The sequence below is a fragment of the Barbus barbus genome, assembly GCF_936440315.1.
Source record: "Barbus barbus genome assembly, chromosome: 20".
Taxonomy (NCBI): Eukaryota; Metazoa; Chordata; class Actinopteri; order Cypriniformes; family Cyprinidae; genus Barbus; species Barbus barbus.
The window spans coordinates 75,762-219,940 of NC_136748.1; the positions used below are offsets into that span (position 1 = coordinate 75,762).

At 42.2% G+C, this 144,179-nt stretch overlaps 3 protein-coding genes across 5 annotated transcripts in view; all 3 read left to right on the forward strand.

Moving 5' to 3' along the window:
- Nucleotides 1-3,729, forward strand: part of LOC306886341 (putative E3 ubiquitin-protein ligase UBR7) — a 15,357-nt gene extending 11,628 nt beyond the window's left edge. Inside the window, exons 10-11 of the mRNA XM_079443382.1 lie at nt 3,505-3,563; nt 3,648-3,729. Of these exons, the coding sequence (XP_079299508.1) occupies nt 3,505-3,563; nt 3,648-3,719 (131 nt within the window). The 3' untranslated portion in view covers nt 3,720-3,729. The remainder of the gene's footprint in view (nt 1-3,504; nt 3,564-3,647) is intronic.
- A 3,051-nt stretch (nt 3,730-6,780) lies between these two features.
- LOC306886342 (protein unc-79 homolog) lies at nt 6,781-87,530 on the forward strand (the record flags this gene model as incomplete). The annotated part of the gene is given in 51 exon segments (XM_079443383.1): nt 6,781-6,802; nt 10,015-10,135; nt 11,765-12,078; nt 12,919-13,089; nt 13,234-13,329; nt 13,448-13,503; nt 13,584-13,713; nt 17,177-17,241; nt 17,885-17,973; nt 18,558-18,598; nt 19,011-19,039; nt 19,308-19,537; nt 20,000-20,171; nt 24,017-24,247; nt 24,635-24,825; nt 25,082-25,205; nt 26,681-26,821; nt 27,606-27,821; nt 27,899-28,126; nt 30,989-31,124; nt 31,265-31,344; nt 31,422-31,570; nt 36,609-36,766; nt 44,112-44,293; nt 44,376-44,577; nt 46,364-46,547; nt 47,740-48,022; nt 48,612-48,794; nt 55,439-55,604; nt 55,680-55,829; nt 69,281-70,351; nt 71,970-72,071; nt 72,217-72,372; nt 72,375-72,401; nt 80,403-80,505; nt 80,576-80,716; nt 80,804-80,842; nt 80,924-81,036; nt 81,114-81,199; nt 82,325-82,498; nt 82,589-82,657; nt 82,793-82,903; nt 83,600-83,704; nt 84,231-84,308; nt 84,390-84,479; nt 85,964-86,139; nt 86,223-86,406; nt 86,491-86,694; nt 86,992-87,069; nt 87,179-87,220; nt 87,342-87,530. Coding segments are annotated over 51 exon segments (7,878 nt in total).
- A 51,864-nt stretch (nt 87,531-139,394) lies between these two features.
- LOC306886139 (piRNA biogenesis protein EXD1-like) overlaps nt 139,395-144,179 on the forward strand; it is a 7,150-nt gene continuing 2,365 nt past the window's right edge. Inside the window, exons 1-9 of one of the 3 annotated variants that reach the window (XM_079443037.1) lie at nt 139,395-139,650; nt 139,721-139,789; nt 139,926-139,959; nt 140,059-140,111; nt 140,186-140,277; nt 140,360-140,446; nt 140,964-141,068; nt 141,143-141,223; nt 142,202-142,345. In XM_079443037.1, coding sequence (XP_079299163.1) covers nt 139,500-139,650; nt 139,721-139,789; nt 139,926-139,959; nt 140,059-140,111; nt 140,186-140,277; nt 140,360-140,446; nt 140,964-141,068; nt 141,143-141,223; nt 142,202-142,345 — 816 coding nt within the window. In that variant the 5' untranslated portion in view covers nt 139,395-139,499. The remainder of the gene's footprint in view (nt 139,651-139,720; nt 139,790-139,925; nt 139,960-140,058; nt 140,112-140,185; nt 140,278-140,359; nt 140,447-140,963; nt 141,069-141,142; nt 141,224-142,201; nt 142,346-144,179) is intronic. The other 2 variants (XM_079443039.1, XM_079443038.1) reach the window with 2 other exon arrangements.

Here is a 144,179-nt window from a genome sequence, read left to right on the forward strand (position 1 = left end):
GACAACAGCCTGATTTAGCGAGATGTTGAAGATGTCTGTGAAGACATCAGTGAGTTCCAATGCACAGTCTCTCAGTACACGCCCAGGAATGTTGTCAGGACCCGGAGCTTTGCGTGCATTAATCCTGCTGAGGGATCTCCTCACACTGTCCGGGGACAGCGTCATCACCTGGTCGCCGGGAGGAGGTGGAGTCTTCTGTGGAGTGGTGCTGTTTTGTGCCTCAAAGCGAGCAAAGAAGGCATTCAGCTCGTTCAGCAGGGGGATGGTGCTGTCACAGGTCTGTGGTGGGGGCTTGTAGTCCGTAATGGTCTGTATCCCCTGCCACAGGATCTGAGTGTCTCTGCTGTCGCTGAAACGATGGGCTATCCTCCTGGAGTACTGTCTCTTGGCCTCTTTGATGCCGCGGGATAGGTTGGCCCTAGCTGTCTTCAGGCCCTCCTCATCTCCAGCTCTAAAGGCAGTGTTCCGAGCCTTCAGAAGTCTGTAGACCTCCCCTGTCAGCCACGGCTTCTGGTTGGCCCTGACAGTGATAGACTTTGTGACCGTTACATCATCAATGCACTTGGTGATGTAGGCAGTGACAGTCTCTGAGTACTCTTGGAGGTCTGTAGTGTTGTTGTGTGTGGCAGCCTGTTTAAACATATTCCAGTCAGTGGTCTCAAAACAGTCTTGAAGTGCCTCTGACTTGTATCCGTTTGTGTATTGGTTTGATGACTTTAACGAGCGGTCTGTATGCAGGCATTAGCATGACAGTGATGTGGTCTGAGGCTCCGAGGGGTGGGGGGAGGGCCTTGTAAGCTCCTCTCTGGGTGGTGTAAACAAAGTCCAGAGTATTTTTTCCCCTTATTGGAAAGTCTGTGTGTTGGTGAATTTTTGGAAACAAGTGTGGTTGAAATCCCCAGCCAAGATGAGAAAAGCATCTGGGTGGGCTGTCTGCTGCTCACTGGTGTGCTGGTACAGATCATTTAGTGCCTCACTCCTGTTGTTGTTGGAGCTGCGAGGGATGTATACAGCAACGAGCAATATGGCTGTATATTCTCTCGGTAGATAGAACGGGTCAGCAGTGTTTGCAGACCACAACAGCGTCGCGGCACCATGCATCATTGATGTAAACACAGAGACCGCCGCCGCGGATCTTACCTCCCTCGACGAGAGCTCTGTCAGCTCGATAGCATGTTAGCTGGTCGAGCTGTATGGCGCAGTCCGGTACGCTGTTGTTAAGCCATGTTTCCAAAAACACAACAGTCTCTTACAGTCCTCTGAGTAGAGCGGAGTAGTCGGATGTAGTCTAGTTTATTGTCCAAAGAATGTATGTTCGCCAGTATGATGGCGGGGATAGCTGGTTTGTGTGGGTTGGCAGCTAGCCTAGCTCGGATACCTCTGCGCTAACCCCTCTTCTGCTTCCTCTCACGCCGCTTGTAGCGCCTCCGCTGTGGGCGAGATGCAGTAGTGGGGGTCGGTGATGGAGTAGGCTTTCGGAGCAGGCCGAGGTCCCGCAGCTCTTCGGCGTGCGCTGAGTTTAACTCTAAAAATGTGATTTTGCCGACATCGAGCAGAAACTCACGACTGTATGCGCGCTTAAAGACAGGTAGACGAGACGAAGATGTACAAAAACATTACTACTTACAGTTCTGTCGGGAGAGAGAAGCCGCTGCATCTGTGCGCGCCGCCATTTTCCGGATAATCAATTCTGTTTGCTTAATTGAAATATTACGTTTATTTATATATTATACTACTGCAATATTAATATTATTATGTAATATCTTTGAAACAATGTATAAAGCGCTATTGATTGATTGAAAACTTTATTAATCCCGATAGGGAAACTGGTTTGCCACCAACCATACAGCCAACAAACACAGTACACAACTGCTATTGTGATAAAGGTGACATAATTTGACTTGATCAGAAAAGTGCCGTAGAGATTAAAGTACAATTTATGTCCTACTAATGATATTGTTTTTAGATGCAAAGCGATAGTTTGTAGTTTACATGTATATGTATATACGTACATATACAAGTGTAACATTTATAATTATTATTCCCCGCCTCCAGTTCACTCGCATTTGAAGATGAAAGGTCACATGGAGCGCGTTGCATTCTGGGAAACAGTATCCCACGCAGTGTCTTCAGATGCATACGTCAAATTTCAGCAAATGTAGCAGGTAATCTGGGCATCCATGAAAATTCACATGCTATTCACAGTATTCACACAGCATACTGCAGTACAGTAGGAGTTGTATGATAGTATGCCATTCGGAACACTGATCTGTACTGATTTCAGTGTACTTGAGTTATATTTAGCAGATTCTGGCAAATATAGTAGGTCATCCGGGTATTTCATGCATACAGAAAATTTGCATACTATGTGCAGCATACATACTGTAAACTGCAGAAATAGTAATAGTATGATAATAGTATGGCATTTCGAACACAGCGTGTGTGTGTGTGTGTGTTGCCCTGTTATTAAAACAGGTCAACTCACACACACATACACTGGTGGCCAACATTTTGGAATAATTATACTTTTTTTTTCTTTTTTTTTTTTTTTTTTAAAGAAGTCTCAGCAAGACTTGAACAATACAGTAAAAACAGTAATATTGTGAAATATTATTAGAATGTAAAACAGCTGATTTCTGTGTGAATGTGTTAAACTGTAATGTATTTCTGTGATGCGCAGCTGTATTCATCATCATTCCTCCAGTCTTCAGTGTCACATGATCTTCAGAAATCATTATAATATACTGATTTACTGCTCAACAAACACTTCTGATTATTATCAGGTCTGGCACCTCAACATTTGTCAGAGCGTTTAACTCTATACTCCAGAGCATGATCTTCGCTCATCTGAATCTGGTCTTATAACTGTTCAATCAACCCAGTTAAGATTGATTTTCTTCACTAGCTCCAAAACTATGGATCTCGTTACCTATAGAGATAAGACAAGCCAAATCTATTAGTATTTTTAAATCTTGCCTGAAAACTCGTTTCTTTAGGCTAGCTTTTACTTAATTTATTTTATATTCTATATTATTTTATTTTTAAGTGTTTTGAATGGATTTCTCCTGTTTTTGCTTATTGTATATAATAAATATATCATATATCTTTTTATATGGTGTATTTTGCTGTTTTATGTAAAGTGCTTTGAGATGTAACATGTAAAGGTGCTATAGAAAATTATTAAAAGATTATTATATATATGTTGAAAACGGTTGTGCTGCCCAATATTTTTGTGGTAACTGTCATCAATTTTAGGATCATTTGATGAATGGGAAGAACAGCATTAATATGAAATAGAAAATTAATATCATGCATCTTTGCTGAAATTTTTTTTTTTTAAATCTCGATCTCTGAAGGATCATGTGGCACTGAAGAAAAAGAGATTTTGACAAATCTTAATTATTCCAAACTTTTTGCCGTGTGTGTGTCTTTATTTTAAAGAGGATTTGTTATAGAAGCTCCTTTGTTTTTCAAATGAAATGTGGATTATTTGCTTGTGTCTAGAGTACAATGACCTGAAACACGAGCTGCGTGAGTTTCTTCAATCTGCAAACCAGAGAAAGGTGAAGATGAGAACAGCTTCTATGTCAGTCACTGAGAAATATAAGAAGTGAACCTCAATCCTAATGGATGTAGTTTGTTTATAGGATGTCACTCCTGAGGCTTTCCGTGAGTTCTTGGAGGAACTGCAAACAAGAAAGAAGAGGCGGTTGAACTGAAGCCATCTACATCACATAGATTATTATGGGACTGTACATCCTTTGGCTGGATCCACTTTAATAAAGTCTCAGAGCAAAAACGCTGATGCTAGTGCGCAGACCTTTTAATTATTTCATTATTGTTGCTTTGCTTTGCCTCAGAATCTCTAGTTTTCCTCCGTTATTTCTCAGTAGGGCTGATGAAGCACTTCTCCATGTTTAGCATCATCGTTTGCTGCAGTCCTTGATGTGGTCAGGTTAGGACCTGTCAGTGTTTTTGTTCCATACTGTGTGTAAGTGCTGGGGATTTGAGTTACTCTTTCTGCAGTTACATCGACACGCCAGAAGGTGGAGACAGTCGACTGTATGAGTCAATGAAACAGATTCATTCTAAAACACTTGTGATCATTCAAAATCTACATGTTATAACTATAAGCATTGTTGGGAAGTAACTAGTTACATGTAGGTAAATTACATAATTTAATTACAAAATAAAGTCACAGTTACTGAGAGGAAAATGTGTAATTAAATTAGTTATGAAAATGTTATCGATTACAAGGGGGTTATCTGAATATTTTCACACACAGATTTAATTGATTCATAAATTTCTCTAAAATACGAGACACCAATGTTCCAGGAGTTTAGGACACAGATTTGGAAACATGCTTATTCAATAACGGTTTTATTTCCTACTTGGGTTTATTTATACACATTATTTTTTAAGATTAACTGTTTTTTTCCAGGGCATTGTTAGATGCCAGTGTTTCTGGTCATAATGCAAAGATTTGATTTCAAAAACAGTATCATAGCTACTAAAATCTTTCTTATGATTTTAAACGTGTATAACCTCAGAATGATCTCCAAGTATGTCTGATTCTGTGGTGGCTGTGCTTCAAAATTAGATGATGAAGGATTGTGAAAGCCTGACAGTAATCAGTGGAGTTCTGTAAGGTTAATCTGGTCTGCTTTACATGAAAACGATTAACATTAGAAATTTAGAAAAGTAATCAGTTACGTTAATACTTGTTACAGTGTAACTTGTAATCAGTAACCTATTACATGTCCAAAGAAACCTTCCCAGCACTGGTTATTGGTTTAATGCATGTGTGTGGATTGAGTGCAATATAGACATGCTCCAGCTGTCATGTTTGCATTTTGACCTTCAGCATCAGTCACATCTCTTCCCAGACATGTATGGCTCTTTCTGTGTCCCAGCAGGATAGTAAAGTGTCTGCTGGAGGTGCTCTTGTGAATCTGGTTGGAAATAGTAGATCATGGGGGTGTTTTAGTCTTATTAATACTGCACCTTTGGACATATTACTAATTTCACACACTGTACAGCAGGGAGATGGATGAATTCAAACACGTCTGTCTCTAAGTGAGTCACTGAATCCTAACCCACTCAAGCAGATCGATCAAACATATGGATTGATTCAGGAGTCAACAGCACATCTCCTGGTTTATTGAACAGGTTTGTGTGTCGTGTTTCTACAGCACTGATCCCAGAGCAGCTCCACAGTCTGGTGTGCCTCTGACAAAGAGTCCTGAAGAAAGACTGATGAGAGAACGATCTGGTGTGTTTTCTACTGATCTGTTCACAAAACAAGTCCATATTTGTATAGTGTTTTCCACAATACACTTGGTTTCAAAGCAGCTTTACAGAGTTTAATGACAGTTGAGATTTGTTTGTAGTATACAAAACTTTACGTGAAAGTATATGTATGCAGATAACGTTGGACATACTTATAGTTTTAAGTTGTTATGCAGAGATATGGGATTATATGATTTATAATATATATTCATACTCCTATAGTGTGCCAATGACAACTGCAGTAAGGAACAAAAAACTCAGTTTGATGTTGGATAATAGGCCTAATAGAGAAAACAAAACATGTAGGAAATTAATTTCTTCTCGCCTGGCTATACAGTCAAAATATATGACTAATTACTGAATGGGTGCCATTTCTGTCCCCAGGACATACAAACATGCATAAAAATTAACTATAAAATACATTTTATTATTAAGCAATGTGTCCAGCACATTAAATTACCTGCAAATTTAAAATATATAATTTAAAAAAAAGTTTAAAACTACCTAAAACACTGAAAATATAGCATTTGTCCATGTCCCCAGTGTCTAACGCTACATTTGAACATGAAATATAATGTTTCAAATCCATCATTTTGTATTTTTGTGTACCTCCATATCTGTGCTTTAAATACATTTATTTCAAAATCGATTTATAATATTTGGGATAAAATACACATTGTAGTCGTGTCCTCAGGTTTTCACTCAGTCCTGTTACTCTAACACATTTCCTCTAAAAAACTGGGAAAAACCCACAAGACACATTTTCAACATAATATTGCAACATCTGGATCTTCTGAAGGCAATGAAATGATCGAAAGCATGTGCTCTTATTTTCTTTTCTGTATATTTGATGATATTGTAACGCTGGCTGGGTGCGTCGTTAAAAATATACTGTCCTGTTACTGTAAGTTTATTATTTTTAATATAATTTGCTGAGTATTCTCATAATATTAGCATGTACTCCATGTGGCTAGATTATATGTATTTGCTGATTTTATTTGCAAATGGCACCCATTCGGCGGAATAATATTCTTCTAAAGAATCTATCAGCAGAATTCAGTGCTCATGAAAAAGAAGAAAATAAGACGATTGTGTGCTGAACTGTGTAATAATGTGTCAAAAATAATGATCATAATATATTCAGGCCAGTATAAAGATCTTCATCTGCTTATTTTGAAACCAACTGTTGAAGAAAATGAAAGCACAGAAACGGTTTTTTTAAAGGTCGATCTGATCTGGTGTTCTAGTCGATATTTAATCAATATTTATTTCATCTGCTTCGGAGAGGAAGACCAGCTCGACGCGGAATAGTCCATTCTGTGTTCATCTGAAATCTGAAATCATATGCTACTAGCAGCTCAGTCGGAGATGCTGTCGTGAAGCTGGGCATTCAGAAGGGCTTTGTGTGATGTTCTTCAGTGGTTTCAGCTTCTGCTGCTCGAAACGCTCACATTTTCACATCTGCTTTATGAATCGTGGAGATTTTCTAACATGTCTACGAAGGCAGAGCAATGTAAGTATGACGACGCTTGCTATTGTCTGATTTATGGAATATAATAGAATATGTGAATGTGCTCGAGGGGAAAGAGACACGTGTGTGTATAGAGAGAGAAATGTTAGAGCTTCACGGTGAGATTTTAGATGTAGATATGTGTTGCAGAAGACAGAAGATGCGGTGTCTTTTTTTCAAGGTCGAATAGTCAAGTCATCCCTGCAGTAAAACATCTTCATCTGATCATACTGGAGCGCAGTACTCTATTATTTTGATCAATTGGGTAATAGTTGATGATGTCTGTGATGCTGTAAATGACCAGTGCTGTCTGAGCGCCATTTGCTTTCTACCGTCTGTTTTATTGACCGTCCACCTCAAAAATACGCATTCATGTACACTATAAGATATAATAAAACATCTCGATCCTTCTCACCGCTGCTCAAACACAGGCTTGTACTGGATAGTGAATCTGCTGCATGCACAGCTCAAGAGCTTGTAACAGCTGATTCTAACGGGACACAATGCCCAGCAAACACAGAACCATACCCTAACGCTAGCTTTTGCTTATTTTTTTTAACACTATAAAACTATATAACACTATAAAAAAATCTTTCCAATGAAAACGTTGCAGATTTTTTTGTGTAATGACCTATACAGAGCCCTGAAATTCGTTTAATGCAGCATTTATTCAAATACAGAAATTAGATCAATCAAAACACGTTTTAAATTATAATATTGTCAGGGTTAAGCAGAGTGATAACAGAAATCGTAGCTTCGTGAGTTTGTTTCATCTTCATTTACTGCTCGACTCTGATCTGCACGCGTTTTCAAGTCAAGTCACCTTTATTTATACAGCGCTTTTAATAATACAGATTGTGTCAAAGCAGCTTTACAGTATCAAATAGGAAAATAGTGTGTCAATAATGCAGAAGGACAATAGTAAACACTCAATATTCAGTTAAAGGCATTTCATTATTGAGTTCAGTGATGTCATCGTCCAGCTCAGTTCAGTTTAAATAGTATCTGTGCAATCAGGTCGATGATATCGCTGGAAATTAAGTGTCCCAACAAAGCAAGCCAGAGGTGACAGCGGCAAGGAACCAAAACTCTATCGGTGACAGAATGGAGAAAAAATCCTTGGGAGAAACCAGACTCAGTCGGGGGCCAGTTCTCCTCTGACCAGACGAAACAGTAGTTCAATTCCAAACTGCAGCGCAGTCAGATTGTGCAGAGGACTCATCTAGATCCTGTGGTCTTGTCCCGATGGCTGTCTAGGTGACAAGGATTTCACTGAGGATCTGTCTCTGGGGCTCATCTAGGTGTTCTGGTCTCCACGGACGTTCAGGGCTGTAGAGGTCATCTCTAGGTGCTGATCCACCATCTGATCTAGTTACGGCCTGGATCTGGGTGGCTACGGTGACCTCAGAATAAGAAAGAAACAGACTAATATTAGCGTAGATGCCATTCTTCTAATGATGCAACAAGTACATCGGGTGTTATGGCTAATTAAAGGGTTACTCCACCTCAAAATGAAAATTCTGTCATTAATCACTTACCCCCGTGTCATTCCAAACCCATAAAAGCTTTGTTCGTCTTCGGAACACAATTTAAGATATTTTGGATGAAAACCGGGAGGTTTGTGACTGTCCCATTGACTGCCAAACAATTAACACTGTCAAGGTCCAGAAAAGTATGAAAGGCATCATCAAAATAGTCCATCTGCCATCAATGGTTCAATCTGAACGTTATGAAGCGACAAGAACACCTTTTGTATGCAAAGAAAATAAAAATAAAGACTTTATTCAACAGTTCGTCTCATCTGTGTCAGCGTAGCTCCATTTTGGAGAATTTCTGACGTACAGCGGGGTGATCATACTGGAGTAAAGAGGGAAACATTATAATAACGTTAGGGGAATGTTAGAATAACATTCTAAAAAACCAAAAACTAACTTTCTTGGAACCAAAATCTAACGTTCTGGGAACATAATAACTTTCTAAAAAAACAAAAACTAATGTTCTGTTTCCGTTAAGAAATCTCTCCTGGCTAACCAAAAACAAACCATAAAAAATAACGTTCTGGCAACCAAAAATTGTTAGCTAGGTGTGCTGCATGTTGAACACCACAATATCTGTGGTCAATAACACTGATCTAATGTAGGCCTAGATTGTATATCATTGTATATCTTAGCAGTCACTGGGGGTTTATACAGGTTTATGTAGGTCTGGCCCTGCAGGAGACTATGAAAACAGCCTGCCATAAGATTACAAGATCCTGCAGCAACGCACAGTGTAAAATCTGTGTAGTTCATTATTTAAGGAAAGCTATTTTCCCTTTTGCTGAATTCTGACCTTTTTTAAATCACTAATAATCAAAAATATTCTGTTGCCTTTAACTCATACTCTAGTTGATCCAAACTTGTCTTCATCATAGTAAACTTAACTTACATTGGGGCCTGTACTTCACATGAATTCAGAATATATTGTCAATATGGACTACGGTTATGACATTAAACTGTCATGTCATAACCGTAGTCCAGGTTATGACACTTTTATGCCCGTTTAATGTGATTTTGGAGCTTGACAGACCCAGTCTCTGTTTACTCTCGTTATATATGAAACAGATTTTTAACAGAATGATTCTTTTGAACTATTTGTTTCAATGAATTGGCTCATTTATTCAACTGTTGCCACAATCATGAAACAAACATTTTGTTGTTGTTTTTTCATTTATTCATATGCTACTCCAGATCCATAATTTTCCTTTATGAAGTGGTGAAGTCTGCAGCTGACAGCTCTGAGTTAGATCACTTCTCTCTTCCTCAAAAATGTCTGATATTATTTTATTTTCTCATTGTAAGACAGAAAACATGATGAGTGTTAAAAATTGAGGCAAAATATCATTAACCAGCATGAGAAATAAGAGAAGCGTGTTCTAGGAGTGATTCGGCCGTCCAAACACAGACGCTGTTCTGTGACACATCTGAGCTCCAGCGGTTCGTTCATTTGTCCTTCTGACAATCCAAACTGTCTGATGTGGAAAACTTACTTGAAATGAGAGCAAGTTAGAAACGGTGTCTCGTTTCAGCTGTAATGCTGTGAAAATACAGATGTCAGTTTCAGAGAGATGTTCATTTACTGATTTCTTCATCAAACAACACAAAGCAGCAGCAGCAGTGGATTGTTGAATATTATGAAATGTTAATTATGTGTCACTTTGCTCTTTATTTGTTTAGTTGGCTCTAAGATTCGATACTTGCAAGAGTATCACAACCGTGTGCTTCACAATATTTACCCAGTGCCATCGGGAACAGACATTGCAAATACTCTGAAATACTTTTCCCAGACCCTGCTCAGGTAAGTGCACTACACTGGAAATAGGTGAAACACTGCAACTGTTACATTCTAATGATAGGCAGGCCTAGTTTCATTATTACAAAGCAGATAAATATATCTATCTAAATCTGAGAATTTCTACAGCCACTGAGCTCTGTCTTATAATCAGATATATGCAGGAACATCATGCATGCCAAAAGTACACATTTTGGATAAATTCAGGGAAGTCCTGATTTGAGTATTGTTTTTGTTTGTCTTTATTGTTTGTCTTTTAAATGTCAGTAGCTTTATGAAATACAGTTTAGACTCATGAGTTCATGTTATGTGTAAGAGCTCTTCTTCATGTTCACGTGTCAACAGAAACAGTTTAATAAAGGTGCATGCACTCAAAACATGCTTGAAGAAGAAAGTTTAGCATCTGAGAGCAGTATGTAGTTGTTTGCATTTGTTATTCCTGTCCTGTTTATGTTTATCAGTGTTTGTGTGTTAAAGGTCCTTTTGTCATTAAGAGTACTGATAATGATAATGTACTGTCAGTGATATGAAATACTGGATTTCCCTAGTGTTCAGTGGGTTTGAAATGTTAGAAATGTAGAGTTTTTCTTGTCGAGAACGCTGTTCATGTAGCATTCTGCAGCTGAACCACCTCTCATTCCCAGCCAAACAGGGCTGACATGTGTAGCTTTGATAATAGACAGTGTGAGAAATACTACACCATCCTGTTTGTATGTAACGCACATCCAATACGTTCTCCTCTCCCTCCAAGACCATCACAGACCAAATTACTGCTGAGGTAGAAGTTGACAGGGGACAGCAGACACAAACACCCTCCACATCCCTCCACGAACATGACACATTGCTTTCGAAACCAGCGTATTTCTTTTCCATTACAGTTTTCCCCAGCCGTAGACTAGTGACATTTCTGTTAGAACTGAAATCCATATGCCTGTCGAACCATTATTTCTCTTCCCCGAAATGATACTGAGGCAGTATCATAATGTATTTACATACAGACATTCTTTTTGACGGTGCAATAAACATGTGTTGTGACCAGGGATCTTTTAGTCTAACCTCACATACATGTTTATTACTGGCTGAAGCATGTTTCTGAAGTGTCATCTCTGTATCGTCCTCAAAACTAATTATTTTGAGATTGCTCTCATCTCTGACAGCCCCTCCATTGCTCAATATTTCCCATACGGCTCTTTGGCCTCCTGACGGGCCCGTGCCGCCCGTCCTCCGGGGATTGGCTGCTCGGAGGGCGCGGCGCGTGCGTATTGAAGCTCGTTCCTCTGGCGAAGTACGGGGCTGCCACTGAAAACATGCCATTTTTTATATTTTTGCTCCTAGTCACCAGATACGCATGAGATGCAGTGATCGTCGCGTGCTTCGCAAGCGCAAGCCTGCTTGAGTTTCGATCCAAACCAAAAGCCAGCTTTTCAAATGCATAGATGATGATGGCACATCCAAAGCAAATTCCAAAGTCTGTGGAGACACTGCATCCTATGTGGGGAATATCTGGGTTTGGTTCTTTTCTACTTACGCTGTCTCTGTAGAGCCATTTCAATGTAATGTGCTGTTTCTTTGTGTCTTTGTTGTCTCTTTTTTTCCCCTGTTCCCCTCCCTCCCCCCACCCCTCCCTCGGAGCAGCATCCTGTCCCGTACAGGCAGAAAGGAGAGCCAGGAAGCTTCCAATTTGGCCGTGCCCATGACCATGTGTCTTTTTCCTGTGCCATTCCCACTCACCCCATCTCTAAGACCACAAGTCAGTTCCATCAACCCTACAGTTACTCGATCCCTCCTTTACAGCGTTCTGCGGGACGCCCCGGCCGACCGGGGTGGTGCCACCCAGCAGAGTCGGGAGGTTCAGATCTCAGATTACCCCTCACTGGACTATCAGGGGCTCTATGCCACCCTCGTCACCTTGCTTGACCTGGTGCCCCTGCTGCAGCACGGTCAGCACGGTGAGTCCTGAGCTCCGCCTCCCTCCTGGAGACACACTTCTGAGTGTATCAGAGGAGAGAGAAAATTACACTGATTGTAAAATACTTCACACAAAATAAGGATTGCTGCTTGATGGACGTTGATTTCCAGCCAAACAAATACGCTCAGTCTTCTACAAATCAGTTCCACTACGGTGCACTTGCCATTGGTGCCTGACGTTCACCCAAAAATCATTCTGTCATCGTTTACTCACCTTCATGTTGTTTTTCAGATGTAGAACATGAAAGAAGATATTCTGAGAAAAGTCAGTTGAAGTCAACTGGTTGCTAATAATCTCCACCTATCTTCTTTTATCTTCTGCAGAAGAAGGAAAGTCCTTCAGGTTTGGAAGCACATAAGGGGAATAAATGCTGACAGAATGACCTTTGGTGAACTCTGATCTCTTTGAGATCCTCTGTGTGTTTGGCACAAAACAAAAATAATCTAAAAAAGAGAATATTGCTGCAGTTTAGCCAATATTTGACCGTTTTGGGATTATCAGCAGGAATCGCTCATTCTGTCTAGTGGCAGTTTTCAATAAAACATGCTAATTTCCTGACAGCTGTCAGCCAGCTTTATTTCTCCTATCTGCTGGCCGCTAAATAAACTTTGCTTTCATGTCACTCACCATAAAGAGCTTTGACTGGATAACAACGTTATCAATGTACAGTAGCATATATTATGCTAGTATTTTGTTATGGATGCATTCGGAAGAAAACGCAAAGCTTTAAATGCCATTGTACTGTTCAGAGATAAGTTGCTAAAGCTGCATGAATCTATAGAGGACATGGTGCTCATCTGTTCATCTGCTTGTCTTTCAGATCTGGGACAGGCCTTATTTTACACCACAACATGCCTTCTGCCTTTCCTTAGTGATGATATTCTCAGCACTTTACCCTACACCATGATCTCCACTTTAGCCACCTTTCCTCCTTTCCTGCACAAGGACATCATAGAGTACCTGAGCACATCCTTCCTGCCCATGGCCATTTGTGAGTATACTAACTGTATTTCAGCAACCACTTCGTGCTTCAAGTAGAGCACGCAGCTGGTTTGATTATCAGCAAGCAGTAATAAATGCAACACTACGTGACAATTGTGCACTATGAAGTAAGAAAATGATTTATGTGTTGCAGTGGGTTCGACTCGAAGAGAGGGTGGCGTTCCAGCATATGTCAATCTGTCTGCCTCCTCCATGCTGATGATCGCCATGCAGTACACTTCAAATCCAGGTACATACACATTTATCAGGCTGCAAGATCACTGATTGTTATTTGCAGAAGTCTCTATAGTAGCTTTTTCAGTATAGTGTGGATTATGGGCTTTAAATGTTTCTCTGGTTGTCTTCAGTGTACCACTGTCAGCTTTTGGAGTGTCTCATGAAATACAAGCAGGAAGTATGGAAGGTATGCTTCAGTTCTTCATGTCTTTTTGGAGATTTTTCCAAAAGCACTTCTCTCTGACACTGATCACTGTGTTTTTAAAGGATCTTCTGTACGTCATATCCTATGGCCCGTCCCAAGTCAAACCTCCAGCTGTTCAAATGCTCTTCCATTACTGGCCCAACCTGAAGCCTCCTGGTGCCATCAGTGAGTACAGAGGCTTGCAGTACACAGGTGAGATTAATTTCTCCAAACCACTGCTTTCAAATGGTTCGTTTCAATTAACAAAGTCAAAGCAATAACATAAGCACGTATTTCTTACATCTCAGCATTGTGGTTTACATGCTCAAACACATTTGGATAAAGTCATATGTAGGCACGTACCTGTACCTTGAATTGCGTTTTTTTATTGTCATCAGTGTTTCATTCAGTGAGTGCGACAGGCTAGTATTGATTTGGTCTTAATCAAGTGTTACTATTTTACAAATAGATTAGGTACATCTCAGGTTACTTGAGTGTAATCTTGTTTCCTAAAAAAGGGGAAGCACCTTCAGGGACAACTAGACATGCCCACAGTGCGGCAATGAGCTACAGCATTTTGTTTCCACTTTTTCAGGGAACAGGGTTACAAGTAACCTGAGATGTTCCTTATCAAGAGTTACACTCGATGCTATATTTTATAACACTAATGGGAATGGGAATACCAACGCCGGCACACTGGAAAATATCTGAACCCTCAAGGTTGTGTAGAGTGTGCACACAAAACATTGGAGAGGTCATCACAGACATGACCTTGGGATGTTGTCTCAAGTACATGAGAGCCTGGAGTAACATGAACTTCGAACCTTCAAACATAGACCCTGATGAACATGTGCGGGGAGGACCAGACTGCTGCATCACATACTTGCTGCAAGGGGGCACCTCTTGCCAGAGTCTTGGAGTATTCAACTCCCCTTAGTAGAGCGGGCCCTTACTCCTGGAGGTGAAGCTTGACCATGCCCCTCATAGGCTAGGGCAATAGCATCTCTAACCCAGTATGACATTGTTTGCCTAGTGGCAGCCACCCCCCAGTTGCCGCTCCCATAGCATATAAAAAGGTGCTCCGACTTAAGCCACTGGCTGGTGCAGTGGACATAAATCAGAAGGGCATGGACTGGACATTGTAAAGTCTCTTTCACACAAAGATTCCAGAAAATACACAGGAAATGTTTGATTTTGGTTCATTCACACTGCCAGTGATTCTCCGAAATCTGTGCATGCGTTCACACACAACCCGTAAAGATCGCGTAAAGACACGTGACATTTCATGTGACGTGTATAATGCGCTGTGCACCATTTCACTAAACTGGCGAATGATTTTAGCTTCAGTACGGATAGTGAGGAGCTCCCTGATCGCTGCTTCATTCCGGTTTACACATTTTTCGTCGTGTGAACTTTGATCTGCCTTCAAAACACCCTGGGGATTGGCCCTGGATGAAATCCCCTGGCTCTGAGCCACAACTGAAATGTCTCATATGCACATGGCCTAAATTTATCACCGTGGATGCAGCTGCCATGACACCTAGAAAAGTAACCTTTCCTGACCTAGCCTTATGTATTTCAGTGTGTTTACAATGGATTCAACACGTGCAGGAGACAGCTATATCCACATTGTAATCGAATTACATATGACCCTTAAATACATTGTCCTCTGGGCAGGAGAAAGAATGTTTTACGTGGCATTGAGCCTCAACCCCAGAGACTTGAGATCAGCGAGGACGACATCCCAGTGTGTCGAAGTGCGAGCTCTTGAGACTGAACTTCTGACAATCTGACTGTGCTGCAGTTTGGAATTGAACTACTGGTTCGTCTGGTCAGAGAAGAACTGGCCCCTGACTGAGCCTGGTTTCTCCCAAGGATTTTTTCTCCATTCTGTCACCGATAGAGTTTTGGTTCCTTGGCGCTGTCGCCTCTGGCTTGCTTTGTTGGGGACACTTCATTTCCAGCGATATCGTCGACCTGATTGCAAAGATACTATTTAAACTGAACTGAGCTGGACGATGACATCACTGAACTCAATAATGAAATGCCTTTAACTGAAAATCTGTTTTTCAGTCTTTTTATTTTACATTATTGACACACTATTTTCCTTTTTTGATACTGTGCAGTTGCTTTGATATAATTTACATTGTTAAAAGCGTTATATAAATAAAGGTGACTTGACTTGGCTTGAACCAATACCATCTATTCGTCTATGAAATTTAAAATGTGGATGCCTTGGAGTCACAAAGGAGCCAGTGCTGCCTCCATATATTTCACTTATGTGAGGTGACAAGCCTAGGCCAAACGGAAGAGCTTTTGAGCCCAAATGCGAACCTCAGCAACTTCCTGTTTTCTGGCAAAATTTCTATATCAAAGTATGCATCCTTGAGATTGAGTGTCACGAGCCAATCTCTGGATTGGATTTGAGATACAATCATTTTGATTGTTAGCATTTTGAACTTGTATGTACTGAAAAAGAGGTTCAAACGGCAATCTAAAATTGGATGCAACCCCCCATCTTTCTTGGTAACCAAAAAGTACAGACTGTAATAGCCCGATTCTCTGACTGGGACGGGAACATGTTCTATGGCCCCTTAGTCCAGCAGAGTTTGCAACAAATGCATCTGCTCTGGTGTCACGGTAGTGGAGACCATGCTGCTGCAACGCGGTGCATGATATGCAAAGTGGATCCCTAATCCTATTTCTACAGTCCTTACGACCCAAGGACAGATATTTGGCAGTAGTTTCCATGCTGCGAACCTCTCTGAAAGGGACACTAGTTTTAACAGTTTGTTTTGCTGGGGGGGATGTTAAATGTTTGGTGTTCTGAAACATTTGCAGAAACCATGTAAAGTTTTGCTGGAGATCATACACTGGTGGTGGTCGGAGATTGGACATCGATCGCTTTCTATCGATCGATGTCTAGAGCCACACGGTCGACAGTCAGAGGAGAGTGCAGTGTTCCCAGACGAAGAACCACATATGGCCAACAAGCGTTCTCTTATAAAGCAGTGAGCCTTTGGAATACTCTTCCAAACGAAATTATTTCATGTACAAACTATAGTACTTTTACACGCCTGACCAAACAGTGGTTATTATTAAAGCAAACCTGTACACACTGAATGTCTGTGATATGAATGGTGTAAATTGTGAGTAAGTGAGTGATAGATTCCTGAAGTGGAGAGTATTTTTATGACGTGAGTGAAGTAATGCTTCCATGTATTATTTTGTATATATTTTATGAATTTGTGTAAGTATAATATCAACCTGTCCAGGGACTGCGGGTGGAAATTAGCATTTTTTGCTATAACCTGGCACATGACATCTCTTCTTTTTTAGACTAATGTTTTTTGTGCATTGTCCCTGATCAAATAAATAAATTAAATCCCCTGAGGGTGCCAGGAAGGAGCTCTTTTCTACAAATGATTGTAGAACCAGACAAATTGTTGGACTCATTTGAGAGATTGGTTCACTGATTGACTGACGGTTTTGACTGGATATGTAACTGTCCTATCTGATTCAGTCTGATTTGGTGAACTGGTTGAAAGATTCAAAGAAACGAACTGTTCAAAATAACGATAGGTTTACAGACTGGAAATCACTGCTCCGGTGGCTTGAGACAGACATTTTCCTGAAATGTACACATTATTTGTCTGTTTTGTTCTTTATATCCCAGCCTGGAACCCCATTCACTGCCAACACCTCGAGTGTCAGAACTCTATTAATAAGCCAGCGGTGAAGGTACTGTAACCTCTGAGATTCTTTAATGTAGGTTTTGTTGTATTCTAGTCAAAAATGTTGTGGATTTTGTGGGATTTTTTAGGGAGCAAACATTTCAGTGCACTGCAAGGATTTTGCGATTGAGACAAGAACTTCAAAATAAAAACAGGCAAATGCCCAGAATCATTTCAAAAATATACCCCAGGTTCTGATTCATTTTTTTTTTATATCCCTGCACATATTTGCTCTGTGTAGTCAAACATAGAAGCAGAGCAGGAAGAGACATGCTGTAACTCAATTACCAGGAGCTCATGAGGAACTGATGACCCTGTTACCGCTCTAGTCAAACACTGAAATAATGAGATCAGTGCATGCACAATATGGTGCTTATTTTAGAAGATGTTAAAACCAACAATTTGAAGTAAGATCTGGTAAGCTGTCAGAGAGGTAAAATAATTATTATGATTTTTATGAAACCCGAAATGATGGTTTGCCCTGAGATGCCTATAATAATACAGTGAAACTTGTGGTCTAAAATACCCTAAAAAACAGCTCGTGTTTGTAGTTGAGTACATTGTCCATTATTAGCAATAAGACACATTTTGAAAGTGTTTGAGGGTCCAGATGCTGTGTGATTGTGACTGTGGCTCCGTCCTGCTTTCAGATGTGTATTGATCCAACGCTCTCGGTCGCATTGGGTGACAAACCTCCACCCTTATACATCTGTGAGGAGTGCAGCCAGAGGATCGCTGGGTAAGCTGCATTATTTCAGCATTGTGTGTCTGCAGTGAATATCCAGAACCATCTACTCAGCCTTCAACTGCCAATCTCATTTTAAAGGGGTCATGATCTTGTATCTTATAATCTTGTAATTGCGTTTAGTGAGGAAAGCCCACAATTTTGTGTTTCTGGTTTATTTGACCCATTTTGCTGTTTGTATCTCACTTAGATAAACTTTCCTATATAAAAAAAAAGACAAAGAAAAAAATTGATAGTTCAGAGAGACAGGAACAGGACTGGGAAAGGACGTCGAGTCGGGACTATTGTGCTGTATGTCATGATACTGTTTCTGTTGATGTTTAATGCTTCAATTATAATGCTGAATGATATCAGTTGACTGGACAGGGTTACCTTAATGCTTAAAACTTTATAATGGTCCTTATGCAGCTGCTCTTGAGAGAACAAGAGGATTGGCAGCTGGTTTCATCTGATTCTGCATGTTATCAGGATGGAAAAGAGGAGCAGTCTGTTTTTCTCCTGTCTGTCAGCTTATATTAGATGATTCAGCTCAAGATGTGAGAATGTTTGTGTTCCTGAACTTCTGTGATCTTTCACAGCGATCATGCTGAGTGGCTTGTTGATGTGCTTTTACCACAAGGTCAGTGAAACTTCCTCATTTTAAAATTACAACTGCAGACACTCATGTATTTACTTAAAGGAATAGTTTACCAACTATGATCATTCTGTCTTCCTTTACAATAAGCTTTAATTTGATATGATTGAGTGCATTAGGTATCATGAAATATGAGTCAACGCCTTTTTACAGCATTTATTAATCTAGATTAATGTTATAATATCAATAAATTGTTATTTCATGTTTCTTCATAATAATGTAAATGTATACATGAAATGCTAGAATGATTTAGTATATGTAGAAAATACCGTTACCCCAGTTGAGTAAATGCTGTAAAAGGGCAGTTAACTGTTAGTTCCTAGTAAAGCTAGGATAACGTGTTATCTTATTCTTGTCTTGTGTTATAACAATACCCCTCATGATTTCATCCTAACAGCTGAGATTTCTGCTATATGTCAGAAGAAGGTAAGCCTGGTGTGAGGGAATATGCTTGTGTTGTCCTGTGTGTGTTTGGTCATGTGTTTCCATGTCATCATTTTTAGGACATCCATTATCAGCTCATCTGTGAACTAGAGCCGGTTTCTGTCGCCTGCTCCGCTTTTTCCTCTGCAGATTAAAATGTCCACTCTGCCATTGTTACTGAGTTTCTGAAGTGAGTGCTAAAAACATTACAGGGAGCAAACTCTCTGTCCCACTCACATTACGCGTGTTTGTGTCTCTCTCTCCATCACAGAACTGCAGCTCTCATGTTAGGCGCGCCGTCGTCACCTGCTTCTCAGCGGGATGCTGCGGTCGCCACGGCAACCGGCCTGTGCGCTACTGCAAGCGTTGTCATGTCAACCACCACAGCAGCGAGGTGGGGGCATCGGCAGAGACGCATCTGTACCAGACGTCTCCTCCGCCCATCAACACGCGCGAGTGTGGCGCTGAGGAGCTGGTGTGCACCGTAGAGGCTGTGATCAGGTGCAGACAAACACACCTTCAGAAAGAGAAAACCACCAGGTCTAAAAACTGCAGTCAAAATACTCCTGACAAACAGTTTTTAGTTTACTTGAATGAGAATAAGGCACATTAGATATAAAATACTAATACACTGGCAGCCAAAAGTATTTTATTCTAATAAATGCATTTATCTGAACAAAAAAACTGTAAAAAAAACTGTAATATTGCGAATAATTATTTAATTTTAAAATAGATGTTTTCTATGTGAATATATTATAATAATTTATCGATTCATTTATTTTCAAAGCTGTATTTTCAGCATCATTACTCCAGTCTTCAGTATCACAAGATACTTCAGAAATCATTCTAATATGTTGATTCACTCTTTTTCAGAGCATGTCTCAATTTGAAAAACATACAGTACATGTTAATATGAAACAAGCATTAATCAGTGTGATGTAATGTCACTGTCGTTCGGCGCAGTCTGCTGAAAGAGGCGGAAATCCATGCGGAGCTGCGGGAGTTTGAGCTGAACCGCCGCCGTCAGATGGGTCTGTCTTCATCCCATCATTCCCTGGACAACCTGGAGTTTGACAACAAAGAGGATGACCAGCACGACCAGAGACTGCTCAGCCAGTTCGGCATCTGGTTCCTGGTGAGAAGCGTATGTGTGCACCACTGTGACCCTTATGGTCAAATCACGTGTTACATTAGCACCAATATTACAGTTAGAGGGGGGCAATAATAAGCAACAATATTCATCATTATTTTTATTGAAAAGTGATTAAAGTGCTGAAAAAACAATGGTCTTTACAGACCTGCCAACCTGTACGCATTTTAACCTCAAAGTACGCTGGTATGATTTGTCACTCTAAACTACGCAAAAACCTGGTGGCACCTCTGTCCACACGCAGTACTTTAAACAAGCAAGAGCAAAAGACACATTTTTGACCAATCACAGCATTTTTTCGGTTTTGCCTTTAAATAATTTCTGTGCATTATTTGTCCCTGAGTTTACGCGTTGAGATGAGGAAACTCCTCCCGTTTATAAGGAGCATTTGAAAAAGCAACACATGCCGAATATCTTTGTAACAAGAAGCATTTCTAAACCTATTGTTCAACAAAAGAAAACATTATAACATACTCCTCTGTCAGGGTTGAGGTTTAGGGATGAGGCGAGGATAAAATTGCAGAAAGAGTTGGGCTTTTTATTAATAATCAAAATAAAACAAACAAAAAATACCCCACAGGGGCAACTTGACTGGCTGCAGGACAAGAACAGTCTAGAAGCAGGCAAGAAAAAGATAGGAAACATTCAACAACAAACTGGCACAGGACTGGAAACACAAGGAGAATAAATAACAGGTTCACACGAGGGACAACAGGTGGGGCAAATGAACCAATGAACAGGTAACAAGGTGGGCAGGGGTATACAAGAGATATGAGAGCACATGGCAACATGGAAACAAACAAGAAAAAGCCATATGCTCACACAAAACTAAAACACAAGCACATGGCCAGCAAAACAATCACAAGCCATGTGCTTGAACAAAACAAGACAAGAACACGCAGCCAATGAGAACACAACTCACACAACACAACACAGGAGTGTCAGGACTCTTGTCACAAAATCAAGAATAAACTAGACCGAAGTGATAGAACCCATCAGGCGAATGTTAGAAATAACCTCCTTTTGTGATCTGATGTGCTTCTTATCACAGAGTGATGCAGCAATATATATATTTTATACTGTAATAAAGGCTGTGTCCGTTAGCAGTGGATTATACTTTTACTTAATTATGAAAATACCCGAGGTGGTTTTAAGAACACAGATAAACAATACATTGTTGTAATCAAGTGTTTATTGTCTTAATGTTTCATCTTTCAAAGCGTTTCTATCTTTTATTCAGTCACAGTGATAGCTGGATGCCTTTGCCCATATTAGGGATTTCCTGGAGCGTCATTAATTCTATTACTTCTGTGATGCAAATGTGGATTTTCTGCGTGAGGGCGCCCTCTGGCTTCCAGTATGAATGAAACACACATGACATGTGTTTATAGCACTAAATAATGGCCAATCCATAAAAATAATACTTCTCTCAAAATAGATTTTAAGTAGACATGTGATAGTCCATGTTTTTCTACAGTGTACAGAAGTGTACTGGAGTTTTAATTAAAGTGTACTGGATTTGTTTTTTTTAAATAGTATTTTAAATTGTAAATCACAAAAAATACTCTGATGTGCCAAGCCATCAGAACCGAACCAAACCGAAAACCGTGGTTAAAAAGCGAGGTATTTATTGAACCGTGGGCTAACTGTATTGTTGGATCCCTACTGTTTACTCTAAAATACTGTATAACAGGAATATCACAAAAGTGTGGGTGACTGAGGCCAGACCCTGAATACTAAACTTTGGAAAATATATAACATTAAATCTTGTATTTTGCACATTGTGTAATTACGATTTTGACATTAGCCATCAATGAGCTTCAGGTAATAATGTAGCTATCTAGGAATATATGAACCCCCCACCCCCATGTCCCATCCCATCCCATCACACTGATGGTATTCAAAAACAGTCCAAGGTTGGCAGTTCTGTTTTGTTTTGTTTTTTGGTCATTTAAGTATTAGTAGACACATATTGAATGTTAATTTCTGCTGTTTCATGTAAGTGATGAAGCCTCTCACTGATTGAAAATAACGATACCTTGCATTTCAGCTCATGAGTCAGATGTTGATTTAGCAGCTGATTCAGTGAGTTCATTCTGTGAAGGATTCAAGCTAGTAATTCATGTTCTCGTGTCTCGTGTTTTCTTACCATTTTTTTAATCTCATCACATTCTTTTCAGACTGAAAACACATTCACAATTCCGATAAAGAAATTTTTTTTTTAAATGTGTTAAAAAGATTTATATCTGTTAGCAAATTACTACCAGTATGTGTTTTAAATAAATAGTTTCTCCAAAAATAAAAAACTTGCTGAAAATGTCTTCACACGCCGTCCAAGATGTAGTGCAGATGCAGATGTAGATGTAATGTTTTTCTTGCTGGCGCAATAACTAATTAATGTTGGGGCTGTGTATGGGAGGGTTCCCGTAAACTCTGTTATTCCCCTACATGTGACAATTGCAAAGAGGTGCAGTGACATGGCAGAAGAAAAGAGGGACGCTTTAGTACAGAATCTTAAGACTTTGTTGAAGGATGGCACAGTCACAATGACCAAAGACATGTGGACAGAGGATTATCGGAAAATTAGTTATTTGAAAATCACATGCCTTTTCATAAGTGAGGATATGGAACTGGTGAATAAAACCCTGACAACTGCAATATTCCCTTTGGAAGAGTCAAAGACGGGAGAAAATATCAGACGGGAGATATTGAAACTACTGGTGACAAAGTTTGGCCTTGATGCTTCCTCTGGTGTGAGAAACTGAAACGCCACTATCAGCCCAATGCCCTGGTCTCCCCCCAGCAAGCTGTCATGCGTAAACGGCACAAAGACTGGCTCGCACGTAAAGTGATAATACAGGACCTCCACAAGATCGAACATTCCTCTGGCCAAAATTTAACCAGCTGAGAATGTTGTCACACTCAGACAGGAATGCCGTACATGCTCATGCCCGCACTCTTCTGCAAGCCATGGCTGCAGGTGCACTAGATGTGGAGATTCCAGACCCAGAGCTCTCCGGAGTCAAACCCACTCCTCCTCCGGCAAAAAGAAGATGTACAGGAAGCTGACTGGGAAGATGACGAGGTCACTCGCTACATTGAAACGACTGTCATGGAAAATGAAATGGATGTTCTTGGCTGGTGGAAGATCAACAAACCATCCTACCCAAAACTTGCAAAATTAGCCAGATCAGTACTATGCATCCCGGCCAGTAGCAGCAGCATTAAAATGGTGTTCAGTGCTGCTGGATGTACCATCAGTGTGTGCAGGACCACGCTGAAGCCATCTACAGTGGATTCAATAAATTTCCTCCACAAAAACATGTAGCCTAATCTTGAAGAGCAAAGGTTTTTCAAATTATAACTAAATATTAATGGAGTCTTAAATGCATCATGTAGACAGAGTATATAGGCTAATGTTGGCATTATTCTTTTATTAAATTTCAGCTGCTATTCACCATCACGTTGAGGCCGGATTGTGGAGAGAAGTGGCAAAGCAAACCTGCGGAGCTTTTATCTTAATTTCGTTATTGCCAAATACCCATCTTAATTTAGAATTTATCTTAATTTAATTTGTTAAGAAAGAATAATTTTTTAGCCTACGTTAGTCATGAATAAATTATGTTAAAACATGTATAAATGACTCATTCTTGACAAAAGGCAAAAGAGGTGTGTGCGTGCGCACATTTGAATAATGTCGGGCTGTATATGGATTCGGGTTTTTACAAAGCTCTAACTTTTAAGGCCCGATTACAGCTCTAGTAGCAGCTTTCCACAACTGTGACACTGTCTCTGCAAACGAGTAAACTAACGAGCACTCACTCGATCAGGTGAGTCTGTGCACGCCGAGCGAGAACACGCCGACTGAGAGTCTGGCGCGGCTGGTCAGCATGGTGTTCCAGTGGTTCCACTCCACCGCTTACATGATGGATGACGAGGTGGGCAGCCTGGTGGAGAAGCTCAAGCCTCAGTTCGTCACCAAGTGGCTGAAGACGGTGTGTGACGTGCGCTTCGATGTCATGGTCATGTGCCTTCTGCCCAAACCAGTGGAGTTCGCCAGGGTGAGTGTGCATATTTGTGTGGTTTATGAGGACACAAATTTGTATAATGACATGGGTATGACAGAGGTATTACAGTATGAAGGTGGTTTATGAGGACACTGCCTATGTCCCCGTAATTCAAAAGGCTTAAAAAACATACTAAATGGTGTTTTTTTGAAAATCTAAAAATGCACAAAGTCTCCTGTGAGGGCTAAGTTTAGGTGTAGGGTTGGTGTAGGGCAATAGCACACACAGTTTGTTCAGAATAAAACCATTACGCCTATGGAGAGTCCCCATAAACCACAAAAACCAACATGTGTGTGGGTGTGTGGGTGTGTGGGTGTGTGAGTGAGAGAGTGAGTGTGTGTGTGTGAGGAGAAACAAATGTGTGTGTGTGTGTTTGCGCAGGTGGGCGGTTACTGGGATAAGTCGTGCAGCACGGTGACGCAGCTGAAGGAAGGACTGAACCGGATTCTGTGTTTAATCCCCTATAACGTGATCAGTCAGCCACTGTGGGAGTGTTTCATGCCTGAGTGGCTGGAGGCGATTCGCACTGAAGTTCCTGACCAACAGCTCAAGGAGTTTCGTGAGGTCCTCAGGTACATGACACACCAGACACCTGTCCTCTGTGTCCAATAACACGTGTTGCCATAGTGACCCCTGTCAGTGTTTCCATAGTTCCCATCTGCTCAGTGAGGAACTTCATATCATTGTGTTTGCTCACCTGTCACACACACACACACAATGTTTCTTTTTCTTTTGTAAACAACTGATTCACTGATCTTCTCTAAGATGTTTTTGAGGAGGCACAGATTTATTATCTGACTGAAGTCGTTGTTTTGTTTCTCTCTGCAGTAAGATGTTTGACATTGAGTTGTGTCCGCTTCCCTTTTCCATGGAGGAGATGTTTGGATTCATCAGCTGTAGATTCAGTGGATATCCAGCATCAGTGCAGGAGCAAGCGTTGCTGTGGCTTCACGTGAGCAGGCACACACACACACACACACACACACACACACACACACACACACACACACACACACACACACACACACACACACACACTCAGACACACTCAGACACACTCACTCACTCACACAGACACACTCACTCACACACACACACATGTTGGTTTTTGTGGTTTATGGGGACTCTCCATAGGCGTAATGGTTTTTATACTGTACAATCTGTATGTGCTATTGCCCTACACCAACCCTACACCTAAACTTAGCCCTCACAGGAAACATGCTGCATTTTTAGATTTTCAAAAAACTTTATGCTGTATGATTTATAAGCTTGTTTCCTCATGGGGACCAAAAAATGTCCCCACAAGATTAAGATTTACTGGTATTACTATCCTTGTGGGGACATTTGGTCCCCAGGACGTGATGAATACCAGGTGCACACACACACACACACACACACACACACACACACACACACACACACACTCTGATGTTACTAGTCATCATTTCCTGATCCAAGCGCTCTATCAGATGCCAGAAGCAAACATCAAACGGTGCTATCATACACTCATGATGTGCTGAAATACTTCAGAAAATCGTGACCCGTGACCTTCATCTTCATACCCAAATCTCAGAGGGCCAGACAGTGACTCATGTTTTATGAATTGTTTAAATATTGGTGTCCAGTATGCCGTAATTCTTGACATCACAGTGAACACTGTAAGTTTAAAAATGTTGCCTTAATGTGTGATATGAATAAAGAGTGCTCATTAATTAAATATTATTTAGTATGTGTATTACAGTTTTTTTCAACTGCTTACATACAAAATCTTTACTTGTCACACAGTTTCTGAAAGCTGAATTCTCTGCCTTTGAACTCAATTTCATAAAACACTTTAAAACAAAACACAACACACAATTCTCTATGTAACACACAAATATCTAAGAGGAAGTGTCTTGATTTCCTTTTTCAAACACGACCAATCAAAAAGCCACACTAATTCATCACTAACTCCTCACATGTGCTTCACCGAACCCCAACCAATCATGCTTTAGAACAGGCCTATAAACGCAAATCTACACAACTACACATGACTGATGTATTTCTTTTCTTTAGTACTGTGTAATACTCTATTCACAACCACAAATGCCTACAGTAAAAAAGTTTGGTTTCAGTCTTGCTTTCATGTTTACCATGAACACGTTTGTGATATTTTGAATGCAGTGTTTCATTTTGCAAGAGATGTGAGGCATTTTGCATTTTGTGTGTGTAATTGTTGGATTTGTGTGTAAAGTTTAAATGTAAGCAGTTTAAAAAAATGTAATGTGTTATTCTTGTAAGGACTGTAGCTGATTTCAGGTTTTATTATCCTTGTGGGGACATTTGGACTCCACACAGCTACTGTATGACAGGTTTAACAACATTTTTGTCTGTGTTGGTGGCTCTTTTACTCTGTCTGCTGTGTGAACAGCTGCGTCTCTTCCGCAGGTTCTGTCAGAGCTGGACATTGTGGTTCCTCTGCAGCTGCTCATCAGCATGTTCTCTGATGGTGTGAACTCACTGAAGGAACTGGCCAATCAGAAAAGAGCTCGAGCTGCAGACCTGTCAGGAAATGCAGGAGCCCGCAGGGTAACACAGCGCTGACCCGCATCCACACCTCACCCGATGTTCCCGGGCAAAACTGACCCGCCTTTTCAATATCGCTCAAAGTCTCTCGTTATGCCATATTATCACCCAATCTTGCACTCTCCATCAGCATTTGTTTTTGTTATCAGTTTTTTGTACTTTTTGCAGTTTTTTTCCCCTTCCTTGCTACACTTGTGGCATTTCTGATCAAAAAATACCAGCATACAAAAATTGCTTATAAATCTGTTATCGAGCTATATTATTACCAAATATTGGATTCTTATCTTTTCTTACCTTGTTTTCTTTTAATTACCACCTATTTTGTATTTCTATTTGGAATTGAACGTTCTTTTTGGCCTCATTGAGCTGAGCTTATGCTCCTCAGAGTTTGAAAAAGCATTATTTGTGTATAATTCTGTCAGCGTTCACTTCAAAACTGAGGAGCATAAGCTCAGCTCAATGAGGCCAAAAAGAACGTTCAATTCCAAATAGAAATACAAAATAGGTGGTTATACCAGCTGTGAGCAAAGTCAGCACGTTTTAGTCTATTGCAATAACATTAACCAGCAATGTCCAAACGACTGAAACACAACATGAGGGTTAAGAACGTGGGATGCAGTTAAACATGGCTGTCACGACAGAAATGACATGTGACATACTGAAGTATTAAAGGGATGAGGAGAGATATTTGGCAGATGTCTAAAAAGGAAACAGTTTTTTCATATTTGGTTGTGATATGGTGTACTTTTGGAGCTGTATGCCGAGCGCAGATGTGTTTCCGCCGCAGGTGAGTGTGGTGTCTGACCCCGGCAGGAGAGGGCAGCACAATAACCTGAGTCCGTTTCCGAGTCCGTTCCGGAGCCCCTTCCGCAGCCCCCTGCGCTGCAGCCCCTTCAAGAACCTCGGTCACGCCGCCGGAAACTGTGCTCTGGACCTGGACTGTGACGACGACGACATGAACCTGGGCTGCTTCATCCTCATGTTTGACCTGGTGCTTAAACAGGTGAACCCATTCACACACACACACACAGAGATGCTGGCACAGTCTTCAGGAGATGTGTGACGTGTGTTCTGGTGCAGATGGAGCTGCAGGACGACGCGCTGACGCCGGGGCTGGAGAGCAGTCTGGGCCGGGATGTGGTGGGCATCATCAACAGCGTGCTGCAGGCTCCGTGGGGCGGATCGCACACCTGTCAGAAGGACGAGAAGGCTCTGGAGTGCAGTCTGTGCCAGTCCAGCATCCTCTGCTACCAGCTGGCCTGTGATCTGCTGAAGAGACTGACGCCGCGTGAGGAGATACGGCTGGTGGTGAGACAAGTCTGTCGTCTGTATACTGAGCTGATGGTTCTTTAAAGCTCTTCCACTGTCTCGTGTGGCCTGACCGTCATAATGTCAGGGTCAAAACCAGGAGCAGCTTGACTGACATGTAAAGGGATTTTACGCTTAATTTTCTTCATACTGTATGTGCTGCTCAGCGCTGGGGTTATCTGAGACAAATTATATCAGACTAATGTAGAAAAATGTATTTAAGTTATTAGTCTCAAACTGAATTCCTGGAGGGCCACAGCTCTGCACAGATTAGCTCCAACCCTAATCAAACACACCAGGGCCCGTATTCACAAAACATTTTATCTTATCACTAAGAGTTCTCCTAAATGGCAGTAAAAGTTTTTAGCTAAGTGTTTTCTCTTAAACCCTATCTACAAAGCTGCTGAGACAAACTTTTACTAAGGAATAGAGAGAAGTGTTAAGCTCAGAGTAAGGGGGCGGGGTTTACCTCGTTGCTATGGGTGATGTCAGCATGTTTATAAACTATGCACACAGTGATTGGCTGATAGATCAGAGATTTATTCATAGAAATATTGTAGAGTGATATTATGTTGCCATATTCAAATAAAGGTTAAAAAATTAAAACTAATGGTACATTCAAATAAAGATTTTAAAATGCAGGCTAAGTGAGTGTCACTAATGTGATGTTCAGCTAATTGTCAGCCTCTTGTGTGCTTCTCATAATTAGTGAATATGCATATAAAGATCATTTTAATGAACAGTAGAATAATCACGGCTGATAGTAAGACATGCAAACGTAACAGAAAACCAGACTGGACGCAAGAACATGTTACTTCTTGCCCAACTGGTTAATGAGAACAAGGATATAATCAAAGGAACATTTATAGTTGGGGTAACCTCCAAACCTTAAAGGTGATACCATTTTAAAGGCTCATTATCGCCAAATGTTTCTAAAATGATTATATTCTGAGGCAGATTGCCGACAACAGCCATTTTAGGATAGTTGTGAGTTGGTCTTAATGACCTCTTCACTACTCCTAACGTTTCACAGATTTAGGACCTAAATTTAAGTAAAAATTAGAAGTCCTAAATGTAGGACTGACACGCCCACTATTTTTAAGATTTTCTCCTAAATCGGCGAGTAAGGAGCTACTTTTAGCCTTAAGATGTTTTTTGAATACGGGCCCTGATCCAGATAATCAAGCTCTTCAGGATCACTAGAAACATCCAAGCAGGTGTGATTTGGAGCTAAACTCTGCAGACCTGTGGGTCTCCAGGAATTGAGTTTGAGACCACTGATTTAATGCTATGACAGACTCAAAATATTGAGTCACTAACTTTGACAAATACAGTATGTACTGTAGGGCTGGGTATCGTTCAAAAATTTTCGATATCGATACCGATACCGATACCTTGAGTTCGATACCGGTCCCTGAACGATACTTTCTTCGATACCAGTTTTATGAAATCAGTTTTAATAAGATTACATTATCTGAAAAAAATATTTTTTTTTAGCTTGTTGATATTTATACAGACTCAAAGCCTCATCTCCTGAGCCACTGCACAAAGGAACAAAATATATCCAACACAATAAATAAATAAATAATTTTAATAAAGTTCAAATAGTTTTCAGTTTACACATCTGTTAGGCTACGTTTACATTAGTGCGTGTTCATTTTAAAACACATAGCTCAGACAGAATCATCATTTCTAGGTTGTTAAAGACTTCAAGAAATTTTAAATCTTCATCCACTTTCATAAGTGGGTGTTTTATTTTCTTTCACCATATGTTTTATTGTTATTAAATTATGGTGTAGTCTAATTATTTGAATCCATAAAAACAACTTAGTTTATTTAAATTTATTCTTAAAATAGCCGTATGAAATGTTTTATTTTTCCTCAGAAATTCTGTGTTCTGTATCTGGTTTTCAAATGAAGACATAAAACATTAATTTAATTTATCTTTAAATGATTGAAAATCAAAGTTTATTTATTTTGGCAAACAAAGGGGGGTTACTATTAAAATTAAAACATGGAATAACTGTTGTGTGATCATTACTAAAAAAAAAAAAAGTTTTAATAATTTTAATAGTAGCAGTATGTACTGTCTGCTGAACAATATTAATATATTTCTGCAGCAATCTTCCAAGTTAAACCGAACTTTTATTTTGACGGGTTGCCTGGAATACCTTTACAGTTCTGTGTGTATATGATATGAGTTAGTTTTACTCGAATCAAACGGTAAAATGCTCATGAAGTGAGTCTCAGAGCAGGTCTGGAGATGTTGTTCATGTGTTTATGTCCTCATTTAGTGAGACGGCAGATGCTGAAATCACAGCGAGCGTCACGCGCGCTTCAGTATAGAGAGCAGACTGCTCCGTGCGCTTTCGAAACACTCTCGCGGAGGTCAAACACTGATCAATCTGCGCGTCGCCGTTTCTAGTCAAACACACCTAGTGCTGCAGGATTATTGGCTCACTGATGGTGATGAGATTAACCCCTTAGGTATCGAAATTTGGTACCGAACGACAAGATGTTTTTCGATACTCGGTGGTATCGAGGCAATTCGGTCGGTGCCTAAAAAGTATCGAACTCGATACCCAGCCCTAATGTACTGTATGTTTGCTCCCTTACAGTGACGAATGACTAAAACGCCTATATGCTCTTTCTCCTGGACGTTGTGTAAATCCAGCCAGTCAGATAACACCCTACAAGGCAGTGAAATTGATTCTAGTTGTGTGTGAAACAAGCATCAGATGGTTAGGAACAGACTGTGGGACTGAGCCTGCCAAACCTCACGCAAACTTTCTGCTTTTCTCATATTCAGATGTGAATGATAAAGGTGAAGAGGTTTTTCAGCGTGTCGTGTGTTTTTGACAGGAACCATCCGAGTGTCTGGAGGAGAGTTTGGTTTTCCCTCAAACTGAATTCAGTCTTAAATCAGAGAATGGAGCGGATGAAGCAGACGCTCCATCAGAAAACCCCGGCAGTCACAATCCCTCTCCTGAGATCCCGCGTATGTGCACCGCTTCAGCCCAGTTACAGTCCACACCAGCGCCGCTTCCAGCAGCAAGCAATGCTTGTGTATTGTTTATGTATCATGCATTAGTGCATTACGTTTTCTGTTTCTGATTACAAATGTGTTCTGTTCCCCAGCATTAAAGAATAGTGCAGACAGGAAGTTCTCGTACCTACAGCTTCCTGTTTCTCTGAAGCTTCTGTACACCATTCTGCAGGTACACGTCTCTCTCGTTTCAGTCAGGCTTGTGCGGCGTTCATGTTTCTCATGAGTCTGCTGCAATGTTTCTTGTAGGAGATGAGTAAGTTTGAGGAGCCAGACATCCTCTTCAACATGCTGAACTGTCTGAAGATCCTGTGTTTGCACGGGGAATGCCTGTATCACGCCAGGAAAGATCACCCTCAGTTCCTGACCTACATACAGGAGAAGATGCTCATCCCCAGGTACCATTATTACAGCAAGCCTACTGTAACTCTCCATGACTAGGGATATGAAGGCATCACATTTTCGTGTTGTGATTAATTGCTAATGCTTTTATCACGGTAAACGATATTGAAATATTGCAAAAAAAAAAGTGTTGTCATAATACAGTATAATGTTTTTCTTATAACAAAAATAACTGAACATTTAAATACAATAAAGCAATTCACAAAAATGTATAAAGTTAAAAATTTTAAAAACATAGATTAAAGTGCAAAAGAATTATAAAGACCAGAAGGTATCACTTTACAATAAGATCTCATTAGTTAACCTTAGTTAATGCATTTACATTTACATTTATTCATTTAGCTGACGCTTTTATCCAAAGCGACTTACAATTGCTATATATGTCAGAGGTCGCACGCCTCTGGAGCAACTAGGGGTTAAGTGTCTTACTCAGCTCCTAATGCATTAACATTATCAAGAAGCAATAGCTACATTTGCTACAGAAGTTATTCATCTTTGTAAAAAAGAAAAAAATACAACTCTTAGTTCATGTTAGCTCAGGTTCAGGCAGACTGTGAGTTCATGAGTGGGCACCACCACCTCTCGAGGTTCTGCAGCAGAAGCCGCCACCTCTGGAGGCACTGGAGTGAATACATGGACAGAAGAGGCCTCTGGAGCAGACTCGTGGACAGAAGAGGCCTCTGGAGCAGACTCGTGGACAGAAGAGGCCTCTGGAGCAGACTCGTGGACAGAAGAGGCCTCAGGAGTGCAGTGTGCAGCCTACACACTCAAAATGGCGACCGCCATTACGGGCAGTGCAGCAGAAAGTGGGATGCCTGCTGGGCTTGAGTGCAAAGAGACCACTGGGATGTCAGCTGCTCGCACCGACATCAGTGGTGGGTCCATCACACTAGCTAGTCTTTTAAGTCCTGGTGCAAGCTCCGCATCTGCAGGAGCTTGGGTACTATAGCCTCCCCCAAAAAAAATCCCTTGGGGAAATCTTGCCGACAGTCGTGACTTGGCAAGGCTCTGACGTGGCAGCCATCTTGGCCGGGAACTCAGGTGTGATGTGAGCAGGCCCCGTAGACTCTGGCTTGGCAGGCATGACGTGAGCGGACTCTGGAATGGTGGCCATGTTATGATGAGACTCTGGAAGATCAACTGAGATGTGATGAGACTCTAGAACGGCGGCCATTTTCCGAAGAGACTCGTGAGTGACGACCATCTTGCAATGAAGCTCTTGAATGGCGGCCATGTTATGAAGAATCTCTTGAGTAGCTAGCATGACGTGAGCAGTCCCTGGGGTAGCAGACATGACGTTAGCGGACTCTGGATTGGCAGACATGATGTGATCAGGCTGTGACTTGGTAGATATGACATGAGTAAACTTAAGCCCGATTCGGACGGTAATTGTTTCTCATATGGATGTCTGTAAAAATTCATTTACATATCACCTCAGTGATAAAACTCATGGATTCAGACGGCGATTTATTCACAGTGGAGGTGTTTACAAATTTATTCTTATTATAGTGTAAAATGTATTTTAAAATACTTATGTAAAATATATTCTTATTATTCCAAGCATATTTTATAATGTATAATCCTATTTATTATTTGATTATTTAAATCTCCTGTTTAAAAATAGGGAAATACGCGCTATAGTTGTATATAATTATACGCGATCCATTTATAATACACATTTTAAAATTGTATTGCATACCTGCCGCTATGGAGGACCAAACCTGCATAAATTAAATATGAATAAATTAATTAATGAATAAATAAATATATTAATGAATAAATAGATAAATGTGGTAATAGGAAAATAAATAAATGAATAAACGACTTGATAGAATAAATGATTAATTTGTAATAAAATATTTTTTTCCCCCCTTAATTTCTTTTCTGCTTTTAGACATTTATAATTTTTTTAATTTTAATTTTTTCACTAATTCTTTTTTAATGTATTTTTATTATTTATACATTTATTTTGAGATTTATTTATATATTTATGCATTCATTTTCTTTAGAATGATTTATTCCCACATGTATTTATTTTTCGATTTATTTATTTATTCATTTATTTTTACTTTTCCGTGTGTAACATGTAAATGAGGAAGGTGGTCCTTGTGTAGCTTCAGTGCATCATTGGGTGAGAGCTCACGCGGCGCATCGTCAGGCCAGCGAAGCGATAGAGATGAGAGTTTTCAAAGAAAATAGCGGCAAGTAGTAATTCGTTGTCCAGTTTGCTACGGGATGTGGCAGATCAGCTGGAGAGTTGTAAATAATTTTCACAGAACGTTATTCGCATTAGTGCCGAAATATTTAAAATATTTTCCAGAAATAAAAATAGGAAGCTGAAGCTGAAGTCTGGAACCATCGACATCAGACCCTAAGGTGATGACACCCAGAGTCAGATGGTTGGTTTCTAGTCTAATAACTGGGTGTCATCACCCAGGGTCTGAAGTTCCAGACTCGAGGTCGACGATGCTGTGGGAGATCACATAAGTAGCTTCAGATTCCTGTTTTTATTTCTGGAAAATATTTTAAATATTTCGGCACTAATGCGAATAACGTTCTGTGAAAATTATTTACAACTCTCCAGCTGATCTGCCACATCCCGTAGCAAACTGGACAACGAATTACTACTTGCCGCTATTTTCTTTGAAAACTCTCATCTCTATCGCTTCGCTGGCCTGACGATGCGCCGCGTGAGCTCTCACCCAATGATGCACTGAAGCTACACAAGGACCACCTTCCTCATTTACATGTTACACACGGAAAAGTAAAAATAAATGAATAAATAAATAGAAAAATAAATACATGTGGGAATAAATCATTCTAAAGAAAATGAATGCATAAATATATAAATAAATCTCAAAATAAATGTATAAATAATAAAAATACATTAAAAAAGAATTAGTGAAAAAATAAAAGTTACGGTTTTTTTTAATGTATAAATGTCTAAAAGCAGAAAATAAGTTAAGGGGGGAAAAAATAATTTTATTACAAATTAATCATTTATTTTGTCAAGTCGTTTATTCATTTATTTATTTTCCTATTATCACATTTATTTACCTATTTATTAATTAATATATTTATTAATTCATTAATTTATTCATATTTAATTTATGCAGGTTTGGTCCTCCATATGCCGCTGCCATAATAAAGACCCATTTCGAATGTTTACGTGCTTTTCTTTTCTTTCTGCTCTCACTAGCTGTGCTGGAGCAGTTATGAAGTATTGTTCTTTTAAATACTTCCAGCATTTCAGAAATGAATATGTATGCAAATTACACTGAATTACAACAGTTACTGTACGGTGTTCGGGAGTGCTCAAAAAGGGTTTAAACGCTGAATTTTGAATTGATTTCTTCTCCTAAACTCAGAGATGTGGATTCGTACGGCAATAAAATTACCACACGACCTTGGTGTTTGTCAAAAAACAGATTTTCACGGGGATGGTGAGAGAAAAACACAGACGTCCTGGATTCGGACGGCAATTAAATCACCAACTACCCCCTGTATATGGTGAAAATCACTTGTGTCCCCCTGAGAAACAATTACCGTCCGAATCGGGCTTTAGACTTAACTGGCATGTGAGCAGGTCCTGGAGTAGCAGTTATGACATGAGTAGGCCTTGGAGTAGCAGACATGACGTTAGCAGGCTCTGGCGTGGCAGACATGATGTGAGCGAGCTTGGGAGTAGCGGGTACAGAACAGTTGTGGGGCTCCTCATCCACAATTCCCACAGTAAGAGGTGAACCAGCCAGAAAAAGAGCATGGTCGATATATTCTTCTAGTGTGGCAGAGCATGTGTTGTCTGGCATCAGATCATATAAACAGTCTTTAAGTCCATTACGAAAAATTCCCTTTAAAGCCACATCATTAAAATCCACCTAATTGGCACAGTCCACAAAAGTCGGGAACATAGTCCTCTAAATGGCCCTGTCACCTTGAAGGCAGAGGAGGCTAACTGCTGGGTTCATGGTGCAGGTCGTGTATTCTGTTAATGAGTCCACTGAAGGCAAGCGTAGTGATGAACCCAAGTGCAGTTTACTGACAAACGTGAAATCCAAAATCCAAACAAAGACTTGACTTGAACAGGCTAGACATGAATAGACTTGACTTGAACAGACTAGACTCACCGACAGCAGGTTACAACATTAATACATGACAAGAAACAAAGGCAAGGACATGGCTACCTTAAGCAAACAAGACTGGACACATGACAATAATCAACCAATGAGAACATGACACAGTGAACAAGAGAACCAATCAGAACATGACACAAAGAACAAGGGATAAAGCAATAGCAAAGAGACATTAGGGCAAGAGAAGCATGACACAAACAGGAACCATAACTGAACTTCAAAATAAAAGACATGAAAACAAGAACAAGACACAGAACCCCAAAACCCCATGTTACACACAGCTGCAACTTTTGATTTTAACAACGTGTTGTTAAATATTGGAATTACCTAAGATTAATGAATGCTTTAGAAGAGTTTTCATTGGCAGTTTGCTAACTAATTAATTAACTAATGTTAACTAATGAAGCCTTAATGTAAAGTGTGACCGAATAATAACAAATCAAAACATGTTCAGACAATATCTAGGGCATGCTGTAGTCCAGATTAAAATTGTAAAAAGTTTGAAAATAAATGGTAAATAAAATGTGCAATTTGCTTGTGTATCATTGCTCTTTTGTTGGTTTTGATTGCTTCTATTGTCCTCATTTGTAAGTCGCTTTGGATAAAAGCGTCTGATAAATGACTAAATGTAAATGCACATTGTGACCAGTTGATGGGAAAATATTTTCTTAAAATGCATTCAGAGTTCTGAATAATTTGTAATAAATAATTATTCTCTGTATTTTGAAGTGCCCACTATACCAATATCGTGCATATTTATTTTCGTGATATATCGCATTACTGAATACAGGCACATGTCTATCCGTGACTTACAGTTCATCAGAAATCATCTGATATTAGAGTCAGTGTTTGTGTGAAGGGCACGTCTCATGTTCAGGGGCTGGTTGTTGTTTGTGTGCAGCCTGTGGTCCATGCTGAGGTCAGAGTTCTGTCAGCTGGCGTCTCTGGCCGTCCCGCAGCTCCTGCACGCACTCGCTCTGTCCCATGGAGCCGATATCTTCTGGAGGCTCGTCGACAGCAGCTTCAACAGTCAGGACTGGAAGATTCGCTTCGAAGCAGGTCTGACCACACTCTCGTCCGCACCTTGCTGCTCATTTGCTAAAAAGCTTTGCTGCCATGATAAACGCTGTGGGATTATCTGGAGCTCTTACGGTGATTAACAGCAAGAAGCTGTGACCTTGAACAAGAGTCAGACATCCTCTGTGTGCGTTCACACACATCACAAACACAAACACAAACACGACCTGCGCAGATAAAGAGGATTGAAAGGCTGTTGTGTGACAGGTTCAATATTTACTGCTCACAGTGTTAGTGCTGTTTGCTACATCAGTCGCTGCTGTAACTAATTTCAGCATATAAGAGATTTTCAGACACACCATCACTCTGAACTGATATCAGCATCAACTCATGAGTGGGTAAACATCACCAACAATCAAAACGTCTTAGGTTACGTATGTAACCCCAGTTCCTCGAAGGAACGAGACGCTGCGTCAGGAGACGCTTTGGGGAATGCCTACAGCGTAACCAGCTCTGAATACCAATGAAATCTGTCCAATGGATGGGAGGGACGTCACGGGCGAGGTGACGTAATGACCAGCTGGTATAAAAGTATGTGCGGTGAAACCGGCGTCAGCTTCTAGAATGAAGCAAGCGCTGGCAGGGATGCCGGAATTGCGGCCTCGCGACGCAGCGTCTCGTTCCTTCGAGGAACTGGGGTTACATACGTAACCTAAGACTTTCCTCTTCAGGAACTCGAGCTGCATCAGGAGACACTTTGGGGAACGAGATACCCACGGCACCAGACTTCCAAGTCACTGCCCTGTGTGTATCCAACGGAGCACAGCTAGGGCGAGAGAACGGAAAACCTGGAGTGGCTCGTATGTCTAGACCATAAAACATGACATGGTCAGGGGCGTAGACCATCCCGCAGCGTTGCAGATGTCCTGGATAGGGACACCTGCAAGAAAGGCCTTGGAGGCTGCCACACTCCTCATGGAATGAGCTCTGACTCCCACGGCGAGGGGAGGTCAGAAGACTCATAGGCCATCTGAGTGGCATCCACGAACCGACTGCCTCAGTGCAACACGGAGGAAATGTGTAACTAGGGGTTGTCTGCCCACTGTCAGTTCACCAAGAGGGGTGTGGTAAGCCGAGATTGCCGCCACATAGACCTTCAAGGTGAAATGGGCTAACCCTGCGGAGAGTCGAGCCTGCAGGAACTCCAGCACTGTACCAACCGGGCAGTTAACTGGGTCGAGCTGGCGATCTCCGCACCATGAAGTGAAGATTCTCCAATTCAGGGTGTACAGTCTCCTCGTAGAGGGAGCTCTGGAATGGAGAATGGTCTCAACAACCTCGGCTGAGAGACCGGAAGCTATGAGCTGTGCCCCCTCAGGGGCCACACCCACAGCTTCCACAACTCCGGGCGGGGGTGCACAAGGGTGCCTCCTGCCTGTGAGAGGAGAGCCCTCCTGACTGGAATCTGCCATGGAAAGCCGTCGAGGAGGGAAATCAGGTCCGAGAACCATACTCGGCCCGGCCAGAACGGGGCTACTAATAGCAGCCGGAGTCCGTCTCGGCGCATTCTTTCCAGAACTCCGGGGAGCAGAGCAATCGGGGGAAAGACATACAGACGAAGCCTTGGCCACGTCTGTACCATGGCATCCAGACCCTCGGAGCTGGATGACGTAGAGTACCAGAGGGGACATTGCACTGTCTGAGTGGCGAAGAGGTCCACCTGAGCCTGGCCAAACACTCTCCAGATCTGCTTCACCACCTCGGTGTGAAGCATCCATTCCCCGGATAACAGCCCCTGCCTCGACAGGGTGTCTGCTCCCACATGCTAACCCAGATGCTCAGAAGGGAGCGGCACCCTCTAAGTTGAGGGGAACAATGCCAGCTCGACCAACAGGAGAGCCGGGAGGAAGCAACATGCTCATAGACGACCCTCTAAAGTGAGGGGAGCAATGCTAGCTCTACCAAGGCAGAGCTCTGGAGAGCGGAGCACTTAACTCTCAGCATGAGAGGGAACTCAGACGCTCAGAAGGGAGCGGCATGCTCAAGGTGACCCTCAAAGTTGAGGGGAGCAATGCCAGCTCGACCAACCAGGAGAGCTCAGCCTCATAGCCCACGCAGGGATCTGGTGCACCAGCCTGTACAGGGGGCGCGAACTGCAGACCTCCTTGGTGGTTGCTATAAGAGACCACCAATGTGTTGTCGGTGCGAACTAACATATGGCAACCTCTTCGGTCTGGGAGAAAGTATTTCAGAGCTTGAAACATGGCCAGCATCTCGCTGACCAAGAGAGATGATGACCCCTCCACAGACCTTGGGCAGGGTGGCCACTCATGACCGCTCCCCGACCGGTGAAGGATGCGTCCGTCGCTAGCGTACGTGGCGACACGGAGCTCCCAACACCAGGCCCAGGGACAAGAACCAAAGTAGTCTCCACATGTCCAAGGCCGCGTGACTTTGATCATGCGAAGCGGGTTCCCCTCTCGGGGAGAACCCCTTGGTCTTGCGCCACCACTGTAGGGGTCTCATGTACAGCAGGCCAATAGGTAACACGTTGGACGCAGCCGCCATCAGACCCAGCAGTCTCTGAAACTGCTTGACAGTGAGTGACTGGCCCGAAGGGAAGTACCCGGTACTGGTAAGCTTCACCCCCGAAAGCAAACCTCAGGAACTTCCTGTGAGAGGGAAGTATGGAGACGTGGAAGTATGCGTCTTTTAGATCGATCGCGACAAACCAGTCCTCGGACCTGATTTGAGACGCGACCTGTGAGCGTGAGCATCTTGAACTTCAGTCTGCTGACTGAGCGGTTCAGAGATGCTGCAGATCTAAAATTGGACACAACCCTCCATCCTTCTTTGGAACTATGAAGTATCGGCTGTAGAACCCGGACTCTCTCGCGAGGAGGAACCACCTCGATGGCCTCCTTCCTTAAGAGAGTATGTACCTCCTGTTCCATTACCAGAGCCTGCTTGGGGCCCACTAACGTGGAATTCACCCCGTTGAATTGAGGCGGACGAGAATCGAACTGGATTCTGTAGCCTCTCTATACATTGCGCAGGACCCATCTAGACACATTTGGCAGTAGCTTCCACGCTGCAAAATAGTCTACTAAGGGAACCAGTCCCTCGAGACTGGCCTCTGGTGTAGTCAGAGCGTCTAGTTCGGTGCCCTGAAGCGGCGAACCGACAGGGAACGACCGAACCAGCTGCTCTAGAGACCCCCGAAGGAGTGGCGAGCATCTCAGCTCCTTCGGGGGTCTCTAGAGCAGCTGGTTCGGTCGTTCCCTGTCGGTTCGCCGCTTCAGGGCACCGAACTAGACGCTCTGATCACAGCTGCTCTAGAGACCCCCGAAGGAGTGGCGAGCATCTCAGCTCCGCTACGGTACCGGGCGAAATAGACTGAGACGTGCGCTCGCTGGAGACCACTGCACCCTGAAGCGTAGGTGGTAGGGTTGGCAGAACGATCTCCTGAGGGCTTTTAAGAGCCAAGGTTGTCTTCACATGTCACTGGCCTTCTTTCACCCTCCTGACTCTCGTGAGCATTGACTTGATCCGAGCAGGAGACATATGTGCCTGCACTGTGGTCGAATCCCCACCACCCCCAGATAAGTGGTTCTCTGTAATGGAGAAATCACACTTTTCTTGGAGTTCAGTCTTAACCCCAACACTTTTAAGCGAGCGAGAACAACATCTCAATGTTGAGCCGACCTCCGCTCTAATTGAGTGAGAATCAACCAATAGTCGATGTAATCGAGTATGCGGACGCCCCGTAACCTCAGCGGAGCTAACGCCGCGCCCACACACTCGTAAAAGTGCGGGGTGAGAGTGCAAACCTCAGGAACTTCCTGTGAGTGGGAAGGATGGAGACATGGAAGTATGCGTCCTTTAGATTTACATGTCAAACCAGTCCTCGGACTTGATCTGAGATACTTACCTGAGCACCTTGAACTTCAGTCTAGCAGACTGAGCGGTTCAAATGATGCAGATCTAAAAAGGGACGCACTCCTCCATCCTCCTTGGAACTATGAAGTACCGGCCTTAGAACCCGGACTCTCTTCGTAAGGAGGACCCACCTTGATGGCTTCCTTCCTTAAGAGAGTATCTACCTCTTTTTCCATTACCAGAGCCTGCTCGGGGCCCACTAACGTGGAATTCACCCAATTGAATTGAGGCGGATGAGAATCGAACTGGATTCTGTAGCCTCTCTCTACAGTGCGCAGGACCCATCGAGACACATTTGGCAGTAGTTTCCACGCTGCAAAATAGTCTACTAAGGGAACCAGTCTCTCAAGACTGGCCTCTGGTGTAACCAGAAGCGGCGCACCAGCAGGGAGCGACCGAACTAGCTGCTCTAGAGACCCCCGAAGGGGTGGCGAGCATCTCAGCTCCGCTACGGTACCGGGCGGAAGAGACTGAGATGTACGCTCGCTGGAGACCGCTGCGCCCTGAAGCACTCATCCAACTCCTTGAGCAGGTCAGCCTGGCATGCCCGCAACACCACCATGGCGTGCAGACATAAGCCGGCCCGACCAGCTGCCGCATACCCCTTGCCTTCAGAGACGACGCAGCGTCAGGGGACAGATAGCTCGCAAGCGTCTGTTCCACACGCAGCATCGCTCTGTGACCACGCTCACTCGTCCCCATCACATTACCGTAGTAATCAAAAGAGGGGACGAAGAGGCGGGCCGAATTGTTTTCCCTACGACCTCGACACCTCAGTGTGGATGTCAGAAAAAAAAAAAAAAAAAAAAAGGCAGACTCGGATGTGGAGGTGAGTCTGAAACTGCAGAAAACGCAGAAAACCCTCTCTGCGGTTCGACAAGCCACTCCACAAGCTCCTCATAATGGGGTGACAGAGTGGGTGCAACATGCACAACGCTTCCCATGTCAACCTCCTCGGAGGAAGACACGAGAAACGCTGACATCGCTGCCTGAGGGGAAGTAATTGCGAGGCGGGCTTCCGAACTCGAGGAGCGGTCATGGGATCTGACAGGTGAGGATGGAGATAGAGACTCGCTCGTTTCCGATCCCTCCATCAGATCCCGCCGCGAACCCCACGAGCGCCGCCTCCGCTCCGCCTCAGCAGAAGCGGGCAGCGCCGCGGGGAACGCCAACACACACAAGCTGTGTGTATCCCCCGCATACACAAAAAAACATCTGTAGGGAGGAACACACAGCTCATATTGCGCTTCTCCCATATTCCAAGCCTTAAACTGGCTCTTCTTAGCCATAGCTAAAGACAGACAACAGTAAATAAGACTGACAGAAACACAGAGCGCTTGCTGAATGACAGAAAGCTGATGCCGGTTTCACCGCACCTGCTTTTATACCAGCTGGTCATTACGTCACCTCGCCCGTGACGTCCCTCCCATCCATTGGACAGATTTCATTGGTATACAGAGCCGGTTACGCTGTAGGCGTTCCCCAAAGCGTCTCCTGATGCAGCTCGAGTTCCTGAAGAGGAACTCTGTCAGCAGTAACTACTGGATCTGACAGAAAATCTACAAATTACTCCCAGAGCTTATATTCAGGGACAGAGATTTGATGCAGCGTCCACAGACCTTAAGATCACAGAGACTCTTGAACATCTGCCAGGAAGAAAACAATAATAACCAGAAATTAATAGACTAAAACCACACTCATCCGTCCACAGCACACGGCCATGATGGCCAATTCATCACAACATTCAATGAAAAACAAGAAATTACAAGACACTTAAGTGGATAAAAATAAAAAGCTTTTAACAAGAGAGAGTGACTACAATCAATTCACACGCCAGTAGAGTGCCATAGAATATTTGTGTCCCTGGAGCACAAAAGCAGTCATGAGTAGCACAGGTATATTTGTAGCAATAGCCAACAATACATTGTATGGGTCAAAATTATCCATTTTTCTTTCATGCCAAAAATAATTAGAATATTAAGATCATGTTCCATGAAGATATTTTGTACATTTTCTACCATAAATATATCACAAGTTAATTTTTGATTAGTAATATGCATTGCTAAGAACTTCATTTGAACAACTTTAAAGGAGATTTTCTCAATATTTAGATTTTTTTGCTCCCTCAGATTCCAGATTTTCTAATAGTTGTATCTCAGCCAAATATTGTCCTATTCTAACAATCCATACATCAATGGAAAAGATTATTTATTCAGCTTCCAGATTATCTATTTATCTCAATTTCGAAAAATTAAAAATGACTTGTGACCCTGGCTTTGTTGTCCAGGGTCACATATGAGCATGATTAAAAAAAGAAAGAAAAGCACAAGTAGGACAATTATAGAAATGGTGTAGAATAGGGCTGGGCGATAAAACGATAACGATATGTATCGCGATAGACACGTGAACGATACTTGACAATACAATACGTCACGATCAATAAAAAATGTGTTCGATAAAACGTTCGATATTTTTTATTCTTCGTCGGAAGAAAACAAAGGCTGCGAAGCAAGTTTGGTTGCATTAACAAAGGCACTCGCTCTCTGGTAACCTAGCAACGTAGGGAGTGACACGCTAACAGCCAATCATGTAACAGTATCATGTTTGGTTGCGCCATAGCGTTGTCTCGTGTCTAAGTGCGCACGCGCGGCTGAGAGTGCATGTCTGCAGCCAGACCCTATTGGCTGGTCTGCTGGATTCCTCTTCAGAAGCAGAAAATGAGTGCCGCAGCGAGCGAGGAAATTGTAAATAAAAGAGAAAGTCAGCTCCCAGTATGGCAGTTTTTGGATATTATAAGTCTGACCGTAGTCAGACCAAATGTCGTCTGCAAATTATGCAAGACAGTCGTCCCCGCCAAGACTGGTAATACCACGAACTTGATGTACCACCTTAAAAAATATATCAATAATTATCGATATCGACCGATATGAAACACTGATATCGTGATACAGTTTTCAGCCATATCGCCCAGCCCTAGTGTAGAATCTATTTCTTCTCCAGGTAGCGTAGTTCCTGCTATGTCTGTCCAAAACCTTTCACATTTTAGAAGACCCTTTCTGTCTTTTCCCACTTTCTATCATACAAGCAATTGATCCGGTTCATCGTCTATACTTACAACCATGAATGTGCTCATTTTTATACATTACACACGAGTCTCTGTAGATAAGTGATTTGTACTCGGAGGAAAGCCACAACATATTGGCCAACATCATTTTGAATGATTTAGCCCTTATTTATCAAAGGCTTTTTATTTCCAACCACTTGAATGCCTTGCAGATCCTTGTTTTTCATTTATAAGTTACTTTAATGTAGCACACCATTTTTCTGTGTTTCGATGATAATAACAGTAGTTGATGTCATCAGACACCATCAGTGATTGTTGATGTTTGATGATGTTGTTTCTGTTAGCACTGGCAGAATGCTATGAAGTAATGTCTGTCGCTTTCAGTGGAGCGCGTGGCCGTCCTGTGCCGCTTTCTGGACATCGGCTCGGTCACTAAGAGTCACGTGCTGAAGTATTCTCTGGCTCACGCTTTCTGCTGCTTCTTGGCCAGCATCGAGGATGTGAACCCTGCTGTGGCCACCAGAGCGCGTCTGCTGCTGGACACCATCAAGCGGCCTGCGCTGCAGGTGATAGAGACGTGATCGCACCAGTGTCCCCTCACCTCACGAGCGCAGATGGACAAACGTGTCTTTATGTGTCCTCTACCAGGGCCTGTGTCTGTGCCTGGACTTCCAGTTTGACACAGTGGTCAGGGACCGGCCCGTCATCCTGAGCAAACTGCTGCTGCTGCACTCGCTCAGACAGGAGATCCCCGCTCTGAGCTGGGAGTTCTTCGTCAACCGCTTCGAGTCGCTCTCGCTCGAGGCCCAGCTGCACCTGGACTGCAACAAAGAGTTCCCTTTTCCTACAAGTGAGTGTGCTTCAGTCAACTGTTCATGTCAGCACATCTACAGCAGTGGCCAAAATGATTAGAACACTATAGTATTTCAGCAGCTATATAGGTTTTAAGTCAGTTATTTATATCTTCTGCTGTAGTGTGTCAGTAGGAAATATCAGTTTACATTGCCCAACATTCATTTAGCCATTAATTGTAATAATCCAGTGAGATTTTTGAGATGTGATCTGATCATCATCCAGTCTGTCTGCAATGACATGAAGACACAGAACAAACTGAGACTAAATCCAAAGGAACTGTGTCTCCAAGACGCTTCAAGAAACCTCCTACAAACCTGGTTCTGTTTCTTCATGTCATTCCAGACAGACTGGATGATGATCAGATCAGATCTCTGTGTGGATCACTAAAATCTCACTGCATTATTGCAAGTAATGGCTAAATGGATGTTTCAAAATGTAAACTGATACGTGACCCTAGACCACAAAACCAGTCATAAGGGTTAATTTTCTGAAAAATTCTGAAATAATTTTCTGTTAAAATTCTGAAAGCCGACTAAATAATCTTTTCATTGATGTATAGTTTGTTAGGATAGGACAATATTTGGCTGAGATACAACTATTTGAAAATCTGGAATCTGAGGGAGCAAAAAAATCTAAATATTGAGAAAATCTCCTTTAAAGTTGTTCAAATGAAGTTCTTAGCAATGCATATTACTAAGTTTTGATATATTCATGGTAAGAAATTTACAAAACATATTTATGGAGCATGATCTTTACTTAATATCCTAACAATTTTTGGCATACATTTTTTAAAATAATTTTGACCCATACAATGTATTGTTGGCTATTGCTACAAATATACCTGTGCTACTCATGACTGCTTTTGTGCTGCAGGGACACATATTTCCTACTGGCACACTACAGCAGAAGATAGAAATAACTAACTTAAAACCATTTTTAGCTGCTGAAAATACTAGTGTTCTGATCATTTTGGCCAGCACTGTACAGAGTGTGTATGGAGTATGAAGTGGGTTTCTGCAAGGATTAATTCACCCTTCCATATATTAAGGCCTTAAAAAGGTCTTAATTTAGTGCAGAAAATCATAAATGAATAAAGTCACCCAAGTGTAACTGAAAAAAAGTACAGTACAAATATCTAAATATCCTTAAATCAAGATACATTTGCTTGAGATGCAAAATTAACATATGAAGTTTTGCTTTCTGACAAACCGAACATAATTAAATTTAGGCTTGTAAAAAAAACAAATATCTGTCTATTATGTATTATGAAAACTTGAATTACCTTTGAATTAAGTTTATTTTTCTGAGCCCATTTGTTCTTTTTTTAATCATAAGTTCACTTCATTTTGATGTATTTCTTATAAAACAAGACTTCTTATGTAATCTTGCGTCTCAAGTAAATGTATCTTGATTTAAGAATCTTATTTGAATTAAAGAACATTTGCACTGGAAAACAAGACAGAAATACTGAGAAGAACATCACTTTTGTTCAGTGTGATCAGAAGATACAGTAACAGTTATTTCTATATTTTTGTGGTTTTGAGCAGAGCTATTAAAGTAAAGTCATGGAGCTCTGTTAGACGATGTATTTTCAGACTGTTAATGCTAATAAAACTCATTGTGTTCTCCTGGACATTTACATTTAAAGAACATATTGGCATATTGTTTTCCCTTCAATTTATTCTTTGCATTTCTTCACTTGGTCTTAAATGTACCTTCATAAAACCTGCAGAAACCCTGATTAAACACCAAGCTGATCATGTCTTGATTTGCTCTGTAAGCGATCACGGCGGTGAGGACTAACGTGGCCAACCTGAGCGATGCGGCCATGTGGAAGATCAGACGCGCTCGCTTCGCCCGCAATCGGCAGAAGAGCGTCCGCTCGTTACGGGACAGCGTGAAGGGTCCGTCCGGGTCTAAACGCACTTTCTCCCTTCCGGAGACTCTGTGCAACAAACTGCGTGAGTGGCCTGAGCTTCTGTTGCTGTGCTCTTCTTCTATCACATGTCTGACACCTCAGAGTCCAGCTGGATTCATGAGAACATCCCACCAGGATCTGTCAGACACTTGAGCTCAACAGTGAAATTATTGTTTTGCTCAAACTTTTGTCTCTGAATTCACCAAAGATGTCCTTCACTTTCTGTTTCAGCTCTAAGACTCATAAGACAAGAGCAGTCGGCACCCATACTGGGAAACATGCTAGAGAAAATCCTGTCAGGTGAAGCACACCGTCGACAGTCACTCACGACTTACTAACACAACGAAAATACTGTAAATGTATAGTGGTGTTAGGACACACTGTTCGCTTCATCCTTTCAACATGAGCTGGATATTAATCATCATTCGCAATATATAATTACATTCATCAGTACTTTAGTTGTGTTCAGAATCATCACTCCACCCCAGACCCACGTGTGGTCACCCAAACATCAGCTGAAAGGGGTCCTGTTATGCCCTTTCACAAAGTCTTGATGTTGGGGTGTGTTAGGAAAGGTTTTCATGCTTGATTGTTCCAAAAATGCATTCTTTTTTTTGCATATTTTACATGATTGCAGCACCTTTAGTTCCTGTTTTAGTGAAGCCCCTCCTTCTGAAATGTGACCCTGGAGCACAAAACCAGTCATGAGGGTCAATATTTCGAAATTGTAATTTATACATAATCTGAAATCTTACTATAAGCTTTCCATTGGTGTATGGTTTGTTATGATAGGACAATATTTGGCTGAGATACAACTATTTGAAAATCTGGAATCTGAGGGTGCAAAAAAATCTTGATATTTTCTCTAAATATTGAGAAAATCTCCTTTAAAGTTGTTCAAATGAAGTTCTTAGCAATGTATATTACTAATCAAAAATTAAGTTTTGATATATTTACGGTAGGAAATTTACAAAATATCTTCATGGAACATGATCTTTACTTAATATCCTAATGATTTTTGGTATAAAAGAAAAATGGATAATTTTGACCCATACAATGTATTTTTGGCTATTGCTGTAAAATATACCTGTGTTACTGATGACTGCTTTTGTGCTCCAGGGTCACAAATATGAAATGCATAAATATGAAAAACCATAATAGGACCCCTTTAACAAACAATTGTACAGCATCTGTAGAGGAGACTAAAAGCGACACACCTTGTAAACGTGCAGGTGAGAGCTCTCCTCCAGAGGATGACTCCATCATTAGAGATCTGCTGCCGGAGGATGCGGGCATAGACCACCAGACCGTCCACCAGCTCATCATGGTGCTCATGAAGTTCATGGCCAAAGACAAAAGCAGTGCAGAGATGGACATCGCCAGCGCCAAAGCCTTCAACACGGTCAAGCGGCATCTCTATGTCCTGCTGGGATACGATCAGCAGATGGGCTGCTTCATGATCACCCCTCAGAAAATGCGCTCCTCCACCTGCTTCAACGCCTTCATCGCAGGAATCTCTCGGGTGAGTCCAGCTCTGTGCGTTCACTATTCCCTGCATTAGGTCACTGATACAGCTCACTTGAAGGAGTGAATGAAAACGAGTGAGTGAATGCGGACACTGAGTGCACCGGCAGAACTGCCGCTTTTGCATAGTTTGCTTGCTGTTTAATAATCATTTGAAACGGGCAGCTCCAGTAGGAGGGTTTATCTTGAACTCTGTAATGGAAATTATGTATAAACCCTAATTATACAATTTAAAAATCAATTTACAACGAATTTATACCTGTATTGCGTTGTACGGCGTGCAAGAGCACTTTGTAAAATGAATAGATTCAGCTGAGGGCCCCATCTTCTGGTGAGAAGCGGGAATTCATTACAGTGCATTATGGGTATTCTCTAGCCGTTGAGTGCACATCAGTTGTACACTCATTATTGCTGTGCATTGTGGGATTGAATGAGTGCACTCTATAATGCCCACTAAGGTTTCGGACACCACTAAAAATGGCTGTCGCCTCAAAGAGTGCCCTATTTAAGGGTATAGGGGGCGATTTCGGACACAGCCTTTGTGAGGAGCGTGACTGTGTTCCTGACAGATTGCTTTGTGTCTTCAGGTGATGGACTATAACATAGGTCTGGGCAAACAGCTGCTGCCGCTGGTGGTGCAGGTGCTGAAGTACTGCACTTGTCCGCAGCTGAGGCCCAACTTCCAGGAGCCTCCGCGCTGCTCGCTCTGGGCCCTCAAACCTCACAACAGACAGATGTGGCTGAAGACCCTGCTCGTCATCCTCTACAAGGTATTCACCCTAACTGTGGCCAGGCTGCTGAGATATCTCTGTATATAGCTCTATATCTGTGGGATGTGTGTACATTCTAAACAGAGTTATATACATTATTATTATAGGCCTAAAACATACTAAGAAATCAAAATGACTCATTACAAACAATATATGAAACTTGTTCTGCACATTTTCTGTAGGAAATTGGAGTAGTGCTTGGACATGCAAAACTCTGCCCCACAAAGTTATGGGCTTAATATTTGGGTTAGTAGTAGTTTATTTATCCCAAATGTAGCTTTTTGTGAATAGATATATTTATTGGGAATGTGAAATGTGCAAGTGCAATAGAAGCATTAGAAAATTCCCTTTTTCTGTAATAACAATGAACAAAAACACAAAAAAGGAAAACAACAGAAACTCAAGTTATCAAAATCCCACACGCAGCTTTGTAAACCGAATGGGAATTTTCAGAATAAATAAACAGACTGACCACTTTTATTTTATAGCTGCAGTCTGTAACTTTTTTGTGTTCAAAATTCACTAAATTTATATTATAAGCAAACACACCATGAATCCATTTTCCAAACCTTGTTTTTGGCTTATTCTGAATCACTACGGTACACCGATATTAAGTGTTTATATTCAGACTATTTTAGACTGGTTCGGGTAGGTACCGCTGCGGAGTAGTACCTGCGTGATTCATCATAGACATAAACAGAGAGAAGTAGATCCGGCTACAATGTTCTTCCGCAAGACACAGGTAGTTCCTCTTCAGGAACTCGAGCTGCGTCGACGACACTTTGGGGAACGCCTACAGCGTAACCGGCTCTGAATACCAATCAAATCTATCCAGAAAATGGGAGGGACGTCACGGGCGAGGTGACATAATGACCAGCTGGTATAAAAGCATGTGCGGTGAAACCGGCATCAGCTTTCTGTCATTCAGCTAAGCGCTCTGTGTCTTGTGAGTCTTATTTACCGTTGTCTGTCTGTTTTGTACCATGTCAAAACGAAGTGGTGAGGCGCAATACAGGCTGTGTGTTCCTCCGTGCAAATGTTATTTGTGTGCGGAGGATACACACAGTCTGTGTGTGCTTTGCCTGGGAGTGAGGCATGCGGAGGCAGCCCTCGAGGGGGCTGACTGTCTGCACTGCGAGGGTTTTCCTCTGCATGTGCTTCGCTCCCGAAAGGCTCTCTTCTCTGGAGAGGGCTCTTTCATTAGCGTTCCCCGCGGCGCTGGACCCGCTTCCGCTGAGGCGGAGCGGGGACGGCGTTCGTGGGGTTCGCAAGGGGATCTGGCAGAGGGATCGGAGACGAGCGAGTCTCTTTCTCCATCCTCACCTGCCGGATCCCGCGACCGCTCCCCGAGTCCGGAAGCACGCGTGGCAGTTTCTTCCCCTCAGGCAGCGGCCGAGGCGCTTCTCTTGTCTTCCTCTAAGGAGGTTGACATGGGGAGCGCCGAACATGTCGCACCCCCTCTTTTACCCCAGTACGAGGAGCTTGTGGAGGTGATCACTCGTGCTGTGGCCAAGTTGAACATCGACTGGCCAGCCGAGTGTTCGGTCGAAACGCGGAGAGGCAAACTGGATGAGCGTTTCCTGCGGTTCCAGACCTCACCTCCACACCGGAGCCTGCCCTTTTTTCCCGACCTCCACACTGAGGTGTCGAGGTCATGGGGAAAACCCTTCTCGGCCCGCCTCTTCGCCCCTCACATGGTTATTGCGGCCGTGTGATGGGGGCGGGGGAGCATGGCTACGGGGCGATGCCGCACGTGTCTCCTGACGCGGCGTCATCCCTGAAGGCTCCGACCTTGCCCACCAAGCCGCTGCGTACATCATCGGCGCTGGTGAGCAAGGGGTACGCGGCAGCGGGTCTGGCTGGTTCATTCCTGCACACCATGGAGGTGTTGCAGGCATACCAGGCGGACCTGCTCAAAGATTTGGATGGGGGCGAGGGAATTTCTGCGGAGGACGTTCTTCCTTGGACGTTCTTCCTTGGACGTTCCAAGGAACCAATGGCACGGGCGGTCTATGGCAGCCCTGGTGGCGGCGGAGAGGCACCTGTGGTTGACCCTGTCGGACATCAAAGAACGCGTCAGGGTTTTCCTCATGAACTCCCTGCTGTCGCTTTCTGACCTGTTTGGTGACGCTGTTGACTTGATGGTTAGCAGGCACCAGGAGGATAGGAGGCAGGCGGCGGCGTTCCAGCGGTTTCTCCCTCGCCGCTCTCCAACTCGCGGGGCTGCTGGGCGAGAGCAGCCCCTGCCGCGTGCTGGCTCCTCATATAGGGAGGCGCAGAAGGAGAGCGTGGCCAAACGTGTGCCTCCTTCTAAGCGGGGTAGAAAGAAGGGTGTGCGGCCGAAGACCTCTCAGCCTAAGCAGGATCTGAGGGCCATGCTTCAGGCAAAGAGGTCTTCGGCCAAGAGGCCCTGATGGTGGTGGACCAGGGTTTATGAGGGTACCCCCCGCTGGGGTAGAGCGATATTCGCAGCAACATACAGGAGATTGTTCTGCCAACCCTGCCACCTACGGTGCTTCAGGGCGCAGCGGTCTCCAGCGAGCGCATATCTCAGTTGCTTCTGCCCGGGTTCGTAGCGGAGCTGGGATGCTCGCCACCCCTTCGGGGGTCTCTGGAGCAGCTAGTTCAGTCGTTCCCTGCCGGTGATTACACCAGAGGCCAGTCTCGAGAGACTGGTTCCCTTAGTAGACCATTTCGCAGCGTGGAAACTACTGCCAAATGTGTCTCGATTGGTCCTGCGCACTGTAGAAAGAGGCTACAGAATCCAGTTAGGTTCTCGTCCGCCTCAATTTCACAGGGTGATTCCCACGTTAGTGGGCCCCGAGCAGGCTCTGGTAATGGAACAGGAGGTACATACTCTCTTAAGAAAGGAGGCCATCGAGGTGGTTCCTCCTCTCTCTCTCGAGAGAGTCCGGGTTCTACAGCCGGTACTTCATAGTTCCGAAGAAGGATGGAGGGTTGCGTCTTATTTTAGATCTGAGGCATCTGAACCGCTCAGTCAGCAGACTGAAGTTCAAGATGCTCACGCTCAGGCAGGTCGCGTCTCAAATCAAGTCCGAGGACTGGTTTGTCGCGATCGATCTGAAAGACGCATACTTCCACATCTCCATTCTTCCCTCTCACAGGAGGTTCCTGAGGTTTGCTTTCAGGGGCGAAGCTTACCAGTATCGGGTACTTCCTTTCGGCCTAGCACTCTCACCCCGCACTTTCACGAAGTGTGTGGGCGCCGCGTTAGCTCCGTTGAGGCTGCGGGGCATCCGCATACTCAATTACATCGACGATTGGTTGATTCTCGCTCAGTCAGAGCGGAGGGTGGCTCAGCATCGAGATGCTGTTCTCGCCCACATGAAAGTGTTGGGGTTAAGACTAAAAGCCAAGAAAAGTGTTCTTTCTCCAGTACAGAGAACCACTTATCTTGGGGTGGTGTGGGATTCGACCACGATGCAGGCACGTATGTCTCCTGTATGTCGGGAGAGTGAGAGAAGGCCAGTCACTCACTGTAAAGCAGTTTCAGAGACTGCTGGGTCTGATGGTGGCTGCATCCAACGTTTTACCTATTGGCCTGCTGTACATGAGACCCCTACAGTGGTGGCTCAAGACCAAGGGGTTCTCCCTGAGGGGAAACCTGCTTTGCATGATCAAGGCCACGCGGCAGTGTCTACGTGCCTTGGACATGTGGAGACAACCTTGGTTCTTGTCCCAGGGCCTGGTGCTGGGAGCTCCTTGTCGCCACGTAACGCTAGCGATGGACGCATCCCTCACTGGGTGGGGAGCGGTCATGTGTGGCCACCCTGCCCACGGTCGGTGGAGAGGTCGTCATCTCGCCTGGCACATCAACAGGCTCGAGATGTTGGCCGTGTTTCAGGCTCTGAAACACTTTCTCCCAGACCTGAGAGGTCACCATGTGTTAGGTCACAACACATCAGTGGTCTCTTACATCAACCACCAAGGAGGTCTGCAGATCCTTGTGTGGGCCCAGGGCAAACTCCTCTCATTGAGAGCTGTTTACATCCCTGGGCATCGCAATGTGGGAGCAGACACCCTGTCGAGGCAGGGGCTGTTATCCGGGGAATGGATGCTTCACACCGAGGTGTTTGGCCAGGCTCAGGTGGGCCTCTTCGCTACTCAGGAGACAGCGCAATGTCCCCTCTGGTACTCTCTACGTCATCCAGCTCCCCTGGGGCTGGATGCCAAGGTACCGACGTGGCCAAGGCTGCGTCTGTACGCCTTTCCCCCGATCGCTCTGCTCCCCGGAGTTCTGGAGAGAGTGCGCCGGGACTGACACCAGCTGCTATTGGTAGCCCCGTTCTGGCCGGGCCGAGTATGGTTCCCGGACCTGATTTTTCTCCTCGACGGCTCCCCATGGGAGATTCCAGTCAGGAGGGATCTCCTCTCACAGGCAGGAGGCACCCTTGTGCACCCCTGCCCGGAGTTATGGAAGCTGTGGGTGTGGCCCCTGAGGGGGCACAGCTGATAGCTTCCGGTCTCCCAACCGAGGTTGTTGAAACCATTCTCCAATCCAGAGCTCCCTCTACAAGGAAACTGTACGCCCTGAAGTGGAGACTCTTCACTTCATGGTGCGGAGATCGCCAGCTCAACCCAGTTAACTGCCCAGTAGGTACAGTGCTGGAGTTCCTGCAGGCTCGACTCTCCGCAGGGTTAGCCCACTCCACCTTGAAGGTCTATGTGGCGGCAATTTCTGCTTACCACACCCCTCTTGGTGGATTGACAGTGGGTGCACAACCCCTAGTTACACGTTTCCTCCATGGTGCACTGAGGCTAAGGCCTCCGGTACGGTGCCGGGTCCCACCTTGGGACTTGGCTGTGGTGCTGAGCGCTCTCTGTAGGCCTCCCTACGAGCCTATCGAGGAGATCTCAGATCGCCATCTCACTCTGAAGACTGTGTTTCTTCTGGCGATGGCATCTCTGAAGAGAGTGGGGGACCTGCAGGCCCTTTCGGTGGCCCCTACCCATTTGGACTTTGCGCCTGGTATGGCCAAAGCCTTTCTATACCCTCGTGCAGGGTATGTCCCCAAGATTCCCTCTGTCACACCACAGCCTGTCGTACTGCAGGCTCTTAGTCCTCCTCCCTTTCGGGATCCTGACCAGCTGAAGCTAAACCGTATGTGTCCAGTGCAAGCACTGGACGTATACGTCCACAGAGCTGCTATGTGGAGAAGGACGGACCAGTTGCTAGTGTGCTACGGTCCTCCTAAGAGAGGTTTGCCTGCTTCCAAGCAGACCCTTGGTCGGTGGATTGTGGATGCCATTCACATGGCCTATGAGTCTTCTGACCTCCCCTTGCCGATGGGAGTCAAGGCTCATTCCACTAGGAGCGTGGCGGCCTCCAAGGCCTTTCTCGCAGGTGTCCCTATCCAGGACATATGCAACGCTGCGTGTTGGTCCACGCCTCTGACCTTCGTCAGGTTTTATGGCCTGGACATGCGAGCCACTCCAGGTTCTTCCGTTCTCTTGCCCTAGCTGTGCTCCTCTTTTGGACACACAGGGCAGGGGTGTGGAAGTCTGGTGCCGTGGGTATCTCGTTCCCCAAAGCATCGTCGACGCAGCTCGAGTTCGTGAAGAGGAATGTCTTAGGTTACTTATGTAACCCCAGTTCCTCGAGGGAACGAGACGCTGCCAGCGCTTGCTTCATTCTAGAAGCTGATGCCGGTTTCACCGCACATGCTTTTATACCAGCTGGTCATTACGTCACCTCGCCCGTGACATCCCTCCCATTTTCTGGACAGATTTGATTTGTATTCAGAGCCGGTTATGCTGTAGGCGTTCCCCAAAGCGTCGTCGACGCAGCGTCTCGTTACTTAGAGGAACTGGGGTTACATAAGTAACCTAAGACGTTCTGTGTATTAACTGCTAGAGTGCCAAAAGTTACAGACTGCAGCTTTAAGAAATTAATTTAGGGATTGTATTAGTGATAAGATGTCTTGAGACCACGGCCAGGTCAAAGCTATGAAAACAAAATCACAGTGTTAGATTTTCATGGCAGGAGTCCATAAAGTGTTCTTGCTCTGGGACCTGTACAATCCTAGTTATGCCACTCACTACACATTACGTGTGAATAAACAAAACATTAGAGTTCCATGTAATAGTTACTGGAAGAGAGATAAATCTATCATTGGAGCAGAATTTTTTTCAGTGGATTTATTAGTACTAAAATATTTTTCACTGTGATGAATTACAGGTACTTGAATAAAGCGATTATTTTTGCTCTCTGTTCAGAGCCGCACCTACAGACACACACGAGAACAACAGGACATCAAGTGAACTCAGTATAATGCATATTTGTTTTGGTCACAACCAGGATCGATTTCCTCAAGGTCTAGAAAGTTCCTGGAAACTATATACGGAATGCCATCAAACAACTGTCCGTTGGTTTCTCTTCTACTTGAAAGCAAACAGTGATCTCCCCTGTGAAAAAAAAAAACAAAAAGAAAAAAAAGCAGAAAGAACATCTAAAAGCATCTAAAAACACTGGTTCAGTGTTGCACTTCAGTAGAAAAGCTGTGGTTTCATTTTTGTTCCCCTCTGTTTTAATTCAGACAGTCTCATTGTAAGTAACTGTAGTCTTCTTAATCATAAATTCAGGGATTTTGGCATCTTCTTCACTGTGTGGTGCTGTGTTTCAGTATCCATACAGAGATATGGACATGAGTAAAGACGTGGTGCTCCATCTGATCCACATCACCATCAACACGCTGAATGCTCAGTACCACAGCTGCAGGTCGCACGTGTCTGCAGGCCCGCTGTACAGCGACAACTCCAACATCAGCCGCTACAGCGAGAAGGAGAAAGGTACAGATTGCACTCGGCATCACGGGAACGGTTAGTGACGTGCTGTAGCTTAACGGCCTGTGCTTCCCTGTGTAGAGGAGGACAGCGTATTTGACGAATCGGACATCCACGATACTCCGACTGGAGTGAGCAGTAAGGAGTCGCAGACCTTCTTCGCCCGTCTGAAGAGGATTGGCGGCAGCAAGTCTGTCAAGTATCAGCCTGTGGAGCTCAACGCTCAGAGAAGTGCATTGTCTTTGTATTGACAACAAATAATATCTCGAGATTTTCTGGGATTTTATCGATAACGATAATTAGACGATATTTTGCTGAGTGTTATTGTGCTGGTATCTTAAACTGACTTGTTAATTTTCTGATATTCTTCATATTCTGTGTGATGGTCAGTTCACACTGATAGAAATGAATCCTTTTCCATAAGGTTAAATAGATTTTTACCTTTAACCCTCTAAGCGCCAAAGTCGCAAAATTGCGACAAGACGTCATACTTCATGAAATGGGCTGTAGTTCCTAATCTGGTGTAATGGCTCATTTGTATTCCCTTCCACTAGATGGCAGACATGTAGTACTTCGATTCTAGACCAAAATTGTTTGCGGAAATAGCAGAGTAAGTGAGCTATCGTGTCATTGATGCGGAAGCAATTCAGTTCATAGCGTGCGAGTAAATTGTGAGATTTGTGAGAGAAAATCGCCAAACGGCTAATAAAAAGTTGTACTGTGAGGATGTGTTGCAAATGTCATTCGCCGATTCTGACTCTGAAGGGGAATATTTGCCTTTTGGAAATGACGATCGGCCGTCTAATGATCGCGCTTCTCCAATGGTGCCGCGCGCAAGGCGCGATCGTTCACAAAGCACAAACAAGTGATCATTTCAACACTTTGCCCAACGGGGATGGGGGTGGCAGGGGTGGACGTGGTCTTAGTGTCCATAGGAGAGCTGTTGATCTCTGATGATCGGCCAGATTGCGCTGTTTGTTCTGATCGCGCGCGCTCTAAGGGCTGCCGGCAGACAGTACAGGTGCGGTGTGTGGGGTCGGTCTGTGCGCTTTGCCATACAATGAGAGGTACCATACTCTCAAGAACTATAAACTGTCACCTAGATACCTGATTGGGCAGATAGCTGGTCAACTGATCAAAAAATAGGTACATGTATTTTACTATGGCACAGTAATATAGTAATAATTTACTACTTTCTCCTGTTTTACTGTTGATTTCCTCTTTTCCTGATCATTTGGAATGAGGATAAAAAGACAAAAAAACAACAACAACATGCAAATAAGTTCAAACATCCATTCAATATCTATTATTTCCTGAATATTACTGATGAACTGATCAAAAAGTAGGCTACTGTTCACATGCGTTTTACTACTATATAGTATAGTAATATAGTAATAATTTAGTACTTTCTCCTGTTTTATTGTTGGTTTCCTCTTTTCTGATTATTTGGAATGAGGAGAAAAAGACAAAAAAACAAACAAAAAAATCAAACATCAATTCAATATCTACTATTTCCTAAATATTATGAAATTCAAGAGGGCCGCCCCTGATGACGTCATAATATGTAAATTCATTTACATCATTAATAAATATATACCATTTAATGTTGAAATCAATGTTTTAATGTTTATATTAAATTTTAAAGTTTTATCTTTTGAACATGACTATTTTTCTAATAATAAAAATATTTTGTTCATTGTTAGTTCATTGTAAGTTCATACTATCAATGAAGAATTAACATGCTGTAAAAAATATATTTTTCATTGTTAGTTCATGTTAATTAATGCATTCCCTACTGTTAACAAATGAGACTTAATTATAAAGTGTTATGAAAACCTTTAATGCTTTATAAGCATTTTTTAAGGATTTCATTGAGAAGTTTAAACAGACCCTCTCTCTCTCTCTGTCTCCCTCTCTCTCTCTCCCCCCCCCTCCCTCCCCCTCCACACTCACTGAACTCACACAGTCAGTCACCCACACAGTCACCCACCGCACACATTAGAAGCACAGTGACAGGATATCTCTGATAAGTTTTAAAATTTTCTTCTCGCCATAGTGTACTGTAAATTCATGGAATTAATCACATATCCTCAGACTGTCTTGTTCTGTGTTTGGTGTGAATTTGTGGTTTCTGCTTGAAGGAGTATGAATTTGTTTACAGCCCGTTTTGAAAAAAAAAAAAACACATAAAAAAAAAAAAGCCGTCTTCCTGTTGGTCGTAGCTAATGACTGTAAATTAGAAAGTTGTCCGGCTTAATGTGAACAATTTATGTACCAAGTTTGGTGTCTGTAGCTATCATTATATATATAATCATTAATAATTGTATTCCATTTAATGTTGATCAATATTAATTCCAAAATTTGTTAATATATTATTAAATTTTAAAGTTTCTCTTTTGAACATGACTATTTTTCTAACATTAAAAATATTTTGTTCATTGTTAGTTCATTGTAAGTTCATACTATCAATGAAGAATTAACATGCTGTAAAAAATATATTTTTCATTGTTAGTTCATGTTAATTAATGCATTCCCTACTGTTAACAAATGAGACTTCATTATAAAGTGTTATCAAAACCTTTAATGCTTTATAAGCATTTTTTAAAGATTTAAAAAAAACAGACCCTCTCTCTCTTTCTCTCTCTCACCCAGCTCCTCAATCCACACAGTCACTCACACAGTCACTCACACCCACCCCACCCCACCCCACCCCCTCACTCAGCTGCAGGCTGACAGGGAGCTCTCACTCAGCATTGTAACAACTCTCTGATAGTTTTAAAATTTTCTCCTCTGCATAGTGTATTGTAAATTCATGAAATTAATCACATATCCTCAGACTGTATTGTTCTGTGTATGTAATTTTTTATGAAGTGTTTGGAAGCTGCTCTTAAAAGATAAAAAAAAAAAATAATTCTCTTTTTACTGTAACTTTAATAAATTGCCATTAAATCACCGTTCAAGATATCCTAAATCCGCAATTTAGCATCTTCAGTATTTTGGCATCATGAGAAAAAATGTTTGGTGTGATTTCCGTGTTTCTTTTTGGAGGAGTATGAATTTGTTTACAGCCCGTTTTAAAAAAAAACCCACATTAAAATAAATATAGCCAACGTCCTGTTGGTCGTAGCTAATGACTGTAAATTAGAAAGTTGTCCGGATTAATAAGAACAATTTATGTACCGAGTTTGGTGTCTGTAGCTAAAACTAACCCCCCCATTTTTGACAAAAGGTGGCGCTATAGAGTGTGTTATGTTATCTGCCTCAAAATCACCAGAAACGAATTTTCAACTTTGACACGTTGCCATGGCAACATAATTTTAGATATCAATATTCCCTTCACAGTTTTACATCGGCCGTGTTTTGACATTATTCTGGTGAAGTTTGAAGCAAATCGAGTAAAAATAAGATGCTGAATTCAAAGCATTTTGAAAACGACACACTTCCTGCAGCCAGTTGGTGGCGCTATAACTTTCAGTCATAATAGTCACATCTATCCGATCGGCATCATACAACGAACAAATCACTGAAGTTTGATCAACATCATACAATGTATGTGGACGTTATTAGGCATTTCCTGGGTCTCATTTTTCGCCATAACTTCATCGCCTCGCCACGGGCAAACCGTTCGACATATCAAAAATATCTTCGCAATTTAGCGTCCCCAATGTCTTGAGATCATGTTCACCGAGTTTGGTGGCAATCGTATGGAAATCCTCAGAGGAGTATATCAAATTCCAGAGCATGCGCTTTTTAAACAGCCCTGAATAGCCGACTTCCTGTTGGGCGGAGCCTAAGACATGCAGCGTGAAAGTTGTTCAGCTCAATGAGTTCTATATGTGTACCGAGTTTCATGTGAATACGTGCAAGTATGTGTGAGCTATACATCAAGCTTTCTGACAATTTTCCAGGGGGCGCCGTAGAGCCCCTGTGCCCCGCCCGGGTCCCAGCCTCTGTGGCGTCCTAATGGCCGCAGGTTCCAACGTGCGTGCCAATTTTCAAGAGTTTTCGGGCACGTTAAGGCCCCCAAAAGTGCCCGGATGATTGAAATAAAAAAAAATAAAAATAAAAAAAATATAGCTGCAAGCAGCGATGACGGGCCCAAGCCATCAGCATACGCCACCCCGGTGGCATCAATAAAACGGTGCCCAGCGAGCACAAGCATCACAGTAACCCTCTGGCAGTTTGGTTTTAAGGGATACGGCAATTAAAGGGTTAATCCAAACCATCAACTCTGTGAAACACACACAGACAGAACAACATATAAAACTTTATAACTTTGTAACACTTTACAATAAGGTTTCAGTTTTTAACATTAACTATATTAATTAACATGAACAATAAGTATCTAGTATTTATGGTACCACTTTCTATGAAGCCCGTATTTATAACACGTAATAAAGGTATTCTTAAGGCATTATAATGAATGCATAATGCATTATAAATAACATAAGTAACTCTGCAATTACATATCAACTAGCAGTCATGAGAGTATTAGTAGTGCGTCTGATGAATATACTGTATGCTAACACTTTATTTTGATGGTTCCTCAACAGACAAACTGAGTATAGGATACTTTGCAAGTATGTGAATATTCTACCTACCCTACCTAAGTCTACTAATACAAATAGTTTTATATAAACATCCATGCACTCAAGAAATGTCGTAAGATATTTATAGGCAGCTACAAATGATTTGTTCTCGAGCATATATATAATGTTTAATAATTGTATTTTTCATACTTTATTAATGATCAATTTAACATTTCTAACATTTAAAAAATTCTTTATTAACATATATTCCTGTTGTAATTCATGATTAAGTCAGGTAGTTATAAAACCTTTAGCAGTTGCCAGCCATCTATTTGTGTGAGCTCATCTAAAGTGAGGACTATTTATACCTTATAAAGCATTTACAAAGCAGATTTAAAGGCTCATTTATCTTCCAAACAGAAAAGTTAAACACAACACAGAGGGATACTGTAACGGGGCGAACAAGACGTGAGACATGCGGATCCATGTGCTAACTTTGATTTATAAACATAGTCAAGACACAGCCAAATAGATATGGCATGGGCAAGACACAAGAGAGATCCGGGCAAGCGTGGGTCGACGATCGGCGAACAATATCCAATAGGGCAAGGCAGAGAGATAATCCAGGTACACAAGCAATAATCCAAACGAGATGCAAACAGGGTCCAAACGGTAAGGCAAAGGGTGAATCCAGGAAACACGGGCAGATATCAAAACACTAGAAAAGGCAAGGCAAGGCTATAATCACTGAGAGGGCTCTGTAGAGTAGCTATTGCTAGGATATACGAGACCAATACTCGGCATCTAGCAAAAGGAAGTCCATGGTTTATAAGCCTGAGTGATTAGTGTGAACAGTGAAGTAGTGAAGTGCAAGAGTCCATGCAGTGAGTGGGTGACCTCTGGTGGTGATTAACCGAAAATGCATGGACCAGATTCATGACAGATACAGAACACAGAAATATTTGTTCACGATGCAAAAAATGAAAACTTTACACTTGATAAAAAAAAGAAAACTAAACCTCTGCAATTTCATTGAAAAAAGTAAATAAATAAAAATTAAAGTGTACATTTGTACAGTTTCATTTTTTGCATCTTGAAAAAATATTTATTTTCTGTTTCCCTCTGTGTTGTGTTTGTTTATTTTTTCTGTTAGGAAGATGACTGAGCCTTTAAATCTCCTTTGTCATAGATATGCCTAATAAATAAAGAACAAGCCATTTATAGCTGTATTTAAAAACTGCTTACTAATGACTATTAATGTTGCCACAATGCTTTATAAAGGATGAACTAACTATTTACTAATGTTTACCTAATGATTCATAGCATGCAGTTATTATAAAGTGTTACCCTATAATGTATTATAATTGTTGTTATGATTATTCATGAGATTTTATAACACATTATAAGGTTTTTTATAATCCATTATACATTCACTATAATGCCTTAAGAATACCCTTATAATGTATTATAAATACGGGCTTCATAGAAAGTGTTACCGTATTTATTAGTGTTAGTTAATATTCAAAACTGAAACATTATTAAGATTTTAAGTTTTATCTGTTAACATTAGTTAATGCACTGTGAATTAACAAACATTTTGATTAACTAACATCAACAAACATTAATAAATTCTGTGAAAATATATTTTTCATTGGTAGTTCACGTTAGTTAATGCATTTACTAATGTTAAGAAATGAGACTTTATTATAAAGTGTTATCAAAATCTTTAATGATTTATAAGCATTTTTTAACAATTTATTTTTCCATGAACTAACATTAATAATTTTTACTAATACAAATAAATGAAGTAAAAATTTATTGTTCATCCTTAATGTTATTTGTGAATTAACCAATGTTAAAAAACTATATTATTTAACTGTTGTTAGTTAACATCAACAATAATGATATACCATTTATTAATGTTAATTAATATTAAGTCCAAAATGTATTGATACATTATTAAAATGTAAAGTTGTATCTTTTGAACATGACCATTTTTCTAACATTAAAAAGATTAATATATGCTTAAAAAAAAAAATTGTTCTTTGTTAGTTCATACTATCATGGAAGAATTAACATGCTGTAAAAATATATTTTTCATTGTTAGTTCACGTTAATTAATGCATTTCCTAATGTTAAGAAATGAGACCTTATTATAAAGTGTTATCAAAATCTTTAATGATTTATAAGCATTTTTTAAAGATTTTTAAAAAACAGACCCTCTCTCTCTCTTTCTCTCTCTCACCCACTGGCTCAATCCACACAGTCACTCACAGACCACCCCACCCCCACCCCTCACTCAGCTGCAGGCTGGCAGGGAGCTCTCACTCAGAGGCAGTCTAACAGCTCTCTGATAGTTTTTTAATTTTCTTCTCACCATAGTGTATTGTAAATTCATGAAATTAATCACATATCCTCAGACTGTATTGTTCTGTGTATGTAATTTTTTATGAAGTGTTTGGAAGCTGCTCTTAAAAGATAAAAAAAAAAAAAGTTTTCTCTTTTTTACTGTAACTTTAATAAATTGCCATTAAATCATCGTTCAAGATATCCTAAATCCGTCCGCAATTTAGCGTCTTCAGTATTTTGGCGTCATGAGAAAAAATGTTTGGTGTGATTTCCGTGTTTCTGTTTGGAGGAGCATGAATTTGTTTACAGCCCGTTTTTAAAAAAAACCCACATTAAAATAAATATAGCCGACGTCCTGTTGGTCGTAGCTAATGACTGTAAATTAGAAAGTTGTCAGGATTAATAAGAACAATTTATGTACCGAGTTTGGTATCTGTAGCTAAAACTAACCCCCCCATTTTTGACAAAAGGTGGCGCTATAGAGTGCCTCTTCCACGCCCGTTTATGAGCTTTTTACAGTGTCTAACTATCATTAAAATGGATATGTGTGTTGAGTTTCATGACATTCTAAACATGTTATCTGCCTCAAAATCACCAGAAAGGAATTTTCAACTTTGACACGTTGCCATGGCAACATAATTTTAGATATCAATATTCCCTTCACAGTTTTACATCGGCCGTGTTTTGACATTATTCTGGTGAAGTTTGAAGCAAATCGAGTAAAAATAAGATGCTGAATTCAAAGCATTTTGAAAACGACATACTTCCTGCAGCCAGTTGGTGGCGCTATAACTTTCAGTCATAATAGTCACATCTATCCGATCGGCATCATACAACGAACAAACCACTGGAGTTTGATCAACATCATACAATGTATGTGGACGTTATTAGGCATTTCCTGGGTCTCATTTTTCGCCATAACTTCATCGCCTCGCCACGGGCAAACCGTTCGACATATCAAAAATATCTTCGCAATTTAGCGTCCCCAATGTCTTGAGATCATGTTCACCAAGTTTGGTGGCAATCGTATGGAAATCCTCAGAGGAGTATATCAAATTCCAGAGCATGCGCTTTTTAAACAGCCCTGAATAGCCGACTTCCTGTTGGGCGGAGCCCAAGACATGCAGCGTGAAAGTTGTTCAGCTCAATGAGTTCTATATGTGTACCGAGTTTCATATGAATACGTGCAAGTATGTGTGAGCTATACATCAAGCCGTAGAGCCCCTGTGCCACGCCCGGGTCCCAGCCTCAGCGGCGTCCTAATGGCCGCAGGTTCCAATGTGCGTGCCAATTTTCAAGAGTTTTCGGGCACGTTAAGGCCCCCAAAAGTGCCCGGATGATTGAAATAAAAAAAAAAAAATAAAAATAAAAAATAAAAAAAATAATAATCCTTAGGGGAACAATAGGGCCCTGCGCCTTACTGGCTTGGGCCCTAATAATAATCCTTAGGGGAACAATAGGGCCCTGCGCCTTACTGGCTTGGGCCCTAATAAGCCTTGCTTATTATGCCTACCCTTTATACATAATTAACTGAATGGGCGACACTTTTGCAGGGGGCAGTCGTGGCCTAATGGATAGAGAGTTGGACTTGTAACCCGAAGGTCGTGGGTTCGAGTCTCAGGTCCGGCAACCACGACTGAGGTGAGACCCTTGAGCAAGGCACCGAACCCCTCAACTGCTCCCCGGGCGCCGCATTGATGGCTGCCCGCTGCTCCAGGTGTACCTGGATGGGTTAAATGCAGAGAACGTCCCTTTCCCCCTTCCCCTTTTGTGGGGAAGTCGTGGCCTAATGGTTAGAGAGTCGGACTTGTAATCCGAAGGTTGTGGGTTCGAGCCCCCGGCCGGCAGGGATTGTAGGTGGGGGGAGTGAATGTCCAGCGCTCTCTCCACCCTCAATACCACGACTGAGGTGCCCTTGAGCAAGACACCAAACCCACAACTGCTCCCCGGGCGCCGCAGCATAAATGGCTGCCCACTGCTCCGGGTGTGTGTTCACGGTGTGTGTGTGTATTCACTGCTGTGTGTGTGTGTGTGTGTGTGTGTGTGTGTGTGTGTTCACTGCTGTGTGTGTGCACGTTGGATGGGTTAAATGCAGAGCACGAATTCCGAGTATGGGTCACCATACTTGGCTGAATGTCACTTCACTCACTCACTTTTCACTAAGTTAAATAACACAAAATAAACAATATTACAAAAACATTTCCCAAAATGTACAAACATAATTCAAAACAAACATAAAAATACACACTCCAGCTATTACTTCAATTATTTAACCATACAACCACAATTTATTAATACTGAGTCATATAATTGTTTATCACCTTATTTTTATAAATTTTTATTAAAGTGAATTACATACTTTTAGTCCCTTATCACATTTATTCCATAGATTTACCCCTTTAACAGATAAGCACATACTTTTTGCATTAGTTCTTGCCCTTACTTTTTTGAACATATACAATCCTCTTAAATTATACTGACTTTTTCTTATTTTGAACAGCTTCTGAATACAATTTGGAAGTAAATTATTATAAACTTTGTACATTAACTGTAAAGTATATAAATCAACGAAATCTAAAAATTTTAATGCATGTAAATTAATAATTAGTTTATTTGTTGGTTCTTAATAATCAACCCTTTTAACAATCCTAAAAGCTTTCTTTTGTAACATATATATTGAATTTAACTTGGTTTTATATGTGTGACCCCACACCTCCACACAATAACTAATGTATGGAACTATGAGCGCACAATACAATATATATAAAGTTTTTTCATTCAAAATATGTTTTATTCTATTTAATATTGAAATGGATTTGGACATCTTTGTTTTTACATGATTAATATGTGATTTCCAACATAATTTATGATCAATTATAACACCCAAAAATGTATTTTCATACACTCTTTCTATTTCCTCATTATTAATCATTAGTTTCACTTTATTTTACTTTGTCGATTAGTGAATATTATAAACTTTGTTTTACTTAAATTCAGTGAAAGTCTGTTATCATCAAACCATTTTTTGAAAACCCTCAATTCTATTTCCACTGTATTCAGAAGCTGTTCCAAACTTTTCCCAGAACAATATAAATTTGTGTCATCAGCAATCAAAACCATTTTTAATACTTTAGACACTTTACAAATATAATTTATGTACAGTACAAACAACTTAGGGCCTAGCACCGAACCTAGTAACTTTCATTAAATCTGATTTAACATTATTAATTTGTACAAACTGATATCTGTCATCGAGGTAACATTTTATCCAAGTAAAAGCTTTCCCTCTTATACCATATCTCTTCAGTTTCATCATTAATAATCCATAATCAATAGTGTCAAAAGCTTTTTTTTTTAATCTGGGAACACCCCCACAGTATATTCATTATTATCCAATGAAGAAGAAATCTCTTCTACCAGTTCCATCACAGCCATTGAGCCACGACCTGTTTGTTCTAAAACCATCATGATGATCGCTCAATAATTTGTGTTTATCTATAAAATTATCAAGCCTGTGCACAAATATTTTCTGTCAAATTTTCTGCAGTTGGAAAAACAGTGACGATCTCCATTTTTAAAAATAGGAATAACTTTAGCTGTTTTCATATTATATTCCTGTTAAAAAGGACTGATTACAAATGTGTGTAAATGGTTTTACTATATGTTCTATAATATTTTTTATTAACGACATGTCAATATCATTACAATCAGTGGAATATTTATTCTTACAGTTTTTAACAATGTTGAGTATTTCCTTTTCATCAACTCCCCTTATAAACATTGAATAATCATTACTGGAAATATTCATTTCATCTATCCTATCCCCAGTTCTCTGCTCCACGATCACTTTTGCTAAATCGCTCCCAATATTTACAAAATACTCATTAAATTCATTGACAATGTCATTCATTTTATTTATACTTAATTTATCATCATTAACAAAATAATTTGGATAATCAACTGTTTAATTCTGTAAAAAAACTGTATAATTATTTGGGTAATTCTATTTAAATATACTATTAAGTACTTTCCATGTTGTTTGTATATTATTCTTATGCTTGTCCAATAACTTATTATAATAGTCCTTTTTACTAAATCTTATAATACTTAATAATAATAATTTATTTATTTTTATATATCTTGTATTTATTTTCCACTTGTATAGTTCTAGTTGCTATAAATTTCGTGTATAATGCATTTTTCTTTTTACATGCTTTCTCTATTCTCTTAGTAATCCATGGTTTGTCCTCATTTTTCTTTTGCTTCTTTACGGTCCTCTTAAACAAACAATGGTTTTTGTATTTTTCGATTAATACAGACAATAAAGGATCATAAGCACTATTAGGATCTTTACTTGCATAAACCTCGCTCCAATTTTTATTCTTTAAGTCCTCACTGAGAGCAGCAATGATTTCTGGTGTTCTATTTTGAATTTAAAACTATTTATCCTACTATCTTTTGTTTTATCAAATAATATTTGAAAGGTTGCAAAAACTGGAAAATAATCAGTCATATCATTTATAAATAATCCTCCTACTATTTTTCCTTCAATTTCGTTTGTATATATATTATCTATTAATGTAGTAGTATTTTTAGTCATTCTACTAGGTTTTGTAATCACAGGAAATAGACCTTTACTATATAGTGTAAATATCCACATACAATTTGTACTTTGTTCTCATTCCTTTTATCGAGCATACCAAATAATTTATTCATAAAGGTATCCATACAAGATCCTGGTGATCTATACACAACTGATAATTATATTTTTAGATCTTTCAATATCGATTTCTATAGTTACACATTCCAAAAGATTTCATATAGTCACTGACAAACTTTTAATCAAATTAGATCTTAACGCTGTGTCAACATACAAACCAACTCCTCCTTTCTTATGAACTCTGTTTACTGTAAACAAATTATACCCTTCCAATTCTACTTCATGTATTTTCTCATTATCAAGCCAAGTCTCTGACACAGCAATCACAATAAATTTATTAAACTGACGCAAATAATCCTTAATGTGTATGAAATTTTTATAAAGATTTCTACTATTTAAATGTATTATTGATAATGCCCCCTCCATATTCACATTTCTATTAAATTTATCTTCTGTATAATACTCACAATAATTGTTATTTACATAATTAAAAAAGTGATTTTCCGGGTCAATATCATTTTCAATCTCGTACATTTTATGATCCGCGTGATTGAAGGATTTAAAATTCAAATTATCGTACTTACAGTGACATTGTAAGTGGTCAGACACACAGTCCATTTGAATATTGACCAACTCCCCATCATCAACATCTCTAAATGGGAACAAAAATTCCTTATCAATGTCCATCATATCAATAATCCTTTTGAGTCCATATGAATATTCCTTCACACAGTCTTCACTTATCCATACTGATCCAATTCATAGCGTTATCTTACAGTGTGTTCTTTGGCTTCTTTAGGTGATCCATTTTGCCGTAAATCAGTCATCACTTATCCATACTGATCAAGTTCTTTGAGTTCTCTTATTGCGTATACTTTAGCTTCTTCAGGAGTTCATGTAGCCGTATCATCACTTTGCAGTTTCTTGTCCATGTAGCTTGCATCTTGTTTTGTTTCCTCAAAATGCGTGCGCTTTTTTGTAAGATGTTCATTCAGGTACACTCCCGTACCCTTCAACTTCTTTGTAGGTAACTCGGCTTTATGTTTCCGATTCACAAACCAAACAACTATTGCAGGCTTCATTCCGCCATTCCCTCGTGGAAGGGTATAACAGGCCACAACATTATCGCTCTGAATGATCATATTCTGGCTTTCAAAGAACTTGATTACTTGCTTTTGCAGCGTTTGTAGTTCCTCTTGTAGAGCGCCTTCACGTACTGGCGTACGTCCGGTGTTTTGTTTCCAGTCCGCTTATAATTATATCCTCCATTCTTGTATATTGCTCCAGCTCGTCAATCCTTCTCTCCAGTCCTTAGATTTTCTTGTCCTTCTCTTTCACAAGGTTCTTCAGTTGTTTAACTTCATCCATCAAATCAAATAGCATAGTTTGTTGTTTAGCAACTTTGCTCAACTCGTCCAACATGAAGTTTAGGGATTTTCTGATCTCCTCCAACTCATCCTCAACCACGCTGCTGATTTTCTTCAGTGGCATTTTGGTTTGTTTGTTTTTTTCTTTGTGTATTTACAATATTAATTAAACGTAGTTTATTATTATCACTTTTTCTTTTCAGAAGTAGCTGCACGCCACGGAGTGCCACCATCTTGGATGAATTTGTGATCATTGTAAATGTATTTTAATACTGAATCATGCAGTGAAAGAACACTAAATGTAACTAGTTTAGATTTCAATTAATGTATGCATGCGCTCTATTTGTGTTTTGAATGGTTTTTGCAAATTACTCAATGTCAAATGGCACATTGTTAAAACAACAATTACAATATTATTGCAGACGATATATATCACATATGATGTTTTATTAACAAAGTTTGGGTTCGCACTCAAGTTAATCAATGCACGGATATAAATACAGCTGACATACCTCTATTCATTTGAAGGATAATCAGCAACCCTCCACCACCCCTTCTATCACTAGAGTTCTCACCACACTATGGGGGGGGGGGGGGTACTCTGGGTTCGGGCCATTCCTGAGCCCAGAGCCCTTCCCCAGGACAGCACGCCAACTACGCATTACTATACTCGCCAAATACGCATTACCTTACTCGTGCTAAATATATGTAAGTGTGAACTCGTGAAATATCATATATATCACGCTTGCCAAGCTTTCGCTCTTGTGTCCTGCACAGGTGACATCGAGCTGGCCGAATACAAGGAGGGCGCGCTGCAGGACACACTGCTGTACTCGGGCCGAGAGGACAGCAACAGCAAGAAGAAGAGGCTGCAAGCCATGCACAAGCAGAAGTCTCTGGACATCAGCAACACCGACTCCATCCTCTTCAACCTGGACGAGCACCGCCGCAAGTCCTGCATCGACCACTGCGACCTGCAGGAGCCCTCGTCCTCCTCCTCTATCGGCCGACAGCAGCACAGAGCTCAGCACCACGGGAAAGACTCCTCCAATGGCCACTCTGTCATCGACCGAAGAGGCTCTCAGAACGACAACATCCGGCCCATCATACCCGAGGTGCGGCTCAGCTGTATGGAAACATTTGAAGATAAACCCGCCGGTCTGGACTCTCTGCTGGCCGCCCCCGTGCTCGACAAGGAGGATCCGGACCTCATCGACCTGTCCTCCGACTGCACCTCCATCCCCGAGAAGCACTCCATTCTCTCGCTGTCCGACAGCGACTCGCTGGTGTTCGAGCCGCTGCCTCCTCTGCGTATTGTGGAGAGCAATGAGGACCTGTTTGAGGCACTCAAACTCCCCGGCGGAGTGCTGAGCAAACCCCAGTCTCCGCTGCTGCAGGTCAGCCTCGAGGACTGCACCGAGAGCCAGACGCTCCAGCCCCCTGCGGCTCCTCAGGAGGCCACCATGACCCTCAGACAGAAACGGGATCTCTTCAGAAAGACGTCGCACATGCCCAACGCATCCCTGGAAGATTCCTGCGCGCAGCCCGAGGGTAGCGGCAGAACGAGCCCCTCCAGCAGGTCTGTCGTGCTCCAGATCCCTGCGGACGCGATCGAGTCTCTGGATCCGTTAAACGCGGAGGGAGTGGGATACGAGGACAATGACGAGACCGATGAGAGAGACAGCGACCCCAAACCTGACTACGAGAGCGATGAAGCTGAGTTCAAGATCCAGATCGTGCCACGCCAGCGCAAAGAGAGGAAGATCGCCGTCAGCGCCATTCAGAGAGAATATCTGGACATCTCCTTCAACAACATAGACAAGATGAGAGAACCGGCCACAGAATCAGGTCTGACCGCCTGGTTTATTAGCATCCTTTGGATTTGTGCGTCTTGTTCCTATGTTTTCACTGATAAAATACTTTATTTATAATGTGTTTCACACTATGCCTTTTCTGGTTAGTATTTGTTAGCATTTAACTCTTTCCCTGCCAAACACAGAATTTTCCGGGTTTCTGTGTTTTCACTGTTATATGCTAGGGGGGCCCTATTACACATCTCCTGAATGAGTCTAGAAAGTGCCGATCAAAAACACAGACCAGGAAGATGCAGAAACCAGCGATCTCATATGTAAGCATATGCATATGAAAAATAATGCAGTCATCAACACTAACCACATACAAATGAACACCGCGTAATGTTATAGAGTGAAATGTTGATCCAGAGGTAAAGGCCTGTGTAAGCTTTGGGATACTGATGGAAGTACTACATATTTGCTTTGATAATATTACTGAATATGATCCAGATGTAGTAATTGATTAAAATGCGATTTTCTCAGCTTTTTGCTGTTGCTTTTTTATGAAACATACCTACATTCAAGTGTTGCTAAAAAAAAATGCTTGAAGCTAGAATAAAACAGATTTTTGTTGTTGTTGTTGTTTGAAAGTAGAGGGTCTGATCTTCATTTTGATGTATTGCATGTTCAGATATTCATACAACAAAATATTCTGGGGGCCATGAAATTTTTATGAAAATCAGCAAAAATGCTGGCGGTGGCTGGCAACTTTTTTCATAAACGCTGGCAGGGAAAGAGTTATTAATAAATCTCTGGTAACACTTTATTTTGGTACTTTAGACATTCTACTAACTATCAGTAACTAGCAGTCATTAGAGCACTAGTGACTGTCTTAATGTCGGCTAACACTTTATTTTGATGGACAATCTACTGATTGTAAGTCACTTTGCAAGTGCATGTCAACATAAGCTTAACCTAATGTGAGTTAGTTAACATTTAACTGCAAATTAATGAGAGTTATACCATGGTCAGTCTGAATACTTGATTCTGATTGGCTGGAAGGTCTGCATTAAAACTGTTTAATGCACATGTAGTTTAAACACTATTCTATATTAATATGGTGCCTTCACTGAAGCACACACACACAGTTAATTCACACAATAACCATAATTTTACCCTCCTGGTCAAATATTGCACTGCAAACATCAGTGACAGCTTTAACTGGTCAGTGTTGGTAAATGTTCATGGTATAAGCAGGATAATCCATGGCTAGGTGTGAATTAATCAGTTTTAATGCACATTCCTGCATGTTGGGCGTTTTTTATACACTGTGCATTAAAACCGTTTAATCCACACCTAACACCTTACTTAGTTGACATGGAGCTGCAAAGTTACTTATAGTTAGCATAATGTTTAAGGTGTAAACAAACTGCTTATAGTATTAATGCATTTCAATATTAAGACCTTCAGCAGGTTAATAGTGAGACAAACTTTCATGGTTTAAAGACATTAATGTAGATCATGTAGACGGCAATTAAAGCACGTTCAATCTACTAATTATTGTCCTAACAATGATGCAGGAGAATTGCATTAACTTTAACAATTGCTATAATGTTATGCAGTTGTTAGGAGGTGGTTACACACCAAGTTCACTCGCCTGTGTTGTTGTTCAGATGACAAATCTCTGTCGAAGATGGAGAAGCCAAGAGAATCGGCCTCCGCTCCGGCCCTGGAGGCCGCCGTCCCTGAAGCCAGCCATCGCTCCTCATTGTCTAGTAAATCACTCACACACACATGCTCATATCCATCTGTCCATTGAGCTCTAATGTGTAACACACTGTGACCGCTACTGCTGTAAGACTGAGAGGTTTGATCAGCTGGTATCTGAACATCTGCTGAGGTGTTTTTCTCTGTTCTCAGCTCAGTATCGTCAGGTGAAGCGAGGCTCGCTGGGTGCCGTGACTATGAGTCAGTTAATGAAGCGGCAGCTGGAGCATCAGTCCAGCGCGCCACAGAACATCAGCACCTGGGACACGGGTCAGTCTCCAGCAGAATACATTAGCACTTTCCTCTCTCTTTGATCATTCATTACCCAGCCCACCGGTGTGATGGAGGGTTCAGCGGGGCTGTGGTAAAAGGCACATTTGACTTTATTCTCCTTTAAAACACTCGATGCCACAAAAAATTACCTCAGCACTTTTCTGAAATTTGGTGATCCTTGACGCGATCATGGACAGCAATGCAAAGTTGATTCTGTGTTAATTTGATCTAATATTTAATGTTTAGCAAATGTGTAGCAAATTAGAATTTATAAAATCGTTGAATATATTTCAAGGCAAAGATCTTGTTAATGTTTTTCAGTTTTGTTCAAGGGAATCAAATCAGCAGTTTGTCAATTACAGAAGAATATGTAAAGGTATGGTATTTGGGATAAAAATGCTGTTGGTGCTAAAGGCACAATAATTAATATGATAATAGCTGACTGACTTTTCCATTTATTGACATGTTATGGTTAGAATCTTAGAGATAATCACCATATTTATAATGAAACCATCATATTTGAAAATATGATATTATTCATATCATGTAATAAAATACCATATTTATAGTTACTACTGTAAAGCTCTGTTAATTTATTATGGGATGTCAAGTCAAGTCAAGTCAATATTATTTGTATAGCGCTTTTTACAATGCAAATTAGCTTTGCACTATTTAGACGGGGAAATAGTTTGTCGAAATAGTGTCATTCTCCTCTGGCCAGACAAAATCAGCAGTTTAAATCTAGGCTGGGGATCAGTCTCTGGGGCTCATCAGGTGCTGATCCACCATCTGATCTGGATACAGTCTGGATCTGGGTGGCTACGGTGACCTCGGAATAAGAAAGAAACAGACTAATATTAGCGTAGATGCCATTCTTCTAACAATATAACAAGTACATTGGGTGTTTTGGGAAGTGTTCCCGGTTCCGGTTGACCTAATTAATGCAGCCTTTAACAATTAACAATCCTTTAACAGATTTTAATTATAGAAATGCGATAGTGTGTTATGTGTAAGCCAGGTTAAAGAGATGGGTCTTTAATCTAGATTTAAACTGACAGAGTGTGTCTGCTTCCCGAACAGTGTTAGGTAGATTGTTCCAGAGTTTGGGAACAATCTACCTTTGGGATCTATAGTGCACTATCTGATGCGATACTGTGGCTGACAGCTGCATGGTTACAATTTTATCTCTAATAGTTTCGATCTTGGAAGTAAAGTAGTTCATAAAGTCATTACTACTGTGCTGCTGGGTAATGTCTGCACCTGCTGATGTTATATTTTTGGTTAATTTAGCAATTGTATTAAATAAATACTTGGGATTGTGTTTGTTGTCTTCTAAAAGAGACGTAAAGTAAGCAGATTTAGCAGTTTTTAATGTTTTTCTGTAGGATAGGGTACTTTCCCGCCAAGCAATACGAAATACCTCTAATTTTGTTTTCCTCCATCTGCGCTCCATTTTCCGGGCTGCTCTCTTTAGGGCCCGAGTGTGCTCATTATACCACGGTGTTGGACTCTTTTCCTTAAGCTTCCTTAAGCTTAAAAGAGCAACCATATCTAAAGTGCTAGAAAAGTGAGAGTCAATAGTTTCTGTTACATCATCAAGTTGTTCTGAGCTATTGGATATGCTGAGGAATTGAGATAAGTCAGGAAGATTATTTATAAAGTTGTCTTTTGTGGTAGAAGTGATGGTTTACCATATCTGTAACAAGGAGTTGGCTTTACAGCTTTAGCTATATGGAATATACACGAAACTAGATAATGATCTGAGAAAGCATCGCTCTGCTGCAATATTTCAACGCCACTGACATCAATTCCATATGACAGTATTAAATCTACAGTATGATTTCGATAATGAGTAGGTCCTGAAACATGTTGTTTAACACCAATGGAGTTCAGAATGTCTATAAATGCTGATCCCAACGAATCTCTTTCATTATCAAAATGGATATCAAAGTCACCAGCAATTGGGACTTTATCTGCAGCCAGCACTACTTCAGATAGAAAATCAGCAAATTCTTTAATAAAGTCTGTATGGTGTCCTGGTGGCCTGTATACAGTAGCCAGTACAAACATCACAGGGGATTTATCACTAACACTTGTTTCGTTGGATAACGTTATATGTATCACCATTACTTCAAACAAATTATACTTGAAACCCGACCTCTGAGAAATACTGAAAATATTGCTATAATGTGTTCGGAAAATGTGGCAACTCCTCCCCCTTTACCTTTTGGACACGGTTCATGTTTGTAACTGTAATCTTGGGGGTAGTTTAAAGTAATGTATTCATCTGGTTTTAGTCAGGTTTCTGTCAAACAAAGCACATCTAGTTTATGGTCAGTGATCATATAATTTACAAAAAGTGCTTTTGTAGAAAGGGATCTAATATTCAATAAGCCAAGCTTTATCATTTGTTTATCTGTATTATATCTGTTTTTTTATTTGTTGAACATCAATTAAATTGTTACTCTTACTTTGGTTTGGATTTTTTTTGTATTTTCTAGTTCGGGGAACAGACACAGTCTCTATAGAGAGATATCTAGGTGAAAGAGTCTCTATGTGCTGAGAATTAACTGACTTCTGTGACGCGAGGCGGCTAGCAGACGGTCGGTTTAGCCAGTCTGTCTTCCTGACCTGGGCCCCAGTTAGTCAAGTACGAACTCTAAGACTATGTGCCATATTTCTAGAGAGAAGAGTGTCACCACCCCAAGAGGGATGAAGACCATATCTTTTCAACAGGTCAGGTCTGCCCCAAAAATTCTTCCAATTGTCTATGAAACCTATGTTATTCTGTGGGCACCACAGACATCCAGCCATTGAGTGACGACAGTCTGCTATGAATCCCATCGCCCCGGTAAGCAAGGAGCGGACCAGAGCATATTACAGTGTCTGACATCGTACTTGCAAGTTCACACACCTCTTTAACATTATTTTTAGTGATCTCCGACTGGCGAAGTCGAACATCATTAGTGCCGACGTGAATAACAATCTTACTGAATTTACGTTTTGCATTAGTCAGCACTTTTAAATTTGCCAAGATGTCAGGCGCGCTGGCTCCCGGTGCATTTACATTTAGTCATTTGGCAGACGCTTTTATCCAAAGCGACTTACAATTGGGGAATACAAAAAGCAATTCATCTTGAAGAGGCAGTCAGACAGAGGAAGTGCTCGTAACACCAAGTCTCAGTCATTGTTCAAATAAGTGCAAGCTAGTAGGTGGAGAGAAAGATAGAGGGAAAGTTTTATTTATTTATTTATTTTTTTTAGGAGTTTAGGATGAAGTCAAGTACTGCCGAAAGAGATGAGTTTTCAGTTGTTGCTTGAAGGTTGCCAGGGATCCGGCGTTCCGGATAGGGGTGGGAAGATTATTCCACCAGCCAGGAATGGTGAACGAGAATGTTCTGGAGAGTGATTTTGAGCCTCTCTGTGATGGTACCACAAGGCGTCGCTCACTAGCAGATCTCAAACTTCTGGAGGGGATGTAGGTTCGTAATAGTGAGTGGAAGTAGGAGGGTGCAGAGCCTGTAGTAGATCTGTACGCAAGCATCAGTGACTTGAACTGGATGCGAGCTGCCACTGGTAGCCAGTGCAAGGAGATGAAGAGAGGTGTAACATGCGCTCTTTTGGGCTCGTTGAAGATCAGTCGTGCTGCTGCATTCTGAATCATTTGTAGAGGTTTGATTGTGTTTGATGGCAGACCAGCCAGAAGAGCATTGCAGTAGTCCAGTCTAGAAACAACCAGGGCCTGGACAAGAAGTTGCGCAGCATGCTCTGTCAGAAAGGGCCTGATCTTTCTGATGTTGTGTAGTGCAAACCTGCAGGAACGAGCAGTCTTTGCAATGTGCTCTTTGAAGGTCAGCTGGTCATCAAAGATTACACCAAGATTTCTGACCGAAGTTGATGGGGTAATCATTGATGAGCCGAACTGAATCGTGAAGTCATGCCGTAGAGTCGGAGTGGCAGGGAAGACCAGAAGTTCCTTCTTTGCCAGGTTGAGCTGTAGGTGATGTTCTTTCATCCATGCCGAGATGTCCGCCAGGCAGCCTGAGATCCGTGCAGCTACCGTTGGGTCATCTGGTTGAAAAGAGAGATAGAGCTGTGTGTCATCGGCATAGCAGTGATAGGAGAAGCCATGTGCATGTATGATGGGACCCAGCGATGTAGTGTATGTGGAGAAGAGGAGGGGTCCAAGAACCGATCCCTGAGGAACTCCAGTGATCAGATGATGTGGTTTGGATACCTCCCCTCCCCAGGTCACCCTGAAGGATCTACCGGTGAGATAGGATTCAAACCAGCGAAGTGGAATTCCAGTGATGCCCAGTGAAGAGAGTGTAGACAGGAGAATCTGATGTTTGACAGTGTCAAAAGCAGCAGAGAGATCCAGCAGAATGAGGACTGACGATTTGGAATCAGCCTTTGCAGTTCGCAGGGCTTCAGTGACTGAGAGTAGCGCAGTCTCTGTTGAATGGCCACTCCTGAAACCTGACTGTTTAGCATCCAGCTTGTTGTACTGTGAAAGAAACCGCGAGAGCTGGTTGAAGACAGCGCGTTCGAGTGTTTTCCCTATGAATGGAAGGAGAGAGACAGGTCTGTAGTTATCTAAAAGAGAAGCATTTAATGTAGGTTTTTTGATCAGTGGGGTTACCCGAGCCTGCTTGAATGCTGTGGGGAAACATTGGACTATGGTGGCTGGTGTCTCTATTTTCACGTTCCGTACAATAGAATCGCCAATAACTAGAGCACTTTCATCAGGTTTCTCAGTGGGTGCGTCACTGAGTGGGGAGAACCTGTTTGATGTTTTGATCGGAAGGGAAGAGCAGTGTTTTGACCTGCAACTAAGCCGCTTCACAGTCACCCAGTTGCCCTGCTGCACGGGCTCTACTGGAACAGAACAATGTACAGGACTCCCTGAGCTAGTCACATCCAAAGCAGTATCTACAGCCCTCACATTCTTACTATCCTCAACTAAGGTTTGGATGCGTTTCTCTAATTCTAAAACCTTCTGTCAGCCTAACTATTTCCCTGCATTTATCACATGTGAATGCCTCATCGCCGACAGAGAGAGAGAAACTGTAGATGTGGCAAACAGTGCAAACAACAATAGCAGGAGAAGAAGCCATTACTCACCGTGATTGAAGCAGGGGCGTAGCCATCATTTAAAAAGTGGGGGGACGGAATGTTATACCTGTTTTTTACCTTGTCTAATTGACAGGTTTTATTTTTAATCATACCTTTTTGCTTAATATGCTTTATGATTATATTATTATATAGGCTATGATTATAAAATAGAAGGAAAGAAAGAAAGAAAAAAGAAAAAGAAAGAAATACAACAGCTTGTCACTGGGACAGTACCCTTAAAAGGACATCGTTGTACCTTATTTACCCCAAAAAGTTTCATAGTTGTACATTACGGTACATATTGGTACTCTAAGGTACTAATGTGCACCTTTATGAGTATAAGTTACAAAGATGTCCTTATAAGGGTACTATTGTTTACATATTTCAGATTGTATTTTGTGTGTGTTGTATGTACAGTACATGGCACACAGTAATGGATACTTGCACATTCACATACTCCTTTATTCTGTTCTGTTCTATTACATTAGTCTGATTACTCTATGTTAAAAGAAATATCTTATCATAGACAATGCTCTAAATAATCTTTACCTCTGAAGCCTCACTGAAACTCTCTGCCTCATTCACTCTCAACTCTGAATTCACTTCTGCGTCTGTCTATAGCAAATAAAGCAGTGTTTGAAACATGTACATACAGGGAATAGTGACATACAGAAGAAAATAACTAATTAAGTACACTGCTGGACAATAACCAATCATTTGTATCCTAAATTATTTTTTAACACTTTAGAATGATAAACACATATTTACTATTAACTATGACTTTTGCCTCAGTAACCTTTTCATTTACTGCTTATTAATAGCTTGCAAGGTAGTAGTTGTGGTTGTTAAGTTTAGGATTATGGGATGCAGAATATGATCATGAAGAATACAGAATTAATATGTGCTTAAGTACTAATAAACAACCAATATGCAAGCTAATAATCACCTACTGTAGTTAAAAATGAGAGCTGAGAAGTTGTTCATCATACTAATGTTATTTTGTATCTTTCTATATTTGACTAATTATGTGTTTTTTATGATTGGTCCATATATAATCCTACAAACGCTTGTGTATTAATATATTTTATACAATGTAAAAACAGCCAGGTGTTAAAAGCCACTCTATCAGTTCTTCTCAGCTGTGAAGTTTGTTTTTCTTGTGTCTCGTCCTGATTCTGTCCTAACAAACCTAGGCTGACTGTTTCTTGTTCATTCTTGACAACACATAAAAACGTCAAATTAGAGCACTAATGACAGAGCAGCCCTAAATGAAGATCGGTCCTGTATCTGATCAGTGCTAGCATACTTGATTGAAATACATCATGTAGAACTGGCAGAGTGTCACAATGCTGCAAACGCTGTAAAAGCTCAGTTCAACATTATCTTTATTCTTATCTGAAGGGTTTTGATAACATACATACGTGTTAAAATAAAAGACGTCACAAAAGAGTTACGGAAAAATACACTGAAAATAAATAAGTGCATGTTTGTCCAGGCAGCTTTTTATTTCTCCATATAATGAACATCAAAACTTGCTAATTATTCAACAAGAGCAATAGGCAGAGTCACTCAACATTGTGCAACACTATTCGGATCCCACATGCCAACTTACGCTGCTTGACTTCTTTGTAAAAGAGGAGTGAAGAGTTGAACTCATCTCGACCTCTAATGAATGATGGATACAGCGCGGGACCGCGGGTGCGAGCCTGGGCATGTCGTGACGTCACAAACTGAGTGACTGATTGCCATGGAAACGTAAACGTCATGTATAAATTATCTTGTCTCTTTGAATTTTAAATCATTCTGCATTTATATACAATGCTCCATTAAAACCACAACATGTCGAGAACACAACTGTCCAATGAAAAAGTGCGGGGGACGAATTTACTTTTTATAACGCCCCTGGATTGAAGAATGATTTGCTTACCACTGTTGTTTGATGAACTTGTGAAAAACGGAGCGAGAAAAAAGAAAACAATAATAGGTGCGAATAGAAACGCGAATGGAACCGCGAGTGACAAGCTAACCGGCTAACGAATGCTAACGCGCTGCACTCATGGTTTTAAAAAGCGCACGATCAAATTAGTTTGATTGATAATACCAGAAATATGGTGGGAATTAAGTTATATATTATCACTTTAAACAACAGAGAGTGAAAGTAAGATAGAGATTCAACAGAAAAGCGAAGCTACACGGAGCTACAATCGCAAACCTTTCAGCCTATGTCCATCAATGCTTTCAGAACCTTTACTTTTTTTTTATAATTTTGTTTCTTCATAAACGTCAGCTAAATGTAAAAACATAATTTTGTTTCTGTATTTTTAAAATTAACCTATTTTAGTGACAGTATTTTTTAACAAAAATAAATGTTTATTTATCAAAACAAACAAAAAATTGTACAAACCTTGCTAAAGTGATTGATTTGAACTTAACATATTACTTTAGCTATTTGTGTAAATACTTTATGCCTTTTACCCCGTGTGTGGCCTCTAAACGCCCTCGAACACTAGCTTGCTCTATTCTTTTTCTATTCTATCTGTTTTCTTTTTATGTATTATGTAATTTTAAAAAAAAAAACGTGCTACGTGTAGTGTGTTAAGCTAACTGAGACTCGTCACAGCACTTGTGTATCATTGCTCTTTTGATGATTTTGATTGATTCTATTGGCCTTATTTGTAAGTTGCTTTGGATAAAAGCGTCTGCTAAATGACTAAATGTGAATGGCACCCACATTGCCACCTCGTACATTTGTAAGATTTTTCAATAAAACAAACCATTTTTATCATTTATTTTCTCACAAAATCTGTTGTTTCATCAGTGTTTGATAAAAACATATGTAGTGTTTCTGCAGTCATACACACTGTGGGAGTAGTGAAAAGTGCATTTTTTCCCCATTGTGTCTTACAGCACTTGAGTTTGTGTGTTAAGATACTTTACGCTGTACTCTGCAGGTCCAGTGAAGACCAGTCTGCTGTCGGACCCGAGCACTGTCAGCATGTTCGTTCCTGCACCAGAAGACTTCAGTGATGAGCAGCCCACTACGATGGCCGACAGGTGAGGAGCGACTCTCAGTGTTTCGGCGTAAAGAAGTGCAGAATATCACAGCTCTGTGTGAACTGATCAGGTGCCGGGACTGCGGGGCCGTTCTGGAGGAGTACGATGAGGAGACTTTGGCTCTGGCTGTGGTGGTTCTGTCCATGTTCATCCATCTGAGTCCTGATCTGGCCGCTCCGCTGCTGCTGGAGATCATGCAGTCTGTGGGCAGGTACACCAATATACCACTCAGCACAGCAGTCTAATCACTACTGGGATCTCTGTGGCTTTCTTTGACTTCTTTGGTTTTATTCTGCAGGTTGGCCTCTACCTCCAATTTCACAGGTCAAGCTGAAAGGTGAGTTCTGCGTTTACACATTAGTGTAATGCACACTTTCAGAAGTGCAAGTCTGAGTTATTCTCCCGTCTGTGTGTGCAGCATGCTGATCCCGGGGAATGTGGCCGGTGTAGCCAAGCAATTCCTCCGCTGCGTTCTCCATCAGCTCGCACCCAACGGCATTCTACCACAACTGTTCCAGAGCAACATTAAAGGTCTGGAGAAACACCGCAGAGCACCGTCGCACACATACACACAGCTCAGACACTTCACTGGCACTGTTCTCTTTCAGATGGAAGCTTCCTGCGGACGCTGGCCACGTCTCTGATTGACTTCAATGAGCTGAGCTCGGTCGCAGCGCTCAGTCAGCTCCTGGAGGTACTGCACTGACACAGGCACACGTCTTTCTGAAACAGCACGTGCACTGACACGTGTCTTCCAGCAGAGGACACTCTTCTGACAGTGAAGCAGAGAAAGCTTTATACCTTTTGTGTTTACCTTTTGTGATGCCTTAAATGTCAAAACTTACAGGAAGTTATTATATTTTACACAATTAGTGCTGTAAGGAATAGTTCACCTAATAATGGATATTAGCTGAAAACGTGCTCTCCCTCAGGCCTTCTGTGATTAGGATGAGTTTGTTTCTTTTTCAGAGAAAAATGTTAGCCTGTTAAAACCAGGGAGAGTTTTTTTTCATGTAACAAATTGCTTGAATTTAGTCTTTGTGTTAAACTGACACATATTTATTCTTTGACTTGCTTAAAGAAATACTCACCCCAAAAATGAAAGTGTGCTCACTTTCAGATCATCCCAGATTCTGAGAAATGTGTCTCTGCATCAGTGTCTCAGCAATGGATGCTCTGCAGTGAATGGGTGCCGTCAGAATGAGAGTCCAAACAGCTGATAAAAACACCACAATAATCCACACCACTCCAGTCCATCAGTTAACATCTGGAGAAGACAAAAACTTAAACAAATCAAGCATTAAGACGTTTTTAACTAAAATACCATAGAGTCCATAATCCATAATAACTCTTCCTCCAGTGAAAAAGTGTTCTGGTCTGAATCAGGAGAGAAATCTGCACAGATCAAGCAGCGTTTACAAGACAAAACAGCTCTAAACAAATATGTGGCTGGATTTTGATGCGAGAGACAACAGGAGATGCACTTTTTCACTGGAGGAAGTGTTATTATGGATTATGGACTCGTATTTGAGTTAAAAATATCTCAATGCTAAATTTCTCTAGATTTGTTCCCATGAAGAAACAAACTCACCTACATCTTGGATGGCCTGAGGGTGATTGCATTTTTAGCTAATTTTAATATTTGGGTAACCTATTCCTTTAATTTTTCAGAAGCAGCTTGTTGAACTACTACAAAACATGCAATATAATAAAAGTTTAATTTGTAATTGTGACCCTATGTTCGTGTTTTGTGGCTGTTGGGTAACTATAAAGCACATATTATGGCGTGTGTGTAGTAAAGCTGATGTTGTGGTCGTAGGGTCTGAACAATAAGAAGACTCTGCCAGCAGGAGGCACCATACTGCACTGTCTGGACAACATTGCAACCTTCATGGAGACTCTTCCCATGGACTCACCCAGCAACCTCTGGACAACCATCTGTAACCAGTTCCACACATTTTTAACCAAGCTACCTACTGTTCTACCACTCAAGGTACCAGTTCAGCCTTTCTGTGCTCTGTAACGCCAGACGAATCGGAGAATATTCCACTCAGTATCCTCCTGCCTCTTCTCTTTTCTCAAGTGTCCACTGGACTCAAGCCTGAGAATAATCATTTGCTTGCTGAAAATCCCTGTAGCAAATGCAACAAGAGTAAGTTCATCTGTTTCCTTGGCTCTGCTGGTCATTTCCCTACAGACAAAATAAGTGAGAATATCAGAAGTGTTGTTTTTAAATGTTCTGGTGGGGTTGATTGGGGTTGATTCTTCTCCGGTGTCTTTCTGACAGAGTCTGCTGGAGCCCTTCTCCAAACTGCTGAGTTTTGTTCTCCAGTACGGTGTGTTCAGTCTCTCGTATCTCGTGGAGCTCTGCGGGTTATGCTACAAAACCTTCAGCAAGGTGAACAACCTTTCACGTCAGCATTTATTCCACCAGAGAGAATCACATCCCCTAGCATGGTTTTCTGCCCTTTGTGTTTTGCTGCAAAGATTTTACAATTTATTTATTTTTTACATTTTTTTAATGAAATTTATTAACCCAGTTTGCTAAATACTAAATGCTTTTAGTTTGCTAAATGCTGAATGAATATTCACTATCATCATCAGGAGGAAAGAGTATACAAGAGTATACTTTTTCTGACTAATTAAAAACAAACATTCATATTACTCTTTTTATCCTTTTCTTTAAGAAATAATGTCTACATGTTGTGAAGCAATGCTTTGTTTGGTAAAATAGAAGACCAAACAATGTTTTAATGTGTTTAATAAGTAATAATGTGTTTTGTAGAGCAGAGTTTACCAAACTAAAACATTTTAGCAAAACTTTAAAAAATGCATCAATGAATCATTTGTTGATGAATGGGATTACACACGTTGTGCTGCGTGCTGTCCGTGAGGAAACACTGCTGTGTGTCATCAGAAATACATCAAAACAAGATGATGCTTTATGGAGTTTTGCTGCTGATAGATTATCTAGATATTGTCAATTTGTCAAAACAGAGATTACAGCGTTCAGGAGTGTGTCTGTATCTTGTAACAAACATGCACATCTTTGAAAATGACCTTCTACAAGCTGATTTCCTCCTCTTCAATGCAGGAGAGGGACAAGTTCTACATGACCCGTATCGTTGTTCTGGAGTTGCTTCAGGCTCTGAAGTTCAAGTCATCAATCCCTGATACGAACCTGCTGCTGCTGGTGCAGGTAGTGTATCTGTGAATCTGCGTCTCACAATAAGGGAAGGTGGAGCAAAAAACATTTGGATGCATGACGAGTTTTCTATTGCTAATACACTAAGATGTGACCCTGGACCACAAAACCAGTCATAAGTTTAAATTTTTTTAAATTGTGATGTATACATCATCTGAAAGCTGAATAAATAATCTTACCATTGATGTATGGTTTGTTAGGATCGGACAATATTTGGCTGAGAATTTACAAAATATCTTGATGGAACATGATCTTAATATCCTAATGATTTTTGTCATAAAAGAGAAATGTATAATTTTGATCCATACAATGTATTGTTCGCTATTGCTACAAATATACCTGTGCTACTCATGACTGCTTTTGTGCTGCAGGGACACAGATGTCATACAACTTCTGTGACTGGTCACATTTTATGTAAAAACAATCAAAGGCTGGTATGTAGTTGAGGTGGTTTGGGATGATGAGTTAGTCTGCTCAGGTTCAGTCTGAGAGGGTGATATGGTATGGTCTGTCTCCTCAGTTTGTGTGCGCAGACATCGGATCCAGGCTGGCCGAGTCCACCATCCTCCAGAAGCACATGATCTCCGCGCTGCCCGGGGTGAGACTCGTCTGCTGCAGGTACTCATGTGTTTGCTCATTAGTGCTGACTGTAGACGTCACAGGTGTTGTGTCCCCTCAGTGCACCACAGCAGCGATGGAGTGCTTGCGGCAGTATCTGAGCGAGCTGCTGGACTTCATCGCTGACATGCACACGCTGACCAAACTGAAGGTACTCGTCAAGTCAAGTCAATATTATTTGTATAGCGCTTTTAACAATGCAAATTTTGTCAAAGCAGCTTTACATCGGCTTGATATAGAGCTGGGTGGCTTTATATCAGCTTTACAGTATTTAGACGGGGAAATAGTTTGTCGAAAACTCGTCACACTCATCTAACCATCAGGCCTGCGGTGGAAACGCTCATGTTTCATGTGTCTTTGTTGCTTCATGGAAACCTCACACATCTGTCTCATCTGCTGGAAGTCCCTCCAACGCTAGAGCGTGGCGCTAGCATCAATAAAACCATGGATTTGATTCTCAGGGAACATGTGACCTTAAAGTGCCCCTATTATGGGTTATGAAAGGTTCATATTTTGTTTTTGGGAGTCCCCAACAACAGGTTGAAATGCATGCAAGGTCAAAAACACTTTAATTTTCTTATAATATGCATTTATTTTTACCTTATTTGCTCAATGACTCCCAAACAATTTGCACAACGATTCATTTTTCCAAACCCCTCCTTTGTGTGACACTAATCTGTGGCGATTGATCGATTGGTCTCTTTTTCATCTCATCTCACCTGTAATGCCTGATAAAGCAGTGTTTGTGAGCTGCTTTGTGTACAGTGTTGCCAGGGAAACCGCTCCAAAAGGGCACCTAGTGGCAAAGAATGAATTTAGATTTTCATTCAGACCAATGCAAAAAGACCAACAAGTGGGCTAATGTTTGATGTTGACGTCAGCATGAAACGGCTTGGGATTCATTTTAAAAACGACTCGTTTCAATGATTCAGTCGACTCTTTCTTTTGAGAGACAATAACTTTATACACGGAGCACTTTCAGATTTAAAACTTTGCAGGATGTTTTCATTCACTTAGAGCTATGTTACACACAGCATGAAAGATAATTTTCAAAAATCCATAATAGGGGCACTTTAATAAAATCTGTTCTGTAATTACAGGGTAAGGGTGCATTCCACTAGCCGATTTAAACAGCTGGACTGGTGTGGAGAGAGTCTCAGCTGAAGGTTTCTTCAGTCAGAGGTCCATCATGCACACCGATTAAAAAATGGAAGATCACAGATTAAACCACTGCTTCTGAGCGTTCTCACATGAAGCTGGTGAAATTAGAACAGGAGCAAACATGTCATCATGAACTGAATCAGGATCAGGGCCGGCACCATGGGGGGGTTACTGTGTTACTGTGCCCCACCACTTTCCATCTTCCCTCCTCCTTGTTGAACGCGATCGATTTTGAAAGCGAAAGTACTGATAAAACAGCGCACATAAGATAGTGCCAAGCCCCCCGCCCATCTCCCCCCCCCCCCCGGTTGATTCATTGAGACACAGATCGTCCGATCCTCCGTTCCACCAATAATGTAAATGAGGCTTTCAACTGGAAATCAGCTGAAAATCGGCTAGTGAGAAGCCTCAAGTCTGTTGGGATAAAAGTGTGTGCCGAATGTAAAATGCTGAAAGTGTGTGTGTGTGACTCAGAGCCACATGAAGGCGTGCTGCCAGCCGCTGCACGAGGACACATTCGGTGGGAATCTGAAGGTTGGTCTGGCTCAGATAGCGGCGATGGAGATCAGCAAAGGCAACCACAGAGACAACAAAGCGGTTATTCGCTACCTGCCTTGGCTTTACCACACACCTTCTACTATGCAACAAGGGTAAAATCCACCGCATCACGTGTGTGTGTCGACAGCGCCGGCATCTGGACCTGAGCTTTTACACTGTGCTTCTGTTTCCTCAGACCCAAAGAGTTCATCGAGTGCGTGTCACACATTCGCCAGCTATCCTGGCTGCTGCTGGGGTCTCTTACCCACAGTGCTTTGCATCAGGGCTCCTCGTGCTGTATGCCCATTCCCCTGGACGCTGGGTCTCATATCGCAGACCATCTGATTGTCATCTTGATAGGATTCCCAGAGCAGTCTAAGGTATGATAAAGGAGCCGTTCTGCTTGGAGGAGATCGGGAGCCGTGACTCTGACGACGCTCCTCTCTCTCTCTCTGTGTCTGCAGACGTCAGTGCTGCACATGTGCTCGCTGTTCCACGCCTTCATGTTCGCCCAGCTGTGGACCATCTACTGCGAGCAGGCCGCAGCCGTCCCCTCCAATCAGAACCAGAACCAGAATGAGTTCTCCTCGGGAGCCATCCTCACGGGCCTGGAGTTCTGGAGCCGCGTCACTCCCAGCATCCTCCAGCTCATGGCCCACAACAAAGTGGTAAACCTGACATTTACTCAGACTTCTCTCTCAGTGCATTATTTCACAGGATTTCTTTAGTGGAAGCTATTTTTGACATTTGAACGTGTATCTCTTTTAGCTTGTGTTTGAGCTTACTTTTGATTTGATATCTGATATAAACTGATCGTATTCTAGACTGTGAAATTGCTACATACAAATCAGCAAAAATGATCAAACTTTCTCAATTGTTGGAAAACTTGTTTTAATTGACTGGAAAGTAGCTTGTTCACAGACACAGCGGCGACAGCAGATCTGCTCATGTTCTTCATGTTTCAGATGGTAGAGATGGTCTGCTTGCATGTCATCAGTCTAATGGAGGCCTTGCAGGAGTGTAACTCAACCATCTTTGTGAAAGTAAGAGGGATTTCTTACTACAAATGCTTAAAGTAAACTGGCATTAGCATTTCTACATCATGCAGTCTGAGGTGTTTGTTATATTTAATGTCCTCTTCATTCTCTTCAGCTGATTCCCATGTGGCTGCCCATGATTCAGTCCAACTTAAATGTAAGTTTTCATCATATCCATTACACAATTCACCCTTGCTATCAACTCTCTTGCTTTCTTTCTAGAGTAAACTCTCAAAATCTTGATAAAGAGTTGATAAACGCTCTCTGTCTGCCGTTAGCATCTGTCCGCGGGTCTCCAGCTGCGTCTACAAGCCATCCAGAACCGGGTGAACCACCAGTGTCTCCAGAATCCTGAAACAGGATCGTTTCCGCTCGCTCTGCGCAAGTGGCTTCAGTGCACTCAGTTTAAAAAGGCCCAGGTGGAGATCCAGTCGTCTGAAGCGGCGTCCCAGTTTTACCCCATGTGATCTTTAAAGCAGCGAGCTTGCGTGAAGATTAATCATATGAGCTTTAGCAGCAGCAGACGTAGTTGCTCAAGCTTCACGAAAGCAGTGGTCTTCCTAGTGTGTTTGTGTTATCCAATACATTACAGAAATCATGTATAGAGAAAAATGTTAGTCAGTTACAACCAGGGAAAGTTTTTTTGCAAATGCATATTTCAAACCAAAATAAACAATTCAAGAGTTTTTAAAAGAAAAAACAAATTGCTTGAATTTAGTCTTTGTGTTAAACTGACACATATTTATTCTTTGACTTGCTTAAAGGAATAGTCATCCCAAAAATGAAAGTGTGCTCACTTTCAGATCATCCCAGGTTCTAAGAAATGTGTCTCATCAATGTATGCTCTGCAGTGAATGGGTGCCGTCAGAATGAGAGTCCAAACAGCTGATAAAAACATCACAATAATCCACACCACTCCAGTCCATCAGTTAACATCTGGAGAAGACAAAAGATCAAACACATCCAGCATTAAGATGTTTTTAACTAAAATACAAGTCTATAATCCATAATAACTCTTCCTCCAGTGAAAAAGTGTTCTGGTCTGAATCAGGAGAGAAATCTGCACAGATCAAGCAGCGTTTACAAGACAAAACAGATCTAAACAAATATGTTTGATGAGACAACAGGACTTTTTCACAAGTGGAAGAGTTATTATAGATTATGGACTCGTATTTGGCCAGAAGCAACAGTTTAAACACCTTATTATAAAGAGCAATGCTCTTGTGGACAAAAACATTTAGCCATGGGTTTGATTAAAGCTTGATTTTTCAAAAGCAAACACATCAGCATCTGGCAAAAGCCCTCATTCTCCATCAAATCTTTCTCTGAGCTCATCAAAGAGAAACTATCCTGTCGTGTGTGTGTGATCAACTCCCACTGCTCAGAGGCAGCATCTGGCAGAGACCTGCTGCCATATTCGTTTGAACTTGGAGCTCTTTCAAATATCTAACTCATTAAAAGCTGCTTTTATAATCAGCGTCTACAGGCAGCATCTCAGAGCAGCTGTGTGAGAAGAGCAGAGCCGATCTGACGCTCCTCTGCCGGACACTGAGTGACCCTGTGTCGGTCTCAAATCAGCACAGCGGGTGGAGGCACCCTATGCCTTTTCATAGGAGCTTGTTTGAAATAATCATTACAATTTTATCATAATGTATAATAATGATACAAATGATGGCAGTTATAAACCGTTTAATTGAAGTGCATTTGGCAGCAATTACAATGTCAAGTTGTTTGGGTTTGATGTTATTGGGAGGTTGTCTGCCATTCTTCTCTGCAGATCCTCTCGAGCTCTGTCAGGGTGGATGGGTACCATCAGTGGTCTGCCATCTTCAGGTCTCTCCAGTGATGTTTGACTGGGTTCGGCTCTGGCTGGGCCGCTCAAGGTCATTCACAGTCTCAATGTCCTGTTGGAAGGTGAACCTCTGTAGCAGGTTTTTATTGGGGATAGCGCTGTTATTTTCTGATTTCAACTTCCCTTCTAACCTGAGCAGTCCTTCAGTCCCTGCTGCTGTAAAACACACCCACAGCATGATGATGATGATGATGATGATGCCTCCCCCGCCATGCTTCACTGACCGTTCAGGTTCCTGTTTTGTTTAGTTTTTATGTGTCTTCATTGAGGAGAGGATTCAGCTCTCTTGCCAAGGCGCTTATCTGTATGCTTTAATCGTCTGCATTAATACACTAATTTTGAAAGCACTAATCTATATATTTTTATATAATATAAATTTTATTTAACAAAATATTCAAAGTAATTCCACATGTAATGATGTCTCCTGCGCTTGGCTGTCTGAAGGTTATCTGAGAGGTCATATTGTCATGGCAACAAGCTAATTTGCTTAAAGACATTCTAGAATGGAAGTATTAACGAATGAAAGAACTGTCAAAGAAAGAGCGTCCTGTCATTAAGAAACACGAGACACGAGCTAGACACACACTGATGCTTCATGTCTGTAGTAAACTGAGAGGACACTGCAGTCATTGTGATTCCAAAATAATGTTAAAAGCAACATTACTGAATTAGACTGTGTAACTCTGAAACACACAACATGTTGACTGCTCATAATTGTGCCACTTCTCACTGTTTTTCAGTATCTTGAGCAAATCAAAAGCTGAAATGTGTTCTTCTGAAGATGCATCTGAAGAGCCTATCCTCTTTTTAAACAAGGCTTCATGACTGTTCCTGCTTCTCTGCAACTAGTGGATTTAGTAAATGCAGCTTTGCACATCTACGACAAAGGCTATCAGATATAGGGTTCAATACTGAAACACCTTTCATTACCAAAATCACAAAATTAGTTACTATTCTAAAAATATATGCAAGCAAATAAGTCATGAAGGCTAGTTTTCTGTTCTCAGTATTTACATTCATGCATAATTATATACCAGTTTATACATATAATACATTTTGACTGCCTGCTGAGAATATATTCAGCACTATTCACAGTGCAAAAGAAAATTTCATATTTCTTAGGGCACTTTTTAAGAAAGGCAGTTGCACAGACACAAGAACAACAAACCCAAATCCAGCACTCTAACAGATCCAAGATCTGTTTATCTTAATTATGATGACCTTCGTGGATTATAGCTTATCATAAATCGTCCCACCCTTATAAGTGCATCAAACTCGCCTGCTGCTTAACACGTAATCACGACACAGCCGAGTGCTTTCAGTGTTCAGATGCCCGCTCTGCCTTCAATTACTATCATTTAGTAGCACATTTAGTGATCTAACCTTGAGGAGATAACAGACTGGAAATATGTCATGCGCTGAAGAACCTGTGTCATGTGCATCAGATCATGCATCAACATTACACACCACTAGTTTCAGAAATCACATTTCAGCAATTTCCAGTCCAAGTTGCATAAATCATTGTGTAAAATAAGTTTAAAAATACATGACACATGTTAACATTAAATTAATGACTATATGGAATCAGTTTGATTCAGACATCTGTCACGAACTGGGTTTGTGTGATTTATAGCATGCAAATGTCACTGATGCAGATCAACACAGCAGCCTCGTCGCTTCACATTGCATCTGGAGGGGCTCTGGATCGCTCTGCATTATTCCGACCTTTTTGACTTTATGATTAGCTGGAAACATTTCCTTTGGGTTTCACACACTCCTCGTGCCCACCGCAGTACTGTTGGTCTTTTTGAAAGAGCTCATGGCATCTTCTCCACAATTTGTACCATTCTTCTCATTCTTCATCGGTTTCCTGCACACAACAATAAAAACAAGAAAACATTCTCAGGATTTGCCACCCCTGACAATATAGTCATGCTATAAAGATAAGCCATAAGAGAAAACACAGTCACTTTGTCAATGTTTTTCATGCTGAACATTCGGACCCTCTCACAAATAATCTCAACGCCCCTGGCTGTAATCTGAGTTATGCTCATCTGTTAGTGTAAAACAGTGTTATTCAGCATGGCCTATTTATATCCTCCTGCTTTCACTGGGTCTCTGTTCATTGTATTTGTCCAGCGAGCCTACAGCGCGATGCAGGACTGGACTGAATACAGTGGCGGAGTCTTTGTTCTGAACAGGACTGTATGGCTGCTCTGCTGGCGCTGCACTCCCTGAAGGTGCATTAGAAGCCATCAGCAGAGAGTCCTGCACAGAGACACATCAAAAGCAGCGCCAGCATATTACATGACCATCCAGCAAAACGTTACGTAAATGGTAGTGTGGTTTCATTGGAAAAAATGTCCTTTCCTTGAGCTACTGCTAATTAAAACAGTGTCTGTGGGTTAGAACAGCAGGGATTCACTTTAAATGAGAATACTGCAGGAACTGGCATGAAATACAAAATTTCATTGTAAACTATTTAAACAGCGCTAACGTCTCAGGTTACGTATGTAACCATGGTTCCCTGAAGGGAACGAGACGCTGCGTCGAAACGCATATGGGAACGCCTTCAGCGTGACCAGGCTCTGAATATGATGTGTAATCAGTCAAACAAGGGCGAGGCGTCACGGGCGGGGTGACGTCACGACCAGGTAGCATATAAGCATGTGCGGCGGAGCCGGCTTCAGCTTCAAGTCATGAAGCAAGCGCTGGCAGGGATGCCGGAAGTGTGGCAACGCGACGCAGTGTCTCGTTCCCTTCAGGGAACCATGGTTACATACGTAACCTGAGACGTTCCCTTCCAGGAACTTCGAGCTGCGTCGAAACGCATATGGGAACGAGATACCAACGCCGCCAGACTGACAAGTCCCTGCCTGGTGTCAGGACGAAAGGACAGAGGAGCCGGGAGTGGCTCGGATGTCAAGGTCATAGAACCTAACGAAAGTCAGGGGCGTGGACCACCCAGCGGCGTTGCAGATGTCCTGCATGGAACACCTGCCCAAAAGGCCTTGGAGGCCGCCACACCTCGGGTTGAGTGCGCTCTGACTCCCACCGGCGGGGGGAGCTCAGAGGCCTCGTATGCCAAAGCCATGGCACCCACAATCCACCTACTAAGAGGAGGGCTTCGTAACAGGAAGACCCCTCTTAGGCGGACCATAGCACACGGGCAGCTGGTCTGACTTTCTCCACAGGGAGGACCTGTGGATGTATGCGTCTAGTGCTCGCACTGGACACATACGGTTGTGCTTCTCCTGGTCTGGCTCCCCGAAGGGAGGAGGACAGAAGGCCTGCAGTACGACCGGCTGTGGAATGACCAATGGGACCTTCGGAACATACCCCACGCGGGGTAGAGGAATACTTTCGCCGAACCGGGCGCAAAGTGAATAGAGGCCGTAGTCAGGGCCTGAAGGTCACTCACCCTCCTCAGAGAGGTGATAGCCAATAAGAAAACGGTCTTGATAGTGAGGAGTCTCTCAGTTATCTCCTGAATGGGCTCGAAAGGTGCATTGCACAGAGCCTCCAGAACCACAGCCAGATCCCACGTAGGGACGAGATCGTACCGGAGGCCTCAGCCTCAGCGCACCGCGGAGGAAACGTGTAACCAGGGGGTGTCTACCCACTGACTGACCACCGGTAAGGGCGTGTTATGATGAAATAGCTGCCACGTAGACCTTAACAGTGGAATGGGTTACCCCTGCGGAGAAACGGGCCTGCAGGAACTCCAGTACTGCATTAACGGGGCAGTTGACTGGGTCGAGCTGGCGGTCCCCGCACCAAGAAGTGAAGAGCCTCCACTTCAAGGCGTACAGTTTCCTCGTAGAGGGAGCTCTGGATTGGAGGATGGTCTCGACAACCTCGGTTGACAGACCGGAAGCTATGAGCTGTGCCCCCTCAGGGGTCACACCAACAGCTTCCATCACTCCGGGCGAGGGTGCACCTCGGTGCCCCCGGCCTGTGAGAGGAGGTCCCTCCTGACTGGCACTTCCCACGGAGTGCCGTTGAGGAGAGATATCAGGTCCGAGAACCATACTCGGCCCGGCCAGAACGGTGCTACTAACGGTAGACTGACCTCGTCCCGGCGCACTCTCGCCAGAACTCCAGGGAGCAGAGCGATCGGGGGGAGGCGTACAGACGGAGCCTCGGCCACGTCTGTACCATAGCGTCCAGTCCCGGAGGAGCTGGAGGAACCAGAGGGGACATTGCGCTGACTCTCGAGTGGCGAAGAGGTCCACCTGTGCCTGGCCAAAAATCTTCCACGTCTGCTTCACCCCTCGGGGTGAAGCATCCATACCCCGGGCCTCGGCCCCTGTCTCGACAGGACGCCTGCTCCCACATAAAGATGCCCAGGAATGTGCACAGCTCTCAGTGATAGGAGCTTGCCCTGGGACCACACAAGGATCTGGTGTGCCAGCTTATACAAGGGGCGCGACCGCAGACCTCCTTGGTGGTTGCTGTAAGAGACCACTGCCGTGCTGTCGGTGCGCATCAGCACGTGGTGATCTCTTAGGTCTGGGAGGAAGTGCTTGAGCGCACGGAACACAGCTAGGATCTCTAGCTGGTTGATATGCCACGTCAGGTGGCGACCACTCCACAGACCGCGGGCAGGGTGGCCACTCATGACCGCACCCCAACCGGTGAGGGAAGCGTCCGTCGCTAGCGAGACGCGGCGACAAGGAGCTCCCAGCACCGGGCCCGGGACAAGAACCAAGGATTCCTCCACATGTCTAAGGCATGGACAGCGGCGTGACACTTTGACAGCGCGGAGCGAGTCTCCCCTCAGGGAGACCCCCTTGGTCTTGAGCCACCACTGTAGGGGCCTCATGTACCGCAGGCCAGAAGGAATCACGCTGGACGCAGCTGCCATGAGCCCAAGCAGTCTCTGAAACTGCTTGACAGTGAATAGCTGGCCTTCTCACACTCTCTCGACTGCCATGAGGATCGACTCGATCCGAGCAGGGGTCAAACGAGCCTGCATCGTGGTCGAATCCCACACTACACCTGGATAAGTGGTTCTCTGAGCTGGAGAAAGCACACTTTCCTTGGCGTTTAGTCTTAACCCCCCAAATCTTTCATGTGGGCGAGAACGACACCTCGATGCCGAATCGCCGCCCGCTCTAATTGAGCGAGGATCGACCAATCGTCGATATAATTGAGTATGCGGATGTCTTGCAGTCGCAACGGGACCAGTGCCGCATCCACACACTTGGTGAAAGTGCGGGGTGAGAGTGCTAGGCCGAGGGGAAGAACCCGATACTGATACGCTTTGCCCCCGAAAGCGAACCTCAGGAACTCCCTGTGAGAGGGAAGGATGGGTACATGGAAATAGACATCTTTGAGGTCTGTCGTGACAAATCAGTCCTCGGACCTGATTTGAGACACGATCTGCCTGACAGTGAGCATCTTGAACTTCAGCTTTCTGGCTGAGCGGTTCAGAAGACTCAAATCCAGTATGGGCCTCAGCCCCCCATCCTTCTTTGGAACAATGAAGTACAGGCTGTAGCAGCCAGCGTGGACTTCGTGAGGAGGAACCAACTCGATGGCTTCCTTCCTCAGCAAAGTATCGACTTCCTGTTCCAAGACCAGAGCCTGCTCGGGGCGGACCGTAGTCACACAGGCCCTTTGAACAGCGAAGGTGGCCCATCGAACTGGATGGAATAGCCAGCCTCTACCATCCGCAGGACCCAAAGAGACACATTCGGCAGTCGCTGCCAGGCTGCCAAACGATCTACTAAGGGAATCAGTCTCTCGAGACTGACCTCTGGTGTTAGAGAAGCGGCCAGACCGCTGCCTCGCTGCGGCGCACCGGCAGGAGACGCGTAATCTGGCGGCCGAGGCGAGTTTCTCAGGCCCGCTGAAATCACTGGCGGAAAAACCTGAGAGTAATACTCACTGGGACCTGCTGTGCCCTGGAACTGCAGGGTTGACAGACAAATCGTAATCTGGCGGCTGAGGCGAGTTTCTTGGCTCCGCGCTGCCGGGCGGACAAACCTGAGAAATATACTCGCTGGGACCGGCTGTGCCCTGGAACAGCGGCAGGGTCAGCAGACAAGTCCCTGGAGGGCACCGAGGTGAAGTGGTCACCGAGTGCCGCGGTGCAAGCCACTCCACCCCAGTAGGGGTCGCCCTCCGCGGTCCTGGGGCTCGCCCGTCAGGACCTTTTGCGCGAGGAGCTGGTATGCGGAGGAGGCTGCGCCCGCCCAGCAGCCACCTGAGTTTAGAGAGCGCGCATACCCTCTGCCCACCAAAGATGTTGTAAGCAGAGCAGGAGCCTTCAAAGGCGATGCCGTAGAGGGAGACAGATAGCTCGCAAGCGTCTGTTCAACCCGCAGGAACGAATGGCCGGGACGAAAAGATTTCACCCGCGATCTCGACACCTCGGTGAGGAGATCGGGGAAAACGGAAGGCTCCTGTGTAGAAGTAGCTCTCTGGGGCGAGAGAGGCGGCGAAACCTCGTCAACGATCGTCACATCAACCTCCTCAGAGGAAGAGAGACGAAGCATTGAGCCCTCGTCTCGGGGGAAGAGACAGCTTCCACACCGAGAGACGGGGCGCCAGATCTGGCGGATACGGGAGGAGATAAGGACATGCCCGTCTCACACTCGCCAGCCAGATCAGCCTGCGAGCCCCACGAGTGCAGCCGCCGCTCTGCCTCGGCAGCAGCGGGACCGGCACCGCGTGGGGAGCTCGCGAAGGCTCCCTTCTCGAAGAGAGCCCTCCGGATGCGGAGACCGATTCTGCGTGCTCCGCACCCAGGCAGACCACGCACAAATCGTGTGTGTCCTCGCTCGTGATATAGCGAGGGCAAGGATGCACACACGACTCAAAACGTGGTCTGAAAGCTTCACCCCTGAGCTTGCCCTTGGCTTTGGCATGATACTGAATGCTTTCCACTTAAAACTAGGACAAACAACAGTAAATAAGAAATAAGCGCTTCGCTGAATGACAAAAAGCTGAAGCCGGCTCCGCCGCACGTGCTTATATGCTACCTGGTCATGACGTCACCCCGCCCGTGACGCCTCGCCCTTGTTTGACTGATTACACATCATATTCAGAGCCTGGTCATGCTGAAGGCTTTCCCATATGCGTTTCGACGCAGCTCGAAGTTCCTGGAAGGGAACTCCTTCTTTTATAATTACTGCAGCTCTCATAAGCTTAAAGGAATAGTTCACCCAAAAATGAAAATTTGCTGTTAATTTACTCAGACAATCCAATCCAGACAGCACACGTACGTCTGCAAGATGTCTGTTAAAGATGGAAAGCATCTGTTGTCTACAAACGTCTGACAGACATCTGTAAAAAATCAGCTTTACATACACGCTAAATCATAAACATCTTAAAGACATCTAATATTACTATTTACTACTAATACTACTAATATCTAATATTACTATTTGACATCTAAAAGGAAACGTCCTATAGATGTATTGCAGATGAGCAAACACCCTAAAAATGTCTTGCAGATGTATGTGTGCTATCAGGGAAGATGTAGATGGCTTTTTTCTTCAGTAGAACAGTAAGAAAAACAGTAGAACAGTTCTTTTGGACAATTTGTTTCAATGAACTGGTTCAAATAACTGATTCACCAGGTTGTTTACATAATCACACAATGACGTAACATATACACGTGGATGTTTCACATGTCTAAAGTATATAAAAGGAATAATCTAGTCTTTATCAGCTCACCTTTTTACATAATCCATGAGAAACCATAAAAAAATATATTTTCTTCCCTTCATTCAAGCTCTCAGTTCCCACGTTCAAATCAGCTGCTCTTTGGTCTGAGTCGAGTTCAGTGACTGTCGGAGGAACTGGAGCTCTGAATGATTTATTCATCACAGGATCAGATACGCTGCTACTTCGGCTCATTTCCAGTCGGAGTGACTGTCAGACATCTGAAAGTGATTTTGATTGAGTATCTCCTAGATCTGTGCTGCTCGTGAACTGTTTCAGACGCTTCAGTCTGATTTGATGAACTGGTTCAACTAGTTCACTCAAGAGAACCTGTTCAAAAGAATGATTCGTTCGTGAACCAGACATCATTCCGCACTGTTTGCCTACCGATCACTTCGCTTCATAAGACCTCAATATATCATCAGAAGCCACAGGGATTCATTCTGTGTTACCTGATGTGCTTTTTGACTCTCAAAGTGCCGGTAGCCATTGACTTGCATTTTATGAATCACAAAGGACTGCAATTTCAGCTAAAAATCTTCTTTACTGTTCTACTAAAGAGAAAAAGTAACCTACATCGCTGACACCTACAGTTTCGATGGCCTGAGAGTGGTTAAATTAACTATCCCTTTAACTGAGAGATAAATATTTGTATTCGAGGATCTCCTCAATCCCGCCATCACGTCTTCCATTGAGGAAGCAGAGGCTGGGGGCTCAGAGGTGGACTCGTCCATCACCCAAGCTGAAGTCACCGAGGTAGTCAAGAAACTCCTCGGTGGCAGGGCACTGGGGGTGGATGAGATCCGCCCTGAGTACCTCAAGTCTCTGGATGTTGTGGGGCTGTCTTGGCTGACACGCCTCTGCAGCATCGCGTGGCGGTCGGGGACAGTGCCTCTGGGGTGGCAGACCGGGGTGGTGGTCCCTCTTTTTAAGAAGGGGGACCGGAGGGTGTGTTCCAACTACAGGGGGATCACACTTCTCAGCCTCCCTGGGAAAGTCTATGCCAGGGTACTGGAGAGGAGAATACGGCCGATAGTGGAACCTCGGATTCAGGAGGAACAGTGTGGTTTTCGTCCGGGCCGGGGAACACTGGACCAGCTCTATACCCTCTACAGGGTGCTGGAGGGTTCATGGGAGTTTGCCCAACCAGTCCACATGTGTTTTGTGGATTTGGAGAAGGCATTCGACTGTGTCCCTCGCGGCGGCCTGTGGAGGGTGCTCCGGGAGTATGGGGTCCGGGGTCCTTTACTAAGGGCTGTCCGGTCCCTGTATGACCGAAGCAGGAGCTTGGTTCGCATTGCCGGCAGTAAGTCAGACTTGTTCCCGGTGCATGTTGGACTCCGGCAGGGCTGCCCTTTGTCGCCAGTTCTGTTCATAAGTTTTATGGACAGAATTTCTAGGCGCAGCCAGGGGCAGGAGGGTGTCAGGTTTGGTGACCACACGATTTCGTCTCTGCTTTTTGCAGATGACGTTGTCGTGTTGGCTTCATCAAGCCAGGACCTTCAGCAGGCACTGGGACGGTTTGCAGCCGAGTGTGAAGCGGCTGGGATGAGTATCAGCACCTCCAAATCCGAGGCCATGGTCCTCAGTCGGAAAAGGGTGGTTTGCCCACTTCAGGTTGGTGGAGAGTTCCTGCCTCAAGTGGAGGAGTTTAAGTATCTTGGGGTTTTGTTCACGAGTGAGGGAAGGATGGAACGGGAGATTGACAGACGGATCGGTGCATCTTCTGCAGTAATGTGGTCGATGTACCGGTCTGTCGTGGTGAAGAAAGAGCTGAGCCGCAAGTCGAAGCTCTCGATTTACCAGTCAATCTATGTTCCTACTCTTACCTATGGTCATGAGCTTTGGGTCATGAACGAAAGGACAAGATCCCGGATACAGGCGGCTGAAATGAGCTTTCTCCGCAGGGTGGCTGGGCAATCCCTTAGAGATAGGGTGAGAAGCTCGGTTACTCGGGAGGAGCTCAGAGTAGAGCCGCTGCTCCTTCACACTGAGAGGGGTCAGCTGAGGTGGCTCGGGCATCTGTTCCGGATGCCTCCGGAAGGTGTTCAGGGCGCGTCCCACTGGGAGGAGACCCCAGGGAAGACCTAGGACACGCTGGAGAGACTATGTCTCCCGGCTGGCCTGGGAACGCCTCGGTGTCCCCCCGGAAGAGCTGGAGGAAGTGTCTAGGGAGAGGGAAGTCTGGGCATCTCTGCTTAGACTGCTGCCCCCGCGACCCGGCCCCGGATAAGCGGAAGAAGATGGATGGATGGATAAATATTTGTGCTTTTCAAATTCATCGCACCACAGTGAAGGTGTACACTTTCCCTTAAACATTTATGTCAATTATAACTTAAAATCTTTAGAATAGAAGCCCATGAACAAAGTTTGTTTCAACTCCCTATGATTAGGAGGCACACGCTCGTGTCCCAGTGGGTTGGAGCAGATGGCGGGTGAGATGATTTCTCTGCTGGGATTATTGATCAGCTGAAGCTGTTTGATTCTTCACTCACGAGCGGCACTGCTGCGTACACAAAGCACCTATAATTCACTGAACCAAGCCTATCGTCTGCCAGCATTGGAAAAGAGCAACACCTGCATGTACAGCTTGTGAATGACTCAGGAAAAGGCATTTCCCAACAAAAATTTTCTTGACCTTTCCTTTAGAGCATTTTTTAGGACCAATAATAAAAATACATTGAAAAACTATTATAATCATTTGTACTGCTTGATGATCAGACCTGTGTGGCTTCACATTGGTTTCAACATTGCTCCTGAATCAGTCACATTACACTGGTCCCCCAATCGCCATTGGACAACCCACAGTTTTGGTAGCACCCAGGTTCCTCAATAATAGATGTCATCAGTTGACATGTGGCAGGTGGTGACACAACACTTGACAGAGTTAATACATTTTTTATATCAAAGCTGTTCGAGTGCAGTGCCACCCGTGTTTGAAGTCTGCTGGAGGACACCGAGAGGACGCTCATGCTGTAATGATGCTTGAAATCAAGTCAGATTCTACTGCAGAATATCTACCCATAAGTCTGTGTTTTAGTTTATTGTTTTTATTTTCAGTATCATTTATGTCGGTGTAGATCAAAGGGTTTCAGTCGTTTTTTATTCCATGTTGAGTCCCAAAGATCTACAGAGTCATTCTGTGTCAACTCAATCAGACTAAATCCCTGGCTAAACATTTTGATTTCAATTATTATTATTTTTGTTTTCTGGTGAAAAAATTAAGTAAACGAAGAGTGTGTGAGAGACCTCAAATGTTTTAAAGTTTGAGGTACTATCAGTGATTGCGTTAAATACACATCTTAGCAGTGAATACTAAGACTATACATTACATTAGGAAATTTTAATACTTAATACTGGGGAGGACACGCTTTCCGTAGTCAAACATGTAATTACAATACTGTATTTGAATCCTTGGTAACTTCAGAAACCTCAGAAAATGTCTTCTTCCATATAAGCTTGAATATATAGACTCTTATGAACACACTACTGAGAGCAAGTAAATGTGCCTCAACTTGACCGTTTCAGTGTATTTTTTTGTACTTAGATGTTCAATGCAATCGTCTTGACAGAGGGAAATAAGTACTTCTAGGTACAACAATAATTGTTCTTCAGATATTCCTTTTTAAATAAACTTACTATGTAAGCAAAGTAACCCACATTTGTGTTTTGACTCACAGAGCCGCACTGAGATCCCAGTGTATGGGACTGAACTATAGAGGGTCTTAAAATGAAGATAACAAAAAAAACGTTTGTTAGGAACCAGAATCTAAAAGGATATTAGAAAAGAATATTCAAAAACCTATCTAAATATCTATCTTTAATACTTCTTGGGTTTTTGAACTGTCACCATTGGCATAATTAAGTCAATTAACGTCACTAACAAACCTACAAATCTGTATAAAAATAAAATGACGATGCTGCCGTCTTTCTAAAGTAACTTTATTAATATCTCCCAAATACTTCAGACTGGTCAGCACTGAAGCCACAACCTTCATCCACCAGAATCAGAGTTTTTTTGCATTGCTGGGTTAAAATGGGTTATTTCTATAAATTATTCAATAAGCAATTAAGCTGGTTATTATCAGCACTACACAATGCACATTAGGCACAAATTAGTCATATTAAGCACTAACTCTGTGACAGCGCTACATACCTTTTTATGGCCTTGTAGCAGATAATGACAATCAGCAATAGAAAGACAGCCAGAGCACTTGCTGTTGTCCCAACCACGATGATCTCCTTCCACCAGGGCCTCGGCAGACGAGCAGAAACCTCCAGAGCTGAAAGAGTTATCACACATTCATGCATCAAATGCATCATTAAACACATTAGCCCCTTTCACACAGTAATACTAGTAAATTGCCGTACCAGAATGACTTTACCGGTAAATACAAAAATGTACTGTTCACACAGGCAAAAGACATTCCGAACTACACAGCACAGAGTAAATGCGTCATCTGCGTCAGAATGTTATTATTAACCCAGAGTAGACGTCTTACATCAGTGTGTTCTGAACTCATACGGGTAATTCTTCGTTCACACACAGTAGAATTCTGGAAATTTGCTGGTAATGTTACAACTTCTCATACGCGGGGATTAACGACATCAAGCTGCGGCAGACGGAGACACTGAAAAGGGACTTCAGGAGCCTGATCGAGACGGTACGCAGCACATCGCCCGCAACGACGATCATCATGTCAGGACCGCTTCCCACTTATCGACGAGGACACGAAAGGTTCAGTAGACTGTTTGCTTTAAACGAATGGTTATTGTCATGGTGTAAAGAACAGAAACTGCTCTTTGTTAATAACTGGAATCTTTTCTGGGAGCGTCCTAGGCTTTTCCGTGCTGATGGCCTGCACCCCAGCAGAGTCGGAGCGGAACTCCTGTCAGACTGCTACGCTCCATATGACTAGTAAGCCAACTCTCAAATAACTACTATGATGGCTTTTGTTCTACCCACTTAAAAGATAGAAGTACTTGCGTTGTCCAATCTATACAGACTGTGTCTGTTCCCCGAATAGAGAGGTTAAAATATAAATTTAATGCAGGATCTAGAAAAAATCTGATCATGATTACACCAGAAAAACACAAAATAAATGAACAAAAACTCTTTTTAAAGCTTGGGCTCCTAAATATTAGATCAATCGCACCCAAAGCAGTTATTGTAAATGAAATGATCACAGATAATAATTTTGATGCACTCTGCCTGACTGAAACCTGGCTGAAACCAAATGAATATTTTGGTCTAATTGAGTCTACTCCAACAAACTACTGTTATAAACATGAGCCCCGTCAGACTGGTTGCAACAATATATAGTGATATTCTCAATGCTACTCAGAAAACAGGATACAGGAGGTTTAACGCATTTGAAATACTTCTGCACACTCAGAACTATCGTTTTTTCAGACAGTGCCTCCTGCTGTTTGGATGAACATTTGTTTTGTAGCGGTGTGTACCGTAATAATTTCCAACATTAGAAAACATCGGAGGCGTGAGTAAGGTTATTAATTTTATTAAAGCGATTCCTGAAAATTACCAGGTTTTATGGCATAAATCAATGTGACATCTTATTACACCAACAAACGAATAGCCTATTTTAATATTTAATGATAGTTTAGATATAGTTCAACAAAATAAGCCGTGAATTTTGTTCTCCCCAGTTATTTTCAAACACATGGTGCATAACTTATTATTACTAGCTTAGTCAGTGTTTGATTTGATCAAAATTAGTATCGAAAGATAGCATTATTTTATAATATTTACAGCTTGCTCTTATTTTCTGTCTTATTGTACCATTCTGCTATACTTAATATGTTTTCTAACAAAATGAAAAATGGTAAAGTAACAATTTTCAAATAAATGTATAATATATAATAAAATTATTATTCGTAACATATTTTAGTACTATGTAGGTCTACTGTACGTATTACTGTATTAACTACTATTATTATTTACTCTTTACTAAGTAAAGAGTGTAAAGACCATCGACTCTACCGTGCGACTCCACCGGGCAGGGACACCGGCAAGGGATAGTAGTAGCTTTTTATTTAATTTTTTCATTGATATGTTTATTATTGAAATGTTGTTGTTATATGCATGTGTTAATTTTATTTAATTTCTTTATTTTCTTAAATATGTGGGTAGATAGTATTTATAGAGTTGTAACTTTTTAGTTTTAGTTACTTTTTCTTATTTGTAAGTCGCTTTGGACAAAAGCGTCTGCTAAATGACAAAAGTAAAGTAAAAGTAAAGTAAGTATTTCATACTAATATTACTACTACATATACTATTAGTGTCAGTCCTGTGTCTTGTTTCCCCCTCCTCCCGTGTCTCTATTTTGCCTTCCTGTTCCTGTCATTATTAGTTAATTAGTCCCGAGCCCTGTTTGATTAGTCCACACCTGTTCCTTGTTGATTTCCTAGTGTTTATAAGCCCTGTGTTTCCCAGCCCCTTTGTCCGGTATTGAACTTCGTATATGTTCGTCTCTCCCCAAGCTCCTCGTCTGTCTGTGTTTCAATAAAAGGATTATTGGAATCTCCTTGTCTCCGCGCCCCTTGTTTCCGAGAGGGATCTGACAATTAGTAGTAGTAGTATGTGTAAGAAAAATAGTATTGCACGTTCTTTTTATTGTACTTTACAAATCTCAAGTGCTACCACAGACAATAATAGTAACACAATAACAGTGTAACAATTAGAAATAAGTTCTGTAATAATTACAAATAAGATATTTGGAATAAAATGCGGCCCTGAGTTTATTTTCATCAAAATATCAAGTAATCTGCATAGAATTGACAATATGAGCTCTGTTGGGTTGTCTAAATAATTTGCGTGTGACTTGTGTATTTTTTCCCACATGGTTTATTTGTACAGGACATCATTCATAGCCTTTGCGAGCTGCAGGGCTTGTCTTGGCAGGAGGCTGAAGAGGTGTTCCTCCAGGGCCCCATTTATTACTCAAGGTATGTTTTCAATTTTTGTTTGTACAAAAACTGTTGGATTTTTGTGTTGCACAACATTTCTGACAACAACATTTATCCTTTCTTTTAGTGAAGTTGAGGAATTTGACAGAAGAATTGCTCGAGAAATGAAAAATCTTCACAAAGAGAATGTAAAGCATTTATTGTATTTGATGTTGTTTATTTTTATTTTAACCTGTGCTGATCAGCTGGCCCCCATCTTCACACAGGTCTTCAACAGATCACTGGAGCTGTGCGAAGTCCCCTCATGCTTCAAACGCTCCACCATCATCCCCGTCCCAAAGAAACCCCAAATTACTGGACTTAATGACTACAGACCTGTGGCTCTAATGTCTGTGGCCATTAAATTATTTGAAGGACATCACTGGACCCTTACTGGACCCCCTGCAGTTTGCCTACAGAGCAAATAGGTCTGTGGATGATGCAGTCAACATGGGACTGCACTTCTTTCTGCAGCATTTGGACAGACTAGGGACTTATGTGAGGATCCTGTTCGTGGACTTCAGCTCCGCTTTTAACACCATCATCACGGACACCCTTCAGAATAAACTGTCTCAGCTCTCCGTCCCCACCTCCGTCTGTCAGTGGATCACCAACTTCCTGACAGACAGACAGCAGTTAGTAAAGCTTGCTAAATCCACATCCAGCACTCGTACCATCAGCACTGGAGCTCCTCAGGGCTGTGTTCTCTCCCCACTGCTCTTCTCCCTCTACACCAGGGGTCTTCAACTAAAATGGCTTGAGGTCCAGTAATGAACCCTCCCCACCAGCCGAGGTCCGGACAATTCTAAAAAACAATTGATGGTTTTTGCCAGGGCAGGGTATATGCAAGATATTTAAGCTTAATTTCAAGACATTTAAAGACCTTTTTTAAGACCTGCACAAAAATAAAATAAATAAATTAAATAAAATGACTGTAAAAAGCATGATTTACAGTTCAGATGCAGGTTTTCACAAAAACAATAAAGTATTATATTAATTAACGTATATAAATATATTTTACTGCCTTAATTGTTACATTTTACAACACATTATCTTCTTGTTGATCCACCAGTTCACATTTACAACTCTGCGTGTTTGCTGCTTATATGGGTTGTTTTCACATTGGTCTTTGACAACAGCAGACGTACTGATTGAAAATGGAAAATCATCCTCTTCCAGCGGAATGGCAGTACACAAGCCCAAGAGACAGACTCCACAAAGCAGCGCAGCAGCTGAATCTGAAACGTGCAGCGATCATATTTATTGAATGAATAGCCTTTTTAAGTTTAATCGCAATTCTTGTCTTTCAGTCCCCACATTTAAGGACTTTTTAAGGACGCGTCAACTTTACTAATTTTTGAAAATGCCATTGTTTTTCACTCACTAAAATTTTCATCTCTGCGCGCATGCATCTCTCATCACTGCACGCACGACTGCACCCAAATGGCTCTAGAGCTGACCTTGATGTGCTTAATATAAATTAGATTTATTAAATTAGCGTTTGGTATTTATTTATTTCATTATGTCAAAAGCCTTCACGAATTCGGACCGGAGTCTGCCAGTTGGCGACCCCACTACCATAAAAAAGACTTCAAAAGCTGCGCCGGCTGAAATAGAAGCGCCCTGTCAGGTTTAAATCTTAACCTTCTGTTTTGGCTGTAGACGGGTCCGTGTGGGACGGCTTTTGGGTCCGGATCAGGACCGCGGTCCGCCTGTTAGTGACCTATGCTCTACACCAACGACTGCACATCTAAATATCTCTCTGCCAAGCTCCTGAAGTTTGCAGACGATACCACACTGATCGGCCTCATCCAGGATGGTGACGAGTCTGCTTACAGACAGGAGGTTAAGGAGCTGGCTGTATGGTGCAGTCTTAACAACCTGGAGCTTAACACGCTCAAAACTGTGGAGATGATCGTGGACTTCAGGAGAAACCCCCCTGCTCTCCCCCCATTCACCATCATGAACAGCACTGTGACTGCAGTGGAGTCATTCAGATTCCTGGGCACCACCATTTCTCAGGACCTGAAGTGGGACAATCACATTGACTCTATTGTTAAAAAGGCCCAGCAGAGGTTGTACTTTCTTCGCCAGCTGAGGAAGTTCAATCTGCCACAGGAGCTGCTGAAACAATTCTACTCCGCCATCATTGAATTCATCCTCTGCACTTCAATAACTGTCTGGTTCAGCTCAGCTACCAAATCTGACCTCAGAAGACTACGGAGGGTAGTCCGGACTGCTGAGCGAATCATTGGTACAACCCTCCCCACTCTCCAAGAAAAGTACTTATCCAGAGTAAGTAAAAGGGCTGGTAAAATCACTCTGGACCCCTCACATCCAGCACACTCCCTCTTTGAACTGTTTACCGCTACAGAGCTCTGAGAACCAGAACGACCAGACACAGAAACAGTTTCTTCCCTCAGGCAATCCATCTCATGAACACTTGACAATAAAACGCGGAACACACAACACTATTATTTATTCACCACACTTGCTTACTTTTTTATTTATCTAATTTTTTCATTTTAAATTTGCACATACTAGACCTTTACACACATAACTGACTATATTATATATTGTGTTTTTGCTGCTTTGTACAGTGCCTGTTGCACTGTGGAGCTTCTGTCACTAAAACAAATTCCTTGTATGTGTAAACATACTTGGCCAATAAAGCTAATTCTGATTCTGATTCTGATTCTGATGTTATTTAATATGTAATATATACATTATTAACCCAATTATTTTTTTCACCATTTTTCTCTGCATTGTTTACTGTCAGGATCCTACCCTGACAGTCTTGTCTGTCTTGTCCCTGTTCAATGTTTCTTTGTTTGTTTTGTGTCTGAGCACATGGCTCTGTCTCTGTTTGTGTTTGCCACGTGCGCCTCTTGTCCAACCTCCCTGTTTCCCATGGTCACGCCCCCTTGTTTAGTCCTTGTCTAGTCCTCGTTTGCTTGATTGTGTTCTCCTGATCCTCGTGTGCTCTGCTGCTTTATATTGCATTCCTTTCCCTTGTGTCCTTGCTGGTTCGTTTTGGTGTCTACCGGTTTCTTGGTCCTAAAGATATCCTTTGATCTAGCTCAAGTGATTTTTTTGATCTCTTGTCTTGTTATTTTATATCCTTGGTTCCTTTTTGTTTTCTCTAGTTCTGTCTAGTTCTTGTTTTTTGATTGTGTATTCTTATCTAGTGTTTTCTCTTTTGATTAGATTTTCTTTTGTCTGTCTTGTGTCGTTGTGTTGTCTTGAGTCTTGTCTTGTTTGTTATTGTGTTTTGCCCTGTCCTGCCCTTTACCCAGATTCCCTGGCCTCTGACCCCTACCACCTGGAAGCAGCTGTCCACTCTCACGAATCAGGTCTTTGGTTCTGTGAGTCACTACCTGGCGGCTAGACTGGTGCGACTTCTGAGATTCACTTCAAGCTACGGGGTCCCTGTCTCCCTGCCTTCCTCTGGAGCTGCTGCCTCTGTGCTTGAGTCCGCTGCCACCTTGGACAGGCTCAGTGGTCATCCCTCCTGCCTGTATTGTGTTGTCTGCCCTGCCCCTCTGTTTGGACTGATTCACTTCTCACTCCCCCTGCTGTTTCTAGTCAACGTCTTGTCAATAAATTACCATTGTCCGCTCATTTGCATCTGGGTCCCATTTCTTGCAGATCCCTGACAGTTTACAGGTTGATGACTTGTAGGACCTCACGAAAAAGAATACAAAAATAAAGTTTGGTGTGAGAAAATGACGCCGAGCACTATAATTTATTGTATGTAAATCTAGAATTAATGTTCACCCCGTAACTCAATACTAAAGAATGTGATAAATCCTTAATAATTAGGAAAATAAATGACTATGAAAATATTTAAGTAACTGAACAATTTCTATTTACAAATACAATTAATAAAAATAAACTAGACTTAATGCATTAAATCATAACCTAGTATGTGTAGTATTTTATATAATAATGCATTCAGTCATAGCGTAATATTTTATATTAGAAAAATAGTGTAAGTTGCTATCTATCAGCAATTGAATTCAGGTTAGGTAATCTTATCTAATCAGGTTAGATAATCATCCAAACAGCAGTAGGCACTGTCTGAAAAACCGATAGTTCTGGGAGTGCTGGTCTGAGCGTGCAGTTGGGCCTCCGGGCCTGCAGCTTCATAATATTGGATTGCCTCTGATATCTATTGGTTAATGTTGATAAAGTGCTAATTGTCGGAGATTTTAACATTCACGTTGATAATACAAATGATGCGTTAGGACTTGCGTTTACTGACCTAATAAACTCTTTTGGAGTCAAGCAAAACGTCACCGGGCCCACTCATCGTTTTAATCATACGCTAGATTTAATTATATCGCATGGACTTGATCTTACTGATATAGATATCGTACCTCAAAGTGATGATGTTACTGATCATTTCCTTGTATCGTGCATGCTGCCTATTACTGATATTAGTTATATGGCTCCGCGTTATCGTCCGGGCAGAACTATTGTTCCAGCCACCAAAGACAGATTCACAAATAACCTACCTGATTTATCTCAACTGCTCTGTGTACCCATAAATACGCATTAACTAGGAGAAATGACTAGCAACATGGGCACTATCTTCTCTAACACATTAGAAGCTGTTGCCCCCCTCAAATTGAAAAAGGCTAGAGAAAAACGTACTGCGCCATGGTACAACAGTTATACCCATTCTCTCAAGAAAGAAACTCATAATCTTGAGCGCAAATGGAGAAAAACTAACTTGGAAGTTTTTAGAATTGCGTGGAAAAACAGCATGTCCAGCTATAGACAGGCTCTAAAAGCTGCCATGGCAGAGCATATCCGCAAACTCATAGATAATAACCAAAATATCCAAGGTTCTTATTTAGCACAGTGGCTAGATTAACAAATAAACAGACGTCACCTGAACTAAACATTCCCTCACAGTTTAATAGTAATGACTTTAATTTGAGGATTTCTTCACTGATAAAATAGCATCAGAAATACAATAACAAATGTAGACTCTACGGTGTCTAACACTTCAGCTTCATTCATCACACCCAAAGAAAAACTGAAGTGCTTTACAACTTTAGGACAGGAAGAGCTAAATAAACGTATCAGTGCATCTAAACCAACAACATGTTTATTAGATCCTGTACCCACTAAACTACTGAAAGAGTTGTTACCTGTAGCAGAAGAACCGCTTCTCAATATTTTTAACTCATCGTTATCTTTAGGTCACGTCCCAAAACCATTCAAGCTGGCGGTTATTAAGCCTCTTATTAAGAAACCACAACTAGATTCTAATGAACTGGCAAATTACAGACCCATTTCAAATCTTCCATTTATGTCTAAAATTTTAGAAAAAGTTGTGTCTGCTCAATTGTGCTCCTTCTTGAAAAAAAATGATATCTATGAAGAATTTCAATCAGGTTTCAGGCCTCACCATAGTACAGAAACTGCACTTGTTAAAATTACAAATGACTTGCTTCTTGCGTCAGACCAAGGCTGCATCTCATTGCTGGTTTGATCTTAGTGCTGCGTTTGACACTATAGATCATCACATACTCATAGATCGATTACAAAACTATACAGCGGGCTTTAAGATGGTTTAGATCCTACCTGTCCGATCGTTATCACTTTGTTTACTTAAGCGGGGAATCATCTCAATTAACGCCAGTAAAGTATGGAGTGCCACAAGGATCTGTCCTAGGTCCTCTGTTATTTTCAGTGTGCATATTGCCCCTTGATAAAATTATTACAAAATACGGGATTAGTTTCCATTGTTATGCTGATGATACTCAACTTCTATATCATTTTAAAATTCCTTGTTTTTATTATCTTTATTCCCATGTTTTTATTGATTTTTAATGTCTATTTCACTTTCTTTTATGTAAAGCACTTTGAATTACCACTGTGTATGAAATGTGCTATATAAATAAACTTGCCTTGCCTTGCCTATATATCTCAACAAGACCAGATGAAACTTCTAAATTATCTAAGCCAACAGAGTGTGTTAAAAATGTAAAAGATTGGATGACCAATCATTTTCTCCTATTAAATTTGGATAAGACAGAGATATTATTTATTGGACCAAAAAACAGTATATAGAATCTCTTGGATTACAATTTGCAACTAGACGGATGTACTGTTACGTCCTCTACAGTCACAAATTTGGGTATTATATATTTGTATTGTTACAAAAACAGCATTCTTCCATCTTAGAAACATTGCCAAGCTTCTAAACATGCTACCTGTTTCTGATGCAGAAAAGGAATTCATGACCTATAGACTGGACTATTGTAATGCACTGCTAGTTGGTTGTCCTTCATGTTCAATAAACAAGCTACAGATAGTCCAAAATGCAGCTGCTAGAGTCCTTACCAGGTCAAGAAAATATGATCATATTAACCCGATTTTACGGTCTCTACAGTGGCTACATATGAAATCCTGTATCAGTTACATAATATTACTACTTACTTTTAAGGCCCTTAATGGTTTAGCTCCTGCATACCTAACTAGTCTTCTTCCCTGTCTAAATACTGTAACACTGATATAAAGCCGCCCAGCTTTATATCAAGCCGATGTAAAGCTGCTTTGACACAATTTGCATTGTTAAAAGCGCTATACAAATAATATTGACTTGACTTGACTTCCCCACTACAATCCAACCCGCTCCCTAAGGTCGAAAAACTCTGGACTCTTGGTAGTACCTAGGATAGCAAAGTCCACTAAAGGAGGTAGAGCTTTTTCGGATTTGGCTCCCAAACTCTGGAAAAGCCTTCCTGATAACATTTGGGGTTCAGACAGACTCGCTCTGTTTAAATCTAGATTAAAGACACATCTCTTAAAGGGGTCATATGATGCTTTTTTAAAGATAATTATTTTGTGTATTTGGTGTAACAGAATATGTTGGCAAGCTTTAATGTTCAAAAAAACACATTATTTTTTCAATACTGTACATTATTGTAGATCCTCTATGCCCCGCCTCTCTCAAACGCATCGTTTTATACAAAGTCCCTCCTTCTGACAAGCACAGTCTGCTCTGATTGGCCAACTGGCACAGTGCATTGTGATTGGCTGAACACCGCAAGCACTCATCAGAAATGTGTAACGCCCCTTTCCATAATCGCGAGCTTCATCTTTCAAAATAAATGTAAAGACAGTTAATAATGTCCTTAGTTTTCCCATCAGTTCAAGCCCGAAAGCGGAACAGAGTCGCGTGACAGACACAGTGATGATGCTCGTATGTATTTGCACACAAGCCGCGATTAAGACAGCTGACTCTACTGTGACCCTGTCTCTCTCTCTCTTTGGCACACACGCGCACGTAAAACTCTGTATTTGAACAGTCAATAGCAAATACTTAAACTAATAACAAAACATATTTACAGTCGCTGATTCAGAAGCGCCAGATCTCCTCTCCTAGGTTCACGAAACGGACACCCATAAAATGCGTTGCTGTTCTGTTCTAAGTAATCTTAATGATTCCTAAATGTATCTACTTTCGAAAGGCCAAATAAAGTGCTTTTGCTTTCACCTAGAAACACACAGTGTCAACTGTATCAACACTAAGGCGGTTACTGAAACCATGCCTTCTTTCTTTGCGCAAACATTTGGGCGGCATTACTTCCACATCATGACGTAGATATGCGGGGGCATGTTTTAATGAGGCATTTTAGGGGGGCGTGGCAGAGTCTTAACTTTGATAAAGAATATCTCTTTGGTTTTGAGACTTTAGTCTTTGCAACTTTAGGGATCTTATTTATGCCCAATCAGCTTGTAACACTCCAAAGAGAAAGGAAAACTTGAAATCACAGCATATGACCCCTTTAAGCCAAGTATCTCATAACCTTGTACTTCGGCTCTATCTGATCAAATGCACATTATCATTCTTTGCTTGGGCTGAACACATAATTTTTGCTTGGTTGGAACAGCAACTATGCTGTTGTTGTCTCTATTTGCTTCTCTGTTTCTGCCACGGGATTGACATCCTGAGGTAACTAGGAATTACTGAAGCATCAGTCTGGATCCAATCCTTACAAAGACCTGAGATGACTGAACACCTGAGAAGAGATGATGCCAACCCCTCAGAGGACCTCAGATGATGCCAACCCTGAAACAACATACAAAACTACCAAATGTTTACCAAACAACATACAAAACTACCAAAAACAATCTACCAAAATTTATTCGTAACATATAATCATTGCTATTAATACTGCTCACCATTTCTTTGAATACGTCATTAACTAACTGCATGATTTTTACCATACATTTCTACATTTCTGATCTGGACATCAACTTGACACAACTGATAAACTACTACTAAATATAATGTAGAAACTTTAATTTTCTGTAAAGCTGCTTTGCAATGATTTGTATCATGAAAAGCGCTATACAAATAAACATGAATTGAATAGAATGTTCTATAGGTTTAAAGTATAAAGAAAGAATAAACCAGTCTTTTAAACGCCTTGATTTCACTTTAAACAACTTAAAATATAATCTGCATCCATTAACTATAGTTTTTATTTACATCTCCTGGCAGAAAGGTTTTTGCAGGTTTAAATAAAATACTATTTAATAACAGTAGTCATAATAAGCATATTTCCAGTACATGCCTCAGGCTTGCACTGTATCATCAAAATCCTCGATAATCCTCAGCATTCAGTTCTTTTTGAGTCAGATGTGCAACTTCCGTTTCGATTTTGTGAACCGGCTCGAACGGTTACTTTATGAGAACTGGCTCAAAAGAACGATTCGTTCAAAAATCGAACATCACTATGCGGCTGTCAGGACACAGGCTAGGAGACACAGAGGGTTAAGACAACAAGTGACTTTATTAATGAGATCGGATGAGAGAGTCCAGGGGATACATGAGAGCAGAGCTGGGGAACTGAGGGCAGGGAGGCAGGCTAGCCGGGGAAGGAAAGGCGGGCATGAGGAGGAATCCAGGGAGCGGTGGAGCACAGGAGCGGTGGAGACACATAGGAATATCTGAGTGAAAGAGCACAAAGGTTAGTAGATGGGATCTGGTTTGGTTCCTGTAGTGAACGGTAGATCGGACGATCAGTGAGTGAGTGGAGTGTGGTTTTATAGGTGGCTTGATTGGAGTTTGGCAGGTGCAGGTGATTAGAACACAGGTGACTGAGTTCGTGGGTAAGTGGTGGCTGACGACTGCGGTGACTGGGGTGACTGAGACTCACTGACATTACCCCCCCCTCCAGGGGTGGCTCCTGACGCCCTTACACGGGGACGGCCACGGCCTCTGGGTGCGGAACGATTGGGGTGACTCAGATGGAATTCCTCCAGGAGTAGGGGATCCAGGATATCGTCCCGGGCCACCCAGGATCTTTCCTCTGGTCCTTATCCTTCCCAATCCACCAGGTACTCGAGCCGGGTGCCCCGTCGCCGTGAGTCCAGGATCTCATGGACTCGATAAACTTTGGCCCCATCTATCATCTCCGGAGGGTGGTGGGTTCTGTGGTGGAAAGAGAGAAGGGTTTAAGGAGTGAGACGTGGAAAGTGGGATGAATGCGGTACCTTGGAGGGAGCTTGAGAATGTAGGTGACGTCATTGACCTGCCTCTGCACTTTGAAGGGACCTATGTAGCGGGGACTCAGCTTCTTGCAGGGCAGGTGGAGGTGGAGGTCACGGGTTGACAGCCAGACCTGGTCGCCTGGTTGATATCGTGGGGCGGCGGACCGTCGAGCGTCTGCGAAGAGTTTATGCTTCCGCACTGCCCGCTGGAGATGGACGTGTGCTGAGTCCTCTCGGAACCAGTGGTCCACATTTGGAACCTCCGAGGGCTCTTCGGTCCAGGGGAAGAGCGGGGGCTGGAAGCCGAGTATGCACTGGAACGGGGTAAGTCTAGTGGTGGACTGACGGAGGGAATTCTGGGCATACTCGGCCCAGGGGAGGTAACGGCTCCAGTTGTTTTGTTCTGATGAGCAGTATGACCTAAGGTACCGCCCAAGCTCCTGGATCTTCTGCTCAGTCTGGCCGTTGGTCTTGGGGTGGTACCGGAAGACAGGCTGACAGTTACCCCTAGCAAATGGAAAAAGGCTTTCCAGACCCGCGAGATGAACTGGGGACCCCGGTCTGACACAATGTCCTCTGGAAGGCTGTAGTTTCGGAATACATGGTGGAAGAGACTCTCCGCTGTCGTGAGTGCCGTGGGTAGACCCTTGAGGGGAATTAGTTTGCAGGCCTTGGAAAAGCGGTCCACCACCACGAGCACGCATGTGTATCCTTCGGAATTTGGGAGGTCTGGAGTCCACTCCAATGTGCGACCTGGGTCTCTGGGGAACTGGTAGGGGTACTAACTTGCCTGCTCGGAGATGACGGGGAGATTTAGAAATGGCACAGACTGAGCAGCCTCGGACGTACCTGCTGACATCCTCGGCCATACTGGGCCACCAGTACCGAGCCTGCAGGAGCGAGATGGTTCACCGGCTACCTGGGTGTCCAGAGCCCGGTACTTCATGAACTGAGCCCAGAAGGGTTGAACGCTGGGAAGGTGGGACAAAGGTCTTCCCTTCTGGGCCTCCCTGCGGAGGAGGTTCGGTGAGGGTGGCGTCACGGATGTGTTTCAGTGAGATCCCACTGAATAGGGCTGATGACTAGGGCTGGAGGGAGAATGGTCTCGGGTTCCACAGGAGTGTCTGGGGCATGTAAGCGGGAGAGTGCGTCTGCTTTGGGGTTTTGGCTGCCAGGGCGGTAGGTGATGGTGAAGGTGAATCGGGTGAAGAACAGGGCCCAGCGGGCTTTTACGAGGGTTAAGGCGTTTAGCATCTCGGAGGTATTGAAGGTTTTTGTGATCTGTTATAACTGTGAAGGGGGATGAAGCTCCTTCCAGCCAGTGACGCCACTCCTCCAGGGCCAGTTTGATGGCTAGGAGTTCCCAATTCCCAATGTCATAGTTTTGCTCCGCAGGGATCAGTTTCCGGGAGAAGTAGGCGCAAGGATGGAGGCGGAGAGGCTCACCATGATATTGGGACAGCACGGCCCCGACTCCCGTGGTCGAAGCGTCCACCTCGACCACGAATGGGATCTGGATGACGAAGGATGGGGGCCGTGCTGAATGCCTGCTTGAGATGTTGGAAGGCTTCGTGGGCTTCGGGGGTCCAGGACAGAGACTTGGGCTTGCCGTGCAGCATGGAGGTGAGGGGGGCTGCGAGCCGACTGAACAGATGGATGTACCTCCGGTAGAAGTTGGCGAATCCGAGGAATCGCTGCATTTCCTTTACTGATTCGGGCCGAGGCCAGTCGAGGATGGTCTGCACTTTCCCCTGGTCCATCTCGATGCCGTAGGAGCTGATGGAATACCCGAGGAACTGCACGGTGGAGCGATGGAATTCGCACTTCTCCAATTTCAAGTATAGCTGATGTTCTCGGAGCCACTGGAGGACCTGCGTCACGTGGTGGCGATGTTCGGCCAGGTTCCGGGAGTATATAAGAATGTCGTCGATGTATACGATCACGAATCGATGGAGGAACTCCCGGAACACCTCGTTCATGAAGCCTTGGAAGACAGACGGTGAGTTGGAGAGGCCGTACGGCATAACCCGGTACTCGTAGTGGCCGGAGGGTGTGATGAACGCTGTCTTCCACTCGTCGCCCGCCCGGCTCCGCAGGTCTAACTTGGCTCCCCGGAGTTCCTCGAGGGCGGCTGGGACCAGGGGAAGTGGATACGGCAACTTTACCATCTGGGAGTTCAGGGCTCGGTAGTCGATGCAAGGCCTCAAGCCTCTGTCCTTCTTACCCACGAAGAAGAAGCTGGATGCGGCGGGTGAAGTGGATGGATGAATCCTTGTTGGAGAGCCTCCTTGATGTATTCCTCCATAGCCTTGCGCTCCGGGATGGACAATTGGGTATACTCTTCCCTTACGAAGTTTGGCCCCAGGCAGCAGGTCTATGGCACAGTCCCATGGCCGATGGGGTGGAAGGCGGGTGGCTGCCTGCTTGCTGAAAACATCCTGGAACACCTGGTAGTCAGATGGGATCGTACACTTCACCTGAGGCTCAGGACTTTCTATGAGGGTGGAACACACCTGGGAGGATACCGGTTTCTGAGGGGGCTTTGGAATCGAGGATAGACAGTTCTGGAAACAGGATTCGCTCCAGCGAGTGACTTCGCAGGGGTCCCATCTGACTACAGGAGAATGTTGGTTGAGCCAGGGGCGTCCCAGGATGATGTCCACCATGGGTCCCTCCAGTACCAGAAAAGTGATCGTCTCCTCACGTAAGCATCCGACCCAGAGCTTCAAGAGGGGAGCACGATATTTAATCCTTCCATGCCCCAGCGGCTTTCCCTGAATAGTCTTGACGCGGAGCTCCTGGGGATGCCGTTTGCGGGGAAGGTCGAGGTGGTTTAGGAGGGCTTGCGAGATGAAATTCTCTGAGGAGCCAGAGTCGACCAGGGCGGAGACTGAAACAGAGGATGTTGGGGTGAGTAGTTGTACTGGTAGTAATGACAGAGAGGAAACATCGGGTTCTAGTTGGATGGTACTCACCGCTGGGCGTGGAGGTCTCATGGGGCAGTCGCTGATGTAATGGTCAGGAGAAGCACAATCTCGCCGCAATGCGGCGGGCACGCTCCATTGGTGATAAACGTGCTGAATCCACTATCATAGGTTCTGGTACTGGAGGGCTGGTGGCGGGTGAGACAATCAGAGGTGTGGTAGCGGCGCGAGGCACGCCGCATGAAGTTCTCCAATCCCACGCTGTCATCGTAGATGGCCATTTGGGCGCGTAGACGTGAACATAACCCCAGGTGATAGGCGCTTAGCAGCGCGACCTCATTCCATCAGCTGGTGGCCGCGATCGTGTGGAACTCCAGAGGCGAAGCAGTCGATCTTGCACAGAAAGCTTTCCTGTGGCCACTCCAAAAACCTCCCTGAAGTGATTAGAGAAAGCATCAAAGGAGTTAATTAGAACACTCTGGGAGTCCCACATCGCCTTGGCCCACATCAGCGCTTTGTCGGTCAACAAGTAGGTGAGAAACGCAACTTTGGAGCGTTCGGTGATGAACTTCTGGGGTTGCATCTCGATATACAGATAGACTTGGCGAAGGAATCTACCACACCTCGCTGCGTCACCCGTGAAGGTCGAAGGGATGGCCATGGGATTCACAGAGGCAGGTGTCAACGGCCGATGGTGGCCGGGACTCCATGACACGCTACAGTAGTATAGGTCCGGTCTTCTGTCAGGACACAGGCTAGGAGACACAGAGGATTAAGATAACAAGTGACTTTATTAATGAGATCGGATGAGAGAGTCCAGGGGATACGTGAGAGCAGAGCTGGGGAACTGATGGCAGGGAGGCAGGCTAGCCGGTGCCGGGGAAGGAAAGGCGGGCATGAGGAGGAATCCAGGGAGCGGTGGAGATCAGGAGCGGTGGAGACACGTAGGAATATCTGCGTGAAAGAGCACAAAGGTTAGTAGATGGGGTCTGGTTTGGTTCCTGTAGTGAACGGTAGAACGGACGATCAGTGAGTGAGTGGAGTGTGGTTTTGTAGGTGGCTTGATTGGAGTTCGGCAGGTGCAGGTGATTAGAACACAGGTGACTGAGATCATGGGTAAGTGGTGGCTGATGACTGCGGTGACTGGGATGACCGAGACTCACTGACAGCGGCAGGGCAAGCATTTCCATGACTCAATGAATTGCTCAAATCACAACTGTGCTTTTGTTTATATGCAATTTTGTGGAGCGGGCTCTACAGCTGAGCAGTGGGCGAGGTGGAGGAGGATCTCCCCATCACCACTCACCACCCAAATTTTTGGGGGGGCATGTTGGGAGGGGCTATGCTCCTCAAACTCTGGCAGACGCAGAACTTGCTGAGTTCAGTCATTCTGTGCCTTGTGGATTTCTTCAGGAAAAACTGTTCAAATTATGATTCAGCTTTGTTTCCATTAAGGTGAAAGTACAGCATTCAGCATATTATATGGAGAAACAGGAAGTGTGGAAACTGTGGAAAAATGTAAATAGACCTTGTGCGTTTCCTCATTGAGAACTAAAAGAGTGCTGAAAGTGTTCACTGGGAATAAGACACATAGCGTGAGACAAAGGTATGAATATGATACATGCATGTTGAGACTGTACTAAATTTAATATAAATATCCCAATGGCTACATTTACATGCAACCAAATAATCCTTCAGTAATCGGACTGATGGCTCAATCGGACTGAAAAGACTTCATGTAAACACCTTAATCGATCCAATTGAGCTCGATCGGAATTAAATATCAATTCGATTGAAGGGGGTGGTTTATTTCTTTTCTAATATGATTAAGGGTGCATGTAAACACTCGATCGGATTGAAAACCGTAACTGAAAGGACTGCGCATGTGCAATGATGCAGAAATAGCGTAATGACGTATGACGCGCGGAACGAGCGGCTCTTCCTTTTGAATAAGGTGTTGTATAAATGCGTGTCCTGTCATTATTAAACTCTCCTTTCACTCGGCAACTGTTAAGTGGAGCAAGACAACGTCCCACCAGTCCTTCTTTCGGATTCTCGTCCACAGGCAACCCGTTTTGGGCGTGGGGAGGGACATTTTACTGCGTGATAAATATGAGCAGCACGGCACAGCGGTTTATATGTATATTTATCCAGAAATGGATAAATATTAATTCTGCTGTTAAAAACAAATAAAGAAACAGTGTAGTAGAGTGGTTATTATGTGCAAATAGTGAGAAACTCTATATTTGTGCAGTGTCAAAAATATCAATTCCGATTTGAAGATTTTAAACGCACACATCAACCCGATCACTTTATCTAGCATTCATGTTAACACTACATTCAGATTCATCAATCGGAATGAATTCAGTCCGACTGAACCAAAAATCGTTCAGACTCTTTATCTCCATCTGACCTTTGGAGAAGAGTCCACTCAGACTGATGTGTAGTGATGGCTTACCCGCAGCAGTCAGTCCTCGCGGTGGAGGAGGAGGAGGTGGTGGAGGAGGAACAGGAGGGTACGTCCTGCAGGGGCATAGCAGCTGGCAGCCCTCAGCTCCTCTGTTTATGTTGTGCTGAGAGCAAGACGTCTGAAGCTCTGCCTGGAAGAAAGAGACGCCGCTGATGCGGATTATCCAATGCTACTCACACAGCCTGTTACAGGCTCAGTCAGATTCACTGATTCACCGGCCAACACAACACCAGATCATGCACACACGAATACATCACACAGGCTCAAAAGAAGCCACAGGGTTTAGCTTCAAGGTAATGCTGCCTGTCCCGGTGTCCTGACATTTTATCCTACCCGTCAGATTGTCCTACGAGGGCTTACTGCACATGCACACATCAATATTGACATTTTTCTCATGCTGAACAACGATAATTATTGTATTTGAATTACTGTAAGGGGTAGGTTTAGGTTTGGGGTAGGTGTAGACAAAGGTGCCGTAAGGGGGTGGGGAGGTTAGGACGACCAACCCTGCCCTGCTTTTAAGTCATTTCGTTCATTTCAGCAGAATGTAATTAAAATGTTACGTTAATACCACAACACATCTACTTATGCAACGTTTCAAATAAGAAAAAAACTATAACGCAACTAAGGCCAAATTATGAGAAACAGAAACAATTAATTCATTGTTTCAGGTTATGCTGTCTGTTAGTTTCCTGACCTGAGCCGCTTGTTCTTTTGTCACGTCACATCCCCGTAAACTGAAGCTATGCAGTCTGTACCAACAAACAGAATTGATTAATTCATCTGTCGAGTCTTTGGGTTCGAGTCGTTCTTTCTTTTGTCAAATGCCTGCTTCCCAGCTCAGTACCTTACAACAAACACAAACATTACATATTATTAACTGCGTGCTGTTAGTAGGCTTTATCAAAGTGATCTTTCCCCATCATTCAGATAAAGTTTAAAGCCTCTTTATTACCACATTCAATCTTATGAAAGAGAACCATCTTGACAGAAAGTCACAAATGTATAAATTGTAAGAAATAAAAAAGCTACAATTTGAGACCAGAAACAAATCACATGTAAACGTGTTTGTAAAGAAGGTTGGGAACTATTAACTAATTTATGTATCCAATACTGCTGTCATATCACGTGACAAAAGAACAAACGACTCAGACCCGAAAACGTTTTTAAAAAACCCAAAAAAGATTTAAATATCACTCCTTAATGGAGAGGTTAAATGTCAGGCTTGTGTTCATGTTGTGTTGTGTTTTGCTCCCTGTTACCCTGTTCTCCCATGTGTTTTGCCCATAGTTGGTTATGTTCCTGTTCCTGTCCTTATTGTTTCATTATTAGTTCATTAGTCACCACCTGTGTTGTATTAATTATCTAGTTTAGTTCAGATTACTTAAGCCCTGTGTTTGCTTGTGTGCCCAGTCTGGTATTAACGTTGATGTTGTCTCCCTGCCTTGTGGTACCCCTTTTGGATTGTGGATTATTTTGAGTTATTCTCGTCTCCTTGTTCCTCCTTTTGCCACAGAAGGCAACTGTGACACAATACCGGACCAAAACAATAGCGTGAGTGGTTTCCCTTCTCCACATTTGTTTTCACGTTTTTTGGAAAGTATTTTGTTTTGCTGTTTTCTCCCCTCTGTCAAGGCCACCAGCCGCGGCTCCCACAAGCCTGCCGGCCGCGGCTCACTCACGCCTCCTGGCTGCACCGTTGTCATGCCCTATGCCGACAGCAGCAGTCTCCTTCACGTCAAGCCAAAGGAGGAATCTGAGAAGGGAAAAGGCTGTCGGCTCCAGCCCCGGAGTTTGCTCCAGTGTCGGCTCTAGCCCCTGACCAGAGTCGAGAGATGGCCCTAGCCCCTGACCTTGTCTTGTCCACAGAAACAATTCTAGTCAGTCTTGTCTTGTCAATAGGGGTTCTTCAAAAGCAGGCTGCTTCTCTTGTTATGGCCACGGAGGCCATTCCCAGTTAGCCAAGGCCACGGATGCTGTTCCACCATGGCTCTCCGGACTGTCTATCCCGCCATGGCGCCCTAGTCTGCCTGACCCGCCATGGGTACTGCTCTGGAGGTCTGCTGTCCCATGGAGGTCTGTCTTGAGGGAGTCCCTTCCCTTCCCTCCCTGGTAGATGTTATGTGGAGGGGGGAGTAATGTCAGGCTTATGTTCATGTTGTGTAATGTCCCACACGGAAATAACCTATATAAACATATAGGTTTTGATATATGTTTTTAATATATGTGACATATATAAAATTGGCCGTTTTCCTATAATATATGCACATATATGTTTACCTATATATTATTAAAATCCATAGCTGCTAGACAACATAAATAAAAGCCCAAAATGTCGAAATTTACATGTACATGTACATATAGGGCTTATATGTGGATATAAAGAAGCAATACAGGAGACCTATATGGCCTTTATATGCACATATATGCACCTCAATTTTGCCTATATGTGGCATATATACGCATATATGTTATCATATATGTGCATATATACTGCATATAGGTTTCATATATGCGCATATATCCTCATATAGGTTCTTTCCATGTGGGGTTTTCCTCCCTGTTACCCTGTTCTCCCATGTGTTTTGCCCATATTTGGTTATGTTCCTGTCCTCGTTGTTTCATTTATTAGTTCATTAGTCACCACCTGTGTTGTATTATCTCATTTAGTTCAGATTACTTGAGCCCTGTGTTCCCGGTCTGGTGTTAACGTCGATGTTATGTTCATGTGAGTCTCTCCCTGCCTTGTTACCCCTTTTGGATTGTGGATTAAAGACTGTTTATTTTTGAGTTTATCCTCATTTCCTTGTTCCTCCTTTTGCCACAGAAGGCAACCATGACATAATTGCATAAACATTAATTACATAAAAAGAGTTTTCGTTACTTATCAACATGATTTTTCAGTGTGGATGTAAGCCATTTTCTGTGACTGTGCGAAACTACCGGTTAATTTGCCGCTGTAGGGAAATAATGAGAAGACCAAACCAGTGTGTTCATAATTAAGATCATACATTAGAATAATATGGTAGGACACTCCAGTTTGCAATATCAAGCAGCAAAACGAGCGGTTTTGTACAGCTAAATATAGCTGGATGCGGATGACACAGGGGAAAATAAACTGGATAGGTTTGGGATTATTTTCCAGTTTTTATCTTGGCTTCACTGTATCCTGCTAAGTGTCCTCCTTTCTGGTGTTTTAGAAATGGCCACCCTACAGTAACCAACACGGCCGCTTAGGATTCAGACCAGCAGAAGTCGCCCACCTCCTTCAGCGCTGAAGTGGGAGGCTCTGAGAATCAAACATTACCGCTGATCCTCAGCCACTTCCTATGGGCTGTGTGGGTGATAATGTACAGTATGGAAATAAGGTAGAAACACATCTACAGTATAAAGCTGCAGCTTCAAAACAAGCTTCGGAGCTCACTAATACCACTGACTTCAGTGATTCGTTCATGTGTGTATTTGTTTCATCCTTATGGAGAACATGAAGAGGTTGTGCTTGCCATGAATAATCTGCAGAGATTGGTGCTATTGACTTCACACAGCTCCAGTCACTCTCCCTGTTGCTTTGCAGTTTCAATTTGCAAAATAAGTCATTCAACATTTTAACGCCGGACACTCAAGCTGTTCTGTGTCAGATGTTTTCTTCAGTGGGACAATCACATTGATTCCATTGTGAAAAAGACCCAGCAGAGGCTGCATTTCCTTCACCAGCTGAGGAGGTTCAGTCTGCCGCAGGATCTGCTGAAACAGTTCTACTCGACCATCACTGAGTCTGTGTTCATCTGTACCTGTTTGGATCACTCTGGGCCACACACATCCAGCACACTCTCTCTTCGAACACAGCACTGAGCACCAGAACAGCGTTTTCTCTCAGGCCATATTCCACCTGAACAACACTTAACACACCTCAAGACTGCACACCTGGTCATAACTTCTCAAAACTGTTCATATGAAATAGCACATATGCACATTTTATAATTCTGTCTATTGTTACTTTTTCCTGTATATTTTTATTACCATCTAGTTTTTTTATTTTATTTATTGTCTATTATTTTTGTTAATAGGGTTATATTTAATTTTATTACCTTAAATAATATGTATGTCTGCACTATGCCTGTACTTTCTACACTGGAAGCTCCTGACACCAAGACGAATTCCTTGTGTGTGTGTGTGTGTGTGTGTGTAAACACGTAAAGCTCTTTCTGATTCTGATTCAGGAGCATTTCTAGCCTTTCATTAGTACTGGGGGCCTCTATTAAAAAGTGTGCCAAATAAATGATCTTTACCTGCAGCTTTATCACTGATAACTGACGAACATTTAAAAGGTTGTAGATAAATATTGACCTCCTTCAGCACCTGTTTATTGTTTTCTGACTTACAAATCATCCCATAATGCTTAGAGAAACCACTAATAAGTGCATGAGTGAACTGTCCAATGAATCAAACTGGAATTGAGTTCAGACTTTTTTACCATCTCATTTGGCCAATTAGATCAAACGTGTGATTCATTCATTCTGATGCTAAACAGCTGATATAATAAACACATGACAGGGAAATGATTCTCTGGTCGTTATTGTCATCACTGTCAGATAAGGATTTATCAGAAATATTTTTTTTTCTCAGTGTCTTTGGTGCATTTCTCAGATCAGAAATGAAATTCTCAAAACTACTTGTTCAACCTCCACATCATCGAGTCACTTGTGCACATCACAAAAGCAGTTTCTCATTCTTTTAAACAAGTTGCAATCACTTTGGTACATTCATGCAACTGAGTATGTACATTTGTCTGTGGTTTCCTACATTATCAGTTGCTAATATCATGTTGCTCAAAAAGTATTATATAGTTCTCTGTGCTATAGCCTTTTCCCTATTAAATAAAATAATAAATAATAAAGTCATTAAATGCAAAATGCTTGATCTACAGTAACTGTCATAAACTTTGGCATGAATTATGCAGATGAATCTTGATCTAAAGTAATGAAGAGAATATAGATCAACCAATGATGAACCAGTTCTCTGTAATTCCTCGTGTGCTGCATGCAAAAGCAAAGTTCTGCCTAAGGGCTGTTTCCTGTGTTTGCCTTACCACAGTAATTTTGTATTTTTGACTTTGTGCCCATATTTCTTTTTCTTTTCTATATCACAATGATGTTGTAATGTATTTTTGTCAGACCACTTGTAAAAGTGTAACTGTGAATCCTATCCAGTCTCTTTCAATCAATATCGCACAAACAGTAATGTGTAAATTGTACTTTTGAAATGAATATATGGCATACATAAGAAGTGCAGCCTTCTGCATTTCAATACAGTAACTGTCATCCAAACTGTAGTCATATACACTGTTATATTGACAACATGACTAGCATTTTAGCAAATCTGACTTGATCTTGTTTGTGAACAATGACACAAATACTTTTCATTCTGATGGCACGGTTCATTTACATATATATTTACTTTTGAGAAAGATTTTGAGTAAGTTACAGGCTTTTGCAGGTAATCTATTGTGTGGTGCTGTTTGTACAAACTGTTTTGAGAAATGCACACACTTCTTTGGATATTTTAAGGATGATTCGAGAAATGCACCAAATTTAGCCTACTGGAGTATTTCACTGAGGCTCCTGACCCAGTAATAAAAGGGGTCTGACGCCTCTGCTTTTAATGAAATGACCTTTTAATTACCCCTCCGATTCCTAAACTCTGAATGATCAGCACGGGATGCAGATGCTTCGTTCAGACCTACCTGACACAAGAGAAGACACGACGAGAGCAAGCAGTGACCAAACACCAGAGGCCAGAGGTCCAGCATCCCTTCTTCACTCCCGCGGAGAACCGGAGGCACTGAGGAGATGTGGAGGAGCCTGGACAACACAAGCACAGCCGCACTTTCACTCAACGCCTTGCTTTCTGAAGCAATGCCTCCATCTCATTGACGGAAACTGCATTCAGCCGCAAACACTTTATTTGCATTCGGTGACTTTAGCTGAGTTTGTACCTGCTGCATGCACCTACTCCAGCTCAGGACCAGAAATGCGCTCTTCATCGCTGTCCAATAGTCATGCTGGTCGATGTTAGAAGACTGTCTAACTCCACAGATGACCCTAAGAGCAGCAGCAGAGCCTCCAGCGGACAGAGAAACCCATAGTCAGCCTGAGCATCATCCCTCTCTCGAGGATGAATAAAGCTCCTCAGATCTGTGCAGAAATGCGAGTCTCTCAGATACACTCCTCCCTCTCTGCTCTCTTCTCTAGTGCTCTAGTTCTCAAGAGTTTAATGAGCTTCTCTTCGAGAAATCATCCTTTACATTTGCAAACCGGTAAATGCATTTCTCAAAACAATTCGTACAAACACCACCACACAATGTATTACCTGCAAAACTTTCTCAAATTCCTTAATTAGCCCATCATCTCTCAAAACATACCAGTGCCAACTGAATGACATTGTTCACAATCACACAATCATAGTGTTTGGCTATATAACTGATGTATACTTCAGTTTGCATGACAAAGACTGAAAACGCACAAGGCTGAACTTTTCTGTATGACATATATCACTTTCAACAGTGCAAATGTACACATTACTGTATGTGGGATATTGATTGCAAGAAACAGGATTCACAGCTTTTACTCTTTCTCTCTCTCTATTTACTGTATGATGTACAATGAAAGTGGACTACTGTAATATGAATCATTACAGTAAGTGTACAGTGCACATTGTTTGATTGCATACCTCTTGTGTCTACAAATGTTTGAATGATTGTGAATATGGTCCATAAAAGTGACTCTTATTTCATCAGAAACATGTCTACATCTTTGGCCTCTCTCATCCTCACTCCTCTTCTTCTGAGCTGTTTGTTTCTTTCTTATTCTTTCATTGTCTGAATTTGTAACACTGTGTTGGGCTCTGTCTATATTTGCTGGTCAAATGTAGCTTTATGAAATGCATATCTGACCTATTTTAGAGAACTGGTTGTTCTAACACTTTACCCTTCAGAGAATTAGAAGATTCATCAATTCAGGACACATTTACAAAATAAAGTCTAAGAGATACATAGAAAAGATGCTTGACAGATTATAATAATATAGATTTTTTTGTTAATATAGCCTAACTTTATATATATATTGTTGATCAGTTATTAATAATACATGGCATGAAAATAATTTGTTTTACACAATCATGGGATAATTTCTATAAAAGAAAAAAAAACTTTCATACACGATATTAATTAATAGTGAATTACTTTTTACCATTACAATTATGAATATATTTTTTTAGGGCACGAACAGAACTTATTTTACTAATGAAATTATGAGAAACAATAAAACTGAATCGTCTCACAGGAAGCACACTTAGACTCATATAAACTAAAGAATTTCACTGATGTATTTCAAGGGAATAACACTTTGCTGGAGAAGTGCGCCCTCGGGTGGCCTTTTATTACAAATGTGATTCCTGTGAGAGAAACATATGAAATATTCTGATTTTTCCCCCTTTCGACAATACCAGTGTCTCCAGAAGGAAAAAAAAAACTCTGACAAAGTAATGCTTTTCATGATAAGTCTTTTTGTTGTTATTTATGTTAGTAGGCCTATTTTCTGTAGGTTTAGGATCTAGGTTTTGTGAAATATGTGTTGCATTTGAGTGTAGATATTTTTTATGCAGTGTCTGTTTACACTAACTCCACCCACCAACGCGTGATCGGGTTAGTCAACAATCAAAAAAAGACGCTCAGTTTGTATCAGTTTCAGTATCAGAGGTTAAGACGCATGCTTTAGACGCGATCGACCCGAGTTCGACTCCGCCTTTTGCTGAACATTTTTCTCCATTTTCAAACCTCATATCGCATCGGACATGCATTTATTTACAATACAAATTAAGGAAACAATCAAAAAGTTGAAAATAAAAGTATCGGGTAGGTGTAGGGAGGGCTTTATTGTCCCAATAAAATGGCATCCATTTAATAGAATTAAAACTATAATTTGTACTCAATAAGATATTGTGTACTGTTTTATAATGTACTACAATACCGAGGTGCAGATAGTTGCCACTATTTGCAATAAGTAGTATAAATAGCTATTTTAACAGTGTAAATGGAATCTATAGCTATTTGCACTTAGTGTAAATAATATCTATCGCTAAGAAAATGTACTATTTACACTTGCTGCAAATAGCCGCTGCCTAGTTTTTATGTCTGAGTAATGCTTTCCTCATAAGACCAATATTATCTTGCAATAAAAATGTTTTCAGTAATTAAAAACAATAGATGGATAGACCCACACATATTTATACAGCCCAAATTTGAGTGGCAGATAAAGAGCCTCTTTTCTATTAGACGGACAGACAGACAGAAATAATTAAATTGAATTTCAATACATCTTTATTACAATTATCAAAACACATTACATAATCAAACCCTACATTACACAAAACTTAAAAACAAAAAAAACTAAACCTAAAAAAAAAATACTACAAATTAACAATACACAAAAATCAAACAATTACAAACTCTAAATCCTCGTCAATAACTTCACACAGAGCCCTTTTATAACACCAAATCATTTAAAAAAGCATAAGATCTCCCATAGTCTTATAATACCGGAAATCAATCAAAATTCTAGATTTCACAAGGTTAAAAAACACACTTTGTAAATTACTACTTAAATTTTGTTCAATCTTTGTTTTCCTGGTATCATAAATTGCCATTTTTGCCTGACCTAAGAGAAAATTCAACAACTGGCAACAGAATCTGTGTTTCTGAGTATATTTAAAACCACAAATAAACACTTCCAGTGAAAAAGTCTCATCAAAACGATTTAATAAACCAGACTTGAAACAGTGAATCAAGTGTGGCGGGAGGAGCAAACGACAGACACAGTGGGCGTGGCGTCAGGCCTGGAGAGGTTTTTATTAAACAATAATCAAAATAGTGTTCAAAAAAGTGTCCAAACAACAACAACAATTAAACGGCCCGGCATCCTGGCCCGTCAGCCGTAACGGGTGCGGCAGTCTTCCTCCTCGACGCTCCCTTCCTGGACCCGCGAGGACACCAGCGTGCATGCACGGGGAAGAGACCGGTCTCCCGAGGAGAGGCGCGCTCGGCATTTAACGGCGGCGGTGATGAGGCTCTATTCACGTCAGGTGCGCCTCATCACACGCCGCCAGCCCTGGCTGTTTCAGCGCCCCTCTTCTCTCACACACCCACTCCCGTCGGGAGCCTGGTGAAGGGCGGTGAATACGGGACGGGGTGGTGATGATGATAAAGGGGGGAGGCAGCCGACTCGTCACACAAGCCTACTGCAATAAATAAAGGTATGAAATACAGTCTCCCTCTGGAAACAAAAAGGACATTCATCACTACTCCCTGGGTTTATAATTGAAACAAGAGCATTCACAGCTATAGCGCCATGGAGTTCTCCATTGTAGGTCTCCTACTTTCTTTGACAAAGGTGATTTGTACAAAGCTCTCCATTCTGGTTTAAGATTCTCCCCTAAATGCAGAACAGCGCTCCAAGGAGTATCAACTCTATTACGTAAAAAATTCTTATTAAGTGTCTTCACACAACTCTTATAAACAGCTTTCCCAGATGCAGACTTAGGCCCCATTAAAAACAAAATACCGTCTTGTCAAAACACACCTTCACACTCTTTGAAATCAGTTAACAAGTACAAATCAGGAAAATAATCATTACAATTTGGAGCAATTAAACCTTCAGTATATTCACCCACCATTTTTACTTCTTCAGGTATAAGAGCTGTCTTCCACTTTTCCAGCAATTTGGCCATTGTGCGTTTTGACTTTACCCCCAGACAACTGGCGACAGCATCAACATTCTCAAAGGCCAACCAGCCAATTTAAACAAATATTAAAACTCCATCTCATTAACAGAAGGGAAACTCCTCTCATTTGATAAATCCATGCGTGATCCATAAATCAGAGGTTCCTGGAGCAACCAATATAGAGAAATTATAGTGTCATATCTCTGTACTTTAAACAGAGACCAGACCTTGAAAACATTCCGATAAAAAGTGGGAAATTTAGACAAGTCCATTTTTTCCAAATTCAACCAGAATAAAGATCTCTCAAAGTCCAAACCTCTGAATCCTCACAGGATGGCACAAGCAGCAAACTTCCAACTTGAGTCTACTGGACCTTTCAGCAGCCTTTGAATGAATTGAATCCTGAAGGCCGCTATTCTGCTCTGCACATGCATTAAACCATGTCCTCCCTCTTTGGGTAGGTACAAAACAGATTTGGGTATCCAACGCATCTTGTCCCAAAAGAAGTCTATTAAAATTGATTGCAATCTTGGCAGTAGATCTCGTGAAGGGTCCACACAAATTAATCGATTCCAAAGAGCAGATGCAATTAAGTTGTTGATGATCAATACTCGTCCCTTATATGACATTTTAGGGAGTTGAAACTTCCATTTAACAAGACGACCTTTGACCTTTTCAATAATTTCTTCAAAATTTTTCTGCATAAACATTTCATTCCCCAATAACACTCCCAAATACTTAAAACCTTCTTTAGTCCAAGATAACCCTTCTGTATCTCTTTAAAATCATTCAAAATTTCCAATAACATATTCACATCTCTTTGCCCATTAATTAAAACAGCAACATCATCAGCATAAGCAGACAGTTTAAATACATTTATGCAATTCGGAATAGATAATTCACATAATTTTGCTCTTATTCTGATTAAAAGGGGCTCTATGGCCAAAGTGTACAACATGCCAGATAAGGCACAGCTGAAAAATAGAGTGAATAATAGGACCAAGGACTTCACTCAACCTGTTAGCCAGGACCTTGGAAAGTAACTTATAATCAGTACACACCCTCATGTATTATCATTCCCACTGGGACTAATGACCTTCACTCGCTGCTAGGGGTGTGCAGCGGAGCCATTATTTGTATCTGTATCTGTATCTGTATCTGTGACAATCTCAAAATTATTGTTATCTGTATTCGGATGGATCCGGAAGTGGGCGTGGCTTAAACAGGAAGTCCGTCAAATTATGTGAAAATACCATTTTAAATGCAAATCTGTTCGATTCGTAGTTTTCATTTAACAAATATGCCTTGTATAACTAAATAAATTATTATTTTTATTATAATTATAACTTTGCAAATATTTTCCGTTTAAAACTACAGAAAATGTTGATCAAAAAAGAAAAATAACTTTATTCTCCTTGTTTTCCAGTGAAACTGTATACACATCCACAATCTTAAATAAGAGCACTAGTAGAAAAAATATAAATGGAAAGAAAGTGTTCAGTACTCATAGCAGAATGACAATAAAGCTCGCTTGAACTTGAAGTAACTTGGAGATCATGTATTGCTGGAGTCTGTGATCATTTACCAGTATTTTATCAACAGAGCGCAACAAATCATTTGGACCCTCCAGAAGCCTTGATCAAACCTCGCTTTTCTTCGTCTTGTATAATTAAATGTGATGCCATTCACAAAAAAAGGCTAATGCAATGCGTTTTTACAGTTACTGGATTTCGAAAAGGTTTGAAGTTAGGACCGTTTTTAGGATATTTTTGCGAGTTAGTTGATATAATTCCAAACAAAGCTCTGATTTCTGAGAGGCGCGCATAGACCCCAGCACGGCTATTGATTTGCGCTCATTTTATTCATATAGGCTAGTTTGCACTCATTCACTTTATACATCCAGGCCCATAGCCAGCTATGAGGTCCAGACCTCCGTAAATGTTTCATGTTCAAAAATAAAATTTGAAAACATATGAAAAATTATTTAAAATCACGTCGCTGAATAAATTGATGTGGCTGACAGGCAGCAGCTGAGTGAACGAGCTTGGCGCAAATGCCGTCTCCACTCCGCTCCATCTTGCCAGATCTTTTAATATTAGTTTTAATACTAAATGTAACAGAGTTAATAAAGTAATTAGGGCATTAATAAACTGGGAAGTTGAAGGTTGAGATTAGAGATTCTGTATCCTATTTGCAAAATATAAGATTTAAACTTATTTTGATGCATTTTTCAGGGGATTGGTTGTGTTTGTTTTTAGTAGCAATAATCCGGCACTGACAGGCAGCAAATCAAAAAAGGAGCGCGCGGATAGTTTATTGCTGAGGAGACCACATTCTTTAACGCAATGATCACCATGATATTATCTGTATGAAACTGTGTCAAACGCTATCAAAGCAGTTCTAGCCATTAATATTTGCACAAATCTTAACAACCGCAGATTCACTAATGTGCTGTTCCAGCAAACATGTGATTGTGTCTGCCGAATATTTTTTTCTGTTATTTGGATGAATTCGTTATTCGTTTTGAAGCCATTATCCGTGCCTTTCCGAATAAGGTATTCATCTTCAGGCACATCCCTACTCGCTGCGCAACAATACTTCTGATGCAGTGAGGAAAATGGCAGAAATCACCAGCAAAAAGTTCCCAGACTCCCGAATCATAATCTCCATGCTTCTCCCAAGACACGACACACCACCACACATCATCTACAGCATCAATGCTGAAATGTCCCGTGGCTGTTCTGCGCTCCCTAATGTACACCTGGCCCACCACCACCACATCGGCCTCCAACATCTGTACGACGGACTTCACCTACACAAAGACGGAGTCCGTATTTTTGCAAAGACTCTAAAAGATGCAGCCCTGGGCCGCAGTCCAGCATCACCGAAACACCTGTTACCAACTCCACAATACCACCGGCCCATTCACCCCTACATGCCCAGACATCCCCCTCCGGCCCCAGTGAGGACAGACATCGCCTGGACAAACACTGCACGTCATCCACCACACCCACCAATGGCTCCAAGATTCAAGATTCAAGATTTTTATTTGTCACATACACAATTATACAGGGTATAACCAGCAGTGAAATGTAGGTCAGGTCCGCTCCAAAGACAGTGCAATTATAAAGTATACAAATATTAAGAAAAAAGAGAATAAAATAAAATAAAAGATAAAAAAAATATAAATATTAATATGAATGTACAGGTCAGTATGTTGTTGACTTAAATAGCAATAAGAGGAATGTGCAAAAAGTTGTACAGGGTATTTAAATAGCAGCAATACGAGGTAGAGAAACATTATGAATAGCTTATTGATATGGTGATATTACATGGAGTCAAGTGATATTATGACACAGAGTTAGAGTTTAGGAGCCTGATGGCCTGGGGGAAGAAGCTCCTCCTAAGTCTCTCAGTTTTTGCCATCAGGCTACGGAAGCGCTTACCAGATGGAAGCAAAGTGAATAGTCGGTTTCCAGGGTGATTAGAGTCCTTGATGATTTTAACAGCTCTATTTTTGCAGCGTTTGAGGTAGATGTCCTGCAGAGAGGGGAGAGCAGACCCTGAGATGCGCTCAGCTAAGCGCACAACTCTCTGTAGTGCTTTGCAGTCCTGATTGGAGCTGTTTCCATACCACACTGAGATGCACTGAGTCAATACACTTTCTATGGTCCCTGAATAGAAAGTTTTCAGGATTGCTGGTGAGACCCTGAATTTCCTCAGCTGTCGCAGATGGTACAGTCTTTGCCTGGCTTTCTTGACCTGTGTTTGGATGCGTGTAGTCCAAGTCAGGTTCTCGGAGATGTTTACACCGAGGTACTTGAAGCTACTCACCCTCTCCACAGGGGTCCCACTGATCATAAGAGGAGTGTAGGGCTGCTGCTGTCTCTTCCTAAAGTCCATGATCAGCTCTTTAGTTTTGCTCACATTCAGAGAGAGACAGTTGTCCTGGCACCATGATGTCAGTCTCTCTACCTCGTCCAGGTAAGCGGTCTCATCGTTGTTGGAGATGAGGCCCAGAACCACAGTATCATCAGCGAATAAGATAATAGATGTGGAGCTGTGAGAGGACACACAGTCATGCATGTAGAGAGAGTAAAGCAGGGGACTCAGGACACAGCCCTGTGGGGCTCCTACTTTGAGGGTGATGGAGTTTGAGGTGAACTGGCCAACTTTCACCACTTGAGGTCTGCCGGTGAGGAAGTCTTGAATCCAGTCACAGAGTGAGGAGTTTAGGCAGAGGTCTGTGAGTTTAGAAGCCAGCTTGATGGGGACTATAGTGTTGAAAGCTGAGCTATAATCAATGAATAGCAGCCTTACATAATTCCCATTGTTGCTGTCCAAGTGTGTGAGGGAAGAGTGGAGGACGTGAGAGATGGCATCGTCCGTGGATCTGTTTGGGCGATAGGCAAACTGAAGAGGGTCCAAATTATCAGGGATGGAGGAGCAGATGTGGCTCTTTACAAGTCTCTCAAAAACCTTCATGACTATAGATGTGAGGACAACTGGGCGATAGTCATTCAGGCAAGAGGGTTTATTGTTCTTTGGCACAGGGATAATGACAGATTTTTTGAATGAGGTGGGAACCACGGAGGTAGCAAGGGACTCATTAAAGATAGACGTGAACAAACCAGCGAGCTGATCGGTGCAGGACCTCAGAATACGGCCGATTATCCCATCAGGTCCGGCTGCTTTCCTGACGTTCACTTTCTTTAGCGCCCTCCGAACCTCATCCTCCGACACGGTGATTACAGGATCATCGCTGCTCTGCCTGCTGATTCCTGACGCGCTGGGCGGCAGGGACGCGCCGCCGCCATCGAAGCGGCCGGAGAAGATGTTTAACTGGTCGGCCAGCAACGGATCTGCTCTCACCTCTGCGGAGGATTTGTTTCCGAAGTCACAGATGGTCCTCAGTCCCTGCCACATCCATCGAGAGTCATTGAGCTGGAAATGAGACTCAATTCTCTCTCTGTATCGGTGTTTAGCGGCTCTTACTGCGCGTCGGAGAGCATAGCACGATGCTTTGTACTCGCTTATATTCCCGGTCAGAAGAGCCTCATTGTAAGTGGCAGTGCGTGTGTTAACCGCAGCACGGATTGTTCTGTCCGTAGCTTGCTCGGTTAGCGTGTTGACAAAGCTTAATGCTACATCCATGAACTCGCTGACGTCAGAAGAACTCGCCCGGAACATGTCCCAGTCGACGTCATCAAGAGCCGCCTGCAGCATAGCTTCTGAGTGGGAGGACCAGCGCGTCACTACTCTCTGCACCGGAGGTTCCTGAACGAGCCTTTGTTTGTATCCCGGTGTTAGAAAAATGATGGCATGGTCCGATTTGCCAAAAGCTGGTAGTGAGCGGGATTTGTAGGCATTCTTGAACTGAGTGTAGCAATGATCCAGTGTGTTTGGTCCTCTAGTTGGACAGGATACATGTAGATGAAATTTCGGCATGACCTGCTTGAGATTGGCTTTGTTAAAGTCTCCCGCGATGATAAAGGCAGCGTCAGGATGTTTGTTAATGTAGCCGCTGAGCACATCGTGAAGCTTAGACAAAGCCAAGCCGGTGTCCGCCTGTGGTGGAATGTACACAGCAGTAACAATGATCGATGAAAACTCCCGGGACAGATAAAATGGGCGGCAAATAATGGAAAGATGTTCCAGATGAGGTGAGCAGGAACGCGACAGAATGGAGATATTCCTGGGATCACACCATTTCTTGTTAATCATGAAAAACACTCCTCCACCCCTGGATTTACCGGCCTCTGCTGTTCTGTCCATCTGAAAAACAGAGAAGTTCTCACTGGGCATTACAGCAGTGTCCGGGACCATGGACGAAAGCCACGTTTCTGACAAACAAAGGATGTTACAGTCCCTTATGTCCCATTGGAAAGTAATCCTGGCTCTAAGATCGTCCATCTTATTCTCCAAGGATTGGACATTTGCGAGCAGAATGCTCGGGAGAGGAGGACAGTGAGCCCTTTTCCTGAGTCTATCTCGAATCCCAGCGCGTTTCCCGCGGTGTTTCTTGATCCGTCGCCTCGGGGGGATATTGTTCATCTCTGTGTTCCGAAGAATCTCCAGAGGCCATGAAGGATTCCTGGATAAAGTGTCCTGGAACAGGTTAGTGTAGCGGTTTCCAATGTCCAAAAGTGTTTCTATGTTGTAGGTGATCAGTGCCGACGTGAAATGTGTAAAAAGAGAAAGTAAAAGTAAGTAAAAAAGTAAGTTAAAGCAAAATCTCAGCGGAGCGGCCCGAACGGCGTCCGAACACAGCGGCGCCATTTTGCAGTCTTGCACATCCTGCACATCCTGCACATCTGTAAACCTGCAGTCACCAACTTCACATCCACCTGCTGCCCATCAAACCCCCGTAAGAAAGAAGAAACCAAAAACCACCCCACACCAAGAGAAGCCCCCACAGCCGAGAGCACAGAGCTATGCTGAAGCTGCAGCCCGGCCCCCTGCTCCACCCAACACCTCCACACCTGCCAGTGAACTGAGCCAGATCAGAGAGATGCTGCAGACACTGTGCAACCAGCTCCTCAACAGATAAGGACAATATACACAAACACTGCACTAATATATAAAAAAAGAAAAAAAAGTGCACTAGATGTAAATTGTCTACACATACATTCTCACAGGTTATTTTCTCTCTGTCTTACCAAATAGGTTTATCTTTAATATTACTAAAATACTAATGCGTTCATTTCATATAAGTTGTTGGAATATTCAGGGTCTTCATTCTTCGAATTTTGGACCTAAAAGCATAGACCCAATTTTTCTGAAAAATAACAAAGATGCTGACATTATCATTCTCACTGAAACCTGGTGTCGAAAGGATGCGCTTACCTACTGTCCCTCAGGCTACTATGAAGTGATTGTACCCTCAGTTAAATTAAGTACAGTCCACCGTGGACGAGACTCGGGAGGAATTTTGGTGTGGTACAGGGAAGCTCTGGCCAAACACATTTCTATTATTACACTAAGTAAATTTCATTGCTGGTTAAAACTAAACAATCGAATTGGCATTTCAAGCACTGACACTTATCTTTGTGCCATCTACATTCCTCCAGCAGAATCCCCTTACTATGATGAGGAATATCTGAACAACATCCACACAGAGATCAGCCGTTTCCAGGCCCAGGGAAACGTGCTGCTGTGTGGAGACTTTAACGCAAGAACTGGATCTGAACCTGATAACATAGATCCAAAGGGCAATGAACATGTCTTTGGCCAAAACCCCCTGAGTCTCACAAAAAACCTCCCATCAAGAAACAATCTTGACCAAACCGTAAATAAAAACGGTAGAGAATTAGTGCAGCTCTGCCGAGCCTCAGGCCTGTACTTAATGGCAGGATCATAGGGGACTCTTTAGGGAGGTTCACGTGTTGTTCAGGTCTTGGAGCTAGTGTAGTGGACTATACCATCACTGACATGGACCCCTCCTCCTTCAGTGCATTCACTGTCAGACAACAAACTCCACTTTCTGACCATAACCAAATTAACATTTATATTAAAACACATCACTCACTAACACAAAACATACCCGAAACCTGTCAAATGTATCAAATCCAACCAGGATACAGATGGGCTTCAGACAGCACAGACAAATTTATTCAAGCCCTCGATTCTGAAGAAATGAAAAATCTAATCACTACATTTATTAACAAAAAATTTGAAACAACTAAAGATGGTGTTAATTTGGCTATAAATGAAATAAATTACATATATAAAAAAGCAGCTTGCAAAACTGAGTTGAAAAAAAATGAGTAAAAATACATCAAAAGATGAAAAATGGTTTGACTCAGACTGCAAAACATTAAGAAAAGAACTTAGAAAATTATCAAATATGAAACATAAAGAACCAAACAACGCTGACATAAGAACTGAATACTGTTCAAAACTAAAACAATACAAAGACACAATCAGAGCAAAAAAGAAACACCATCTGACCAAAGGTTTACAAGAAATAGAACATTCAATAAATCATAATCAGTTCTGGGATATGTGGAATAATCTGAGCACAACAAAACCACAAGACCTACCAATACAAGACAGAAACATTTGGACAAAACATTTTGAAAATTTATATAAAGAAATCCCTCCAAAACAACTCCTTAACAATTCTGATCAGATCAAACAAAGTCTACAAACTTATGAAAACATAATTAAAAATAATCAAAACCCTCTCGACTTCCCAATTACACATGAAGAACTGATGAAGAAACTCAAAAGCCAAAAATGTCAGAAATCTTGTGGCCCTGACAGCATTCTGGGTGAAATGCTGAAACACAGCACACCTGAGCTTCAGACAGCTGTGCTCAAATTATTCAACCTTGTACTTAGTTCAGGCTGTTCTCCTGACATCTGGAGCCAGGGACTTATTACCCCTATTCATAAGAGTGGAGACAAACTGGACCCTAATAATTTCAGAGGCATTTGTGTGAGCAGTAATCTTGGGAAGTTATTTAGCAGTATTTTAAACAATAGAATAGTAAACTTCCTTAACGAACACAGTGTCCTGAGTCCTAGCCAGATTGGCTTTCTTCCTAATTATAGAACTACTGACCACATTTACACCCTACACACCCTAATCAATAAACACGGAAAACAGACTAAACACGGAAAAATATTTGCATGCTTTGTCGATTTAAAAAAAGCATTTGATTCTATTTGGCACGACGGATTATATTACAAACTTTTACAAAGTGGTGTAGGGGTAAAGTTTATGACATTATTAAATCAATGTATTCAAGCAACAAATGTGCAATACGAACTGCAACAAACATCCAGAACTCTTCTCCCAGAAGAGAGGAGTACGGCAGGGCTGTAGCCTGAGTCCAACACTGTTCAACATCTACATTAATGAATTAGCGGTGCAGCTGGAACAGTCTACAGCCCCTGGACTCACTCTACAAGACAAACATATCCAGCTTTTGCTGTACGCAGATGATCTAGTGCTGCTGTCATCCACCCCACAGAGACTACAGCAACACCTAGACCTGCTGGAGAACTACTGCCAGAACTGGGCCCTGGCAGTAAACCTCAAGAAGACCAGCATTATGGTATTTCAGAAAAAGCCCAGATGTCAGGAACACAGATACCAGTTCAGTCTAGAACACACGATGCAGTACACTTACCTCGGCCTGATCATCACTGCATCGGGGAGGTTCAGTACGGCAGTGAATGCTCTCAAAGATAAAGCTCCAAGAGCTCTATATGCAATCAAGAAACAATTCCAAAATATTGAAATACCGCTTCCAATTTGGTGTAAAATCTTTGATGGTGTAATTCAGCCCATAGCGCTGTATGGAAGTGAGGTTTGGGGTCCACTCAGTGATCAGAGCTACACTAGATGGGACAGGCATCCAACAGAAGCCCTACACACAGAATTCTGCAAAATGATCCTAAAATTACAAAGAAGAACACCCAATAATGCATGTAGGGCAGAATTAGGCCGTTTCCCATTGATTATAAATATACAAAAAAGATCGCTCAAATTCTGGATGCATCTAAAATCAAGTCCCAGAGAATCGCTACAAACCCAAGAACTGAACCCTGAAAAGAGTCCACTCAGTCAGCTGGTTCTGAGACTTACTAACCTGACTAACTCTACTAACACTAACCAGTCTCAGACCAGCACTGCTTCTCACACAAACATCAAAATAAATCAGATTATCAAACAATCTAAACATATATATCTGGAACACTGGGATCAAGAAACCAAAACACAAAGTAAATTACAACTCTATCGAACTATTAAATTAAAATATGAATCAGAAGAATATCTCCAGAGTGTGAAAGACACAAAGTAGAGACGGATCCTGAGCAAGTACAGGCTCAGTGAGCACAGACTAGCCATCGAGACCGGCAGACACAGAAAGAGCTGGTTACCCAGAGAGCAAAGAGTGTGTGTTCACTGTGAGACAGAGACACACTTCCTACTTCACTGTTACCAATTTAAATCAATCAGAGACATATACATCAACAAATTCACAAACATCATAAAGAACTTTACAGCCATGACTGAAGAGGAACAAATAAAGATAATACTAGGAGAGGGACAGACAGCAGCACTGGCTGCGAGATACGTGTGTGTGTGTGTGTGTGTGTGTGTGAGAGTGTGTGTGTGTGTGTGTGTGAGAGAGTGTGAGAGTGTGTGTGTGTGTGTGTGTGTGTGTGTGTGAGAGTGTGAGTGTGTGTGTGTGTGTGTGTGTGTGTGTGTGTGTGTGTGTGTGAGAGTGTGTGTGTGTGTGTGTGTGTGTGTGTGTGTGTGTGTGTGTGTGTGTGTGTGTGTGTGTGTGTGTGTGTGTGTGTGTGAGAGTGTGTGTGCACCTGGTATTCATCACGTCCTGGGGACCAAATGTCCCCACAAGGATAGTAATACCAGTAAATCTGAATCTTGTGGGGACATTTTTTGGTCCCCATGAGGAAACAAGCTTATAAATCATACAGCATAAAGTTTTTTGAAAATCTAAAAATGCAGCATGTTTCCTGTGAGGGCTAAGTTTAGGTGTAGGGTTGGTGTAGGGCAATAGCACATACAGATTGTACAGTATAACAACCATTACGCCTATGGAGAGTCCCCATAAAACATGGAAACCCAACATGTGTGTGTGTGTGTGTGTGTGTGTGTGTCTGTGTGTGTGTGTGTCTGTGTGTGTGTGTGTGTGTGTGTGTGTGAGAGTGTGTGTCTGTGTGTGTGTGTGTGTGCCACAGTCTGAGAGACAGCAGGTGAATGTGTGTAATGTGTGTAATATGTGTATTATGTCTGACCTCAGTGTGTTTCCCTAATGTCCACCACAGTGACCCTCAGCCTGTGTGTGTTAAACACTGTGGTATGAAATGTTCACACAAGTTCTTATTTGTTACACTGTGTATTTAAGTTTATATTGTTATAATGGTTTTATTCTATTATTTTGATATTTTCATTGTTATTATATTTATCCACATATATTTCAAGCTTTGGCAATATTGTATTTTTTACAGTCATGCCAATAAAGCAATATTGAATTGAATTGAATAGATAGATAGATAGATAGATAGATAGATAGATAGATAGATAGATAGATAGATAGATAGATATGCTTGGCGCGTTGGTTCGAATGTAGCGAATCAGCTTGTGAGTTAGATGACCAATCAAATCCTCAGAATCGCCCGCGGGGCGGGGCTTGTGCTAAACTAGTTTGGTGGGAAGAAACACGTCGTTATTCACACAAACACAGTTAATTAACAGGTTCATTCGGAGCTTGATTAGCTGATGAACAGGCCCGTCATGGCTTCATCTTCGGAGGAGTGCAGGTTTCTGGATGATCTGAAGAGGAATCGTGTTAGAATCAGTCTGTCCGACACACAGATCAGCGGCGTGATCCAGCGCATCTCTCAGAAGAAGAGCCTGATCCTACAGGACGGTGAGGACAGATTACATAACAACAGTATCTCTTTCATAACAACACCTTTAGATCCTTTTCCTTCTTCAAGTGTCTGAAGTGAAAAGCGGACGGAAATTTCCAGGCGTCAAGATCATTTTCGGACATGAAATTCTTAAAGGTAAACTGTGTGATATTTATTCATAAAAACATTTTAGCAAATAAAACAACTAATTTTAACGGTGCTTAAACGTATGTAAGTTAGTTGTTGTTGATCCAGCCGAAATCATTTTTCTTTCTTTCTTTCTTTTTTAAAGTGGAATTGAACAGTTCAGCCAATCAAGACCAGCTGTGAGTGTCTTATATTAATGTTTGATCGATCATTTACAGTCATTAGTCATGTTACTGTCATAAGAGTTTGTCAAACTTGTTTATTTGTTGTATATTCAGTGTTAATGAAGAGCACAAATCCCAACTCCACTCGTTCAGGAAGAAGATAGTAGGTAATTATCCTCATCCTCATCTTCATCTGTCTTGAGTTGCTGGATTATTTGACCCGCCTCCTCCTCTTCCTCAGGTGATGCTGATGATGATGATGGAGATGAAGGAGATGAGGAGCGTGTGAGTTATGTGGTGATCGATGAGCTTCATGAGAAGTTTGGCCCAGCAGTGAGTTTAGTGCTTCTATAGAGTTTGTGCCATGTCTATTCTGCGTATGCATGTATCTAATATATGTTTCTTTGTTTTCCAGGTGATGCACATCCAACAGCAGAAAGTCATTGGAGTCGGTGCTGATGTTTTTGGACCGATTGCACAAGAGAGACTTTGCTGGCTGCAGGTTAGAGGAATAGTAATAGTAAAGTTTACCTTACCTAGTAAAACTTTATACAAAACCGCTTCACATTAATAAACAGGAAAATAACAATGTTAACATAAAAAAACAAACAAACAATCACTAATCAAACTAATTCTATTTCAGCTGCTCTACTGGTGCCCCATGAAATCCATTGGATTTTTCCCAAATTCTGTGTTTTCCATTTTAATTGGTCTAGTCTTTGTTTTAATGGTTAAATAAAATTTTAGTACTCTAAGAATGTCTAATTAATTGAAATCATGAAACGTATTAGTTTTAAAAAGTTTGTTTAAAAAAAAATTCTATTTTATTTTTTCCAAATTTTGTTTCATTTTAATTTCTCTGGATTCTCTGAAATTTAATTAAAAAATAAAAAGCATACATTTCATGTTTTACAGTAAATTCCATTTTAATGACTGGTGTTCGGGTCAGAAGACAGTAATGTTGTCATTCAGCTCAGTTCTGATTATTAACTCTTAAACCCTTGTGAATAATTTGACAGGTTGCCACTAAGAAGGTAGTGTACCTGTTTGATATCCTCCTGCTCGGCGGGCAGGTGTTTAAAAACGGCCTGTGCATGATTCTGGAGAATCCTCACATCCTGAAGGTCAGGTGACTGTTTAGTGTCAGCAGAAGTGTGGCCGAGGAGCCGAGGTCTTACTGAATCTTCTGACTCCTCAGGTGGCTCATGACTGCCGCTGCATCGCCCGCTGCCTGAGAGCAGAGTTCAGAGTCAACCTCACCAACGTCTTTGACACACAGGTGCGTCTGAGTCTGATCCTGCAGAGATACACGCCTGAGCCAGATCATTAAAAACCCACAGACGGCAAGATGAGCTGCACTACTCCTGCTTCAAGTCCAGAAGTTTAATTCTACAGCTTGTCTTAGAACTAGTGCTGTCAATCGACTGAAAAAAGAATAAAGTAACTAATCAAACGTTTTCTTAAATTAATCCCACCTAACACTTAAAGTTTTTAAATTCTACTTTTATATTGCAATTTCACATTCAATCTTCAAATTAGTGTACAATGTAAAGACAGTATATTTGTTTAGTGGCATCTTTTTTCATGACTGAAGGCCAGTATCACTGATACCAATAATACTGATGTCTATAAGCAAATTTCCCAAATATTTAATCATTGACTACAGCCATTCAACATTACAGTATAATTGAGAGCGATCAATTTTTACATTTATTAGACTTTAAAAAATAACAACTTCTAATTTAAGTGAACTTAAGTCTTTGCATAAACCCATTATAATAAATGTCATATTTACCTGTGCTCTTCAGCAGAAATATACAGAAATTGAATAAAGTTATCAAACACTAAATTCTAAACTAAATATAGATGAATTCTTAAAGCTACAAAAGTTTTCCTTTCTCTCTCTCTCTTGTGTTTGATGCAGAGTCATCACAGCAGCTGGTTATTCTGTTATTTGGCTGCTGCTGAACATGACACGGATCTGAAACGCACGCTCATAGCTTCATTCACACTTTAAAATGAAGTGATACAGGCTACAGTGCTATGAGCGCAGTATAACGCAGGAAAAGGAGTTTTTACTGACATGGCCTGAGAGCATCTCCTCTGACTGCAGCTCGCTGTTGTTCTGCTGAGAATAACTAAGAGTTAATCAGTTGTGAAATGAGTTTGCGCTGTAAAGCACTGACAGTAGTGTGATTCTGTAGCTGGTGTTTGTGTTCAGCTCTCTCAGAAGTGCTGACGGTGTGCTGCTCCGCAGGTGGCTGATCTCATGCTCTTCTACAGCGAGACCGGAGGCTTTCTCCCGGACCGAGTCAGCTCTCTCCAGGAGGTGCTCCGGCTTCACCTCAAGCTCCCCGCTGCTGACCTCACACCTGTGTGCTCCAAAGAGCGCCACCGCAAGGTCCCAAACCACACCACGTGTCATTAGAAGAGCAGTAGAACAGTAAAGGTGTATTAATGTGTTGTTACGAGCTGCTGAAGAGGTTTGACAGGCTTCATTAGCAGTGTTTCCCACAGGACTCACTGATGCATCGATCTGGGACACAATGAGCTTCAACCCTTTTTTCTTTTGTAGCTGGACTTTAAAATGGACTCAAACCTCTGTTTAGCTGTGTCTCAGTGTCTCGGTCCACATTATTCACACTTTTTTATTCAAACACTTGTTTATTTAGAAGCCAAACAATTTGAGTGATAATAGTAATACATCTGTTTTTATTAATTTCTTTATTATTGTCTAATACAGAAATACATTGTTGTTGTAATACATCTGTACTGTAAATTCAAACATTTATATTTCATACTAACGTTCAAAAGTTTGGGATCAAATGTTTTTGTGTTTTTTTTTAAGAAGTCTCTTATGCTCATCAAAGTTGCATTTACTTGATAAAAAATACAGAAAAAAACGTAATATTATTGCAATTCAAAACAGCTGTTTTCTGTGTGAATGTGTTAATCTGTAATGTATTTCTGTGATCTGCAGCTGTATTTCCAGCATCATTACTCCAGTCTTCAGTGTCACATGATCTTCAGAAATCATAATAATATACTGATTTATTATCAATGTTAAAACTGTTTTTGCTGCTTAATATTTTTGGAACCTGTGATACTTTTTTCAGGATTATTTGATGAATAAAAAGTAAAAAAAAAACAGCATTTATTTAAAAAAAAAAAATATTTTGTAATTATATACACTACTGTTCAAATGTTTGGGCTTGGTAATGTTTTTTGAGAAAGAGAGAGAGAAATTAAAAAGTGATGAAGACTTATATTGTTAGAAAATATTTCAATTTTGAATAAATGTTCTTTTTAACTTCTTCACGTTTTCAACATTAATAAATCAGAAAGACTGGAGTAATGACGATGAAATTCAGCTTTGCATCACATGGATAAATTACATTTTACAGTATATTAAAATAGAAAACCGTTATTTTAAATTGTAATAATATTAAACTTTTTCTGTATGTTTAATAAAATAAATGCATCCTTGATGAGCAGAATAAACATCTTTAAAAAATTTAAAAAATCTTGCTGATCCCAAACTTTTGAACGGCAGTGTATATTTAAATGGAGTATTTTATCATTCAGTAGTATAATAATACTTCTGTGTTGATTTGTTCTTTGTTCTGTTGTGCTTGTAATTTGCTGCTGCTTTTATTCGTGATCCTGTCAGCCGTGTTGTAGACGGTCTCTTCTCTCGCGTCTCTGAGCTGCTGTAACACGGTCTCTTCTCTCGCGTCTCTGAGCTGCTGTAACGCGGTCTCTTCTCTCGCGTCTCTGAGCTGCTGTAACACGGTCTCTTCTCTCGCGTCTCTGAGCTGCTGTAACGCGGTCTCTTCTCTCGCGTCTCTGAGCTGCTGTAACGCGGTCTCTTCTCTCGCGTCTCTGAGCTGCTGTAACGCGGTCTCTTCTCTCGCGTCTCTGAGCTGCTGTAACACGGTCTCTTCTCTCGCGTCTCTGAGCTGCTGTAACGCGGTCTCTTCTCTCGCGTCTCTGAGCTGCTGTAACGCGGTCTCTTCTCTCGCGTCTCTGAGCTGCTGTAACGCGGTCTCTTCTCTCGCGTCTCTGAGCTGCTGTAACGCGGTCTCTTCTCTCGCGTCTCTGAGCTGCTGTAACGCGGTCTCTTCTCTCGCGTCTCTGAGCTGCTGTAACGCGGTCTCTTCTCTCGCGTCTCTGAGCTGCTGTAACACGGTCTCTTCTCTCGCGTCTCTGAGCTGCTGTAACACGGTCTCTTCTCT